The sequence below is a fragment of the Cavia porcellus genome, unplaced genomic scaffold, assembly GCF_034190915.1.
Source record: "Cavia porcellus strain 051 isolate PalLab524CR breed Dunkin Hartley unplaced genomic scaffold, mCavPor4.1 scaffold_7, whole genome shotgun sequence".
Classification (NCBI taxonomy): Eukaryota; Metazoa; Chordata; class Mammalia; order Rodentia; family Caviidae; genus Cavia; species Cavia porcellus.
Genome location: NW_026947490.1, coordinates 48,819,162 through 48,932,987, shown reverse-complemented (window position 1 = coordinate 48,932,987; position 113,826 = coordinate 48,819,162). Strand labels below are relative to the sequence as shown.

The 113,826-nt window shown below is 46.4% G+C and overlaps 5 protein-coding genes and 4 long non-coding RNA genes across 20 annotated transcripts; 7 read left to right on the top strand and 2 right to left on the bottom strand.

The window, feature by feature from the left end:
- Positions 1–1,889: 1,889 nt before the first annotated feature.
- On the top strand, positions 1,890–21,952 carry Nectin4 (nectin cell adhesion molecule 4). 4 transcript variants are annotated; one of them, XM_003466579.4, is made up of 9 exons: positions 3,715–5,089; positions 13,829–14,188; positions 15,364–15,654; positions 17,146–17,266; positions 18,289–18,437; positions 18,682–18,835; positions 19,213–19,288; positions 19,677–19,745; positions 20,072–21,952. In XM_003466579.4, exons 1-9 carry the CDS (start codon positions 5,011–5,013, stop codon positions 20,294–20,296), a joined length of 1,524 nt encoding a protein of 507 aa, XP_003466627.1. In that variant the 5' UTR covers positions 3,715–5,010; the 3' UTR covers positions 20,297–21,952. The 4 variants fall into 4 exon arrangements, with proteins under 4 accessions (XP_003466628.1, XP_013004672.1, XP_003466627.1 ...); XM_013149217.3 differs by having other exon boundaries at positions 3,716–5,089; positions 18,679–18,835; XM_003466580.4 differs by lacking the exon at positions 19,677–19,745 and having other exon boundaries at positions 1,890–5,089.
- Positions 21,953–22,593: 641 nt separating this feature from the next.
- Positions 22,594–39,946, top strand: Arhgap30 (Rho GTPase activating protein 30). Of its 3 annotated transcripts, none has more exons than XM_013149214.2 (12): positions 22,594–22,975; positions 29,450–29,552; positions 32,003–32,147; positions 32,731–32,813; positions 32,983–33,090; positions 33,883–34,013; positions 34,720–34,891; positions 34,970–35,073; positions 35,151–35,228; positions 35,805–36,206; positions 37,228–37,322; positions 37,586–39,946. In XM_013149214.2, exons 1-12 carry the CDS (start codon positions 22,879–22,881, stop codon positions 39,197–39,199), a joined length of 3,132 nt encoding a protein of 1,043 aa, XP_013004668.2. In that variant the 5' UTR covers positions 22,594–22,878; the 3' UTR covers positions 39,200–39,946. The 3 variants fall into 3 exon arrangements, with proteins under 3 accessions (XP_013004668.2, XP_003466626.2, XP_013004669.2); XM_003466578.4 differs by having other exon boundaries at positions 37,228–37,493; XM_013149215.2 differs by having other exon boundaries at positions 22,902–22,975; positions 32,007–32,147; positions 37,228–37,493.
- A 227-nt stretch (positions 39,947–40,173) lies between these two features.
- On the bottom strand, positions 40,174–44,998 carry LOC106026966 (uncharacterized). Its single transcript, XR_001200564.2, has 2 exons — positions 44,863–44,998; positions 40,174–42,980 (listed from the first exon to the last, which is right to left on the bottom strand). It is a non-coding gene; the product is annotated as an uncharacterized LOC106026966 (long non-coding RNA).
- On the top strand, positions 41,007–47,178 carry Usf1 (upstream transcription factor 1). 3 transcript variants are annotated; one of them, XM_003466577.5, is made up of 11 exons: positions 41,007–41,145; positions 43,210–43,299; positions 43,652–43,701; positions 44,201–44,316; positions 44,571–44,672; positions 44,904–45,099; positions 45,326–45,413; positions 45,549–45,607; positions 45,743–45,837; positions 46,087–46,215; positions 46,408–47,178. In XM_003466577.5, the coding sequence occupies exons 2-11, from the start codon at positions 43,292–43,294 to the stop codon at positions 46,495–46,497; spliced, it is 933 nt and encodes a 310-aa protein (XP_003466625.1). In that variant the 5' UTR covers positions 41,007–41,145; positions 43,210–43,291; the 3' UTR covers positions 46,498–47,178. The 3 variants fall into 3 exon arrangements, with proteins under 3 accessions (XP_003466625.1, XP_013004670.1, XP_005002329.2); XM_013149216.3 differs by lacking the exon at positions 41,007–41,145 and adding an exon at positions 41,363–41,539; XM_005002272.4 differs by lacking the exons at positions 41,007–41,145; positions 43,210–43,299 and having other exon boundaries at positions 44,201–44,285.
- A 124-nt stretch (positions 47,179–47,302) lies between these two features.
- Positions 47,303–48,824, top strand: Tstd1 (thiosulfate sulfurtransferase like domain containing 1). 3 transcript variants are annotated; one of them, XM_003466684.5, is made up of 4 exons: positions 47,303–47,533; positions 47,740–47,862; positions 48,372–48,534; positions 48,612–48,824. In XM_003466684.5, the coding sequence occupies exons 1-4, from the start codon at positions 47,461–47,463 to the stop codon at positions 48,661–48,663; spliced, it is 411 nt and encodes a 136-aa protein (XP_003466732.2). In that variant the 5' UTR covers positions 47,303–47,460; the 3' UTR covers positions 48,664–48,824. The 3 variants fall into 3 exon arrangements, with proteins under 3 accessions (XP_003466732.2, XP_023419490.2, XP_063109609.1); XM_063253539.1 differs by lacking the exon at positions 48,612–48,824 and adding an exon at positions 47,999–48,079 and having other exon boundaries at positions 47,325–47,533; positions 48,372–48,521; XM_023563722.2 differs by lacking the exon at positions 47,740–47,862.
- Positions 48,825–54,733: 5,909 nt separating this feature from the next.
- Positions 54,734–59,347, top strand: LOC134476962 (uncharacterized). The gene is made up of 2 exons (XR_010048820.1): positions 54,734–56,084; positions 57,054–59,347. It is a non-coding gene; the product is annotated as an uncharacterized LOC134476962 (long non-coding RNA).
- A 13,990-nt stretch (positions 59,348–73,337) lies between these two features.
- On the bottom strand, positions 73,338–74,876 carry LOC106026965 (uncharacterized). 2 transcript variants are annotated; one of them, XR_010048818.1, is made up of 3 exons: positions 74,718–74,876; positions 74,343–74,468; positions 73,338–74,189 (listed from the first exon to the last, which is right to left on the bottom strand). It is a non-coding gene; the product is annotated as an uncharacterized LOC106026965 (long non-coding RNA). The 2 variants fall into 2 exon arrangements; XR_001200563.2 differs by lacking the exon at positions 74,718–74,876 and having other exon boundaries at positions 74,343–74,706.
- A 24-nt stretch (positions 74,877–74,900) lies between these two features.
- On the top strand, positions 74,901–94,977 carry F11r (F11 receptor). Of its 2 annotated transcripts, none has more exons than XM_063253537.1 (9): positions 74,901–75,078; positions 91,864–91,932; positions 92,038–92,145; positions 92,307–92,453; positions 92,687–92,889; positions 93,059–93,161; positions 93,297–93,404; positions 93,612–93,981; positions 94,107–94,977. In XM_063253537.1, the coding sequence occupies exons 1-8, from the start codon at positions 75,018–75,020 to the stop codon at positions 93,626–93,628; spliced, it is 816 nt and encodes a 271-aa protein (XP_063109607.1). In that variant the 5' UTR covers positions 74,901–75,017; the 3' UTR covers positions 93,629–93,981; positions 94,107–94,977. The 2 variants fall into 2 exon arrangements, with proteins under 2 accessions (XP_063109607.1, XP_063109608.1); XM_063253538.1 differs by lacking the exon at positions 74,901–75,078 and adding an exon at positions 77,969–78,041.
- Positions 78,050–90,607, top strand: LOC134476961 (uncharacterized). Its single transcript, XR_010048819.1, has 2 exons — positions 78,050–82,793; positions 83,374–90,607. It is a non-coding gene; the product is annotated as an uncharacterized LOC134476961 (long non-coding RNA).
- Positions 94,978–113,826: the final 18,849 nt, after the last annotated feature.

The window sequence follows — 113,826 nt, the reverse complement described above, 5'->3', positions numbered from 1 at the left end:
GAGCCGCTTCCATAGGGCCCCAAAACGTTGCTCTTTCTGTAACTGGGTGTGGGGATGGGGTCAATGAAGAGGATGATCCAGGTCTTCTCCAAAATCCATTTTATTACCAGATTCTTAGGATCTTTCTCCTGCCCCCTCCTCATTGCAGCAGTACAAGATTAAACTCAGAGCCTTCATATTGAGCTACACACCCAGCCTTTTTTACTTTTTAAATTTTGAGACAGAGTATTGCTAAGTTGCTAACTTGCCCTGGCTGATCTTGAACTTGCAACCCTCCGGCTTCCTAGAGTTCTGGGACAAGTATACGTCACTACACTTGGCTTCCAAGAGCCTTCTAAAAGTGCCAGCCCATCCAGAGACACAGAGTGAAATAATGAACCATTTGTCTCTCAGTGCACTGCTTTGCTCCCTGCCTCTGTGGGAATGTGTTCACAGAACCTAGGTGAGAGCAAGGAGGTGGGACTTTGCACCTATTGAGAAGCAGGGCCCAACTGCACCTTGTCTCACATGTGACTTCTTTTCACTCTGGCTTAGGCCCCCTGAGGTTGGGGAGATGCTGTGAGGCAACCAGAAATGTGGCTTTGGTAAAGGATGGTGCTGGGTATCAGGGAACCAGTAGATAAGAGCAACACAGCACATGGCAATGTTTAGATGAAAAATCCTGAAGAGTATGATGTTACCATCTCAGTACTGCACAGTGAAGCTGGCCCTCGAGAGGAATGAAGGTAATTGTCAGCAGAGAAGAAGCAGCAGCGTCCCTGCATCCTGCATAGGTCTCTTACCATGCCTCCAGGGCGGGAGGTGTCCCCTGGAGCAGCAGGAGGCACGAATTTGTTGCTGCTCCCTGCAGTAACTTCTGTCCTGGGATGGAATCAAGTCCTGTGTCAGTAATCTTCCATCGCATCAATCAGCTCTTCAGTGTCTTTCTGTACAGACTGTTTGGAGCCAAGGCAAAGAGCAAATCAGGAATAGTTTACTCTGTCAAGAGACCACGCCATGCAGAAATGGACTGCAAACATTGAATTCGCATTCATTTTCCACCTACGTGCATTCTCATTTATTATTCACTCTTCCTCCCAAACCTCAAGGGTCTCCCCACCAGCCTCTGACTCTTACTTGACTGGGATTTCCCTGGACAAACAGGATGTCACTCATCCAGGAGCTCTCTGGTCTACCTCATCCTCCTCACACCCCACCCCAGCCCTTCCACTTTGACCCACTCTCACCCTCCCTGATCATTCAATCCGACCCTCACTCTCACTCTTCACCCACACCCCACCCCACCCATCCTTGTCCCTCCCTGACTCACCTCAGGTCCCACTGACACAAACAGAAATTTCTGCACAACCCACTCCAACCGGTTTGGCTTAGGTGTACAACTTGTCATGGGGACAGAGGCAGGTTCAAGCGGATGCTGGGACATACAATACACAGTTAGTGAACATCCACAGTTACACACACAGCCAGCTCTGGGGATGCATATGACATGCATCCACAGAGACACACAGAAGGCACATGATGTTGGAGAGAATGTGTTATAGATGTTTATGTGCCTGTCTTCTTCTGGCTGGGGACTCCCTGGGTGCACAACTGTCTGTTGTATGTCTCTGTCGCCTCTTTGAGCCTGACACTAAGAGGTACTCAATGTCTGTTGAAAGCTGGTGGTGTGGTTCAGACAGAGAATGCTTCCTGAGCATGCAGGAAGCTCTGGGTTTAATCCCCAGCACAGCAAAAGAAAACAAAATCTGTTGAATGAATGTATGCACACAGGCATACAAGCAGTAATGCCACACAGACACATACACGTGCTAAAGATGCCACCATGGCTTGAATTGCCCCAATTCTTCAGGCTCAGAATGTGGGTGGGAGGAGGGTAAGTGTTGAGTGGCATGAGGGAATGGAGAGTCAGTGTGGAAGAGAAACTCACAAGGCACTGATTTTGAAAATCTTAGGGAGGCATTTTCTCCCAGCCCCTGTCCTGGAACAGGACTTCCCCAAGCTTTATCCCAGAAGTGGGTAAGAAAGGCCTAAGTATGAGGCATAATCCCCAGGAGTGTGGCCCTTGTGAGACTTGGTTCAGGTTTGCGGGTATAAGGGGATAGAGGGACAGGGACATATGTCTGAGAAGAGGAGAGAGGGCTCACTCAAGGCCTGGGTGGTAGCCAGACTCCCGTGTCCTGCTTAGCCTTGATTTCACAGCTGCCTCTGGTGTTTACCGATGAGGACCTGGGTATGGGTCTCACCCTAACTCTCCCTGTGGGAAGTTCTTCCTTCAGTGCACTATATGGCTGGGGTTGGGGTGAGTGACAGAGGGGTCCCTCTGCGGGCTCAGAGATGTCCAGACTGGTGGCACTTTGGAAGAAGGGACACACTGAATGGAAAGGCTGCAGGAGACCGTGTAGCCAGCTTGTGATCTAACTGCTTTCCCAGCCCCATGCCTCAGTTTCTCCTATAGTTTCCTGTACCTGGAGGGGGGAATCCGTGGGAAGGAAAAGAGCTCCTCTGAAAGCAGGTGATAGGATCCAAGGTGTGATAATTATAATTATACTGCAGGATGCTCATCCTCCCCTTCCTCCCGGCCCTACCCTACCCCGATGCACTGGATCTCAAAGCAGCATCGGGGTGGGGTTGTCCCCCTGGCATAGGTGGAGACCAGAGTTCTGAAGAGGGGAAGGGGTTTGCCAAGGTGGAGGTGGAGAGAAACTGGGGAGTACTGGCTTTCAGCCTGCAGAAAACAGTCCTCAAAGAAGAGAGGACTGCAGGACTTCCACTGCAGAGAGTTGTGACCTAAAGCCAGAGATGGTGTCACAGCCCAGAGGCAGGGTTGACATCCAGATCTCAACCCAGTTTGAGATAGTAACTCATGTTCCTTCACCACCTTCTCCATACTACTGGTCATTTATTCAGCAATGCAGTCGATTGACAAAAGTGCACTCAGTGCCCATTAGGTGCTACAAACTACCCAAGCATCCACGCCTGAGATGTGATTGTAAAACAAGCCTGACTTTCCAGGAGTTCACAGACTGCAACTTTCCTCCTGGCCCTTAGTGTAACATATTTACAAAGCCCTGGCACTCAGCAGGCTTCAATCATTGTTCCTTGAATTAAAGCTTACAATTTAGTTAAGGAGATAAGATGTGCACAAATTATGAGTACATAAGCTATAATAAAGGGACGAGCAAAGGCTGAGGGCGAATAGAACAGAGAAAGATTAATTTGGGGGTGGGAGGAGCTGAGAAGGCTTCATGAGAGAGATGGTATTTGAGGTCACTTTTGAGATATTAATAAAATTTGACAGGTAAGTGGCTGGAGGTGTAGAGTGGTAGAGTGCTTACATGCAATAAGGCCTTTGATTCTCTCACCATAAACAAAAATGATTTGACACATAGGGTTGGTGGGGGAGTAGAAGAAAATACTGTAAATGAAATGATTCTGCCTTACTGACAGTGTGTGTGTGTATATTACTGTACTTGGGATTGAAACCAGAGCCTTTGAGCTGAATTATATTCCCAGCTCTCCCCCCGACACCACACCACCCTACCCTCCCTTTTTTTTTTAAAACCAGGAATCAAACTTAGGGCCTTGTGCTTACCAGGCAGGTGCTGTGCTGCTCATCTAAATCCAGAGGGAAGACAAGCATCTATGTATAGGGTGAATTCCTTGCTTGGTCCCTGGCTTCTGCTCTACAGTGTAAGGGTGAGATCAGACAGGAGCGAGCATTTAGGTTCTTTTTTAGGAGTTTTTTTGGGTTTTTTTGTTTGTTTGTTTTTTGGTCTTTTTGGGACAGTGTCTTGCTATGCAGTTCAGGCCGGTCTTGAGCTCACTTTGTCCAGGCTGGTCTCAGACTTGCAAGAATCTTTAGTGCTGGGGAAAAAAATCTTTAGTGCTGGGATTATAGGTGTGCACCACTACTGCTGGCTCTCTCAGGGGTCTTTTTTTTTTTTTTTTTTTTTAGGTATGGGAAATCAAACTTATGACCTCATACTTGCCAGGCAGGCACATTGCCACTGAGCTAAATCCCTGGTCCTCTCTTAGGGGTCTTTAAACTAGTTCCTTGCCTTAGGGACACAGCTGTCTGAGCAAACCATGATCTTAAGATTTGCGTGTCCTCTGCTCAGGCATGGTAGTGCAGGCCTATAATCCCAGCATTTGGGGGGTGCTGAGGTAGAGTCACCGCGAGTTCAGTGCCAGCCTTGACTACATAGTAAGTTCAAGGGCAGTCTGAACTGCATAGTGAGACCCTGTCTCAAAACAAAACAAAAATTGTGTGTCCTGTGGAAAATCCCTTTCACTCTCAAGATCCGTTTCCCCTCTGAAGAATGCAATATATGGGCCAGCAGGCAGGAGGATCCTCCTTCGTTCTGGCCAATGTTGATCCCGTGGCTCCAAAGCTGAGTTCCTGCAGAAATTCAGGGAACTCAGCAAGGTCTCCAGCCAAGCTTCACACAAGGGCCTTGCCCCTATTTGTCCTGGCCAGGCCTGGTGCCTCCCTCTCTGAGACAGCGTGACCCTTCCTGCCCCCGCCCTTGCCGCTCCCTTCACAGCCCCTTCCACACACTCGCAGGTGAAGCCCAGAGCTGAGGATGGGATCCCACTGCCCCCACTCAGGTCCTTCCGCCTGCCCTCCCTCTCTGGCGCCCATTAGCTAGCTCAGGCCGTGGGGGCGGTGGCTGCTGAGTCTCAGTGCCAGGCCCAGCCCCCAGAGACGCACCTGTTCTGACCTGCTGAGCAGGTTCCCAGGTTTCTGCCGTCGTTGTTGGCCACGGCGTGGGAAGCAGCTCTGGGGGAGCTCGGAGCTCCGATCACGGCTTCTGGGGGTAGCCACGGCTGGGTGGGTAGAATAGGGCTGGGTCCCCTAGCAGAGACCCAAGTGGGATAGACAGATACGTCAGCATCCAGGCAATCCACGGCCTCCTGTTTTCTGGGTCGTGCCTCATCCAGCTCTAGAACCGGCTCCCAGGGAGAACTCGGTGGAACTTCAGAAACGCTGGGCAGGTTTCCTTCCAGCCAATGGCCCTGTCCCTGGGAGCCGAGATGTGGGGGCCTGAAGCCTGGCTGCTGTTGCTGCTGCTCCTGGCATCATTCACAGGTAGGACGTGCCTGAACCATCAGGACCCCAGCTTTCTGCGCTCAGCCTGGCACAGACACGCACACACAAATCCATAAACATGCACGCACTCACGCACGCACAAAAGAACATTCTTTTTCCCGGATTCTGGATGGAAGAGCCAATGTCTCTCATCCCAAGTGCCAGCAGTGCCCTCAGAGCAGCCGGTTGTATTTCTTCCCCTTCAGGTCCCCTCTTGACCCCCAAGCAGGTTATCATGTCTGGGGTCCTTGACCTCCTTTGCCAAAGCTTGAGCTGGTGGAAGTGGGAGTAGATGTAGATATGGTGACCCAGGGTAAGTGGGCAAGGGGGTGGAACTGGTGAGGACCCTGTTCACCCCAGACCCCCCTAGAGGTGCCTTGGCCTGTGCCAGGGCTCGCAAACTGCAGTTGAGAGCAGGGGCTGACTCAGGGCTGAGCTGGCCTCCATAGTCATTGAGGCAGGAAGCTTGATGTCCAGGGAGCAGATGGGGCATTTCTTTTTCTGTAGTAGGAATGTACTGGGACCTTTTTCCGTAGTGGGACCTTGCACTTGCCAGGCAGCCTCTGTGCTACTGATCTACATCTCTGGCTGATGGGGCTTTTGTTTCTCCTCTTCATTTTAGGGTTATCTAGGGTATCAGGACTGGGGTGCCTGCTGATGACTATGGGAAAGTTGAACACACTTTTGTAGCCCTTCTCCTTCCCTGAGCACATACACCGTTAGGTGCCAGGGCAGCTGTATAGAGGGCTGAAGGTCTGGGGTAGGGGGCTTCCTGGACAGGGTGTGGTCCCTTTTGTTCATCCCTTGTCCCTCATTTCCTCAGTTAGATGCCTGTATTTCTCTGTACTTCCTGCTTGTCTAATGTAAGTGGAGCAGACACAAATGACAGGAACGTGTACCCTTCAGAGTAGGGGTCTCTGAGGGTTTGTGTCAATGTGCATGGTGAGGCCATAGAGGGATGCTGTATGCTATTCATAGAGTAATGAATAACAGAATCTTTGTCATTGGAAAACTGGGGCCTGTGTGGACAGGATCCTCAGTCTCCAAAGAAGGAGAGAAGGAGCTTCAGTTGTTCAGCGGGCCCTGACCATGACTCCCCCACCCCCAAGCCCAAATGAAGCTGTTAGGAAGAGAACAAAGCCTGGGTACCCATTGGCAGGGTTGAGGGCTGCTCACTCTAGTCTCACAATGGGAAGATCACTGACCCAGCCTCCAATCTCAGGATCTGGAGACCCATCCCCTGCCATATCTATTTGCCATTGCCCTATGTCTTAATTTCCATCTTCCAAGCAACCCTTCTCTCTAGTTTGGGCCAAGAAGATGGGGCTTGTTGCCGGGGCCAAAGAACCCAGCAGTCACTCTTCCTGTAGGGTCTACCCACACCTGCCGAATGGAGTCTTGTCTCAGGACTTGGAAGGGATCAAAGAGATCACTCCAACTTCTTTGTTTTACAGATGGCAAAACAGATAGGCAGGTGAGATGTGCAAGATCGCCCATGTTGGGCTGGGGATTTAGCTCAGCGGCATAAGCGCCTGCCTTCCAAGCAGGCAGTCATGAGTTCGATCCCCGGTACTGATTTAAAAAAAAAAAAAAAAAAAAAAGGTCACACATGTTAGAAGCATAACCAGGATTAGTGTCCTGTCTCCTGACTCCTCACTGTATGCACATTGGGTATAGCAAGGGTACTAGAGGTTGGTGAATAAGACATCATTCCTATCTTTCTTCTCCATGAAGCAAAACTGTTCTTTCCAAGAGAAGCTCAGGGAAGGGGAAAGGTGACCCCTTATCATTAGGAAATTACTTCTGACCTCCCCCAGTGCCTGCAGGAAGAAGCCTACTTTGCCCCAGGATTCCGATACCTAGGAAGAGACCACTCTGCAGCTACTGTGTAATGCACAGGGTTAAAGCTTGCCTTTAGAGCTGGGAACTAGGTTAGACCTCACGTTTCTAGCTCAAGGATCAGATGGTCCCACTTCTACCACCACCTCCACTCTGGCTCTTGTGAATGCTTCTTGGGAACCCCAGGAACCTGAAATGTTCTACATTTTCAAAAAATCCTTGGACTGAGGAGTCAGTTCTTGGGTTCTGATCTCATGTCTGCTATTGAACTGCCAGGTGACCATGGGTGACTAAGAAACTTAATTTCAATAGACCAAGAAGTAGGGCTCAATCTTCTATCTCTGAATCCTTAGACTCTGACTGTCCAGCCCCTGGCTAACAGGACGTGCTGGGGTGTTGGAAGAGTGGGCAATGTGTCTGTGGAGACAGAAGGGGGAAAGGGTTCCTGGCCTAGCTCTAATGGGAATGGAGATCTTTCCCCAGGATACTGCTTTTTTTTTTTTTCTTCTTTGTGATACTGGGGATTGAACTCATGACCTCGAGCTTGCCAGGCAGGCACTTATGCCGCTGAGCTAAATCCCCAGCTCCTTTCTTTGCCTTTCTGCAACCTGCTCCCCCAACCTGTGGGCCTTTAGAGCTCTAAGCCCCAGGGCCCTGCCCCACCCCTGACAGAAAGAGAAGCCCAGGCTTGGGAGGTGCCTCCAACACCACAGCTCTTTGTCTCTCCTTAATGGGATGAGTTTCCGGGTGAGGTCCCCTCCCTTCTCCCTCCCTCATCTCCTGCTCTAGAGCTGAAGGCCTTAAATCTATCGAAACCCCCTGCTAGGGGCTAGGGTCTCAGTCCTTAGGTCTATGTTTGGTGCCAGTGGTCCCTGCAGGACCAGAGAGTGAGTGGTTCTCTGAATCCTGAGCTCTGTCCTTAGCATCAGCTTTCTGACTGAGGTTAGCATCCTAGAAAGGGAGGGGCTCCATACCTGCTTTTTTATTCTTGTTTACAGAAGGGAGCAGGCCCTTTCCTGTAGGACCTACCCAAACCCAGGGAAGCTTTCTTCCCTGCCTGTGTGGCAAGAACTGGGAGAATCCCAGGGAAGCCCTTGGCCCCAGTGCCCTTGGCTCCACCCTAGTGTTTGAAGGGGCCTGGCTGAGAAGACTCCAGCCACAAAAATAATGGTAAGGAGCATAGTATGTCCTGGACCACAGCCCCGGAATCAGTGATTCCCCCAGACAAATGAATGGGGCCAAGCACAGCGAGGAGCAAGGCCAGTGGGTGTGTAGTGGGTGACCATCTTTTTTGGCCACCAAACCATACCCTTGCCCTGGCCACAAAGTCTAAGCAGAGAGGGGGAAGGTGAAGTGGGGCAAGTGAATCAGGAGGGAGGGGAGAGGTGCTTTGGGGTCTAGATCTGGGAGCAGCATGTAAAATAAGAGAAGTTCAGAACAGAGAATCATCCCTACACCTCCCAGCGGTAGGCTGTAGCCAGGGTGCTGGACTCCCTCTCACTGAGCAAGAGACACCTGGGAACTGTGGGCCTCAGCAGCTTTTCCCATGGTTTCGTACCCACCCCCATCCATGTGTCCAGAGAACTGGGGTTGAGACTGTTGAGCTGGGGTGGTGCAAGCTGGCCTTAGAGGTGGGGGAGGGGAGTGGGAGCAGCGTGATGGGTGGGGGGAGGCGAACATCTCGGAGTTTGAGAGAAACCCAACTCTGGGTCTCCCACCCGCAGTGTGGCTGTTGTGGTGACTCAGCGGGGCTCAGACTCTGGCTCCGGGGGGGTTTAGGGGACTTATCTATGCTGGGAGCTGTGTCTGGGCCCGAGCAGGTTGCCTGCAGGCTCATCCTCCCGCATTGTTCTCCTCTCACTCTATGATTGCTGTGCCCCCTCCCCAGACAGTAATCTGCAGTGGGCGCTTTGCCCGGGGTTGGGAAGCTCTCACTAAGCTGGGGGGCTTAGGACAATGGGGGGTAAGCGAGGGAGGTGGATAAAGGCAGCCAGGGAAAGTCTTGTGGTTTTCCAAGTTCTTTAGTTCTCCAAGGCCAAGGTTATAGGGGGGAGGGGGAACCTAAAAAGGCTTTTTGTGTTGTTTATGGCACCTATCCTGGTTGGGGGGCTTTGGTGCTTTCTTTCTATATCTTTCTTACCCCAAACTCGCCTACATTCACAGTTGTGTCCAGTGGATCAGGAGCACAGGGGTAAGGCGAGACAAGAGTTAAACAGGAGAATGAGACCCTAGACAACTCGGACCCCTCCCCTAACCCCCAAGCAGGTGTCCCCCCCCCTTCCCACTAAACCCACACCACACAGCCTTTACCCCAGGCCTGGAGCTGAAGCTGGTTTTTCTGGTGGTGGCAACAGAGCCCTGACAGATTCCCAGGGTGAGGCCTCCTTGGGGGGCCAGAGGTACTAGGGGGCCTAGGGGAGTGGCTGGGGGTGGTGAGAAGGGTGGGAGTCCCTGTAGTGAGAACCAGAGGAGTAAGGGAGAGAGTGCTTTGGTTTTGTTCTGTCGGAGGTTTGGTGGCAATTTCCCATCCCCCTGAGGGCCTGTGACCTCATCTCTGGGTACCTCCACCTGGAGCCTGTGATGAATCTGCCCTGAAGTGTGAGGGTAAGGCGAGGAGGGTGGCCAGGGGCCACATAGGCGAAGGCTCAGAGCCACATACTGACCAAGGGCAGCTGTGACAGATAGACATGCGGAAGCCAAGATAGATGACGTGAAAATATTTACTCTGTGTGCAGAGTTATTCAAGAGAGGCTCGCATGCCATGCTTACAGGGGTGTGAAACGCTCATGTCACAGTGCGTGTGCACACGTTCACACACCAATGTGTGGCTCTTCCCTCTGGGTATAGAAAAGCATGGACAAGGACTCCGTTGAGGATCAGATTTGAACACATATATGTGTGAAACACTGTTCAGTTCATGGAAGAAGGTAGGCTTACATGCACATGAGCTAGAATGAGCAGCAGGCCCTTGACCAAAGATACACACACATTCAGACCCAGAAGACACAAACTTACTCCTTCCTCCTTCTCCCAGGCCCAGCATGAGGATGCCTGTGTGCACCCTATATGTACCAGCAGAGGATGCTGATGGATAAAAGCCCTCATAAAAAAAAGATTTCTTCCACAACAATGCTGCCATGGCTGGGTATCTGCAGGTGCCAGCCTCAGTTTCCTCTTCTGAGGCCAGAGGCCAGAGGCCAGGCCTCACACAGAAAGGAAAGTTGGGACCCAGGTACCCAGGGTGGGGTGCAGCCAGTCAGCCAGCTCCAGGAATGGAGGGCCTGTCTGGGAGCGGGTGGGGTACACAAAGGGCAGGGCCCCAAAGAGGCCCGAGGGGGCCTGGCCAGGGGTGGGGGAGGCTGAGGGCAGGGATCCCGTCTGGCCAGTTGGGCCTGTTCTACCTTGCGCAAGGTGGTGGCGGCTGTGGCTAGGCCTGCTGCTGTGTGGCAGCTTCTGAGTCACCAAGGCTCCTGACCAGCGTCCTGGTGCTCCTGGGAGGAGGGCGGGGAAGGTCAGGAGGAGGAATGCCTAGTAAGTTGGAGTCCACCAGCCTCGACAAGGCTTGCAGAAGAAGGGTCCGTGGGTTTGGCCTCGCCTGGCCATCACACGCCCGTAGGGTGACCTCATCAGGCAGGCAGTGTGTCTCCTGCAGTCTGGTGACATCATCATGCTGACGCCAGGCAGGCTCTGGGTGGGGGAGAGAAGGAGGAGGCAATCCTGGCCTGCCTTGGCCTGGGCTCCTGGGCTCCTGAGTCCATTTAGTCCAAGATGAAGACTCCAGGGCCCAGATTCTCTTTACCGTGCAGCTCAGTGGATGGACTGGAGACAAGTAGACAAGGCTTGAGACAAGAGAATTGTCTTGTCCCTACCAAAGGGACAAGACAAGACAAGACAAGACAAGACAAGACAAGAGTTGTTCCTACCAAACAGTGGATTTAGGGAAATAGGGGCTATAGGGGACGTCCAGGAGGGACTTTCCAGTTTTACTTGGTTCTTCATTCTGAAAAGCTTGGGCTGCTTGTCCTTTGGAGGTGGCGATCTTGAGCTTTTATAAATAGGAACAAGGAGGGTTGGGTAAGACCGTGCTTGGTACCCAATTTCTGCTGTGCCCTAAAGAAAGTATTTTTGGGGAGAATTATGGGTTATTTGTGGTAAAGCAGCACAGGTGACTGCCACACCTAGAGAGAGATGTGTGGAATACCCCATCTAACATTGTTTCCAAAGTGATCTTTGGAAGAATGAGTGTCTTAGTGGGCATGACTGGGACTGCTGTGGGCTGAACAGATATCACTATTTGAAGCAGAGGAATCCCAAGTCCACCCCAACCCTTCTTTGGTAGCCCTGCCCCCTCCGGTGCCAGGAGAAGGTGCCTGGGAGGGGTGCAGGTGGTTAGCTGGACTCCCAGGCTGGGCAGGGTGGGACCAACATTAGCTTAGGCAGGTCAGGGCCCTGGTATCTGGCCCTTCAAGTCTGTCCCGTCCAGTCTGGGCCCTCCCAGATCCCAGCAGCATCCTCCCTCCCTCCACACCTGCTGGTAGCAGGGCATGGGACCCTTCTTTTGTTTGAATGGAACCCTCTGGTCCACTCTGTGCTTCACTTCCTCTCTTCAGGCCTTCCTCCCTCTGTTGTGCTTTCTTCCCTTGTCTGGTTCAGAGGTGCTCCCTTTGGCTGTGAACCCAAAAAGCCACCCTATCCTGCCTCCACCTTGAGGTTGCCATGCCACCGCCCTCCCCACTGGCCTAAACAAGAACTGCTCATTCTTCCTCCATCCATCCTTTCCTTCTGCCCATCTTGCTCACTCATTCCTTTATCATTCATTCATTCATTCAAAAACATTCAACACCAATTACATGGAAGGTATGGAGACCACATTCCACTGAGCATGAAATCAGAAACCATGTTTCCATAAGTGACAGGTGACCCTGTTTCCTCCTTACAGAGCTCTGTCTGGGCAAACAAGAAAACAGCAAGGACCACCTATAGGCTAAAGTTCTGTGGTGCAGTACAAGTAGGTGTACCAGGGACGGGCACCCAAGGCTGCCAGGGGGTGTGGTGGGGGAAGGCTTCCAGAAGGAAGTGATGCCTAAGCAAAGTCTTAAGGTGTGAGTAGGAGTTCTCCAGACAATGATGAGTAGGAGCTACCAGACATAGGGAGGAGGGCATTCCAGGCAGCATACAGTATGAGCAAAGGTCAGGAACAAAGGGGTGTGTGGGGTGCTGGGCAGAGCAGGGACTATAACCCACTGGGGTTGCTGGAGTATGGATCCCAAAGCAGACACTCTTGTCTCTCTAGACCACCATTCCACTCTGACCCAGGCCCTGGCCCCACAGTTCACATTTTACTCCATGATGCCTTTTCTTTCCAGCCCCAAGCTCTGCTCCCTCATCAGTTACCCATCTTGGAAATGCAATTGTCCTTGAGTCTTCACTTTTCCTCATCTCCCTTTCTATAGTCAGCGAGTGGCCAAATCCCTGTCAGATCTCCCCCAGAAACTGTGCCCACCTTTCTGCCCCAGCACCACTGAGCCTGGGCAGGTGCTGCAGCTTCTGGGGAGTGCCCCGTCTTCAGTCAGCCTACTTTCTGCTCCCCACTGTGCGTCTCCACTTGGCTCACACCGCCCAGTGCCTAAGGAAACTGAAGTGACTCTCCGTTTCCTCTTGACCAAATCAATCTCTGATTCTGGCATGGATGGTCCCAGATAATTTGGCCCCACCCAGCCCCAGCCATAGTTTCCATTTCTGCTCAACACACACACACACACACACACACACACACACACACACACACAGAGGCTCACATACCCTGCCTTAGGTTGCGTCCTCTTCTACTTCCTGAACCAGCCACTGGCTCACCTTGATCCTTTTCTGTGAGTGCTTTTCTGGGTCTCTCCCCACCCAGTTCTACTGATGTCAGCACACAATGGCCAGCAACAAACATCACCAAGCACTAAATCAGTACCCACCATTAGGTTTTTTCTCTGTCTGCCTCCATCTGCACCTCTTCCTCCTGTTTAGACCACAGGTCCCAGGAGGGCAGGGACCAGATCCTTATTTGCAGATAAGGTCACATGACCAGTGTCTCTGATTCTGCAATCCCTGAGGGCTTCCTGCAGCCGTTTGTCAGTGTGCACCACAGAACGCTGCTCCTCCTTCCCCAGTTCTCTGATCCTGGCACCCTATGCCGACCTCATCTCTTTAGCTCTGACCAGGGGCCCTTCTGTCTTCAGTGGCTTGCTCATTCCTGCCTCTGACCCTCAGTTCATGCCATTCCTCCCACACGGACTCCCTCCCTGTCCCTGGGAATCCAGTGCTCTCATCCACAAGCCATGAGAAGAATGTTCCAAGGGACAACTGGCATGGCCCCTTTTCTCCCCCTGTACCCAATCCCAGACCCCAGTGGCTCTGCACACTTGCTGAGGCTCCTGGCCACATGTCCTACAAGCATTCAGTTTCATCCCATTGGGAGACTGGGCCTGCCAGGAAAGTTTCTTCCTGGCTTTCCTGTTTCTGCTGGCATCAGTTCTATTTGCCTCAGGACTGTGAGCTGCCTGAGGGCAGAGCTTGGTTTCTGGTCCTGTTATAGTCTTCCATTTTGCAGATAACTCCGGAGTCAATCCTAGGCTGCCTGAGGGTGTGAACCCTCTATAAATCCTGCCTGTGTGGCCTTAGGCAAGCCACTTCCTCTCTCTGGATCTCAGTTTCCTCATCTGTTAAATGGCAATAATAACGCCTACCTCCTGCCAATGTTTTGTGGATCTAATGAGGTAATGAACTGAATGCGCTTTGCAAGCATAAAATGCTCCACTAGTTCCGGCTGGCTTTGCTGTGATTATCATGACGAATGTGGTCCCCCCCTCCCCAGCTCCCCTAATCCTGGCTGCTCCTGTCTGCCCCCTGCAGGCCGATGCCGAGCAGGTGAGCTGGAGACCTCGGACTTGGTGACAGTGGTCCTAGGCCAGGATGCAAACCTCCCCTGCATCTACAGAGGGGACCCCGGCGAGCAGGTGGCCCAGGTGGCGTGGGCTCGGGTGGACGCCAACGAGGGAACCGGAGAGCTGGCGCTGCTGCACTCCAAGTATGGGCTACACGTGAGCTCGGCCTACGAGGGCCGCGTGGAACAACCTCCACCCCCTCGGGACCCACTGGATGGCTCCGTGCTCCTGCGCAACGCCGTGCAAGCGGACGAGGGCGAGTATGAGTGTCGCGTGAGCACCTTTCCCGCCGGCAGCTTCCAGGCACGACTGCGGCTGCGCGTGCTGGGTAAGTGGGGCTGCTGGTCATGGCCTCAGCTGCTGCACCAGGGGCTCAGGATTAGATCGAGGAGGGGAGAAGCTGGAAGCAGGAGGACCTGCGACAGGGACTGCAGAGATAAGTGAGGCAGGGGGCAAAGCAGGAGCCAAAGGTGGGGTCCTGGAGGCGACAGGGAGGACCTCACAACCTATCGTTCCTCGCAGTCCAGGAATTTTCTCCGACTGGCCCTCGCGGCTGGGGAGGAATCCATTTACTAGGGAGTTCTTCCTTCTGCTGACCTGAAATCTCCCTCTGTGTTACTTTTGCCCTCTGGAAAAATCTTGCACGTGCCTTTCAAAAAGTTGAGGACCTTTGTCATATTCCATCTGAATCTGCTCTTCTCCAAGCTACGTGGGTTGTCTCCTGCCACATTTCCACTGAAGGCACTGATTTAAATACTCTTCTGCCATACTGGACTCTATAGCCGCAAAATGTGGGGTGCAGATGTGGACACGAGTCCCAGCCGAGCTGGGGCTACACATGACCAGTGGGGCTTACACAATCTTTAACCTGGACCTTCAGCGAATGTTGTCTGAGATCACAGTTGCCTTTGAAGCCTCTCTTTTGCACTGTGACACCTGTGGTCCACATGGACTTAGGGTTAAGGGAAGTCTTTCCATTCTGTGGTCTGGCTGTTAATATTTTGAAGCTAAAATTAAAGGCCTAAATAGATTCCCTTTATCTGCAAGGAAATTAGTAACATTAGCTTTGAAGTAGAAAAACCTCAAGTGTGATAGATGCTAGGCTTTGTCACCTATGAGCTGATGACCTAGAGCAAGTCATTTTTACTTCCCTGAGCTTTTATTTCTTCACCTGAAAACAGCGATAATAATGCCTACCTCACTGGTTTGTTGACAGAATTAAATGAGATAACATTTGTAAAGTGCTTAACATAATAGCTGGGACATAGTAAGTGCTAAGTAAACAGTGCTATTATTATTACATAGATAATATCTAGTTAGTTTTTTAATTGCTTTATTATTTTTATTTTTTTAAAAAATGCCCCATGCTCATTGTAAAAAAAATTCAAATAATGGGAGGAAATGCAGGCACCTGGAATTCTACCATTTACCTGATGTCTTTTTTAGTGAAATAAGAGAAAGGAAAGGGGACCTACAAACTGACCTCTGTGTCCCTATTTGCAGTGCCTCCTCTGCCCTCACTGAACCCTGGCCCACCCCTGGAAGAGGGCCAGGGCTTGACATTGGCAGCCTCCTGCACAGCTGAGGGCAGCCCGGCCCCTAGCGTGACCTGGGACACAGAGGTCAAAGGCACAACATCCAACCGCGCCTTCAAGCATTCGCGCTCGGCTGCTGTCACATCAGAGTTCCATCTGGTACCTAGTCGCAGCATGAATGGGCAGCCACTTACCTGTGTGGTATCTCACCCTGGCCTGCTCCAGGACCAAAGGATCACCCACACCCTTCAAGTGGCCTGTGAGTTCTTAGATGCTTGGTAGGACGCTGTGTGGGTTTCAGAAAAAAAAAAAAAGTTAGGGAGGCACTGCGAGGCCTTGTACCATGCCAGGATGGCCAGCTGACTCTGCAGGCTATAAGCCTGAGGGTGCTGGCCTGAGGGTATAGAACCTGCAGGCCAATCCCTGGGGGCCTCAGCAAAGTGCTTAGTTCTCCCTGAGCTCAGAGTCCTTTTCTTTTTGCAGTATTGAGGATTGAACCAGGGCCTTTGCACTGAGCTACATACCCAGCCCCTTTTTATTTTTTTATTTAGAGACAAGGTCTTGTTAGGTTACTAAGTTGCTCACATAGGGCTCACAATTGCTAGTCTCCTGCCTCAGCCTCACAGAGTGCTGGAATTACAATTCGGTGCTACCACAGCCAGCCATTGTCCCTATCTTTGCAAACGAGATTGCCTTGCTTCACAGTGTTGTTGGGAAAATCAAATATAAACATGGAATTGAAAACACTTTGCAAAATATACAGTTTAGGGTTTGGAGGCAGACTTGAGACAAGTCCTCATTCTGCTATTTACCAGCTGCTATTTAATCGTTAGGCTTCATTTTCTTCATCAGCAAAATGAGTATAATTATGGCAGCTTTACCAGATTTCGATGGGAATTAGCCACCAAGAATGCAAAGTATCTCATGCGCTGCTAAAGGATAGAAGGCATTCAGGAAATGATAGAACTGTGCTTTTCCAGCATTAGACTTCAAACCTCTGGACAATAAGAGCATTTTCAGCTCACACTACTCTAATGTTGAGCACAAAGCAGGGCTCTCCAGTATGTGTTTATGAAGGGGATGAATTAAACCAGATGTGGTGCTGTAGCCCTGTAAATCTTAGCACTCTGGGAGGCTGAAGCAGGAGGATCACAAGTTGGAGCCCCTCATGGGTAACCAAGTAAGATCTTGTTGTTGTTGTTTTCCTGCAGAGACAGGGTTTCTCTATGTAGTCCAAACTGGTCTTGAGCTCACTGTATAGCCCAGGTTAGTCTGGAACTGACAGCGATCCTCCTGCTTCAGCCTCCTCAGTGGCAGGGTTACAGGTGTGCACCACCATCCCCAACACAAGACCTTGTCTTAAAAAAGACTGAGTGGGAAGGCCCTGGATTTCATCCCTAGCATGGAGAGGCCAGGGGCAAATGAACTAGCAGGGTTGCTAGGCCTTCAAAGAATCCAGCAGTGCTGATGGAGTGTCTGTTCTGTGAGTAGTACTGTGCTAGGCACCACAGGAGAGCCAGCAAAAAGTGTGACGTGGAACTTCTGGGCTCGGGCATAGGTAAATCACTACAGACTGAGCTTGGAGAGGAGAGGGAACCATGTGGCCAGAAGCCATCAGAGAGGTGGGGCCCAGCTAGGTTGGCAGCAGATGAGTTGGCTGTGAAGGGCAGGGGGTAAGGTGGGAGCCCTCCAGGGACCCCCATGGTTAAGGGCCTGTTCTCATTCTTTCTTCTCTCACTTCCCATTGCAGTCCTGGCTGAGGCCTCTGTGCGTGGCCTGGAGGATCAAAAACTGTGGCACGTTGGCAGAGAGGGAGCTATGCTCACGTGCCTGAGTGAGGGGCAGCCGCCTCCCTCATACAACTGGACACGGTAAGGACCTGGGCCTGGGGAAGACCTACTTTGGACGAAGGTCCTTCTCTCTCTGGGGTAGGATGTACTCCTTTGGGCTGGGACCATATATTCTGAACACTACGTAAGTCAGGGCATATGTTTCAGCCAATACAAGAATATGCATGGTAGTGCACACCTGTAATTCCAGCACTCCAGAAGGCTGAGGCAGGAAGATTCCAAGTTCAAACTCAGTATGGGCATCTTAGTGACTTAGTAAGACCCTGTCTAAAAATGAAAAATTTAAAAAAAGACTGGAGATGTAGCTCAGTGCAAAGGCAAAGGTTCAATCCCCAGTGCCAATACAAGTGAAATATCATACAGTGGTAAACATTAACACTGTATATATGTATGAAATGAATGTATAAAGTGAATGAGACAGAAAGCCAGCTGTCTGTAACTGTTATTATACCAGCACTCCTATAAGCACCTCAATGCTGCCAGGACCTCAGAAACAGCTACCAACTTCTGCCAGTTACCTTAAGAGTCCTTGGCTTTTTTCCAGGGCCTGAGACCTCTGGAGAATCAGGAGGGGAAGGTGCACATGTGTGTAAGCCCATGCTAAGCATGTTCTCATGTGTGAGCATATGAGCGATGCATGTGGCCTTGTGCCTGGGGCTAGTTTAGATACCGTGCTATGGGCCATCATTGGTATTAGAGCACATAGCCATATTTTCCAAGAACCTCTGAGCTCAGCTAGGAGTAGAGTGTCCTGTTTTGGGGACCTGGTACCCAGTGATGATGGTGTTATGCCGTGGGAGCCTGTGGGATGGCACGCGTGTCGATCTTCCACGAGTATGTGTGTGGGGTGCCCAGGTCAGGCTGGGCAGCAGAGAGAAGGGGCCCCTGCCTAGACCTGCCTGGGGGAGGGTGGGGCACCGTGGGAACAGCCGGCGGCCCTGGGTGACGTCATGGGCGAGAGGGGTGGAGGGCTGCCTGGGCATGTTGGGTGGTGGCAGCTCGGCCCGCTCCAGCCGGCACCCTTCAGCTTCCCTGTCCTCCAGGCTGGATGGGCCTCTGCCCACTGGGGCACGAGTGGAAGGGGGCATGCTGGGCTTTCCTCCGCTGACCACTGAGCACAGCGGCATCTATGTCTGCCACGTCAGCAATGAGCTTTCCTCCAGGGATTTCCGAGTCACCGTGGATGTTCTTGGTAAGCACAGGGTTGGGGGCCGATGAGCATGGGCCAGGTCTGGGGAGGGGGCAACAGGAACAAGACAGAGAGTGGGAACCGGGGAGGTATTTATTTGCTGGAGGCTGGACGGTGGTGTGTTTTGCAAGGGCCAGCCGAGTGGGTGGTTGTGGGTGTGTTGTATGATGATGGTGGAGGTAGGCAGTGGGTCTGGGGAAGGACGGGGATCTGCGCAGACACCTCAGACATGGCCTGTCTGCAGCAGACCCTGAGGACCCAGGGAAGCAGGTGGACCTGGTGTCGGCCTCGGTGGTGGTGGTGGGTGTGATTGCTGCGCTCCTGTTTTGCCTCCTGGTGGTGGTGGTAGTGCTCATGTCCAGATACCACCGGCGCAAAGCCCAGCAGATGACCCAGAAATAGTGAGTACTGGCTGCTCCTGGGTGGGCAGAGCTGAGCTGGGAACACAAAGAGGGCAATGTGGGCTGGTGGAGGAGGGAGAGGAGACAGGAGAGATGGGTGACGTGACAGTGGGGAGCTTACGGACCACAGGTGGGCAGAGTTTTGCGGGGGAGATGACAGGGGTTTGGGGCCTTGACTAAAGCTGGACGAGGGCAACCACACTGCCTGAGTGAAGATCAGACCTATATGCCTGGTAGCACAGCTGTGCACACACTGCCACTTGCAGGGCTAGCAGGCACCCACACCCTCCCAGCCCTGTTTTGCATAGGCTCAGCCAGGCTAGGCTGAACTTGGAGGCGACTGCTGTCCTCAGTTGACAGGGAGTTGTCTTTCCCAGTGAGGAGGAGCTGACTCTGACCAGGGAGAACTCCATCCGCAGGCTGCATTCCCATCCATCGGACACCAGGAATCAGGTTTGTCTCAAGGCTGGGTGCCTGCGGGGTGTGTGGCCCTGTGGGGGTTTGCTTGTGCCTGGACCTCTCTGCCAACTGACTGGGAGCACAGCCCTGCCCCAGGGGTGGCCGAGACTGGGCTGGGGTCAGGTGGGGTCTGCTAGGACTGTGTATTCCCTTCAGCCCTGGCTTGGGGGCTGCTTTGGGAATCTACTGCCATCTGCCTGGTTGTAGGGTGGGTGTGGGGTGGCAGCAGGGGAGTGAGGATGTTTGTATCAGGGAGAGGATGGACCTGTGGGGTAGGGGGAAAGGTGATTAGGATGAGGGTGGTGGTGGTAGAGAGGTGAAGAGGCGAAGGGAGGAGGCCTTGCTGTGTTCTAACTCCTCCCCCCATGTCCGGGCCCTGCAGCCGGAGGAGAGTGTAGGGCTGAGAGCCGAGGGCCACCCTGATAGTCTCAAGGACAACAGCTCTGTGATGGTGAGGCCCCCCGGCCCCACCGGTACCCCCACCACTCTCCTCAGGCCCCTCTCCTGGCCCCAGATGTGGTGCATCAGCAACCCCCTCACCAGCCCCTTGCACCTCAGCCCTGGCTCAGTGGTCCAACCCCACATCTCTGCTCTGCTTCCTGCTCTACCTCCCTGGCCCTGTGCCCTGGTTCAGGCCCCTGGTCTCTGAGCCCCTGTGCTACCAGCACAACCATTACCCGGAGCCTGACCTCTGACCCTACCGTACCCCAGCGATGATAACCCGGCTGTCCAACTGGCTGCTTTGTTTCCTGAGTTATCCTCTGCTTTTGGTCTTAGAGTGAAGAGCCTGAGGGGCGCAGTTACTCCACGCTGACCACAGTGAGGGAGATCGAAACACAGACGGAACTGCTGTCTCCAGGATCTGGGCGGGGGGAGGAAGAGGAAGACCAAGATGAAGGCATCAAACAGGCCATGAACCATTTTGTTCAAGAGAATGGAACCCTACGAGCCAAGCCCACAGGCAATGGCATCTACATCAATGGGCGAGGGCACCTGGTCTGACCCTGGCCTGCCTCCTCCCCTAGCTCTTCTGCCTATATGGGGGATTCCACTCATCTTGGAGGGAGGCTCCTAAAATGCCCATATTTTTGAGGAAGATGTTCCCTACCCCACTGACTGCTTGACCTTTTCCTCCAACCCTCTGTTCATCGGGAGGGCTCTGTCTGACAGTTGAGTCCCTCCCACCATAAATACAGGTCACTGTGTGTGTGTGTGTGTGTGTGTGTGTGTGTGTGTGTGTATGTGTTCATGTGCTTGAATGCATGCACATTTTTGTTTGTGTGTTCACTGATCATGTGTGCATGTATAGAGTGACTTCCTTTTTTTTTTTTTGGTACTGGGACTCAAACTTGGGGCCTCACACTTGCCAGGCAGGCGCTGTGCTGCTGAGCTATGTCCCCAGTCTATGGAGTGACTTCCATAGTACATGTCCTGCTGCACTGGCTTGTCATCACTTTTAGAGTGAATGGTGGTGTGTGTCACTGGATTCTGGTGATTGTGGGGGAGATGGCTGTCAGGGTTCAGTTTGTGTGTTGTGTGGCTGTATGTGACCTCTGCCTGCAAAGGCAGGTATTTCCTCGGACCCCAGAGCAGTATTAGTGATGCAGAGGTTGGAGGTGAGAGGTGGAGACTGTGGGCCACATCCAGGTGTGCGGGCATAGCTGGAGCTGGGATTTGGCCTCCTAAGTGGGGGAGCCGGGTTCCTACCACTTGAGAGCCACTGGGGGAGTGTGAAGCCACCACCCAAGGGTCCGGCAGGGACTTGAACAGTTACAAAGAAGCCCTCTGCCCTCTGGTGGCCTGTAAGCCTGCTGCATGTACATACTTGGTGTAAAAAACCTTCCTGGGGAGCTTGAAAACTCTGACTCCCTAAGAGCAACAACTTGCAAAACGTTTTATCTGCATTGTTTGTTCCTTGGCTTACTTAAGCAAGGACAGCCTACAAAGGCACTCAGCAGGGCTGGACCTCGCTCAAACCCTTATGCCAGCCCATGGTTGACCCCTGTAGTACTGAGAGGTGCTCCTAAGGCATCTTTATCTTAGGCAGACCCCCTCCAGGGGCCTGACAGCTGTTGGGCCCTGGGACTGTGGGTGTGGTGAGCTCTCTGCTACTGAACCCCTCAACTCTTCCCGTAGCCTCATTTCTCTCTCTCTCTGTTTCTCTTTCTCTCTGCCTCTCTCTTTGGTTGTATCCACTGTTGCTTATGGTCCCTGCAGGAGCTGCTGGGACTTGGTGACAAGTGCTCCTGGTTCAGTGGTGGTGTAGGGAAGAGAAAGCTGACTATGCAGCACGGGAGGGGGGAGTTTGGAGGGGGAAGGAGATGCTGGGTGTCACCTTGCCTTAGCAGGTTCTGGGTCCTTGATTCAGTTTCTGGCAGTTTCTTTGGATAGAGACAGGGCTTAGATGTTTATTTTTATTTGGCCTACCCAAACACACTCAGCCAGAATATTGAGATTTAATACCCAAATCCTGCATGGCCTGAAATCTGCTGGATTTCTAGACTAACGCAGAGGCTCTTGTCTCCTGCTGTCTAGCCAGCCTGGGACTTTGAATGGGAAACTCAAAGGTCTGAGATCCTAGTATGTACATTGTGTGTAAATATGTGCATATTTGTATATAAAATGATATTCTGTTTTTAAATAAACAGATAAAACCTGTTCTGTCTGTTTCCTCTCTTGCTGCCTTTGCCATGTAAGCCCGGAGTGCCATGCTCTGTGTGGGTCTCAAGCAGAGTAGAGCCAGCGTCCTGCAGCTAGGAGGGAAAGGGCAAAGAATTGTTTTCCACAGGCCAAGAACCAATCCCTTGCTGTACAAAGTGTTTTAAATCTTTCATTGTACTGACAACTTCTAATAGCTACGTAAAGTAGACAGCAGTGTACCCTTTTCACAGATGAAGAAACTGAAACTCAGATGAGTTCTAGAATGTCAGAACTGGAAGGACTTAAAGATCATTTGGTTTGCATTCTTTATTTGCTTGTGTGTGGAAACTGAGGCTCATTGAAATACTGTGGCTGTACCAAGGCGACAGGCACATTGGAGGCCACCCACTCCCAGGCAAACCTCTCAGGTCTCCACGTCCGACCTGAGAACTGTGGTCTCTAGAGATGTCAGTCACCTGCTCTCACCCCAGGAACCATCACCACACCCAGGGCTCAGACATCACCTCCCCTTGACCAATGGTTGAGGTCCCAGAAATGGGTGAGGATGTGAGTGTCAACTCCCTCCCCCACCCTGGGCCCTGTGGTTACAAAGATGCTCTAACAGGAAGCGGGTTTGAAGAGCTGCACAGCTTCCTGCTCCCCTAGAGCTGTGCAGGGCCAGAAGGCAAGTGCCTGGCTGGGCCACGAGACTCAGTTTTGTGCTAGGGTCCTGGCAGCTTCCTCTTCCACAGCCACTTCCGTGTGACTGGGGCCCCAGAGGCAGGAGCTGCTCGTTGCCCAGGCCACCCTCCACCCCCAGTTCGGAGCCCTGCCCCCTGGGTCCAGGCCAAGCCCAGTGGCCGGCGGGGATCCCATGGGGGACTGGTAGGGCAAAGGTCTTGGGGGACGGAGGTGGTCAGACCTCAGGCTCTGGGGCTCCGGCCATGAAGTCTCGGCAGAAAGGGAAGAAGAAGGGCAGCTCGAAGGAGCGGGTGTTTGGGTGTGACCTGCAAGAGCACCTGCAGCAGTCAGGCCAGGAGGGTAAGTGGCCATCTCAGGGTGGGTGGGTAGGTGGGTAGCCACTGAGCTTCTCCAGCTCCATCTGATCTGAGGGACAGAAGCAGCATCTAGGTGCTTCTGGGAAAGGGGCAGTAGTCCAGAGTAACCACCAAGAGACCCATGAGGAGGTCCAACAGGAAATGTGACTTAGAAAAAGGCAAATGGTTCCCCAAGTGACTTTCTGGGTATGGAGTGGTTGAGGCGATGGGAAGGTGAACACCAGAGAGCAGTGTGGAGAGCAGATGGGGAGTTTGGAAGCTCAGGAGAGGTGTTGAGACAGCGGGGAGGGTAGAGGGATGAGGGACAGGTGACAGGATCAGGAGAGGAGTAGTTGAAGGCACAGTGGATGGTGCTGGGTTTGAAAGAAAGGCAACAGAAGAAGCCTCCAGCTGCAACCACAAAGTCCTGAGGGTGGCATCTAGGGAAGGAGTGGCATTCTAGCTGAACAAGCATTCAGGGGCAAGGACCAGCTCCCTGTCACCTTGAGGGGCCACAGAGGGTGTGGGATAGTGATGGACTCTTTCTTCAGTTTCTGTGATTCTTCCACGGGAAGGAGACACAGGTGTGTGACAGCTAGCAAAGGGACAGGCTGCTGAACAACACTGGGAGATGAAAGCAATGGCTTCAGGCCCAGCTGGAAGTTGCACAATAGAGTAGGTGCAGGCCATGGATGTGGAGGTCGCCTGGCTCCCTCCCTTCATTACCTTAGAACAGGCTGGGAATCAGCAGGACCGGGGACCACTCTGGGCGTCACCACGGTGTTTGGCATGAAGTAGCCACTCAAAACTGTTTCTAAATTTGGTTTGAAATAGAACCCATGTCTCTGGCTGCCCAGTCCAGCTTGTTTTTGGCATTTTGAGCTCCTTACAGAGGAAGGACACGATTCTTCGCTCTAGTCCACCCCACCCCAATCTGTCATTTCCTCTTTGCCCTCCTTTCTGTGTGGTGGCTGCAGTAGAGGGAGGGAGATGGTGGTTCCCAGATCATTTCCGGCTCTTAGTCCCACCCTTTTGTCCCCAGGCACCTCCTTCCCTTTTCTCCACCCCTAAAGGGCCCCAAGGCAGCAAAGGAAAACCCCAGTCCCCCTGACCGGGGAAGAAGTTTTTGAACAACTGACAGGCAGAGGCTTTCTGTTATTTGGGCAGAGTGAACATGGCATGGCCGGCCATGGGGCAGGGCTTAGGTTTAACAAGGATTCCTCTCTAGAGTGAGATTTCTTAGCTGCAGCACCTCACACTTCACTGGAGATGATTTTCTTCTCTCAGCTCTCTGCAAACTTAGTTCAGCATCTCTTCATTCTGGCGTTGCTCTTTTCTGTGGTTCCAGTGCCCACCCTTCCTTGAAACTGAGGCCAGACAACCCTGACCTCACTGCAGGAACCTCCTGGCTCCACCCACCTTCCCAGCAGTGAAGGTGTGCTGTCCAGAGGGCATACACCTCCCTTGCTGGATTCTGACCCCAGGTGAAACCCAGAGCAGGTGAAAAGCATCCCCAGAACCTCATCTGAGCCCAAGGATGGAGGCATGGATCTTGGGTATCAGAGTGGCAGTGGTAGCTCCTCCCTGCCCCTCTGTTATTCCTGGTACAGAGAGGTGGAAAGCAGAAAGACAAAGGGTGGCTGGTGACACCTTCTGTCTTTAAGCTGAGACCCTGTAGGAAATGAAATAAAAGTCCAGGCCAGGGAGATGTGTTTCTGATTAAATGATCTTTCCTAACAGTCTTGATTTCTCCCCTCCTCATAGCCTGGCTCCATCTCCCGCTGCTCTTTGCCCCAGTGGCTTTTTCTTCTCCAAGCCCTATCTGCATGAGCTCCTCTTTTGCCTAATTTTATTTCTTGGATGCCTTGCTCAGATTTCAAATTCACCAGGTCCTCAATCCTTGGGTCCTCCTGATTCCACTCCCATTTCCTTCCTATTTTCACCCCCTGGTCTCCATCGCTCCAGCCCTGCCTCTAACTGCCTCTCTGACTTCATCTCTGATATCTATCTCCCCAGCGCCCCATCTCTCTCACCTGTTATGTCTTCCCTCATCTCTCGACCCATTTCCTTTCTGGTTCTGACTCCTCATATTCTTGCAGTGCTCTTTAAAGGCCTCCTCTGCAGTTTCAAAATCAAGTGAGGAAAACATGGGGAAGACCTGGTTTGTATGATGCTCCTGTGTGAAAGACTTGGGGGTTTATTTATGAGTTAAGAGTAATGCAATGGCCCAGAGAAATGGTGTCTCATCAGGGACCCAAGGGAGAGCACAGCTCCAACAGGGAGGGCCTCCTCAGCTCTGCATTCAGTGCTGAGAACCCAGGAGCAGGGAAGCCTGGCAGATGGGAGCAGGTCCTGAGAATACACACAGTGAACCATGAGGCTATGAGGCTGAGGCAAGAGAGGTGATGAGGGTACAGTTTAAGTTATTGACTTATTTTCGAGACTATGAGTTTCACCAGCTAGTTCAGGCTGGCCTTAAACTCACTATGTAGTTCGGACTGGCTTTGAACTTGCAGTGATCCTCCTGCATCAGCCTCCAGAGTGCTGGAATTACAGGTAGGAGCCAGTGAGTCTGGCCAAGGGTGCAATATTTGAAGAAGTACTCTTTCAGTTTCAGCCAGTGTTAGATGGCTCTTCCCTGCCCCCCTATTGTCCAGTCCACTTTTATTTTAAGACAGTTGCATGGGCTGGGCTCATGCCTCCTGCCTCCTGCCTGGCTAGGTAGCTCATTCTTATTTGTTTATTTTTTGTTTTAGATAAGGTGTTGCTATGTACTTCAGGTTAGCCTTGATCTCCCTGTATAACCCAAGCTGGTCTTAATTTCATGGAGATTCTCCTGCCTCAGCCTTCTGAGTGCTGGGTTTATAGGCCTGCACTCCTGGCTATGACTAAGTGGATCATTCTGAAACATGGTCTCAGTCTCAGGACTGTGCATGTTCACTGTTAGCATTTGCACAGTCCTGAGAGTGGAGATTTCTTTTCTTTCTTAAATTTTACACTCTAGATGCCTCTCTTATCTCACCCAAGTCCTGGTTGGGTGAGCAGAAAAGCAAAGGGTTTCAAAAACAGGTCATTGAAAGATACTGACTGATGGATTCATGGATGGTTTCTTTTGTTCTGTATAACTATATTTGTCCCATAAAGAGTTTGGCATGACTTCCACATGCAGAATAAATGAGTGAAGGTTTTGGATTGAAGGGAAAGCAGGAAGATCAGTCCCAGAAACACATGTCAGGCGGTTGCATCTGGTTCCTATGGGTGGGCTTTGAGCTTCTTAGTGGTTAAAGAGGTAAACACAATCATACAAGACTCGTAAGGCCCATAAGAGGAAAGAACAGGTGGATGAAGAGAAACACAGCTTTTTGGCACTGACATATTAGAGAGATTTCTCTGGTGAGTCCTTTAAAATCCAATATTTTGTTTTGTTGTTTTTTAAGATAGGGTCACGCTATGTAGCTCAGGCTAGCCTTAAACTGATGATGGTGATCCTGCCTCAGCCTCCTGAGTGCTGGGAGAAGGATCCAGTATTTTATCATAAGGAGTATTCTAAATGAAATCTCCAAGGGATATCAGTGATTCTTACAACTGATGGTTTAATCCCCTGAGCTGTTCAACAAACATTTGTTGAATACTACATCTATGCTAGATGCTGGCAAGATGTTATGGATGTTGGGAGATATAGATACAAAAAAAATACTAACAGTACAACAGATACTGTGATATGGATACAAAAGGACGGTGGGATCTAAAATATACCTAAGCAAAGGACTCAGAACTGGAGGCTGTTTATTATTTTATACAAAGGACTGAAGCCAGGTCCTTGATCATGGTCCATATGTTTTCCATCCAGGAGCTACATCCCCAGCTCCTGGGGGGAGGGGGGAACAGGACGATGTTTTGTGTTGTGGTGCTGAAGGTCAAACCCAGCACCTCATACTTCTAGGGAAGTACTCTACCGCTGAGCTACATCCCCGGATCTATTTTGTTTTTTGGTGTTCTTGTTTTTGTTTTAAGACAGTGTTTCAGTTCAGGCTGGCCTTGAAATCACTAATGTAGCCCCAGCTGGCCTCGAACTCATGACAATCCTCCTGTTTCTCAAATGCTGGGATTACAAGCATGTGCCACCATGCACAGCTCTATTTTGTTTTCTGAGAGTCTTGTTCTGTTGCTCAGGTTTGCCCTGAACTCTGGGTTCAAATGATCCTCCGGCCCCAGCCTCCTCAGTAACTGAGACCACAGGCAATGTGTCACTGTGCCACTAGGAGATGACGTTTGAGATGTGTGTTGAGGAATGCAGAAGAGTTCACCAGTCAGAGGGGAGGATATTTTCAGGCAAGAAAATAACACGAGTGGCTCAGTCTGTTTTGTATAGCTATAACAGAGTACCTGGACCACAATAACTCATAGACTTTTACTTGGCTCTCAGTTCTGGTGGCTGGAGCGATCCTGGAACATTCTGGCAAGGGACACCTGGTGGTGTCACCATATGGCAGAGAAGTAGAAAAGGAACTAGCTGTGGGCAGCAGGAACCAAACACCTGGGGTGGCCTTGCTTATAATAACCTACTCCCACAAGAACTAAGCATCCACATAGGGCTCAACCCACTCCCAAGAAATGGCCCTACCTGCTCATAGGGTGGATTCCCCATGATTCAATTGCCATCCACCAGGCCACATTTCTTAAATGAGCCACCACCTCAACATCGATATCCTGGGGCCAGAGTTTCTAGTGCAAGTCTTTGAGGGTCAAATGATACACACACAATGGTGATGAGTGATGACAGCAGGATTTGTTCTCAGATTTGCCAAGGGATGGGTCTTAGGGTTTGCCGCAGAAGTGGCTAGAGGTCAGAATGACAGATGGCTGGGTCGGGACTGGGTTCACTGTAGCAAAAGATTTAAAAAAAAAGGAAGAACTTGAGATATCCAACAATGTAGCCTTATGAACTGGGGACTTGACACATGGTTTTGATTTGTTTTGTTTTGTTTTGGTTTGTTTTTTTTTCTTTTTGAGACAGGGTCTTGCTATGCAGTTCAGGCTGGCCTTGGGCTCACTTTGTAGCCCAGGCTGGTCTCAAACTCACAAGGATCCTCCTGCTTCAGCCTCTTGAGTGCTGGGATTACAGGAGTGCACCATCACGCCCATCGACACATTTTTTTTTTTTTTGTCTTTTTCATTTTTGTCAATATCGGGGATCGAACTCACAACCGCCTGCTTGCAAGGCAGGTACTTATGCCGCTGAGCTAAATTCCCAGCCCCCGACATGGTTTTTGAGGACCTATCATTTCCATTTATCACAGTGTCTATCTGACATCAAGTCAGATAATATGGGGAATACAAAGACAGATAATACTTAAATTTTGTACTGAAGAGTTGGGTGGGAGGGCACATGTCTGTAATCCTACCTCAGGAAGCTGAGGCAGGAGGATTGTGGGTTCCAGGGCTATCCTGAACTGCATAGTGAGTTCAAAACCAACCTGTACTACTCAGTGAGACCCTGTCTCAAAAGCAACAGCAACAAAACAACCAAAACAAAAAACAAAAACAAAAAACCAATCAAACAAAACCCCAAAATCTTATGATCTTATCCCTGAGAGTTTACAGTCTACTGGCTAAAGGATACAAGATATAGTGTTTTACCATGTTAGATTTGAATCCAGGCTCTAGCAAAGTGCTGTTGGGCACTGGTTATTTCTTGGATCTTCTATTTTTTAAATCAGTGAAATGGGAAGTAGATGTGATTTAGGAAACTAAGTGACATCATTCACCTGAGCAATTAGCACAGTGCCTAGTACAGAATGCTCCCCACTTTGGAGGTCAGACACTGTTTTTATGTACTTTCCTACAGTAGAATTAATAACCATGAGCTTTCTTATCAAAGGGAATTCTTCAAAATAATGCCTATTAATAGCCAGGTGCAGTGGCACACACCTGTAATCTCAGTACTCGGAAGGCTGAGGCAGGAGAATCACTGTGAGTTTGATACCAATTTAGGATACAAAGTGAGTTCAAGGCCAGCCTGAACTGCACGGTGAGACCCTGTCTGAAAAAGACACGTAGCCCCAGTTACCAGGAAGGCTGAGGCAGGGGGATGACACGTGTCTAGGAGTTTAAGACTAGCCTCAAGGGTTTATACCAAGGGCTAGGGCTAGTGGATAAAGATACTGCAGACGCTGGCAAGTTGGAGTGAATGTCCTGTGATAATCTTTCTGACAAGTTTGTTGTTTTGGAATTTTGTTTGTTTGATTTTAGTGTTTTGAGACATGATTTTGGTATGTAGCCCAGGCAGGCCTCAAACTCATGATCCTCCTGCCTCAGCCTCTGAGTTCTGGCATTACAGACATGTACTACCATGCTGAGCATCTGAAAAGCTCTTATGCCATGAAGTTTGCCTTCAATGTCCCCAGCTCCTTTTCCTGATGCTTCCATTTCTCAGACCCCTATGGAGTTTCTGATTTCTCATTATCTGTGTCCCCAGTGCCCCAGGTGCTGAGGAGCTGTGCGGAGTTTGTGGAGCAGAATGGTGTGGTGGACGGGATCTACCGCCTCTCAGGGGTCTCCTCCAACATCCAGAAGCTCCGGTGAGTCACATGGTGGTGTGGAAGGGCTCTGGGTCAGGAGGCCAGGAAGCCAGGGAGCTAAAAGGCTGTAGAAAGAGCTGCTGGGGAAGGCAGAGAGGAGGGTGAGGGGAGAGCAGAGAGGGGTGCCATCCTGTAGAGGCGCTTGGGTGAAGTGGAGACCATGGGCAGAGGCCCTCAACACATGCACACACACACACAAACACACACACACGCCCCACAGTCCCACACACAATTTCTCTTCCCATATGTATCATTCTCATATATATATATTCACTTATTTTTTTTTTTTTTGTCTTTTTCCTTTTTATCGGTACCAGGGATCGAACTCACGACTGCCTGCTTGCAAGGCAGGTGCTTATGCTGCTGAGCTAAATCCCCAGCCTCGTATTCACTTATCTTTAAAAAAATTTAGATAGGACTCATATACCATAAAATCCATTATTTAAAAATGTATAATTCAAAGCCAGGTATGGTGGCACACACCACTAAACCCAGCTACTTGGGAGCCTGAGACAGGAAGATCACAAGTTTGAGGTTGACCTGGGCAATTTAGCAGACTTTGTTTTCGGATAGAAAATCAAAAAAACTGGTGATGTAGTTCAGGGGTAGAGTCTTCCTGGGTTCAATCCCTTGTACTAGATTTTCTTTTAAAAAGGTACAATTCAATGGGTTTTTGTATATTGACAACATTGGGCCACTATCATCACTGTCAATGTCCAGAACATTCCACCAGCCCCAAAGAAACTCAGTCCCCATTAGTAGTCTCTCGACATTCCTCTCCATCAAGTCCCTGGCAACCACTAATATTTTCTGTCTCTAAGGATTTGCCTAGTCTGAACACTTCATATAAATGGAGCTGTATGTGTCTATGTGGTTCATATTTGTCTTCACTTAGAATATTTGCAAGGGTTATGCATGTTGCAGCATGTACCTGTCCTTTCTGTGGATGAATAATATTCCATTGTACAAGTATATCGCATTTTGTTTATTCAGTTGATGGCTACTTGGGTTGTTTCCACCTGTTGGCTGTGATTAATAATGCTGTTAAAAACATGTATAAGCGTTTTTGTGGGCATACATTTTTTCAGTTCTTTTAGTATTGCACCTAAAAGTGGAATTGCTGAGCCAAATGATAACTATATGTTAAACTTTTAAAGTAACCTCCAAACTGTTTTTCATAGTTGTTGTCTCATTTTACCTTCTCACTAACATTGTATAACATTCCAATTTCATGACATCCCTGGCAACATTTGTTACTGTATGTTTTTATTATAGCCATCCTGGTGGGTGTGAACTGATATTTTATTGCAATTTGTATTTATATTTCCCTAGTAGCTTATAATGTTGAACATCCGTCCATGTGTTTATTGGTCATTTTATTTCTTCTTTGGAGAAATGCTTATTCAACTCCTTTGTTCTTTATTCTTTTTTTTCTTCCTGTGGATGTGGGGATGGTGCCCAGCGACTCCCATAAGCTAAAGTGCTCCACTACTGAGCTATATCCTCAGTTCTGTCCATTTTTAAATTAGGCTATTTGGGATTTCTTTTGCTTTGTGCTGTTTTGTTGGTTCAATGAGTTATAAGAGGAGTTCTTGATATATTAAAAATGCAAATATTTTTTCCCATCCTGTAGGTTTTCTTTTTGGCATGGTGCTGGGAATTGAATATAGAGTTCACTTTGTTGTTTTTTTGAGACAAGTCTTACTATGTAGTTCAGGCTGGCCATGAATTCACTTCATAACCCAGGGCAGCCTCAAACTGGCAGCAACTCTCTTGCCTCAACCTCTGGAGAGCTGGGATTGCAGGTGTGCAATCCCACCTGCAATCCTACCACACCTGGCTAGAGTTCACCTTCTTTTTTTGGTATCAGATATTGAACTCAAGGCCTTGCACTTGCCAGGCAGGCGTTGTGCCGCTGAACTACATCCCTGGTCCGTAGAGTTTACTTTCTTGATGGTGTCCTTTGATACACAGGAGTTTCAATTTTTGATTTTCAATTATTTCTTTTCTTTAACTGCTTGTGCTTTCAATGTTACATCTGAGCAACTGTTGGCTAATCCAACCAAGTTCATGAAGGTTTACTTAGGTCTCTTTCTAAAAGTTACATCCATCCACTGTTACACTTACTCCAAGGTGCACATTGAAGTCCACCGCCCACCTCTGCTGACTCTGACATAACCCCTACCTTGTTACTCTCAGTTTCCTTGACATCCCTGACATAACCTGTTTGTGCACTTATCTAGCCACATCTATATCCTCACATTCACATGTCCACATCCACAGCGCCACACACGCTGCCTCATATGTATGTATACATATACCAAGATTCTCCTTCCCTGTGCTGCATGTAGCAACCTGTAAGCCTGCTGGAAGCATCTCTACAGCTCTGGTAACCTTTCCCCACATTTCCCCTTATCCTATCACTCCTGAGCGCTCTACACCTCCCCCAGGCAGGAGTTTGAGACAGAGCGGAAGCCTGACCTGCGGCGGGATGTTTACCTGCAGGACATTCACTGTGTCTCCTCCCTGTGCAAGGCCTATTTCAGAGAACTGCCAGATCCCCTGCTGACCTACCGGCTCTACGATAAGTTTGCTGTGAGTGGAGGGTGGGGGTTCATGCTGGAAGACAAGGCCCAGAGGTGGCCACTCTGGTTTTGACAGGTGTGTCACAGGCCAGCCATAGTCCTCGTGATCCTGAATGACAGGGGTACAGCAAAGGACTCTGGGGAACAGATCCTTCCTTCTCAAATCTAGCCCTGCTCCCTGTGCCCTCCCCTGGGTCTATCTTCCTGGATGCTGAACATCTTTTGAATGAGAAAACACATGACAAAATTGGTTCCTGGATTGAGTAACAATGTGAATAAGTTGCACTTGATTGTGCAAGACAATGAGGGACCCTGGACAGCAATGGCACTCAGTCTACATAGGATGGATTGGACAGATGAGGGACAACTGTGTAATCCCTGATATACTAGGGCCCGAGCTTTACCAGCGAGGAGATGAGGCAGGGAGTGGCAGTGAGTCACTAGAGGTTACAGAACTACTAAGCAGCACAATCAAGATTCAGCTGTTATCTTTCTTGCGATCTGATCAGGGTGGGAGCAGGGTGACATGTAGCAGATGGGTCCTGAGGGCTTGGCTTGCTAGATCACCAACTCCTGCCTCTTACACCTATCAGGAGGCTGTTGCTGTACAATTAGAGCCTGAGCGCTTGGTCAAGATTCTAGAGGTGCTTCAAGAACTCCCTGCCCCCAACTACAGGTGTGTGAGGCTCCCTGCCTGCACCCCAGGTGGGTGGGCCCTCCTTTCCCTCCCTCCCCTCCCCCCTTCTAGCCCAGTCTCTCTCCCCACTGCAGTTTTGGTTTGTTCCTCCCAGTTCCCAAGCCCAGCTGGGGTGTTCCCTGTGTGATCTCTGCCCCACTTTCTATAGGACCCTGGAGTTTCTCATGCGACACTTAGTGCACATGGCCTCATTCAGTGCCCAGACCAACATGCACGCCCGTAACCTGGCCATCGTATGGGCCCCCAACCTGCTGAGGTGGGTGCATGTGGGGACAATTTTCGGAGAGCCTAGGAGACATTGACTTCTAGGACAGTGTTCCCAGGATGGGGTGTGGCTATGTGGGTGCACTGCAGAAGGGGGTAGGATCTTGTGAATGAGTTAAGTGGGATGGGGCCCACCCACTTGAGCCCCTTCTTTGGCATCAAGTAAAGTCTGTAAGAGTAAAGCCTTTGCTTTTTCCTACACTGCACCACTGACCTCTAAGACAGTAAGACAGGAATACCAGAAGTCCTTGCCTAATGCTTGTTTTGTCTTTTTTTTTTTTTTATCGGTACCAGGGATCAAACTCACGATCACGCGCTTGCAAGGCAGGCGCTTATGCCGCTGAGCTAAATCCCCAGCCCGTTGCCTAATGTTTGTGGTACAAATGTTGTTCAGCGCATTGGAGAGCTGGCCTGCATGTCCATCATGATGGAACAAGGCCTTGTGAAATGCAGTACTTCTCATGGTCTGTCTTATATGCAGTGTGAGGAGATGCACAAAGAAAGTAGAGATTAATCCTGAGGAAGTGTCCAAGTAAGGCTTCCTAGGGGAGGTAGCATTTGAGACTTGTGCATGTTTTATGGCATAAGAGTTAAAGATGGGGTCACAGGTAAGCAAGGCAGACAGTGTAAGGCAGTGATGGCGAACCTGTGGCACGTGTGCGGCATTGGATCTCTGTTATAACTGAAAGTTCTAAAAGGTTCGGCATCACTGGTGCAAGATATTTCAGGGAGAGTTTGAATGGGAAACTGGTACGGATGCAGGTGTAACTCTGCACCTCTACAGGTCTAAGGACATAGAGGCTTCAGGCTTCAATGGGACAGCAGCCTTCATGGAGGTGCGAGTGCAGTCCATTGTTGTGGAGTTCATCCTCACACATGTGGATCAGCTCTTCGGGGGTGCTGCCCTCCTCTCTGGTCAGTGTCTGTCTCCCTCCCATCACACATCATCCCTCTTGGTCTGGGAAGTCACATCAGAATGTTTTATTGTTTTATTTTGGTTTTGCAGGGTTGGGGATTGAATCCAAGGCCTTCACACTGAGATACATCTCTAGCCTTTTTAAAAAATTTTTATTTTAAGATGGGGTCTCAGTAATTACTAAATTTCCTAGGCTGGGTTTCAATTTATGATCGTCCTGTTTCAGTCTCCCAGAGTGCTGGGATTACAGGCCTGCACCATCATGCCTAGCTCTGTTAGAGTTATAAACAACTTTAAAGGTTAACTAGTTCAGTTGCCCTATTTTGAGGATGAGAAAACTGAGTCTTCAGAAATGTTGGTGGTAGTCACATGGAGAGGATCCTGGAGAGATAACAGTGCAGTCTGAACTTGAGCAGACCCTTTTTGCTGCCAGTCCAAGGCAGAGCTTGACCTCTGAGTCATTGTCCTGGCTTCCCAAGCTAGTGAAGGCTCACCCCACCTCCACCCAGCCAGAATAATGTCCTGGGATCTCCTGGCCCTTTTTGTTCACGAGGACATGTTCTTATGGAGCTGAAAATGGAAGGGATGTCATCAGGGACCTCCAAATATATCCTCAGCTGGTAGTTGGTGAGGGGAGACATAGGGTTGGGTACCTGATGTTGCTCTCTTGCTCTGTTCTGTTGCAAATTGCTTTTCTTTTCCCAGGTGGTGAGATGGAAGGTGGATGGCGATCACTGCCAGGGGCCCGGGCATCAGGCAGCCCTGATGATCTCATGCCCAGGTCTCTACCTTACCACCTGCCTAGCATCCTACAAGCTGGTGATGGACCCCCTCAGATACGGCCCTACCACACTATCATTGAGATTGCAGAGCACAAGTAAGGCCTCCTGGGTGCCCTTCTCCCCTGAGCTGATCACCAGGCCCAAATCCTGAATTATTTCTCCACCACCTGCAGGAGGAAGGGGTCTTTGAAAGTCAGGAAGTGGAGATCTATCTTCAATCTGGGTCGCTCTGGCCATGAGACAAAGCGAAAACTTCTACGGGGAGCTGAAGATAGGGGTAAGTCTAGGGAGAAGAGGGGAGCTCTGCTGAGGGTGTACAAGGCCCTTGGCTCTATCCACATCCTTGTCTTTCAGAGGATAAATCCAATAAGGGGACACTGCGGCCAGCCAAGAGCATGGACTCACTGAGCGCTGCCACGGGGGCCTGTGATGGTCAGTATACAAATGTGCTCCTAGGTGTATATGTGCTGAGTGAGCAACAGTGTGGGCCTCTGTGTGTGTGTGTGTGTGTGTGTGTGCGCGCGCTGTGTGTGTGAATGTGGCCAAAAATATTTAACGAGTGCTTATTATAGATGCCAGCTTTACATGAGTGAGTTTATCATCTAATCCATGGGCGATGTTTGTACAGGAAGGGACCATGTAGTGTGTGTGCACGTGCGTGCACGTGCGTGCGTGTGTGTGTGTGTGTGTGTGTGTGTGTGAGAGAGAGAGAGAGAGAGAGAGAGAGAGAGAGAGAGAGAGTGAGAGAGAGTGTTATGCCGGTGAGTATATTTTCAGGGAAGGAAGGGGTTTCCTAGATGTATGTAGATGAAGATGAGGTGACCTTTGGTGTGCTGTCTGGGTAGAGGATATACAGTAATGGCGAAGGGAAGTTGAGCCTGGTACTTTCTAAGCTGTCCTGCCTCTGTGGCCCAAAGAAGTAGAGAGCATTCTACAGAAACTTCCAGAGGTGTCTAGGCCCTTGGAAGCTGAGACAATTGCCTCCCTGTCCCTCTATTTCCTCCACAGAGCCAGAAGGGCTGGACGGTCCCAGCAGTCTTGGGCCAGTACCACTGCTTGCTGAGAGTTTGGAGAACAATTCTGTGGAGGCAGTAGAGGGTGAACAGGAGCCTGATGCAGAGGCACCAGGTGGCACGAACTCAGAGCCAGGCACACCAAGAGTTGGGCGGTCAGCCACCCGGGCTGGAGGCAGCAGCCGTGCCGAGCGCTGTGCTGGTGTCCACATCTCAGACCCCTACAACGTCAACCTCCCACTGCACATCACCTCGATCCTCAGTGTGCCTCCCAACATCATCTCCAATGTCAACTTGACCAGGCTCACCCGTGGCCTTGAGTGTCCTGCCCTACAGCCCCGGCCAAGCCCTGCCTCTGGCCCTGGCCCTGGCCCTGGCCTTGGCCCTGGACCCCCAGGTGAGGACCCAGGGATTGCTGAGGACTGGAAAGAGGACCAGAGTTTAGACTGAATTCTTATGTTGAGATGCACTCTGAGATGGGTAAAAGCCTCAGCCCACAGGCTTTGGGGGTAGTTATCATTAGCTGCCTTGCAGGACTGGGGTGTCCAGAAATGTGATTAGGTGGTGTGAAATACAGAGAGGGGCTCTCTGGGAACCTTCAGATGACTGATGTAACCAAGGTTAGGGTCTGTGGCACACATACAGCAGGGACTGCTAAACACATGGTAGGGATGTATGGTAGGTAGGGTAATAATCATAGTAGCATTAACAGCTAACTTCTACCAAGGGCTTATTAGGAACCAAGGGCTGTATTAGGCAGTTTGTAGCCATTAGGTCTTTTCATTTTTCTCAAAATCTTATGATGGAAGTATTACTGTTACCCTTGTCTTACTGCAGTAATCCTGACACTTAGGTTAAACAATTTGCAATTGATTCAGATAGGAAGAGGCAGAGCTGGGATTCGATCCTTGCTCTGCCTCCACTTCTTAAAGTGGCATCAATGAGAAGTCCTGAGGCAGCATGGGATAGAGGGTTGGGACATGGGATGCACAGTTAGGTGTAGAGTTAAGTATTTTTGGGCTCAGATTTTTTGGTTCTGGGAATTGAACTGAGAACCTCATGCCTGCTGGGCAGCACTGTGCCACTGAGATTATCCCTGGTGGTTTCAGATTTTGGTGGTATAACTTTGGATAAGTTGCTCAGCCTCTCTGAGTCTCACATAATACCCTATGTAATAAGAGTTTGCTTTGCAGAGAAAAGAAGGCAATGAGTTGTAAAATGTCAAATAGTGTTTGGCACCTAATAGGGACTCTCCAATGGTAGCCGTAAGCCGTTACTTAGGGAAACTGCTCTGATGGGATCTTAAACACAGACTAGCTGTGTTGGGTCCCTGCCATACTATGCTAGGAAGAGTCACATTGGAAAGGGTCGCAGCTGGCCTTGATTTTGTGTTACTGGGACTACTTCTCTCCCAACAGATGAGAAGCCGGAGGCAAGGCCTGCCTCAGGTCCCCTGGTTGACTCGGGCCCAGAAGACATGATTCCTGCTCTGGAGGACTGCCTGTCCCAGGAGGTGCAGGATTCCTTCTCCTTCCTAGAGGACTCAAGCAGCTCAGAGCCTGAGTGGGTGGGGGCGGAGGACGGGGAGGTGGCCAAGGCAGGAGCAACAGGAGCAGCCTTCTCCCCTGGGGAGGACGACCCTGGGATGGGCTACCTGGAGGAGCTCCTGGGAGTTGGGCCTCAGGTAAGGAGGAGCTGTGCTGGGTTTGAGGGTGGTATGGAGTTCAGAGGATGGACAGGGCTACCTGGTCCTGAGCCACGATGCTGTGCCTACAGGTGGAGGAGTTCTCGGTAGAGCCACCCCTGGATGACCTGTCTCTGGATGAGGCGCAGTATGTTCTGGCTCCCAGCTGCTGTTCCCTGGACTCTGCTGGCCACCGGCCTGAAGTGGAGGAGAATGGGGAGGAAGTCTTCCTGAGTGCCTATGATGACCTGAGTCCCATTCTGGGGCCTAAATCCCTGCCCTGGGAGTGTGTAGGGAGTATGGAGGAAGAGGCAGTACCGTTTGAAAGACAAACTCCAGGGCAGGCTGAAGAAGAGCGGGCATGCTGGGAAGTTGGGAAGGACAAAGAGATAGAACCTAGAAGCACACTGAACATCATAGAAGAGGCTGAGGGCAGTCCAGAGACTGAGGTGGGGGATGGAAAGGGTGGTGAGGAAAGAGGGAATTCTGAGGGAAGCCAAGAGATGATGGTCAGCTTAGAAGAGGATGGGGAAGAGAGGGAGACCCAGGGAGAGAAATCTCAAGGACAGAAGGAGGTTGAAAATGTAGAGGAAGCTAAGAGTGTGGAGGAACCAAGAAAAGAACGGCTTAAAGACATGGAGAAGGAAAACCAATTTGAAAAAGAAGAGGCTAAGCAAGGAGAAGAGGAAGCCCACAGAGAAGTTGTAAGGGACCCAGAGCATGGGACCCACAAACACTTGGCTGTTAAGGAGAAGTGGGATGTTGTATACAAACATGGGGCTGAGGGAGGACAGTCTGAGGTCAGAGAGCAGAAGGGGGATGAGGACCATAAACTAAGACAAGACCAAGGACATGGTGAAGACAGCAGCAGCTCAGAAGCAGCAGCTGAAGGAAAAGAAGGAGAGGTTGGCAAAGAATGGGAGAGTGGAGATGAACCCACTGAGGGAGACCAAGAGGTTGGGGATGACCATCTGGAAGAAGGGGTTCTCTTTGAAGGGCCAGATGAAGAGTCCCTAGAAAATGACAGTACCAATGAGGGCAATGCCCAGTTTTCTGAGAGAGAACAGGCAACCCCACAGCCACCCCAGCGAGAGGAGACAGAACAGTTGAGTCCTGTGGGCTGTGATCTGTGCCCCTGTCCCTTTGGATCAGCTGGTGGTGTGGGCATGCGCCTGGCTTCTAGCCTGGTTCATGTCCAACAGGTCCGCTCTGTGCCTGTAGTGCCCCCCAAACCACAGTTTGCCAAGGTGCCCAGTGCAATGTGTAGCAAGATCCACGTGGCACCTGCAAACCCATGTCCAAGGCCTGGCCGGCTTGACGTGATTCCTGGGGAAAGGGCATGGGTGTCCCGAGCTTCCCGGGCTTCCTGGAGGAATGGGGGCAGTCTTTCCTTTGATGCTGCTGTGGCCTTGGCCCGGGAACGCCAGAGGACTGAGGCTCAGGTAGTTCGCCGGACCCAGACCTGTACTGGGGGAGGGGACTACAGCCTCATCAACAGAGCCTCCCCGTGTGGCACCATCCCTGCCTATTCTTCTCGACCCCTTAGCTGCCTGGAACTCCCACCTGAAGGCACAGAAGAGTCTGGACCCCGGAGTCGGTTTAGTCTACCCTCTGGAGAACCTCAACCACCTGTTCCTCTTTTGTCCCCCCAGCGCAGGTCATATGCGTTTGAAACACAGGTGAACCCTGGGAAAGGAGGACTGTGATTAGGAAATGCACCAGGCAGAGCAGATCAACAAGTCATCTGGAGTCCCTGGGGTCCCTGACTGACTAACTCTTCTTCCTGAGCAGCTGCAGTGCCTCAGCCTACAGGTTTTGGCCTTCCAGCTACTCTTTTGACTGTATGAGGCACCATCTTGGTGGGCTTACTTGAGCTTGGCTCAGACACAAGGCATTCCTTAAGAGATTCCCAAGAAAGTCAGCAAGATACTGTTCCTATGAACAGCGCTCACTGACCAAAGGGAACACAAAGCAGGCAGAAAATTTAATAGACTTTTCAAAGTGAAGAATAGAGGGGGAATTCCAATCAAGCTCCTTCTCTGAGGCCTCTCTGAGGCTGTGAACTTCTCTTTGCGGAAGCCCAAGGTAGAGGTAGGGAACACAAGACTAGGTCAGAGTCCACACACAGAAACTTCTAAAATTTCCCATTCCTGTTCTGTTCTTAGACCCTTCAATACCTCCTGTCCCACTTAGCTCCAGATTAGGAGGAACATTTCCAAGACTCTGAATCCTCAGGGTCTGTTTAAAGCACTGGACCCCATCCTTTGTCACCAGTCATCTTACAGAAGAGAGGTCCTGCCTGAGATTTCTCTGCCTCTTCCTTTTTTCCTGTATTAGGGGAGGGGAATAGCATGACTCAGGACCTAGGACTGCTTCTCCATACTGGTGGGGCCACAGGCCCCCTCTAGTGAGGATGAATGTTTCAGAATAAAATGTGTATTTTTACATTTGAACAGCATGGTGACTCATTAAAGTTTTGGGTGATAAGGATCATATTTTTATATATTTGGCCAAATGTCACGGGGGGGGGGTTGTTCTTCCTTGGTTGTTGTCATGGAGACCTGTGGCTAGAAACTAGAGCTGGGTTCATGGTGGTCAGGAAATGGGGAAGAGAAACCTACATTTACATAATGCTCCTTTTGTGCCAGGAACTGTTATGTCTTCTCTGTAGACAAAAACCTTGCCTTTTACTTCATTTAATCCATGTAACAATTCTGTACATTTTACAGATGACGAAACTAAGGTTTAACTAAGTCAAAATGAATGTCAAATATCTGAAAGATAAGAAGTGTGAGGAAGATTTGAGATTAGGCTTTATCCAATCCCAACATCTGAACTGTTTCTATTATACTATACTACTCCAAATCCATTAGGGGTACATTTTGAGTCAGAATCAAAACCGGGAGCGGTTGTGCACGCCAATAATCCTAGCATATGAGAGGCTGATGCACACCAAACCGGGAGGCTGAGGCCCGCCCAGCTTAAACTGCATAACAAGACCCTGACTCAAAAAACCAACCAATCACTAACAAATTGGCAATCAAGGTTCATCTCAAAGAAAGTGCAAGACTCAGAAACCTTGGAAGCTCTGGGTCTCTGATGACACTAATACAAAAGCATATGCTCAAATCAAAGTATGCCCTGATACATCCTCATTTTTAGCTGGAAACCCTTCAAAATGATGCCCTGATCCAAAATGATCACCCAAACACTGTAGTCCTTGTTAAAGATGGCGCCACCGCTGGCAGTTCCTCCTTCGATTTCAACTGGCTTCCCTCACTCCCTTTTCTTGTAATTAAAAAGGACCTGCTTAACACAAAGATTGAAGTCCAAACTACTCATTTTTCTTCTCGTTCTTGCCAGAAATGGACACCTCCCAGAATACAGCTTCTTTTCAGCACCACAGAGCCCCATGCCTGACACACGAACACCGCACACCTACGCATCCTTCAACCCTCATCAACGCGGAACGAGCGGAAGTAGGGCTGCTCGGAGGCTGTGAGTGGGCAGGGCGGGAGGCGGAGACACTTCCGCCCCTCACAAACATGGCCGCGAGCTGGGAGTGCGCATGAGCAGTTGTCTATGGAGATAACCAGGTCGGGAGAGGGAGAACGCTGTCGGGGGAAATCAGCGGCCGGAGTAGCTGTGTCCTGTGAGTGCGGGACCCCGCAGGGTTCTAGAGGCGGGAGGACCGGGCGGGCGGACCGGCAGGGTGGCTTTGTTTTTACTTCTGTTTTCGGGGTTTGGCAACTCTTAGGGACGAAGCCTTTGTTTTGGAGCAGGGGGCTGTGCCCCTTTCTTTATCTCCCACCCGCTTTGTGGGCCGGACGCGCACATCCCCGCCCTTACGCGCTGCCCGGCCGCGGGGCTCCCGGCCCCCAGCGTCCTTCACTGCCGCCTCGGTGGAGCAATTGGGACTTGCGGCGGGCGCCGCTGGCCGGGCCGGATCTGGTCGCGGGTTCCGGGGCTCGCGCCAGCCGGGGCTCAGCTTCCCGGGCTCCTCTTGCGTGCCGGGCCTGCAGAGGGACGCCGCACTTTGAGGCAAGGTCTGGGCCCCTAAATTCTTTCGGGACTTGATTTCCCCTCTTTGTGTCCAGATTTAGCAAGGGCTCTAGGTGGGCCCTCCTTGCGCGAACATGCAAACCACAACATCCTAGCCTGATTTCCGTGTCACATATGCTCAGGAAATGTTTCCGGATGTCCAACTAAGATTTGAATAAGTAGCCTGACCCGGTTGTGGGGTGTCCTAGGAGGCAGACTCTGCCTGACAGCTGTGGGAGACAGTGATGCCTCCTGTGCCCAACCTCTCTTTCATTGCCTTCTCCTGCAGTCGGCGCAGCCAGCCCCAAAGAACACTTTGAGGATGGAGATGAAGGTGGTCCCCTAACCCTGGCGCTACAGTACTTCCCCTCAGGGACGGGAGTCTCCTTGCGGCGTTACTTCCCGCAGATAGTTTCACTTTCAGTTCCTTTTTGTTATTGTTGTCACTATTTTTCTTGGACGCGGGCTTTCCAAGGCTTAACCGCTAAAATTTTTCTTGGATAAAAAGATTTGAGGGACCTTACTGGTAGAGAATTTACAGAAGTCTTGCCTCTTTCCTGTCGGGATGTTATAGTTTTGTACAGTGTAGCAACTGTGTGTTTTACATTGTGCATTGTATCCATTTTATACAGTGCATCATTCTGGAGGCCTCTGTCAGCTCAGCCCTTTGTTTTTCTTGTCCTCTGGCTGGGTGTCAGGGTCCTATGGCAGGCACCTTGTAGATGGATTCTTCCTCTATTGTCTTTTCTTCGACAGGATCCTGAGCCTGGTGTTTTTTCCTTTCTTGCAGAGGTTCGATTGACTTGGAGTTGTCATGGCAACATTTTAGCAACTGTGTTGCCAGTTCTGTAGATTTTAGCAGCTGTGTTGCTCTACATTTCTACTGGCCGACTGGAATAAAATAGAGGAGGCCCAAATGCCATGCACTTGGGCTTTAGGGTCTCTAATAGATGCTCTAAAGCTGAAATCCCAAAACAAGATTCCTGTCACTAAGATGGGGCCCAAGAGCAAGACATTGCTGTATGTTTTGTGTCTGAAAAAAACTGGAAGAAGCATTAGTGTTTATGAGCCAAGGGTTTTTGTTTGTTTTTGATACAGAGTCTCACCATTGTAATTCAGGATGGTCTTGTACTCACCAGGAGGCCCTGGCTGGGGCCCTGTATTTTTTGGTAATAGTAGTCTAGTATCAGTCTTTCCAAAAATATGTTGTTTCTCAGTCTTCTAGTGTAAGTATCCCCTCTCCATGAGAAGTTGGAGTGGTTACCGAAGAGAGGTGAAGAGCACTATTTGTACAGCTGTAGTTATCAGTCCCCACAGGGCAATCCTTAACATCAGAATGGGTGGGGCTGGTGGTGGAGGTGTTTGCCTGGAGCATGGGAGAAGCTGAGACAGGAGGATCACGAAGAGTTCCAGGCCAGCCTGAATTACATAGGAGAGGCTGTGTCTCTAGAAAACAAAGTAATCAGAATGAGTGAAGCCGATTGTCCCCTGCAGAAATTGGGTTATTTTCCTGGCTTTGTCATCATTAGAGCCTAAGTTCTAGAACAGTGTTGGCAAACCTATGGCATGTATCCTGCAGCAGGCTGTTATCACTGAAAGTTCTAAAGGTTCACCATCACTGGAGCTAGGGAAGCTAGTTTCTTGGACTCACTGCAAACTCTGTGGTTTCTATCAGGACAGCACTGAAGCCTGTGAGTCAGGAGATACAAAGACTTCCAAAAAAGGACCAGTTCCTCGGATGTGCCCCTCACAGAGAGATGAAGGGGTAAGTGAAGAAGAGAAGGCCTGCCAGGATGCGAAGTGGCTAGAAGTGATTGTTCCATAGCTCTCAGTTTAGGTCCCAGTTCCATCACTTACCAGCTGTGTGATTTGGTTTCTTTATGAACAATCAGAAATAGTGTTTGCTACCTTACAGTGCTGTTGTTGGTATTAAATAAGATAGTGCATGCTTATGTGCTTAGTTAGTGCCTACGTACTTAGTAAACTCTTGGTAATAGTTATTATTGTAACCTAACCCAGCATCCCATACCAATTAGTTTGGGAGCCATATGTTATAGGACCAATGAGTTTCTCACGTACTCCCTTAATTCTTCCTTTTTTCCTTTCACCATAAATAGGCAGCAGAAAACAGCTGAAACAGAAGAGGGGACAGTGCAGATTCAGGAAGGTAAGTGTTGAGACTAGGACCAAAGCCAGGTACGGTATCACAGGTCTGTAATTCTAGCACTATGGGAGGCTGAGGCAGGAGAACAAGTTTGAGCTCAGCCTGGATAAGTTAAGGATATAATGAGACCTTATTTCAAAGTGAAAAAGGACTGGGTATCTAGCTTATGCGAAGGCCCTGGGTTCTTCTGAACCAACCAAAAAAAAAAAAAAAAAAAAAAGACAAGGGAAAAGAGAACCCCCCCCAAACAGGACCAAGAACCCACCATGGTTTTCTTACCCCCCCCCAAGTGGTCTGCTTCCTATGCACTTTCCTTCTAAGTAATATATAAGTGGTGGGGGAGAGAGGCTGTTAATGCACAGACTTTTTTTTTTTTTTTTTTTTTTTGAGAAGGGTTTCACTGTGTAGTCCAAGCTGGCCTCAAACTCATGGCAATCCTTCTGCCTCAGCTTCCTGAGTATTGGGACCACCACACTCAGCTTCATTGGCTCTTTTAACTCAGGTGCAGTGGCTACTGGGGAGGACCCAACCAGTGTGGCTATTGCCAGCATCCAGTCAGCTGCCACCTTTCCTGACCCCAACGTCAAGTACGTCTTCCGAACTGAGAATGGGGGCCAGGTAAGGGAGGGAGCCAGGTGGCTGCAGGTGTCACTGGGGGTTGGGGTTGAGGGAGGTAACTGAATGTGTCTTGGGAGACCTAGCTTGCAGGATGAAGTGACAGTGTGGACTCTTGGGGGTGGAAGCTGTAGGTGGCTTGGAATTGAAATTGATATGGGTGGGCTGAAACCATGGCATGGGGAAAGAAGGGAAAATGGCTGAATGTGTGTGTCTTCTATCTTCGTTTCCTGCCCTTCTTCCTTCTCTGCTTCTAGGTGATGTACAGGGTGATCCAGGTGTCTGAAGGGCAGCTGGATGGCCAGACTGAGGGCAGTGGAGCCATCAGTGGCTACCCTGCCACTCAGTCTATGACCCAGGTACGTGACCCAGGGGGGTCAGAGCTTGGAGCAATAAGAGGAAAAAGGGAAACAACAGGATGGGGTGAAACTATATACAGTGAGACATCTCGGGCTACCTTGACCCAAGGCACTAGGTTCCCCTGTCTAGCTGTTTCTCCTTCCTGCCCACCAGGGATAGAAGCTGCAGAGGTACAGCAGGAAGACATACCTGACTGTCACTGGACTCTGTTCTCTTACTCCTCTTCCCAGGCGGTGATCCAGGGTGCTTTCACCAGTGAGGATGCGGTAGACACAGAAGGAACAGCTGCTGAGACACATTATACCTACTTCCCCAGCACTGCGGTGGGAGATGGGGCAGGGGGTACCACTTCGGGGAGTACAGCTGCTGTCGTTACTACCCAGGGCTCGGAGGCACTACTGGGACAGTCCACCCCTCCTGGCACTGGTGAGCTATGGCATGAGTGTGCCATCTGGAGGCGCAAGGACATGTGGGGGCTGTGGGCCTTTACTTATGACCCTTAGTGATCACTAGTGCCGGGCAGTCAGTCAGTCAGTCAGTTTGAGGCTGTCCTACTAGTAGGCAGAAGTGCCGTCTTGTCAGAGGAGGGTCCAAGGGTGCTGTGAGGTTTCTGGGCCCAAGTCCTGACAGAGCCTACCCCGCATCTTCACAGGTCAGTTCTTTGTGATGATGTCACCACAAGAAGTATTGCAGGGAGGGAGCCAGCGCTCGATTGCCCCCAGGACCCACCCTTACTCCCCGTGAGTGACCCTTGTGTCTTCTCAGTTACCATGAGTGGTCTTAATACTTGCTAAATCCTGCATAATCCCTCACCCTAGGCTCTGATATCAGTTTTGTCCTTTCCTTACCTTGGCCACCCTGTGCTCTGTTGTCAGGAAGTCAGAAACTCCGAGGACCACTCGGGATGAGAAGCGCAGGGCTCAGCACAATGAAGGTAGGTCCTATGGGGGTGAAGCCAGGAGCTGTGTGGTGAGATTGGGGGCTGTGATGATGTATAAGGGGAGGCGAGAGGTGGCCTGATCAGGATCCTGAGTTTTCAGATTTAACTTGTCCTCTGCTTTCCCCATAGTGGAACGTCGCCGCCGAGACAAGATCAACAACTGGATTGTACAGCTGTCCAAGATCATCCCGGACTGCTCAATGGAGAGCACCAAGTCTGGCCAGGTCATGGAAGAGCCCTGGTAGTGGACAGGAGGCCTGAATTCTGTCTCCTGGTGTTCCCAAACATACAGAGCGGGGCACAAAGGGCAGCTGTCTTTCGTATTCTTTTCTGAGGGTCCGGTATTCGTGGAAGATGTTATACCACTATTTTTAGCAGGGAGGAGGAATGAGGTCCAAAACGTAGTTGTGTTTTTGGGAAATAGGCAGGATATCTTAAATCCTCATCCTCATTTTGTTGTCTTTATCTTACAGAGTAAAGGTGGAATTCTATCCAAAGCTTGTGATTATATCCAGGAGCTTCGGCAGAGTAACCACCGGCTGTCTGAGGAACTCCAGGGGCTAGACCAGCTGCAGCTGGACAACGATGTGCTTCGACAGCAGGTCAGGCCCCCAGCCCTGCGACAGTGCCTTGACCCCTGGAGCCCCCCGACCCAGTGTGTGAGAGTCCCTCCTCTGTTTCCTGTAGATGGCACTTGACATTTTCGTCCTCACTAGCAGATGTCTGAATGAGTTCAGGGGCTTGGCAGTGCCAGCTTTTCTACCCATTTCCCTTACTGCTTCCTTCCCTGCCAGGTGGAAGATCTTAAAAACAAGAACCTGCTGCTACGAGCTCAGTTGCGGCACCATGGGTTGGAGGTTGTCATCAAGAACGACAGCAACTAACTGTGGGGAGACAGGGGCTTTGGGCCTGAGGACTGCAGATCGCCCAGGAGCAGCAGCCTGATCCCATCCCCTTTCCTTCACTGCCCGCTTCCAGCCTGGACTGGGGGAAGTTGGGAAGTTGACAGAGGCTCTGCGGTGTGGCAGCCTGCAGTCTGTGAAGCACGCAGTGTGGATGTGCACCGACAGCCTTGCCCACCCGCACCACGCAGCCCCTGGGCCCTTGTGCTTCTGTTGCACAGTGCATGTGCTGTCTCCATGCCGGATATGGGACACACTAAACTGAGGGGCTTGCCCTGTGCTTGCAGAGTGCCCGAAAGAGGGTCTGCTGGCAGGGGATGCTCCAGCTTGGCCCAGAACGCTGGCGCTTCCTCTGGTTCTTCCTTTCCTGGAGTTGAGGTTCAGGTGTGCGCCTGGCTGCTGGGGAACAGGCTTAATGAAGAATTGGGGCGGATACTTAGCAGTGTCTGCCGCCCCCACCCCCCAGGAGTGCCTGCCAGCAGCTGAGGCTATGCAGAAGTCTCTGAAGCCTGGGAGAACAGGCAGGGGTCCCCACAGGGCTTTACTCTTGTGGGAGTGGTTCTTGATTTTTTTTTTTCCTTTCTTTCCGTCTCTCCCTTCTTCCCTCCTTTGCCTTTTTCCTTTTTTTTTCCCCTTCAAAGATAAAAGTGTTCAGAGCTACAACTGTTTTGTCTGTTTTTCCTCCTTATGTGATCCCCAGGCAGAAGGGAGGGACATACATTACCCTTTGACCAGTAAAGGTGGGGACTAATTTGAGGGGGGGTGCTGCTCCTGAACTCCACCCTAAGGCCCGGTACCTGTGACAGACCATGGTGTCCTTTCCGGCATGGGGTGGGCAACCCAAGCACCCTCAGGTGAGCTGCGGAGAGGCATCGGGAGCGGGTGCTGCGGGAGTGGTGCGGAGGCGGAGCCTTTGCTTCCGGTTCCGGTCTTGGCGGGGAGAAGATGCTGCGGGCACCCAGACGGCGGGCTGCCACGGTCCTGTGGCTCGCGATCGCTACCCGCACAATGGCTGCAGGTACCTCTTAGGGGACCTGAACCGGGACTCTGTCCCGCTTGTGGCTCCGGGAGTGCGAAAGCGTGGAGGTCCGGGGCTGCAGGAGGAGCGAGGGGCGTGGCCGGGAGGTCCCTGGCTCCTCGCCACCGCCTGGGTCAGGTGAAGGGCGCCTTGGACCACGGTGCTTTGCAGCCCTTCCCCTAAAGGCTCACTCCCTCTCTGCTCAGGGCCCACAGTCTCTCTTCCGGAGCTGCGGTCGCTCCTAGCTTCGGGCCGGGCCCGGCTCTTCGATGTGCGATCTCGGGAGGAGGCGGCGGCGGGGACCATCCCTGGGGCGCTCAACATCCCGGGTATGGGATCGGGAGGAGACGCCGGTGTTGGGGCAGAGCCAATCAATAAAGGTCTTGGCTAATAGGTCCCTAACTTACGATGACCATGGGGGTCAGGAGGTCTGCATTCCCTTCAATTCCCTTGGCTGGCGCTCAGCTTCCCCGACATGGGCCGGTTGAAGGCGGATCCTGCCGCGGAACCGGCCTGTCCGGTTTGCCGGGACAAGAGGAAGGAGAGGCAAGCACTTGACCTCGTTGAGGCCGGACGACTGAGCCTGCCTCAGCCTTCTAGCGGCCAGGGAAGCCCCCCGCATTAAAGGTTGTTTGGCTGATTTCCTGCATGAGTTGGCTGTTTTTTGCCCTTGAGGTTAGGGCGGGGGAGGAGATGGCCACCATCTGTTGTTCTGGGGGTCCCCGGAGATTTTTCCACCACTAGGACCCACTCTGGCAGGCCCAGCTCCTGAACCGACAAGTGCCATGGCTGCCACCGCTGGCTTTCTTCACCTTTCATCTCCTGACCTCTCTCCCAGTATCCGAGTTGGAAAATGCCCTGCAGATGGGGCCGGCTGCATTCCAGGCTTTATACTCCGCCGAGAAGCCAAAGCTGGACGATGAGAACCTTGTCTTCTTCTGTCAAATGGGCCGGCGGGGCTTGCAGGCCACACAGCTGGCCCAAAGCCTTGGATACAGAGGGTACAGGCAGGACTGGCTGGGATGACTGGGGACTGCCCACGGAAGCTGCCTCCCCTCATCCTTCTTTGTCTCCACAGGGCTCGAAACTATGCTGGGGCCTATCGGGAATGGTCAGAGAAGGCAGAGTAGGTAACAGGTGTCTTACTGAAGGCCTCCCTGCCATGGCCACCTTCACAAAGGGCCATGAAAGGGCTGATTGCTGGCTTGCCCTGAGTGGGACAACTCCTTACAGTGCTTTACACCTGAGTGTCAAATAAAGAACTCTTAAATAAAGTACTTGAAATACTTAACTTCAGGGGGACTGAAAATGGTTCTGTCCTTAATGTAGACCTCACTTAGTCCTGGATCATTTATCCTTACAGCATTCATCTAGCCAACTCCCTACCCCCAGATGTTAGCAGTCTCCTGAGATACTGCAATTGTAGAAAAGCTGTTTTCAGACCAGGGTGCACGTCAGATTTATCTAGTAGCTGCAAAACAAAACAAAAGAACCTTGCTCTGGAGTGGTGGCGAGGACTTTTGGTCCCACAACTTGGGATGTTGAGGCAGGAGGATTGCTTGAGTCCAGGGGTTTGGGGCCAACTTCTGCAGCACAGCAAGAACCCACCTCAGGAAAAAATGAAAAAACTTTGGCCCCCTCCCAGAATCTAGTGGATAGGGCCCAGGCATTTGTGGCTTTGCAGGGCCTTCTGGTGATTCTAATTGTGCAGCCAGAAGCAAGTACCAATGCTCTAGACTGGAGGCCAGCAAACTGACCCTAAATGCCTACTGCTGTGACCATTGCTTTAATTAATTAATTAATTAATTATTTTTTGTGGTACTGTAGATCAAACTCACAACCTTGAGCTTTTCAGGCAGACTCTTATGCCACTGAGCTAAATCCCCAGCCCTATTTACTCATTTTTGAGACAGGGTTTTTTTTTTTTTTTTTTTTTTTTTTATGTAATCCAAGAATGGTGATCCTCTTGCCTCAGTCTCCCAAGCACTGGGATTACATGAGTGCACCACCATGCCTGGCTGCTCTATTTATATATAGTCCATGACTGCTTTCAAGCAAAGTGGCAGAGTAGCTGTGCCACAGACCATATGTCCTCTAAAGCCTGAAATGAAACCATCTGAACCTTTAGAGAAAATATCTGTGTCCTCCTACACCAGTGATGGTGAACCTTTTAGAGACAAGGGCCCAAACTGTAACCCAAAACCCTCTTATCGCTAAATGCCAACACTACAATCAAACCTGAATCTTGAGGTTTTAGTTTAGGAAAAGCAACTCATAACACAGTTCACGTTCTGACAGAGGGCTCTGCCTGCCCACTGCAGCACACATGCCGTACTGGTCTGGATCCATAGCTCAGGCCCAACCTCACATACTTCAGACACTGGGCTGAGGAAAGGAAAATGCAAATCATGGGCCTTTAGGTGAGGAAACTGAGGACCGCACCCATTCCTATGGATTAGGGGCATGAGGAGCCCCTGCTGTGCCAAGACAAAACAGGGTCTTGTTTTCATCATTGTTGTTCTCTGACTCCACACTGGATTAACAAGATGTTAAGCAAAAAAAAAAAAAAAGACTGACGATGTAGCTCAGTGGAAAAACATTTGCTTAGCATACATCAGGCCCTAGGTTTGCTCCCCAGCATAGAGGAGGAAGAAGAACAAGAAGGGGAGAGGTGGAGGAAGAGTTGGAAGAGGAAAAGGAGGAGGAAGAAGAAGAAAAGAGCAAATGGTTACTGAAACTAAATCCAATACTACATAATTGTATATATATCCCTTTTAGTATGGTGTGTAGTTTGATATATGGCTCTTGAAGTCTTACTTATTTTTGGCGGGGGGGGGACACAGGGTCTTGCTATGTAGTTTACGCTGGACTTGAACTCCTATGTAACCCAGGCTGACTTTGAACTCACAGTGCTCCTGCCGCAGCCTTCTGAGTGCTGGGATTACAGGTGCCTGCCACCACACCTTCCCCCAGTGTTTATTTTTTTGAGTGAATTCAGGCTGGTTTTGAACTCACTGCATAGCCAAGGTTGGCCTTGAACGTTCAGGCTCTTGCATGCTGGGATTACAAGCATTCAGCACTGCGCCCAGCTGAGGCCTTTTAATTTTTTAATGGCAGAGTTTTCACTTTTCAGGTTTGATTTTTAGCAATTTAATTCTTTTATCTGTGGAAAAGAAGGTCGGCTAGAGATGGAACTCATTTTCTGACTTTTCAAGTCACTAAAGAAATCCTTTTAGACATTTCTTGCATTCCTTGTCCTTTCCTCACCTCCCTCTTCCCTTTCTGGCTGCCTTCTGGGCTGTAGCCAGCTCTCCTCCCTCTTTTATCTCAGTCCAACTCAAACCTTCCATTCTTCCAGTGCTTCAGTATTACAGAGCTAGCCCACTTTCTCCCTGGGCTAATCTGAGTTTAGCTGGATATGTTTGGGTCCAGAGATAAAATGGAAATACCGTATGTGAAAGTAGCCCAGAGTCTAATAGGTATCACTTAAGCCAGATCCCTGGTGGTCAGATAGGTTGGGAAATTTTTTTTCCTGGGGCCTAAATACCCCTCTTTGTTTTGAGTCTGAACTATCCTAGTTTTCTTTGTTCTTTCCTTCCTTCCTTCCTTCCTTCCTTCCTTCCTTCCTTCCTTCCTCTTCTTTTATTTTAAAAACAACAACAAATAAAAACTGAGATAGGAGCTCTCTGTAGGTAGTTCTGGCTGGCCTGGTACTCCTGGTGACCCTCCTGCTTCTTCCTCCCAAGTGGTGGGATTGCATTTGTATACCACCATATCTGGCCTCTACTTTTTTCCTCCTTCTTCCATCTGTAGTTTTTGGAGTTTCTTTTTACTTATTGTTGTAGACAGGGTCTCACTATATTGTTCAGGCTGCTCTTGAACCAAGTACGTAACCCAGGCTGTCTTCAAACTCACCAACCTCCATCTCAGCCCCAGAGGGCTGGGATTACACGTGTGTGCCTGCTTCAAGCATGCTCACTCATAACCAGTTACCAAAACAAGAGCTGAAACATTAAAATACCCGGGATTTTCTTCTGTCACTAGATTAGTTTTCTACATGCTGATATATTTTTGCTTTACAGCTGGAGGTTACAGGTAATCCTAGAAGCACACTGATTTGGCTGACTGCATAACTTTGCCCTCTGGTGTGATCACTGTTGAGACAACATTCCTTTTATTCCCTCATGAACCATTTGGTTTGTAACCAGGAGGCTGTTCCAATCCATTACCTTGTAGAATTCTCATTTCCTTTCTGCCTAGCTATTTCAGCAGGTGGGGCTTGAGCCAGTGCTTACCAGCTAGATTCTACTTACAGGTACCCTTCTTGCCCTTTTTGATTTATTTTTGGTATTGAGGATTGAATCCAGGGTCTTTGCACTGAGCTACATTCCTAGCCTTTTGATTTTTGATTTCGACACAGTGTCTTGGTTGCTAAATTACCAAGGGTGCGCTCAAATTTACAATCCTCTTGTTTCAGCCTTCTGGTGTGCTGAGATTATAGGCCTGTGGCACCACACCTGGCTTTCCCTGGCCTTCTGCCTTCCTGTTCATACTAAATTGGACACCCCCTTTCCCCTACTTTTTCTCCCAGGTTTTTGCTTGCCTGATGCCAGCGTCACAGGATCCACTATACTACATTTCTGTTGTACATTAGAATTGCTTGCTGCAAGCAGCTCAAAGGCTGGAACCAGCCTTCATTTCCAGTGTGTTGAACATAGAGTTTCAGTGGGTTTTTGTTGAGCTTCTGACCTTCAAATCTTTTCATTTCAGCCCTTCTGAACCATCACTGCCTGCCCAATCTTGAAATAACAATTTTTTATCTTATCAGTCAGAGTCAATAAATTGCAATTGGTTTTTACTGCCTGGTGACCAGAGTGCATGTTTTGGCCTGGCCTTTGAGCAATCTGTGATCTGGTGTCAGGCTGCCTTTCCAAAGTTCTCTTCCCCTGCCGGCTGCTGTCAGCTTGGTCCTTTAGTGTCTCAGGTAGACGCTATTCATTTCTGACCCTGCACTTCACTAACTCCTTCTGGCTGGGAAGTCATTTGTACCCTCTGAATTTCACAAGAATGATAAGAATGTATTTGGCAAGAGACTCCCTGTTGTCATCAAGAGGGCTTTTAACTCAAGGAGAAGAGAGGAAAATAGCAGATAAAATTATATAATTGGATTCCGTGAAGGACACAAGATGCAGAACAGAGGATAAAGCAACGCTGTTGTAACTTGCGTTCCCCTTTCTGCGAGCTCTGTAAGGAGACAGGCTGTTTATATCATTGCAGTGTGGGCCATAATGAAACCAGAACCTGACACTTAGGAAATCGTAGATGAGTTTTTATTGAGTCATTTAGTAATTCTCATGGAAAAAAGGGAGAATATTGGAAATCATGAATGGTAGCATGCTGTTGTGAAAGGACAGAATAATAATAGTCATAAAGCCAGGTACAGTGGCACATATCTGTAACTTCAGCACTCTGGGAATCTGAGGTAGGAGCATTGCAAGTTCTAGCCCAGCCTGGACAATTTAGTAAGGGTCAGGGTTGTAGTTCAATGCCCAGGCCCTGAGTTCAACCCTCAGTACCATGCAAACAATAAAGCAACAAAAAAACCAGTCAGAATTCTGAGTTCAAGTTCTAATTACTGCAAATGAGTGGTGGTGGAAGGTACTTTTAACTATTTCAATTTTTGTTTTCCTTATTTTATTAGTGTTTACATATGAAATAGTAGGCCATGCCCCTTGGAATTCATATTATCCCAAAAGGGGACGGATATGTGAAGCATAGATACAAGTGAATTATAAAGAAGTTTTTGAAGCCGGGCATGGTGGCACACCCCTGTAATCCTAGTACTAGAGAGGCTAAGGCAGAAGGATCATTGCAAGTTCGAGACCAGCCTGGCCTACAAAGTGAGCCCAAGGCAAGCCAAAATTGCATAGTGAGACTGTCTCAAAATGATGAAAAAAAGAAAAAAAATTTTGTTTTGCTTTGTTTCTGAAATGGGATTTTATTGTATAGTCCAGGCTGGCCTTGAACTTGTTATCTTCTTGCCTCAGCTTCCTGAGCACTATAATTATAGCTATGCATCACTAAGTTTGGCAGGAAAGCAGATTTTTAAAATTCAGGGAGCCAGATGCTTGCAATTTCTCTGGGAGGCTGAGGCAGGAGGATTACAAATTCAAGGTCAGCCTGGACTATATGGTAAGACCCAGTAACAACAACAACAACAACAAAAAAACTTAAGTATCTATATCATTGGCATTCTGAAACGTTTTCTTACTCGGATTTAGGAAATTGACTGTGTTATCAGTAACCTAGAAGCTGTTTCAGTTCTCTTACTAGCATTACTGTTTACAGGTAAATGACTCTTTAACAGTTTATGTGTAGTTTTTGTGAATGGAAAAGAAATGACTAATCAGTTGTCTGCAGTTAATTCTGGATCTCCTGTCACATTTTACATCGAAACTGTGACTCGGAGCCATCAATCATAATGAATGAAGGTGGAAACTTTATGCTCTGAGTAACTATTAGCTCAAATAACAGAGAACTGGTTTTTCATTTTAGTGATCGGTCTTGTGGTTCTCTTTACTTTCGATGGTCATTTTTCTATCCTGGATTAAATGTGTGTTTTTTTATTCTTTTGTGTTTTTGAGACAGGGTCTCACTATGCAGTTTAGGCTGACCTTGAGCTCACTTTGTACCCAGGCTGGTTTTGAACTCACAACAGTCTTGCCTCAGCTTCCTGAGTACTGGGATTACAGGTGTGTACCACCAGGCCCAGCTAAGTGTTAGTGTTTTAGAGTTTCAGATGTTCAGTTTCAGTTTACAAGGTTACCATTGATGTCATCAGCCCAGTGAACTGTAACTAACTAAAGAAAGGTTGAATTCATCTCTCAGGCTTTTAGAAATGGAAGATGTTTACTGGATTCACTTTGTAATAAGAGAATTGAACAGGGACCCAAACCATAATTCTGACAATTTTGTTTTTAGCATATTGTTAATTAAAATATCATATTGCAGTGAAAATCAAATTCACTTTAAAAGTGTAGGAAGATACAAAAACTCCTATACCCTTCAGTAGTTTTTCTTACACTTGGTTATTAGAATAAAAGAACTTAATGTATCAATTATTTTATTAAATCTCCATCAGGATTAGTCTACATAAAACAACAAGAATAAACCCGACAGAAGCCAGAGTTCTGTCCCATGTGTTCACTTGAGTATCTTTCACAAGTACACTGACTATGCACTCTGCATTAGGTATTGGGTGGAGTGTTCAGTTTTATCCCACGTTGGGTAATCTTTATGTCTGGAAGCTTTATCATTTCTACATTTTGTTCACAATGCCTGAACAAGTGGCTACAGTAGACAGGCATTATCTTTGCTCTTTTCTTGCAGTTTGATTCAAGACAAGCTTGAGGGTTTGTGTAAGGTAAAACTTCTTAGGGCACAGCAGTATTAGTCATTGGGCATGTGTGGTCTCGATGGTATGTGTGCTACTATTTGTGATAAAACTTTACCATTGTGTGTGTTTGTGTGTGTGTGTGTGGTGCTGGGGATTGAATTCAGGGCTTTGTAAATGCAAGACAAAAACTCTACCACTGAACTATATCCCCAGTATCATGGTTAGTTTTCTCTTCTTGTTGAAACAAAATACCTGACACTCTTGGAAATCACAAACTTGGACAAAAACAAACAAAACCTCAAAGTGAAAGAATGGCTATTATCAAGAAATCAACCCATAACAAATGCTGGGCTGGGGATTTAGCTCAGTGGCATAAGCACCTGCCTGGCAAGCACAAGGTTGTGAGTTAGATCCCTGATACCACCAAACAAACAAACAAACAAACAAACAAACAAACAAACGTACTGGCAGAGCTGTGGGAAAAAGGAACACTTCTCCACTGTTGGTGGGAGTGTAGCCTGGTGCAACCACTGTGGATATCAGTGTGGAGATTCCTCAAAAACCTACAACTAGAGGTTTCATTTGACTAAGCCATTCCCCTCCTGGATATTTTCCTAAAAGAATGAAGAGCATCATGCCACAGTGATATATGCATAGCCATGTTTATAGCCACACAGTTTGTAATAGCCAAATATTGGAAACAACCCAAATGCCCATCAACTGGTAAATGGATAAAGAAGATGTAATTTTTTAATATAATGGAGTACTACCCTGCCATAAGGAAGGATATGCCAAAGCTGGGCAAGCTGTTTGTAATCCCAGCACTCGAGAGGCTAAAGCAGGAGGATTGTTGCAAGTTTGAGACCAACCTGGGCTACATAGTGAGTTCAAGGCCAACATGAACTACATAGCCTGACCCTATCTCAAAAAGACACGAGAAGGAGAAGGAGGAGAAGGAGAAGGAAAAGGAGAAGAAAAGAAGCTCAAGACATTTCTAAATGGGTGCACCTCGATTTCATACTTTTTTTTTTTTTTTTTTAAAGACAGATTCTCACTCTGCAGTTCAGGCTTGACTTGAACTCACTTTGTAACCTGAGCTGGCCTCATATTCACAGCAATCTTCCTACCTCAGCCTCCCAAAGGGTGGGATTACAGGTATGTGCCACCATGCCTAGCTGTCTATACTCTTAAATGAAATAAATTAGACACATATGCTTAAAATATTGTATGATTTCTCTCATGTGAGAATCTGAAAGTGTAAAGAAGGACCAAAATGTATAATAAGTATTGTGAAATAGTTTGCTATTTTTTATTTTTATTTATTTATTTATTTATTTGTATCAGTTCCGGGGATCAGACTCACAACTGCCTGCTTGCAAAGCAGGTACTTATGCCGCTGAGCTAAATCCCCAGCCCAAGTATTGTGAAATAGGAAGACAATGTTCAAATTGGGGAGGGGAACAAGAAAGAGAGGAGGGGAAAAGGAAAAGAAGGGAAAAGTTAAAAAAAAATGAGAAAAGAAGGAGAACATGGAAATGGAATTTTATAAATGGGGAAGCCAGGTGGGATTGAAGGGAGGGTAGAGAAGTGGGAGAACAAAAGGATTAAGTTATATCATGTACAGATACAAATCCTCTACAATATGATCGTTATGTTTTGCTTTGTTTTTTTGTTTTTGGTACCAGGGATCAAACTCATGACCTGGTGCTCACCAGGCAAGCACCTGAACCACTGAGCTAAACCCCTGTACTAAATCACTGTGATCTCTATGTATAACTAAAATGCACCAATAAAGTCTGATTGAAAAAATATCCATTTATAGGACTTACTTAATATGTACAAATAATGACCTTAATTTACTATATCAGCCTACAGAATTTTTTCAATGGGAATTTTCTTTCCACATTTGCTAGTAGTAGAAAAATGGGAAAAGAAGTTTGATATTTTTGTAAGATAATTTATTGGGGATTAATCTTCCCTGTTAGACAATCATGTCTTTTTTTCTTTGCCTTTAGAAATGTAAGTATCCTTTCATATGTTTAGAGGTTCTAGCATATAGATGTCCAGATGTCTGAAAAAAATTTTTTTTAAAACTCAAATGCATGTATTTTTTTGTTTCTTCAGATTTAATGAATCCAGTCTTGACTTCTGGAAGATGGTGGAGTGGTAAGCAGCAGAGAAACAACCTCTCAAAGAGTTGCCATCCGAATACTGGAATATGGCAATACAAAGAAGATAAAAAGGATGGAAGTGAGTCTCTTGGACTCAGGAAGGATCTGATGTGAGAAATGAAGCCCAGAGAGAGTGAAGAGAGAAATTTCAACAAAGAAGAAGGAGGTAGCCTGTAGCGCCTTCTCACTGAGATGGGACTCACTTTGTGAGAGAGCGGTTCAAACCTGTGGACACACAGTGACTGTTAGTGGCCCCAGAACCTTCCACAGAGAGATACAGCAGTGAAGGGGCACAGTGGACTTGAAGGACTTCACTAAGGCGGGTGAATGCTGAGGGCTTGGTTGTCCTGCAGGAGACAGCAATTGGTTGAGAGCTGATTTGGAGAGAGGTCTCCTGGGGTCAGAGTTCAGAACAACATCTGGGTCCATCTAGTGGCTCCCAGTTGAATTCAAGCCCTCCGAAGGTGTGCTGACTGCTGCAGGCTGAATGGCTCTGGTCTCAGACTCAGCCTCTGAGCCAGAAAGCAGCCTGAACTTCAGGGTAAATAAAGGTGCAGGCTCACAGGGATTATCCAGTACCCTACCACAAGCTACTGTTAATGTGCTGGGTTAAATCAACACAGATCTGGACTCTGTCTCCACATGTGATTTACCAGTGACACCAGAGACAAACCTGGAAGCGGACCTCTCTCTCTCTTCCTTCATTGTTTGGTCTTTGTTTCTATATGAGTGTGAATGTGGTTTCTACTTTCTTTGTGGTTGTTTCTTTGTTACATTCTTCCTTTTATTTCTTCATTCTCTATCTCTTTGTTTTTTCTTAGTACGGGTGATCAAACTCACGACCTTGTACTTGCCAGGCAGGCACTTATGCCACTGCGCGAAATCCTCAGCCCTTACCTGTACATTCTTACATTTTCCATCTTTGATACTGATCAGAGTGCCTAATGTGTAATATGTGCACAGTAAATATTGAATGGAATGAATATAAGCCAGGCACAGTGGTGCAAGCCTCTAATCTCAGCACTTGGGAGGCTGAGGCAAGAGGATCATTGTGAGTTCAAGACCAGCCTGGGCTACAAAGTGAGCTCAAAGCCAGCCTGAACTGCATACAAGACACTGGCTCAAAAACACACACAAAAAGAATATGGATAAATTCATTTTTCTAGTCATCTTCGTCTCATTCTCTTCAATAAAATATTTATTGAATTCATTTTTATTTTGAATGCATTTGTTTTTTATTCTCTAAAATCTTAAATGTATAACTGATGAGTATTCCTTTTCACAGATGTGACTTAACCATAGACAGGAGTGGATTGTAATGTTTTGAATCTTGAAATTAACTTAACTATTGTTTTATCTTCTATTTCTCATCAGTTGTTTTTTTTTGTTTTGTTTTGTTTTTTTGTTACCTTTACCTAATTCTGGGCCAGGGATTTAGCTCAGCAGCACAAATGCCTGCCTGGCAAGCGCAAGGTCATGAGTTGGATCCCCAATTGCAAAAAAAAAAAAAGCGCCCCACCTTTACCTAATTCTATAAACATCCCTCTACTTCGCAACAGGCTCCTTTGTCCCACTTCTTTCTCATATCATACAAGGTTTCAAAGTTCTGTTTTTGCATTCATTCAACAGTATAACCATAAAGCTTTAACAATACCTTGAATAAATCATAAATCTTTATTTAGATAGTTAGCTCTATAAAATTAGTGTTGAATTTTTCTACCAGTAGTGGGGAGGTGGCTGTTGTATTTAGTATAGATTAGCTATAAGTCAATACCTGAATTGACTCTTGTGTTTGTTGGGTTTTTGAGACAGTGTCTCCCTATGTAGCTCAGGCTGAGCTTGAACTCACTATGTAGCCCAGGATGACCTCAAACTCAGGGTGATCCTTCTGCCTCAGCCTTTCAAGTGCTTGAATTACAGGTGTGTGACACCATGCTTGGCCTGGGTTGCCTTATGTTAATATTTAGTTTGCCTTGGGTGATGTTTATGTCAGTGGCCCCCAAACCTCATGCAATTATGCGTTTGTGATTGGTTCATTGTCTAGCGCTCCGCTGGTGGTGTGAGTGCTACATCGCCTAGGGGTGGAGCCAAGATCAGGAAGGTGTGTCTCCCTCTCTCCCCTGTTAATGCTTGCTGTTTGTAGCCAGCCATGAATAGCGATCCACCATGCCACCCTGATGCTTGGAGCCAACTGAGTATGGACTGAAACCTCCAAGAATGATAAGAAATAAACCTTTCCTTCCTTCATTTTGAGTGTTGGGTGTTTTGTCCCAGCAACGAGAGAAAAGTCACTAAGACAGGTGATAACAGTGTAGCTGATTTGTTTGATACTACTAGGGTCACATAATTGTTGTTATTAATGGGTTTTTCTTTCTAAGCCAACACTCACATTACCTTTGTGATATTAATAATACTAAAGTATATTTCTAGGAAACCCAGTGTCAGGCCTGTTATGCTAGGTCCTCTCCTCCCAACTTAACTGAGGTAGCCAGATCTTGGTGCTGAGGCAAAGGATTATATTTAGCTATACTCAAAGTATGTCACTGAAAAGCAACTAATAAAAAGATCTCTATACTAGTAACAAAGTCTTTACACTATAAGCATCCACAAACTTCAGCACAAAACAAAACAACCACAAAGCCAGATGTGGTGGTGCATATTTGTGATTCTAACACTCAGAGGTTGAGTGAAGAAGATTACCAGGAGCTTGAGGCCATCCTGAGCACAGTGAGTTCAAGGCCAGCCTGAATTACATAGTGTGACCCTGTCGAGGAAAGAAAGAGAAAGCAAGCAAGCAAGCCAACAGGATGTCTTCTAAAACTTCCATCTTCCCAAGGCCCATTAGGGGGCTTTGAAGGGGAGAATAGCAAAAGCCACACATCCAAATTACTCAAAAAGATAACAGAGGTGGTTAAGAAACCAATCAAAGAAGTAATCAGTGGTATCAAAGAAGATATAACTAAACAGAAAGTAGGAGTAACAACCAAAATGATCCAAGAGCTTTGAGAATACACTAATAAAAAGCTAAGTGAGTGAAACAAGATAAAACATGAATGATCAGTTTTGCAAAGAATTAGAGTCCATGAAAAGGTTTCAGTTAGAAATTCAGGAGATGGCTGGGCATGGTGGCACATACCTTTAATCTCAGCACTTGATAATATTTTTCTTAAGTATCAGGAATTGAACTCAGGACCTTGTGCTTGCAAGGCAGGCTCTTTGCCACTGAGCTAAATGCTCAGCCTTTAATGTCAGCGCTTGGGAGGCTGAGGCAGCACAATTGCTGTGAGTTTGAGATCAGCTTGTGCTACATAGTGAATTCAAGGCTGGTCTGAAATACATGGCAATACCGTGCCTCAAAAAACAAAAAAATTATATTGAAAATACACTAGCAGAAGTGATCAGTATAAGGACAGAATTTTAGAACTAGAAGACAATGATTCCTTCAAAGAGCAACTATTCAGAAATCTTAAAAGCAACAAGACAACATGAAAGATGGGTCTAACAGCTGCTAGATGATGCAAAGAAGACTAATTTAAGTAACTGTATTGACAAAATCAGAAAACTACACAAATGGCAAAATATCTGATCACAGATACAGTGGGAGAAAATTCTCAAATATAGGGAAAAAACATACAGATAATTGAGGCAAAGAGAATGCCAATTGTCATGACCAAAAGAGCACTTCTTTGATCTATTTTATAGTCAAATTATGAAAAGTCAGTCACAGGAACAAAATCTTAAAAACTGTTAGAGAAAGGCAACAAATCACATATAAAGGCAAACCTATTAGAATTGCAGTAGATCTCTCAAAACAAACCTTAAAGACCAGGTGGACTTGGAGAGAAGTGTCTCAAAAAAAAAAAAAAATCAAAAGATGGAAAACAATATTCCATGCAACAAGAACCCAGAAAAAAAAAGCAGTAGCAGCTATCTTAATTTCAGACAAAGTGGATTTTAAGCCAAGCCTGATCAAGTGAAAAAAAGGTCACACTACATATTGTTTAAGGGAACAATTCAACAGGAAGATATCACACTTATAAAGATATGCATCAAGTACCATTGTGCCTAACTTCAAAAAACAAAAACATATGGGCATGAAAAATTTAAATATAGGGGGCTGGAGGTTTAGCTCAGCGGCATAAGTGCCTACCTTGCAAGCAGGCAGTCGTGAGTTCTATCCCTGGTACCGACAAAAAGGAAAAAGACAAAAAAAAAAAAAAAAAAGAAAAATTTAAATACCAATATAAGTATAATGGGGGACCTCAGTACCCCACTGTTACAAATAGATCAAATAGACAAAGAATATCAGAGGACCAGGGATATAGCTCAGCAGCTCAGCATCTGCCAGGCAAGCACAAGATCCTGAGTTTGATTTCCAATACCAAAAAGAAAAGAAAAGGAAAAAGAAATATCAGAATTGAACCAAAATGTCACATGAATGAACTTACTAGATATTTAGATATGTTCCATCCAAGGACAAAGAATACACATATCTGTCTTAATTACTTTTCTCTCTCATTGAGACAAAATACCTGACCCCCAAAGTGGAGCAAGGGAAGGCTTGTTCTTACAGTTCTGGAGGTTTCAGTCCATACTCAGTTGATTCCAAGTGGCAGGGTAGCATGGCAGGGCCATTGTTCATGGGCACTGCAAACAGCAAGCAGGAACAGCAAAGAAGAAAGAGACACACACCTTCCCACCCTTAGTCTGTATGCTGGCTCCACTCTTGGTCAGCAGTAGCATTCATACCACCAATCCAAGCTTTAGCCAATAAGCCAATCACAAATGCTACATTTGGTCGAGTCCTTGATTGCTCATATGAAGCTTGGGGTGGGGCCATCCTGAACAGAAGCCATAACAATACCTTACAGCAGCACATGGGACTTTCTCCAAATTAGATTACAAGCTAACCCACAAAGTGTGATTAAGTAAATGCAAAAGAATTAAAATTGTCCCATGCATATTATCACATCATAGTGATAGGAACTAGAAATCAATGGAACTAGAAATCATAGGAACTAGAAATCAATGGCAAAAGACACCACAGAATTTCCATCTACAAACATATGGAAATTAAACAATACACTGTCCTTTTTTGTGTGTGCAGGGGAATGGGGTCTCGGTATATATATACTAACCTTGAAGTCATTATTTAGCCTAGATGGACTTCAAACTCAGTAATCCTTCTGCCTCAGCTTCTCAAGTGCTGGAATGCACCACTATATTTGGTTAGCAATATTCTCTTGAGTAATCAATGGATCATAGCTGAAATAAAGGAAGAAATTATACAGTTCCTATAATCAATAATGCCAGTATGACATGCTGGCATCTATGGGACAAAATGAAAGCAATCTTAGCATGGAAGTTTGTAGTGGTGAATGCCCACATCAGAAAAATAGAGCAAGCTTAAACAAATAACCTAATGATGAATTAGGAAGGAAATTATAAAGATCACAGCACAAATTAATGAAATTGAGACTGCAAAAGCAAAAATACAAAGAATCAATGAATAGATGAGTTTGTTCATTGAAAGAACAAACAAATATCTAGCCAATCTTATCAAAATAAGGAAAGAAGAGACCCAAACCCAAGCCAGGCATAGTGAGGCACACCTGTAATCCTGGCACTCTTGAGGCTGAGGCAGGAAGATCACTACAAGATTGAGGCCAGCCAGGGCTACATAGTGAGACCCTAATATATGATATTAGGGGGTGGCAAAGCTGACTGGGGAAGTAGATTCAACCTATTAATTACAAGATCCTGGACGCATGCTCAGTAGAGTTCTCAAATCCCAGCTTGAAGGTTTCTTGAAAAATTTGAGCGGGTTTTCAATAGGATGTCCTAGACCTGACATCAGCCTAAACTGTAGGAATCTCAGAACAGCCTTTTAGGACCTGGGTGTAGAAGTTCTCAAGGATCTCCTCAACATTTGGACATTAAAGGACACAAACACCAAGAGCTTGCTATTGTGGCTTCCCCACGATAGCCTGACCTGCTTTCTCCACAGTATACTGTTATTTTGCTTTTGCCTCTTTATTTGGCTCAATCTTGCTCTGTAGAGCCAGGTTCTCCTTCACCCTTCATTTTTACTTCTTTCTTTTTTTTTGAGACAGTCTCACTATGTAGTTCAGGCTAGCGTTGCAGTCACTATTTAGCCCAGGATGGCCATCAACTTGCAGTGATCCTACTGTCTCAGCCTCCTGAGTGCAGTACTACAGGCTTGCATCACCACACCAACCACTCTTTAAATTTTTTTCAGTTAAACTTTGTCAATGCATTTTGCTCTTTTATTCAATTCTTTGTTTGAGAGAAGAACCTGGAATCCATTTCTAGAAGTGAGCAATCCAAAACTCAGTAATGTTCATTTGGGAAGTCATTTTTAGAAGGACCTACCAGATAAACAACCTTGTCTCAAAACAAAAACAAACAAACAAAAACAATCCTAGTTGGGTGCAGTGTTGCATGCCTGTAATCCCAGCATTTGGGAGGCTGCAACAGGAAGATCCTTGCAAATTTAAAACCAACCTGGACTACAAAGTGAGTTCAAGGCCAACCTGAATTGCATAGCAAGACCCTGTCCAAAAAGACCAAAGACAAAACAAAACAAAACCCAAATCAAAGGAACAAAAAAACCCTCCACCAAAACCAAAGAACCCAAATTTAAATAATTAGAAATGAAAAAGGGGAAGTGAAATCACAATGGATTTTGCTGAAATCCAGAAGATCATTGGTAATTATTTTGAGAATCTGTACTCTAGTAAAGTGGAAAATTCAGGAGAAATGGATAGATTGCTAGATATATATATGAACAAACAAAGCTGAATCAAGAAGGTATAGAAATCCTAAATAATCCAATATAAGGCCATGAAATTGATGAAGTGATTAAGTAGAATTTTTACTTTTTGGGACAGGGTCTCACTATGCAGTTTAGGCTGGCCTTGAACACATCATGTAGCCTATACTGACCTCAAATTTATAGCAATTCTCCTGCCTCAGCCTGCAGAGTGCCTGAGATTATAGGCACTCTGTACAGGCACCACCACACCCAGGTGAAGAAGTAATTAGCAAACTGCCAACTAAGACAAATCTAGGTCCTAATGGATTCACTGCCAAATTCTACAAGAACTTTAAAGAAGATGTAACACTAACACTCCTCAAACTCTTTAATGAAATCAAAAGGAAAGCAATATTCCCAAGTCATTCCTGGAATCAAGCATTACCCTGATTCTAAAACCAGAAAAGGAACAAACTAAAAAAAGAGAGCTATGTGCCATCTCTTTAGTGAACATAGAGATAAAAATCTTCATTAAGATCTGGGTGTAGGGGCGCATGCCTGTAATGCACTTGGGAGGCTGATGCAGGAGGATCTCTGTGAGTTTGAGGCCAGCATGGGCTGCATAGTGAGTTCAAGCCCAGCCTGAACTACATAGCAAGTCTCTGTCTCAACAAACAAACAAAGAAACAAACAACCCCCCAAATCCTTAATAAAATATTGGTGAGGGGCTGGGGATTTAGCTCAGCGGCATAAGCACCTGCCTTGCAAGCAGGCAGTCCTGAGTTCAATCCCTGGTACCGATAAAAACGAAAAAAGACAAAAAAAAAAAAAAAAAAAAAAAAAGATATTGGTGAACAGAATGCAGCACATCACCAAAAATCATACATCTTGACCCAGTATGACTCACTCCAGGGATTCAGAGATGGTTTACCATATGCAAAGCAACAAATGTAACACACCAAATAAACAGAGACAAGGAAGAATATCATGTGATCATGTCAATAGAGGCAGAAAAAACATGTGACAAAGTCCAACATCCATTTCTGAGAAAAACTCTGAAAAAAATGGGTAGAGAAAGATTTTATCTCAATCTGATAAAAGCCATCTATGACAAACCAATGACCAACATCATATTAAATGGAGAGAAACTGAAAGCATTCCCTCTAAAATCAGAAACTAGATAAGGGTGTCCACTATCATCACTCTTGTTCAGTATAATTCTTGAAATATTAGCCAGAGCAATTAGTCAAGTGAAAAGAAATAAAAGGGGTATAGACAAGAAAGGAAGAAGTTACATTATCGTTAGTTGTAGATGACACGATCCTTTACATAGAAGATCCAAAAGCTCATCAATGGACTCCTAGAATTAATAAACAAATTTAGAAACATAGCAGGATACAAAGTCTACATTCAAAAACCAGCAGTGTTGGTTGGGCATAGGGGTGTGTGCTTGTAATCCTGAGCACGTGGGAGGCTGAGGCAGGAGGATCACTGTGAGTTAGCAGCCAGCCTGGGCTACCTAGTGAATTCAGAGCTAGGCTGGAATACACAAGGAGAGACTGTCTCCAAAAAAAAAAAAAAAAAATCAACAGCATTCTTGTACACCAATAAGGAACTCATTGAGCCAGGTGTGATGGGGCATCCATCACTTTAATCTGAGCACTAGAGAGGCTGAGCCAGAGGATCTTGGTATGTTTGAGGCCAGCCTGTGCAACATAGTAAGTTCAAGACCAACACGAGCTATGTAGTAAGATCTTGTCTCAAAAAAATAAAAAGAAAACTAACTCATTAAGAGAGAAATTCAGAAAGCAATACTTCTAACAATAGCATTAAGAAACATGAAACACTTAGGGACTACCTTAACTAGAGAAGTTGAAGACCTCTACAATGAAAACTATAGTTTTAAGAGAACTGTAGTTCTCTGATGGAGAGGACATCAGAGAATAGAAAGCTATCCCCTGTTCCTGGACAGGTGAATCAATATATTCAAAATGGCCATACTTCCAAAACCAATATACACATCTAACAGAACCCCAATGAAAATGTCAACAGCATTCCTCAAAGAACTAGAGAAAGCAGTTCTACAATTTACACGGAATGAGCAGAGACCTAGAATAGCAAATGCAACCATGGGCAGCAAGAATAAGACAGGGGGCAGCACGATCCCAGGCTTCAAGTCACACTGCAAAGTTATAGTGATAAAAACAGCATGGTATTTCAAAACAAAAAACAAAAGACTTGCAAATCAGTGGAAAAGAACAGAAGATGCACAAACAGCTCCAGGCACACTCAGGTACCTTTTCTTTGACAAAGAGCCAAATTTCTTTACTGGAGGGAAGGCAGCCTCTTTAACTAATGGTGCTGGGAACATTGGCTTTCTGTATGTCAAAAGTTGAACCTAGACTCATGTCTCACCATGCACTAAACTAAAATCAAGATGGATCAAAATTTTTTTTTTTTTTTTTAGTACCGAGGATCAAACTCACGACCTTGTGCTTGCCAGGCAAGAGCTTATGCCGCTGAGCTAAATCCCTGGCCCTGGATCAAAAATCTAAAGACTAAAATAGACACAATTTATGGCTAAAAGACAAACTAGGTAAAGCTCTTAAAGACAAAAGCATAGGCAAAGACTTTCTAAACAGACCTCAGTTGCACAAGAAATAATACCAAGAATCAATAAATGGTATCACATCAAACTGAAAAGCTTTTGCACAGCAAGGGAAACAAACAACAGAGTGAAGAGACAACTTACAAAAAGTGGGAAAATTTTTTTTTGCCAACTACTCCCCCAAGGACTAATAACTAGAATATAAAGAGTTTAAAAAAATTAACCCCGCCAAATTTAAAGACCCCATCCAAAATTGGATATTTAAGATGAACAGACACTTCTCAGAGGAAGTACAAATGGCCAATAAATACTAAAAGTTCAATGTCTCTGGCTATTTGGAAAATGCAAATTAATGTGTCAGTAAGATTCCATCTCACTCTAGAAAGAAAGGCTGTCTTCCAGAAACTAAATAATGACAAATGCTGGAGAAGTTATAGGGAAAAACGAGACCTTTTCACTGTTGGTACAATCACTATAGATATCGGTATGGAGATTCCTCAAAACACTAAGAGCAGAAATTGCAGCTATTTTCTCTTTTAGGTATTTTCCTAAAGACATCGTACTACCGTGAAACATGCATATCAATGTTTACAGCAGCAGAATTCATAATAACTAAATATCTGAAGCACTGTGTATGTCTATCAACAGAAGAATGGCTAAAAAATATGTGCTATTTATACATAGTGGGGTATTATTTTGCCATAAGCCAGGATAGATGAATGATTTGTAGGAACATGGTTGTGTAATATTAAATGATGTAAGTCAGACACCTAAGTTTAAATAGTACATGGTTTCTCTTATATGAGAAACTCTATATAGAAATAAAGTACAAAACAAAAGGCAGACAATAAGATAAAGAGAGAAAGAAAAATATCAGAGTAATACAACATGGCCAATGTAGCTAAATGTGTGCCTTCATTTAATATAATTGTTTTATGCATTTTATATAGTTTTTGGTCCATTTATCCAGCTGTTAATTTGTTTGTGATAATTAACTTGATAAAAACTTAAAAATAAATAAATCTGTTGTTTCAAAAAAAGTTACTCAATCAAAAAAATTAATTTTATGATTTGTAAATATACACAAGAATGTCTTATGTAATAATAATTGGGGCACATATTTTGTACATGCCTTTTTCACATCTGATACTAATCATTAATATTATTTCATGTATACTAGCTCATCATTAATATTTCATTTTCAGAACAAAAATAGCAAATTGAAGAAAAACAAATCAGTTGTACAAATATAGGATTAGAGGGACCCAATTTAATATTATCCAAGGTGAAAAAAAAAGGAACTGGGATTTCCCACTTGCAGTGAACCTTTTAGGCTGAGATCCGAAGCCGTGATGAAGACCTCAGGTGTGCTAGGAGGGCTCTCTATGCTTTCCGAGTTGCCTCATGTTCGTGCAGACTTGGTGGTGACCTGCAGCACAAGGTGGCTCCTGGCTAGAATGAATCTATTGCCTCTGGCGGATAACCTGCCGCTGTAGCCCTGTGAGTTTACTCTGCATTATGGCTGCCCTGAATCCTTCCTGCAGCCTGACCTCTTTGACTTCACTTCTCTTCTAACTTTCTGTGGCATCAGGGTTCAACAACAATCAGGTATTTTCACTGAAATGTCAATCACATATAATTAAGTACATTTAGATTTTACTCTCTACCTTCAAAATATGCTGCATTCCAAGAAAATGTCCAATAAACTTTATGATGAAAAGAAGAAGCCGGGTGTGATGGCACATGCTGTAATCCTAGCACTCGGGAAGCTGAGCACCAAGAATACCACTGCGTGTTTGAGGCCAGCCTAGGATTCACAGTGAGTTCAAGGCCAGCCTGAACTGCACAGTGAGATCCTACTGAAAAGGAGGAGGAGGAGCAAGAGGAAGAAGAGGAAGAGGAGCAAAAAGAAGAAGAAGAAGGAGGAGGAGGAGGAGGAAGAAGGAAAAGAAGAAGAGGAGGAAGAAGAAAGAACCTAGCCATAAACCCAAAAGGGAAGTAGGACAGATATGGTTTGGTCACTGCCCAGGTGAATTTGAATACCCAGGAGTCCATCTAGGAGAATCATCTTGGGGCAATTGTCCCTCACAGGGCCATAGAAATTTTACTACTTTCTACTGTGTGGAGGGATTAAACACTAAATTCTGGACCATGAAATGACCTTGCAACTCTGGCTGCTAAACAATTTCACTGCTTCTTAGATGTTAGACAAATGCCTATGGGGATCATCTTTGACCATTTTCAATATGACACTTTAAATGAAAATCTTGCTATTTTATCCATAATTATGAAGTCTTTAGATGGCAGTAGGGATCCTCCAGATTTTAAATTTGTGGTAAAGGCAATTTTTAAAGAAATAAACTTTTGCAATTCTTAATAAAAAAATAAAAAAGTAGGACATAGTGGTTCATATCTGTAATTCAAATATGTTGGGAGACTGAGGCATGAGGATTGCAAATTCAAACCCAACCTGGCCATTTTAGTGACTTAGGGAGACCCTACCTAAAGATCAAAAATAAAAACAAAGGGGTGGTGATGCCGGGAATGTAGCTCAGTGCAAAGGCCCCGAGTTCACAGTAGCATCCCTTCCCCCACAAAAAGAGCAGTTAAAACAACTAACATTTCAGTTCTTAAAATGTGTTAGGCCCTTGGGGCTGGGGATTTAGCTCAGCAGCATAAGCACCTGCCTTGTAAGCAGGCAGTCGTGAGTTTGATCCCTGGTACTGATAAAAAAGTTAGGTCCAGAGCTGAGCACATTGCATGCATGTACTATAGAGTTTAATTCCTATTTTGTATAAGCCCAGTGATCTACGTGATACTGGATGCAGAAAGTGTCAGAGAGATGTGAGCTGCCAAAATCAAGAAGCTAGAAATCAAGAGACCTTTGTTGATCACACAGAGAGATGGCTTCCCCAGGGCCTGCTCCATGGTTGGGAGCAATGAAGAGTTTTCCAGAGGAGGCAGATTTATTTGGAAGAGAGAGCTCCTGAAATTGTGTTGCACTGAGGCAATCTGAAGGAAATCACAATGTTTAGCTTAGATAAGGAAAAATCTTGGGTACCTGTTATAGTCAAGGTTTGCAAGGAAGACAATTTAATACAAGACACATAATTTACAGGATTGTTTTATAATAGTCACCCAAAGAGTCAAATGCAAAAAAAGTGTAGGAAATCTGTCCACACACTAAAGACCTAAAAAATCCAGCTGAGGGCCTGAATCCTATGACAATGTCCTGTACAAGTCCAGCTAGAGACCTAGAAGCCATGATAATATCTCATGCAAGTCTGTTTCATGGATCTGTGCTGGGGAGGCCCAAAGGTCAGTGGTGGAAGCTAAAAAGTCTGTGCCAGTAGGATGAAGGATCTGAGTCACCAGGCAGAGGGATCTTGCAGTGGAGCCCGGAAGTGATGCTCAAAGTAAGGACCAAGGCTCCCCCAAAAAGTACCATGGCCATCCTCAGCAACAATGAGATTCTGAGCTCCTCTGATGATGAGACCAGCCGAGTTCATATCAGGAAGCCAGTGTGACAAACTTCTCCTAAAGACTGAACAGCACACTTCTTCTCCTCCAGAGCATGAAAGTGGTAAGTAAAGGTCAGAGCTCCCCCAAAGTGAGCTGCAGCCATTCTCGGTGACAAGGTCCCAAGCTTCTGATGATGGGAACAGCCAAGTTCACATCAGGAAAGAAGCTGGACAAGCTCCTCCAGAAGACCCAACAAAACCTGCTTCTTCCTCTCCTGTTCTCCTTTTCATGTTATTGGCAACAATCCTCAGGAGGGCCCTCCACACCCAGCATCTTACTGATTCAGTTCATCTGGGTGTTACAAGATGACAACCGGTTGTCAGCTCACCACAGGGCTTATCATATGTACTTTCAAATATTTGAAAGAAGTGCTGTCAGGGCACCAAATACTTTAGGGAGCAACTGGCTGGAAGTTACCAGGTAGGAGATTTCAATTTGTTTGAATAATTATTTTTTAAAATCCATTTTACTTCAAAGAGAAAAAATAGAACAAAATTTCAAAACACGACAATCAGGGGGCAACAACGGTACATACATAAGTGCATTGCCATCTCTAAATCAGTCACCCAGAGCATAAGACATCTATATTCAATTGTCTGAACAATGCCAGTGCAAACCTTTTGCTTCAATGAACTCAGAGAAATCAGTAGCATAACTATCTTAACTATCTATTTATCTGAACACATATATTGTTTCTTTCAGCTTCTCATGCTAGTTAGACAATGTGATGTTTATACATGCATGTCTGATTTATTTCACTTACGAGTATGGTCTCAAGTTGCATCCATTTACTTATAAAAGTCTCTAGTTTATCCGTCTCTATGGCTGAGTTGTACTCTATTATATAAAAAGAGCACATCGTTTTTATCCAATCCTCAATTGATGTGCATTTAGTTTGTTTCCAAAGTCTAGTTATTACAAATTATGCTGCTATAAACATGGGCACACATATGTTACTGTGGTGTGATCTTTTAAAATTTTATTTATTTATTTATTTTTTGCGGAACTCACGACCTCAAACTTGCCAGGCAGGCATGTATGCCACTGAGCTAAATCCCCAGCGGTGTGATTTTTTTTTTAAATTCTCCTGGGAAGATATCCACAAGGGGAACAGCTGGATGGAATGGGAACTCTAGTCCTAGGTTTGAGAAATTTCCACACTGATTTCCACAGTGGTTGTACCAGTCTACACTCCCACCAATGGTAAAAAAGCATTTCTTTTTCTCCACAGCCCCTACAGCATTAATTATTGTTGGATTTCTTGATAATAGTTATTCTTTCCAGTGTAAGATGGAATCTCAGTGTTGCTTTAATTTGTAGCTCTCAAATGACCAATGATGTTGAACACTTTTTTTCCTTGTATTTATTTGTTGTTTGTATTTCTTCATTGAAAAATGTATATTCATCTCAGATGCCCATTTTTGGATTAGGTCTTTAAATCTGGGAAGACTGCTTTTTTTTTTTTTTTTTTTGGTCTTTTTGAGACAGTCTCTCTATGCAGTTCAGGCTGGCTTTGAGCTCACTTTGTATCCGAGGCAGTCTCAAACTCACAATGATTCTCCTGCTTCAGCCTCCCAAGTGCTGGGATTACAGGCATGAGCCATCACACCTGGCTGGGAAGACTGCTTTTCTTGAGTTCTTTACATGTCCCTGATAGTAATACTTTGCCTGAGGAACAGATGGCAAACATTTTCTCTCACATTGTCTCTTTACTGTGTTGGTGGTTTCTCTTGCTGTGCAAAAGCTTTTCAATAAGATGAGGCCCCTGGGGCTGGGGATTTAGCTCAGCAGCATAAGCGCCTGCCTTACAAGCTCACAGTCGTGAGTTCGATCCCTGGTACTGATAAAAAAAATTAAAAAGCATAAGATGAGATCCCAGTTGATTTTTTGTGATAGTTCTTTTGCAATTGGGATTTTGTTCATAAAGCCTTTGCCTACACCAATGTCTTCAAGAGCTTTACCTACTCTATCTTCCAGTAGATTTAATGTTTCTCTTTTAATATTTAGATCTTTGATCCATTTAGAATTTGGTTTAGTGCATGGTGAGTGATACAGGTCCAATTTTAATCTTTGGTATGTGCAGAGCCAGTTTTTTCCAGCACCATATATTATAGAGATTATGTTTCTCCCAGTGAATTGTGTTTGGCACCTGTGTCAAAGATAAGATGGCTTAGTGTCTCTGGAGTTGTTTCTGCATCTTCTAACCTGTTCCATTGATCTTTGGGTCTGGTTTTTTTGTTTGTTTTGTTTTTTTGCCAATATCATGCTGTTTTTTCACAGTAGCTTTATAGTATAATTTCAAGTCAGAGATTGTGATACTCCATCTTGTCTTTGTTGCCCAGAATTGCCTTTGTTATTCTAGGTCTCTCCTGGTTCTAGATGAATTTTAAGATTGTTTTCTCTAATTCTGTGAGATATGCTATTGAAATTTTGATTGGACTGCATTGAATCTGTATAACAGTTTTGGAATATGATCATTTTCACTATATTGGTTCTTCCTACCCAAGAGTACAGGATACCTCTCCATTTTCTAATATCCTCTTAAATGGTTTAATTAAAAGTGAGAAGCTGAGCATAGTGATACACACTTGCAACCCTTGTACTCTGGGCGGCTGAGGCGGGAGAATCTGGAGTTTGAGCCTAGCCTGGACAACTTAGGAAGACCCTGACTCAAAATAAAAAAGAAGAAAAATAGAAAAGGGCTAGGTATGTAGCTTACTATTAAGGCCCTGTATTCAATCCCCAGGATGGGGGGAGGGGAAAGAAAAGAAAAGTTGTACCTAAAGTAAGATGGTCTGCACTGAGGATTTTTAGGAATTTATAAAGGACATGTCTAAATTACCAGCTGTTTATGAGACTTTCTGTAATGGGTAAGAGATTGGCCTAAATGGGCTCCTATTTAAAGTCAGAGCTACTTCAAGCCCTTGTTTAGGTTCCCACATCTTGAAGTCTTCTCTGACAATCAGGGTCCACAATGACTGAACATTTCTTTGAGCCCCTGTCTCTCACTTTTTAGTCCTGTACTTTACTTTACACATAAGTCTCTCTAAGATTAAGTTCTCTGATAGGAGGCAGGAGAGGAAGGGGATACAAAAAGAATTATGGTGTATTATACGTATGGGTCAACACCCCAGAATAACTATAATCAAGCACATACTAATAAAAATAAGAACATTTTGAAAAGTTCTTTTGAGGGCAAAGAACAGAGCTTTGCGCTTGGCAGTCACCCAAATACTTGTTACAATTTAGTAACAAGTTTCTCTTTGGGTTACATATTGTCTGGTTTCCTGTATTAGTCTTAGAAATAACTTGTAAAGCATTAAGTCCGGGACTGTGGTTTGTATTTATTTATTATTTCCCAGCAGCAGCTTGGGAAACATGTGCTTGACAAACATTGCTTTAAATTGAGGGGAACCAGAAGGGGAAACTTTGGCTCAGGAGATGTGGAAAAAGGAACAAAATGTGACAGACAGGAAAGAGATAAAAGGTGGCTAAAAAAAAAGGTAAAAAAAAATTTTTTTTTTGGTTTTGATAAAAGGGTGGGCTCTTAACTTGCAATGATAGTTTTTTTCCCACAACAACTTGGATATACTTAGAACAGTTGAAATTAAGGAACTGTAGAGAAGTGAAGGCGCAGAGCATGAATTTCAATTAAACGTTATGTGACCCAGTATGGTGGCACCTCCCTGGCACACCCGCGCTCGCACAATCGCAAGTTTGAGCCCAGACTGGGTAGTGAACCCCTATTTTAAAAAAAGGGTCAGGGATGTAACTCGGGGCAGAGCACCTGGGCTCGCTTTCTAGTATTGGAAGCAAACGAACGAACAAACAAAATATTGATTACGCTTTATGTAACAACACGAATAGAAAGTTGGGTATCAACAGTCTGTAGAAGAAGACGTAGTCACCACTGAACCGTAATCCCAGAGGATAATTCTCAAGGATAAAGTCCTGCTGATAGCTTCACAGAACTAAAGACACATCCGCAGTCACCAGAATGTTTGCGGGGGATCTGGAGCTCAATTTCTACTAGCTGGCTGTATTTTGTGTATGTCTGTTTAACGCGCTTGTTCCGGTACCGTAGCACTGCTTTTCCCGCCTTGGAATTCAGCGCTCTTTTATGCTGCTGTCCTTTCTCTTTCCTCGTCCCGTTCTCAGTTATCTCTTAATGCTAGCGAAGGTTGCTAGTGGGAGGAAAAGTAGAACACAGTTTGGAGGTGGTGCCGACGTATTTTTCCGCTTCTTTCATGTTAATATTCATATTAATATGAATTTTTCACTTGCCAAAAGATCATCTAAGGTTTCCACAGCAGCAGGCAATTTACATTCAAACTTACTATGAAACCAACCAACCGCCGGGTTCCGTGGCCCAAGCCGTAATTCCAGCATCTTGGGAGGCTGAAGCTGGAGAATCGCAAATTCGCGCTCAGCCTGGGTAATTCAGCGATTTAGTGAGATTTTGTCTCCAAAAGAAAAAAAAAAAAAAAAAAAAGATTGGAGAGCTAGCTCTGTGCAAAACACCCCTTGGATTCAGCTTCCAGTATCGCCAAGCGAACAAACTACCCAAAACAGGATCATTTTGTGAACCCCAGAACCCACCTACGCTTCCCTACCTCTTGGGGGAGGTGAGACTAGTTCTCTAGCTTCAATTTAACTCAGCCAGTCAGAAAGTCCCTACTTCCTGGACCACCGACCAATCACGGAGCCCTTACCTGCCGAAGGTGAGGAATTCATTTCTTTACGGGACAGTTTCCCGGGCCAATCAGAGGCGGCTGTAGCAGAGGTGGTAATGGGCGGGGTTGCACCTGGCTACGGTGAGGCACTCGGCTGAGCGGCAGCTCTCTTGACCAATCATCAGGTGCAAGGGCTGGGTACCGACCAATCAGGGTAGGTGGGCAGGGCGAATCGGGCGGGGCTCAACCTAGGGTTGGAGTTCAGTCGCAGCGCGGCTGCAGTTCCCGAAGCTGTTCCTAGAATTCTGCCGAGGTCGTCTCCTGGGGATCCTAATCGTGATGGGGACAGAGGTGGCAACTGGGAGGAAACTGGTGTTTCTCGTTACGTCGGCGAACCTGTGTAAGTTGCTGGAGTGGAGTTTCGGGGAGGAATCGGTGTGTCGGTCCGAGGTTGGAGCGGGCGCTCCTCACGCCGCGCCCACGGGAGGGTGGAGCTGATAAACCTGCCAGCCGCTCCGCCGCTCCTCCAAGGCCGGTGCCCCTCTGCCCCTTCCCCGCCCCTGGAGCGGGACTGGCTCCCTGCCCCCACCTGGAACTGCGATGCCTCCCCGCTCACCCCGCGGGAGGGAGCTGCCCTTCAAGCCTGGTGGCCCGGAATAGCTGGGAGGGCGGGTCCCTCTGTGCCCGTCCTCACCTCTGGGGCAGGACTGCGGGCGCAGGACCCTTCCCACTTTCACACATCTACCTGGCAGTCTTCCTCCCGCGCCTGGGAAGGGCCATCCTGACCCTCCTGTGTCTGCAGACTGTAGAGAGAAGCCCTGAGCCGCTCATCCCGGGCTCCCTGGGATCCTTCAGGGCCCTCGGAGGAAATGCAATAGGGGAGGGTGGGATGAAGTCTCCTCATCTGTTTCTTTGTGTGTATGTGTGTGTGTGTTTTACCCTTCTTGTTTTTGCACGCGCCTCTACCTCCCCTGAATCTCTGGGCAGAGAATCACGGTGAAGAGCTGGAGAGGAAATGAAACTGAAGGCTGAAATTTCCTAGGGCTCAGCATTCAAAATTCCTTCCTACAGTGACTACCAAGGAGTCCTTAATAAATGTTGATTGAGTGACTCTTCCAAAGGGAGGATGTGGTTGTTGGTTGGCTGGATTCTCTTCTGAGCTAGAACTCTGCCCTTCCCACTGGCTGGACGGGAGAGTTGTTTCCTCTGTAAACTCTTTCCTGAGAAACAATGCGACACGCTTGCTTGGGCTTGCCTGTGACTCTAGATGTGTTTGCGTGGGGCTGGTTGTGTAGTTGGTTGGCTTAAGCGTTAGTCAACTTGTGTCCGCGCCTGTATGTTTATCTGTCTGATTTTTAAAAAAGGTTGTGGTCTGGAGATCAAACCCACAGCTTTGTGTTCTGTCTGTGATTCCTGGGTGTCCATCTGCACAGAGTTGTATGTAGTTACCTCAGTCTGTATGATTCTCCATTTCCTACAAGTTTCATATTTTAGGGAGCATTAAAAGACACGAACAATTACAATCAGTATGGATGTCTTCCAAAGAACACAGTTCTGTTCTTTTCTTTTTGGTTTTTTGAGACAAGGTCTTGCTCTGCAGTCCAGGCCGGTCTTGAACTCACTGTATGGCCCAGGCTGACCTCGTGGTGACTCTCCTGCCTCAGCCTCTCAAGTGTTGGGTTTGCAGACATGTGCCACCGTGCCCGGCCTTGAGAAGAATTTTTGAAGAACAGAAATCCATAGATTCCCTGCACTAGTTGGATAAGCCACTCCTTTGTCCATTACTACAAAAGTTTAAGCCCTTGAAGTGGATGGGACAGGAAAAATTATTCTCTGTATTGAACAGATGAGGAAACAGGTCTAAGACGGAAACAGCTTTTCCAGGCTGACAAGAGAGGGACCTGGGAGTGGAATGGACTCCCAATTTGCTTTTCTTTGCCACTCATGGGCCCAGCATCTCAGGACCCCATGGCAGAGGAACCATTTGAGATACTACTTCAGAATATCTTGGCTTAGAAAATTTCTTCCTCACTGATCTCTTCCTTCTCACTTCTCCCTCTCCCCCTACTCATCCACTTCCCTTTTTCTTCCATTTCCTTTCTTTTTCTACTCCACCTATTTTACTTCTGCTGGTACCTTAGAAATGCTAGTGACACCCATAGTCATTTTCTGTTTTTGGGTTTTGTACACTCTTTTGATACTCAGTGCTATAGACCTTGACCCATGCACTGTGTGACTATTTCCTCTTCCAAACTCAAAAGTGTCTCTGAGGTCAGTGACTAACAGGTTTCGTGCCAGTGACAGTATAAATACCAGTGACAGTACCTGTGAAGCCTGTAGACTTCCTGGAGCTGCTTCCTTCCACCCCTGTCTTCCTTCTTTTCTCTCCCTTAATTTCCAACATTCTTGGCACAGTAACAGGTCTGACACTAAGAGGATTGTTAGCACTGTTTCGAGCCTGAGAGTGTCTTTAGGGGGCTAAGTAACAGTGTTTCAGAGGGAGCCTGAGGTGAGGATGGATCAGCTCCTTAAGGACCTGGGGGTGCGGGTGGGCTGGGAAGTGACAACAGCTGTAAATAGGACGGGGTGTGGAGGAATGGACTTTTGCAAATTTTAAATCAAGGTGGGTCCAGGGGAAGGGACTAAGTTGGTTAATGCCTATGAGGACTGCAGCTGTGAGAGCAGCTACCCTAAGGTGGGTTCTAACTGGACTGGCTCTGCCTTGTGACCTTAGGCTACCAGCTCAGTCTTTTCAGTGGAAAACAGGAGTAGTAGTCTCTGTCCTACCCTCCCCATGGGGATGGGGGGGGTGGTTTGAGAGCTACCTTACCACATAAAAGGACTGTTATTGGGCAGCTGTTAGCTCTTCAGACTTCCGGGAGGGTGAAAGAATGCTGTTCCTGGTAGAGTAGGTCAAAGGAAACAGGGAGATTCCAAACAGGAAAAGTGAAAAACTGGGTCTCTTTCTAGATATCTAGCCAGTCCTCTTCCCTGTGAGCTTGACGCATGCATGGGTTGTTTGTCCCTCCCTCTGTCGTGGGCTGCTCCTCAGTGGGCTCCACTGTCAGGGAGGGAGGAAGGAGAAAGGGAAAGATGGTGACACCAGCCAAGCAAAGGCCCAACACCAGCCTAGGGAACTTGGTGTGGAGCAAGGCCTGACCTTGCTGGGGCAGAGACCCAGAGGCCTTGGGACACCGGGCTTGGGAAGAATAAAGCTGGTGACTGATAGAGCTGGTCTTTCTGTCCCGAGAGGGCCTGTCCTTTTCAGCAGTTTCTCCAGCACTAGAGGTATTCTTTTCAACACCATGTTGGTGGCCACTGGTTGGGTCGAGTTCACAATGGAACTCGGGGAGGAAGATGAAGGTAGGTTGGAACACTGACTTGTCTTCTCTTCTGCTTCCTGCAGTGTGGGGCGCCCACAGGGGCCACCCGGTTGGGGGAACTGCTGCCCTGTGTCTGGGTCAGTCTTCATCCTGGTATTTCCTGCTTTTGCTCCTCCTCCTGATGGAGATCTTGTAAACTCGAAATGACTGGATATTCAGGGACAGACTTAATTCAGAAGTGTAGATGGCTGAGTCACTCGTACTTTTCCCGTTCTACTCTGTGAAAGAATTGTTCCCTGAAAACCCGAAACTGGTGACAACAGTTGCAAGTAAGACAGGAGTGACTGTGGGATTCCTGCCTGTTCATCTTCTCACCTCTGAATCTCTTCACCTTGGAAAGTTTTTTTTTTTTTTTTGCCTTTTTCCTTTTTATCGGTACCAGGGATCAAACTCACAACTGCCTGCTTGCAAGGCAGGCGCTTATGCCACTGAGCTAAATCCTCAGCCCCTCACCTTGGAAAGTTTTGCATCAGCTCCTTGTGATTAGGGCATGTCTGGGGTCTCCCACCTTATTCTGGTTTGGGATGGAGCTGCTGTGTTTTTGTTTGTTTTGGTGTTTTGAGACAGGATCTCCCTATGTAGTTCAGGTTGGTCCTGAACTCACTATTTATCCCAGGCTGGCCTCAAACTGACAGCAATCTTCCTGCCTCGGTTTCTGAGGCTGGAATTATAAGCATGCACCATCCTGCTTGGCTCTGTTTTTCTCCCTTTTCTGAACAAAAGAAGGTGTACTGTATATACTTAATTGCATTGTTTATTTTACTTGATGCACTGGAGGTCTTTCACGCGAATGTTAGAGGGTTTGTGGCCTTGGTTGTTGGCCCGATGCTGCCCCCACGCATAGTCAAGGGGCTTTGGTACGGTGGACTTAGAAATAGCTGACCCTAACCCAAAGATGGACTGAAATGCTGCACACATTTTATGTGCTAGACTCAGAGTCCAGGGGCTTGTTTTCCACATTAGTTAGCTTGGAAGGGAGACACTGGGGACAACTAAACGTGAACCTACTTCGTTTCAGAGACTCAGGAAAGACCACAGCAAATGTATGAGATAGAGACCTCTATGTTGGTTGGAAGCAATGCTTGAAGGCCTGTTGGGGTTTTCCAGGCATTGAAAACTCAGCATTCATGTGCCTGGGACTCCCTGATAAGCAGGGTTTCTGTCTAAAGTCCAACTGGTGTCATTGTGTCACAATGGGGGAGGGGACAGGAGGAAGCGGCTGTCGGCCAGGAAGCCAGACTCCCCGGTCCCTGGGTCCTAGGCAGGCCTGGGAGCCCTTTGCTGGCTGTGAGCAGCTGATGGAGGTGTTGGTGGGCTGGGCAGGAGGAACTGGAGGGTGTGAAGATGGGACCACGGAGAGGAAAGCACTCCTGTCTTCCCTGGAGATCGGCACTTTCTGCCATTGTCCCTCCCAGGTCTGAGCCAGTTCCGTGACACCACCGTATGGGCAGCCAAGGGTGGCTATTGGGACACAGACCTGCCTGTATAGGGCCCCAGGTGCATTCCTCTTGCCCTCCCCCACTTTGTCTCAATTCTGCTCCAGCCTCTGGAAGGAGGCTGTCATTCTTGGATCCTGCCTGCCTGGTGTCACTCCGGGCCTTTGATTGAAAGGCCAGACTTCCAGGAACTGGTTCAGGCTTTGCTGAGGAAGGAAGGGCAAACAGGGAGGGGATGGAAGCCTCACTGGAGGTCCGGATTCTAATAGAGTTGCAATGTCAAATTCATTTGTTAATCTAACAGATTTTGGTGTTGACTGGATTGTGGGTATTGTGCTAATTTGGGGGGGGGGTGGTGAGTGATCTCCCGCTGTGTCATAACTATGAGCGTACACAGCTGTGGTGTTAGGTTGCACTCGCTCTCTCTAACAGCTGGAGGGTCCTCAGGTGCCCAGAGGGAAGTTTGGATACGTTCTTTGAAGAAACCAGAGATGCTGTCTAGCTTTCCTCTTTTTCCTTCCTTTTAAAAATTCAAACTAATGCAACAAGGAAAGCTCTAATAGTCAACAGCATATATAGAGAAGACAAAGGATTTCCTAATAAAGCAGTCAGAGGAAATAGCTCTTCTCTTGTGGGTGAGGCCCTTTGTGTAGAATACACAGGGTTTGGTGCAGTCTTTTATGCATCTGGATGAGGGCTGCTTGTGGCTCATGACAGTCCTCTAGGTACACACTCGGGATCTTTCTCCATTTGCAAGGAACTACAGCCTCAGTGACCAAGCAGAAATGCAAAACAGAGTGTCAGCGCTGTCATCCAAGCACAACATGTTTTGGTAGCATAGGGAGATACAGAAGCCAGGTGTGGCGCAAGCCCGAGATCCTAGTACTGGCGAGGCTGAGGCAGGAGGATTGCCAGGAGTTTGAAGCCAGCCTGGGCTACATAGCTCAAGATGAGCTCAAGACCAGCCTGGGCTACATAGCAAGACCCTGTCTTAACTACCTCCCACTAATTAACAGGGTACATAGTAACTTTAAGAAAAAAAATTTTTTTTGGTCTTTTTTGTTTTACCGGTACCAGGGATCGAACTCACGACTGCCTGCTTGCAAGGCAGGCACTTACGTTGCTGAGCTAAATCCCCAGCCCCTTGAAGAAAAATTTTTTAAAAAAATTAGTTATACATGTGTGTAGCCAGTGCAGTGGTGAATGCCTCTAATCCTAGCACGTGGGGCTGTAGCAGGAGGATTGTCATAAACTCAAGGCCAGTCTGGGCTACATAGTTTAAGGCCAGCCTGAACTATAGTGAGATGCTGCCTCAAAACAAAACAAAACAAAACAAAATGAAAACCTAAAGTGATATGTATGTATGTATGTATGGTAAAATATGTATTAAGTAGCTAGACATTATAGTGAACACTTCTGATGTCAGCATTTAGGTGATAGGAAGATCATGAGTTCTAGACCAGTGTGAACTATATAGCAAAACCTTGCTCCCTACCCCCCAAAAAAGCGCCTTTAAACAAGAGTCATTCTATAGTATTCTACTCCATGTCTGTATCATAATTTATGAATCATTCCCTTTAGGGTTTTTCCCCTTGCTTTACTAAATAACATTAATCTTTAAATTTATCTTTGATATTTTCTTAGGCTATATTCCTGAAAGTGTTTTTTTTTTTTTTTTTCTTTTTCTTTTTGTAAATGGGGATTGAATTTAGGGGTACTGTACCACTGAGCTACATCCTTAGTCCTTTACAATTTTAAAAATTTCTATTTTGAGACAATGTCTCAATAAGTTACCCAGGCTGGATGAGAATTTGGAATCCTCCTGCCTCCATATGCTAGTACCTGGGATGACCCTGTGACTACTGAGAGGTTTTTTGGGGGAGGGGAGAGAGAGGAAGGCTGTTGATGTGTAGGTCAGGTTGACCTTGAACAAACTATGGAGGCCAGGCTGGCTTTGAACTCAGTGATCCTCTTGTCTCAGCCTCCCAAGTGCTGGGATTATAGGTGTATACCACTACACTCACCCTGATGTTTTGGTTTTTTTTCGGAGACAGGGTCTCTGCTATGTAGTCCAGGCTGCCTTCATACTTACTATGTAACTCAGAATGGCTTCAAATTCATGGTGAAGGGATTTAGCTCAATGGCATAAGCGCCTATCTGGCAACCAAGAGGTCTTGAGTTCTATCCCTGGCGCGCACACACACACACACACAATTGGTACAAATTCATGGTGATCATTTTGTCTCAGCCTTTCAAATGTTGAGATTGCAGGCTCAAAACCACACCTGCTTTTGAGAGATTAATTTTGACTGAGGAAAATCACAGTAATCAGGGGACATTTGAACAGCACCTTGAAAAAAAGATAGGATTTCCTGGCTTGCCCAGTGGAGGAGATGACATAGTAATTTTAGAGGATTGGAATTGGGCAGATATGGGTTAAGACCTTACTATTTGTAGCTGTGTGATTTGAGGCAACTGTTACAAATCTCAGTTTTCTTCTTACAAATTGGGATGGTAGCCAGGTGTGGTGTGGCACACGCGTAATCCCAGCACTCTGAGGGGCTGAGGCAGGAGGGTCCCAAGTTCAAGCTCAGCCTGGGCAACTGAACAGTTCAGGAGATTCTGTATTAAAGGGGACAGGGTGAGGTGAGGATGTAGCTCAGTGCACAGGCTTTGGGTTCAGTCCCCTGCACCACAGAAAGGAAGGGGCGATGATAACAACAGGATTTGTCTCAGGATTTTTGTGATAATTTAATGAGAAAATCCATAAAAGGCACTGACCAAAGTGTGCAGGAGCAGTATGCTACCCTTTTGGCAGTCATTAGACTCTCCTGAGATTCAAGGGGAGGAATCATAGATTAGTCACAAAGTAAGAAAACTGTGTGGGAGAAGGTAAATAGATAGGCATGACCATTTGGAAAGTACAAGGCACATAATGATTAATGATTTCCAGGAGTTCTACCATCGGTCCACTGAGTTACATGCTTATACAGTAGCCACCTCATCCTTTGTGATACCTTTTTGTTTGTTTGTTTGTTTGTTTTTGAGACAGGATTTCACATATGTTTCAGACTGGCCTTGAACTCATTATGTAGACCTAGCTGTTCTTTTACGTCTGGTGCTCTTCCTGTCTTTGCCTCCTCAGTGTGGGGATGATAAGTGTGTGCCACCACGACTGGCTTCCTTTTTTCTATTTTTTACTTTGAGATAGGGTCTAGCGAAGTTGCTGAGTTGCCCAGACTGAGTTTAAACTTGGAACCCTCCTGCCTCAGCTTTCCAGAGTACTGGAATTACAGGTACGAGCTGTCACACCTGCCACAAAATACCATTTTTGTTTTTGTTTTTACTTTTTGCCATACTGATATTGAACCCGTGGTCCTCTTACATGCTGGGCATGGGCTTTACCACCGCCCCCCAGGACTGTTTCTCACTTAGGATTCTGTTCTTTCCTGTGATCCAATCTGTTTTTATCAAACTTATAATAGTTTCTTTTAAGTTATAATATTTGGTTGTTACAGAAATATAGAAAATAAAAAAGAAGGGGCTGGGGATTTAGCTCAGCGGCATAAGTACCTGCCTTGCAAGCAGGCAGTCGTGAGTTCGATCCCTGGTACCAATAAAAATGAAAAAGACAAAAAAAAAAAAAAAAAAAAAAAGAAAAGAAAAGTAAAAAGAAAAGCTATTTGTGTTCTCATCTCATAATATGTAGTGTGGGTGTTTGTTTTCGGTCTTTTTGAGGCAGTTTTGCTATGCAGTTCAGGCTGGCCTTGAACTCGATCTTCCTGCTTCAGCCTTAAGAGTTTTAAAAATGTATATACTTGAGTTATTTTATTTATAAAAACAGGATCATATTTTACATTTGTTTTTATGTTTCAGGACTGTTTCTGTGCCAGTTCAAATTGATCCACCTTGACTTTGGGGCGGCAATGTGCATTGTCCACAAAGCTGTGGTGGTTGGTGCAGTATCATGCACTGGAATCAGGTTACCCAGGTTACAATCTTATTTCTGTCACCCACTGGTTCTGTGACCTTGAGCAAATCACTTAATTTCTGTGCCCCAATTGATTCCTGTGTTAAGATGGGAGCAATAAACAGCATCTATCTCAGAGTACTGTTGCGAGGATTTATTTCTTTATTTATTTATTTTATTGGTACCGGGGATTGAACTCACTGAAAGGCAGGCGCTTATGCCGTTGAGCTAAATCCCCAGCCCCTGTGTTGCGAGGATTTAATAAACCATGACAGGGCTCAAAAGAATATCTTGAACATAGTGTTCAAAAATTTAGCTGCTCTGGTTATTTTACTCATGGCTTTCCTGGTGTACTAGTAATGTGTAAAGAGAAAGGGTAGGGAGTGCCTGCCACCAACCCTCCGCTGTCAGATCTCTCAACGCACTGTAGTGACGCTTTGTGTGCACGGGTACCTCTCACCTACCAGACCAGGAACTTCTGGGAGCAGAGAACATCAGTTGTTTACTATTTGGAGTCCTCAACCCCTAGCACAACGCCTGGTACAAGATGGCATTCAGTAAATGTTTGCTAAAGAGCCTAGTGCAGTGACCTTTTAGAGCATTCTTTTTTTAAACTTTTTTTTTGGTCTTTTGAGAAAGGATCTTGTTATGTAGTTCAGGATGGGCTTGAATTTACCACGTAGCCCAGGCTAACCTCACTCAAGCGATCCTCCTGCCTCAGCCTCCCAAGTGCTGGGATTACAGATGTATACCACCATGCCCAGCCCTCTGTTTAGAACTTTCAATGATACAAACAGCCCATTGCTTCATGCATGCCATAGGTTTACCACCACTGGAATAGAGCATTATTAACAACTGAGGTCATAGCCGACAGTCTGTTAATTAAGGTTTACCTCAAAGATGAGTCCTAGATTGTACCCCAGAACCTTCACTGAGCTGCATCCCTCGCTCTTTTATTTTTATTTTTTTATTTTGGGACAGTGTTCTGCTAATACACACATTCTGAGTGTCTTTGTGTTCTAATATTCTCTTCTTACAGGGATACCAGGGGTCACATTTGAACATAATTCCTACTCTCAAGGCCCTGTCTTTTAGTAGTCACACTTTGAAGTACTGAGAAGTCTGACATAAGAATTTTTGGGAAATATTTAGTTCACAATAACCACAAATCATTTTGAAGTTCACCTCTGCCAAAAGGAGCTAAAGTCTGCCCAGGGTAGAGGTGGGGTCTTCGCAGTTTGCTTGGAATTTCTTGGTTGCACTTGTCATGAGGACAGTGAAAATGGGTGCTTCCCCCCACCCCCTACTTTACCATATCATTTAATCTTTTTTTTTTCAAGCAAGATCTCACTATGTAGTCCAGGCTGTCCTGGAACTCTTAAGGTGATCCTCCTGCCTCAGCCTCATGAGTGCTAAGATTACAGATGTGTGTGCTACCATGTCTGGCTGTTTCGATTTCAAACTGACCCCTTCTCTAGGACCTACCGGGTGACAATCCTAGCTGTGATGCAATCCAGAGGACTGAGCTACTTCTCTAGGCCAGTATGGCACAGGTGCCTCAATGGGCTGTTTGTATCATTGAAAGCTCTAAAATGTTCACTCTAGGTATTGTCTGAGGCCCAGAGAAAACCTGCCCAGCTGACGTTTAAAAATTTTTTAGAAGGGGCTTTGCTAAGTCATTAAATTCTCCAAGGTGGGATCACACTTTTGTATTCCTACTTTGACCTCCCAGTGTGCTGGGATTAAGTGGTATACACCACCATGCCTGGCACGGTATTAAACTTTTGAAAAGATCAGGCCTTGGTTTTCCTTTGTTTGGTCATACCCCCTTCTGCTAGTTTAAAATTTGGACTTAGCCAGGGACAGTAGCATGTGCCTGGAACCCTAACACTCTTAAGAAGCTGAGGCAAGAGGCTCATAAAATCAAGGTCAACCTGGGCAGTTTAACAATTTACTAAAACCCTGTTTCAAAATAAAAACTAGAAACAAGGGCTGGTGATGTAACTCAATGGGAAGTCCCCAGATTCAATCCCAGGGGCCAGGTCCAGGGATAATAGTTTCAATTTCTAGTACTGGGGGCGGGGGGGAGGAAGAAAATAAAAAGAAAGAAAAAACAAAACAAATCAATCCCAGGTGCCAGAAAGAGAAGTGAGTGGAGAGCGTATCTTCACAAAGAAAGGTTAACTAGTAGACCGTCTGCAGTGACCTATTTGTTGAGCAGACATTTACTGAATGTCAGCTTGTACCAGGTGTTAGGCTAAGGGTTGAGGACTCAGAATAATAAGTAACATGCTCTGTGCTTCCTGGGGGTTTATGTCACATAAGGTCACAGACAAGGTGTGTGCAGGGCTTGCACTTGGACAGTGTTTTGCAGGCGATAATGAAAGCCTAGGAAGAGGCTTTAAGCTGGCTGAGGTGAGGTTGGGTGTGGTAGGTCTTTTCCTGGAAAAGAATGTAGAGGAACAGGTGTCAGTCAGATAAAGAGGGAAGAGGATGTTCCACATAGCAGAAATAGCTGAGCAGAGGCAGAGATAGTGAGGCAACTGGGTCTCTGCTGTGAAGTGTAAGTGGTTGGATGCTGCGGGAGGGTAAACTGCTGTAGGAGAGTAGGTGAGAAAAGATAAGTGTATCAGGAAGCCCTGTAGTGTTGAAACTTTGTAGCTTGCTGGTAAATCTGGATTTTATCTTATAGGCAATGCAGAATCATCAAACCTTTGAAGCCCAGCCAGGTGTGGTGGCACGGGCTAGCAATCCCAGCCCTTGGGAAGCCAAAGCAGGGGGATTGTGAGTTCTTGGGCTATAATAGCAACGCCTCCCCTCCAGCCCCACCTGAAGCTTTTTATGGATCTGCCTTTATAGGAAGGCTTTATAGTACACAGTACCACAGGCTCTCGATTGGACCATATTTGTTCAGGTTTGCACCATTACTCACTATTGAGCATTCAACAATTTTCTTAACTGCTCTAAGCGTCGGTTTTCTTATAGAATATAGCAAAGAACCTGTTATTTATTCTTATGTAGAAAATAGTAATACTGTCATCCACCTCTGAAGTTGGACAGGGATTAAAGGATGGCCCATATCATAGCCTCACAACCATGCCCAGCATTCAGGAAGTGCCCACCAACCCTTAGCTTTCCATTTGGCCATGGAGTGGAGGTTGGATTTCCTGTACATGGAAATGGCCAAGCAAGCCAAAAATCTACTGATGCTTTTAACTTTGTAGCTCTACTCATTGTGACTACACATTAAACTTTATAATAGAAAGCCTCCAGTGCCCTTGCATTTTGGTTAACCATGTGCACCCCGTCATTTGTACGTGTGTGCACTGTAAGGCAAATATAGTCCCAGGGTTAACTGCAAAAGGGGAGCGGTGCTGGTTCCAGGGAGGATGTAGAACAGATGAGGAGGCGGGCAGGGAACTTGCTGTCCTCCTGTAGATGTGGCCCTGTGAGGGGGAGCTCTGGGCTCTGCTGTCCACCTGTGAAGGAACCAGGAGTGTGAGCCTCATCGACGTGGCCACAGTGACAGATGGAGAGGGCTTGTGGGGCTGGAGTCCCAGCACTTTGCAGACAGTATTCATTATTTATTTATACATACGTCTTGTTAAGAAAACTTTGAAGTCCAAAAGAGAAGTATACATAGAACAGCCTGTGGGTGACTGGTAGTAATGGGGTGCAGTACTTACCTGGTACTTCCTGTTGGTCACAGTCACGCACTGTCCTTAGCACTTTATTTGTGTTAGCTTGTTTAACCCTCACTATAGGGCTTTGATGTAGAAACTGTTATTATCCCCATTTTACAGACAGGCAAACTGAAGTCCAAGATGGTTAAGTGGCCTGCCTGGGTCACATGGTCAAGTAAGACAGAGGCTCATTCGGGAATTGGAAGGGGAATAAATGTGGACCAGTATGTCTGAGGTGTGCTGTGATGAGAGCAGGGCAGGTACATGGGCTGGATTTGACCTGTCAGTGATAGGCAGTGGCCCCATTAGGCCACAGCAGATGGGCACCTTTGGGCCTGGAGGTGAAGGTCTCTGTTAGTAACAAGAAGCCCATGGTATGAGCTGGGCATGGTGGCTTAAGCCTGTAGTCCCAGAACTCAGGAGGCTGAGGCAGGAGAACTGCTGCAAGTTGGAGGCCAACCTGGGCTATACAGCGGGATCCTGTTTCAAAAAGGAAAAAAAAAAAAGGCTCACCATCAGGATTAGTGAGGAGAGGGGTGCATGCCTGAGACCTGGCATGTCGTGCTTGTCTGTGTGTGATTCCCAAGTGCGTTTGAGGTCTGATGTTTCAGCATGTCACTGGACAGGGCCCAAAGAGGCCCCACAAGTGGGTTGTAGGTAGAACACATAAAGAAGTTTCTTAGGTGGAATTTAAAGACTTAAAGTGTAGGCCTTCTAGGGCTGGAGATTTAGCTCAGCGGCATAAGCGCCTGCCTTGCAAGCAGGCAATCATGAGTTTGATCCCCGGTACCGATAAAAAGGAAAAAGACAAAAAAACAAAACAAAACAAAAAAAAAGTGTAGGCCCTCTAGAGAGCTGAGAATATGTATGTGTTTCTGTGCACTCTATGGCAGGTTTGGGTGTGGTTGGCTCCAGGAAGTAGGATAATGGCTTATTTTCCGGGTGAAAGGATTGAAGGGTTTTCTGGAGGAAGGCAGGCTCCACACTCCACTTGTTTTTCAAAGGTGTATGATTTATTTTCCAAAAATAGTCTTTAAAACTTTTGGATCTACTTCTGTATATAATACTCATTTGTGTCCTTTGTGGATTTACAATGTCTTTTAATGGATTTTGGGTGTGATAGGGCTGGATGAAAAGAATAAACCAGCCTAGGGAGAACAGATATGGATAGCCTTGGATACCACTCTGTGTCTCCTGATGTTATAGTCAGTCTGGAGACAGGGTTGCATGTAGTTCAGCTTGGCCTCAAACTCCCAGCAAGCTTCCTGCCTCAGCCTCCCAAGTGCTGGCATTACATGTGTGTGCCACCACACCTGGCAGAAGTTGTAGTCTTCTTAAAAGTACAATTTTTAAATTGTGATTTTTTTCCTTATCTATTTTTTTTTAAGCCTATCTATTTCTTCTATTTCAGAACTCTACAAAGAACTCAGAAGTGAATTAGAACCAGCAGCTTCCTAGACTGTGGTGGGGGGTGTGTCTCAAAAGCTGGTTTTTAGTTTAATTACACGCTGTTCATTATTTGGGTGGTGTCAGGTTGGGATCTTGAGGAGCTGCCTCTGAGATACCAATTATCATAGAAGATGTTTATTAGGGAGAACTCCTAGGACCCACGGTGAGGGAGAGGATAGAAGTAAGAGTGGCTGAGGGAGAGTTACACTGTAATCTCAGTGAGGCTCGGCATTGTGGGGCTGTGGGCCACAGCTCCCGGGGCAGGAAAGCTGGGCCATAGAACTGGGACTGACAGTTCCACCTCCTGTCACTAGTCAGACGCTAGGATCCGGCAACCTCGCAGATGACTGCAGCCTGGAGCCCACAATGCGACACTGAGTCCTTGATTCCCAGCACACTTCACATTGCAGAAGCCAAGTGTTCACTTTAAAAAGCTTGGAAAAACAAGGCTCCCGTCAGCAAAACAGGGAAGGCAGACATGCAAGTCCAGGCATTTGTATTAGCATTCTCAGTAAAGGCTGAGTAAGAGCGCTCCACACCCTTAGGAGTTGTTTCCAATAAACTAAGGGCCATGTGGTTTACTTTCTGCATTTGTTATTATCTGAGTTCAGAATTACTGGCATTAAAAAGGTAGTGAGAAATATACAAAGTAGCAGGTACAAAGTAATATTAAAAACAAATTCATAGGGCCAGGGATTTAGTTCAGTGGCAGAAGTGCCTGCCTGGCAAGCACGAGGTCATAAGTTTGATCCCCAGTACCAAAACAACAACAACAACAACAAATTCATAGATTAAAATCAACTTGCTTTTTAAAAGAACAGCATTTTATGAGCTGGTCACGGTGGCACATGCTTGTAATCCCAGCAGTTGGAAGATTGAGGCAGGAGGATTCCTGAGTTCAAGACTGACTTGGGCTACATAGGGAGATGCTGTCTGAAAGCAAAAATTGAAAGAATACATTTTGTTACATAGTTTACCTTCATTAAGCCAGGGGCCCTTTCAGAAACAGCATGGTTTATTGTACCAATAACAGAAGGTATAGGAAAAAAAGCTGGCAGGCTAAGGCAGATGGATTGCACAAATTTGAGTTCAGCATGGGGAATTTAGCAACTTAGACCCTCCAAGTAAACAAAGGGCTGAGGATGTAATTCATTCTAAAGGGCCTGTTATCCCAGCACTGTCTGATGTAGGAGAACTGTGAGTCCAAAGCCAGCCTGGGTTATATATATAGTGAGGTTGAGACTCATCAAGACTACATAGTAAGATCCTGGTTTTAAAAAAAGGAAGGAAAGAGGAAGGATGGAGGGTTTTGAGAGGAACTTGTACACTGTTTTATTTTTTTATTTTTATTTTTATTTATTTATTTTTTTGTCTTTTTCATTTTTTATCGGTACCGGGGATCGAACTCACGACCGCCTGCTTGCAAGGCAGGTGCTTACGCCGCTGAGCTAAATCCCCAGCCCCTACACTGTTTTAGCTTTGCCATTTTCTTGCCATGAAACTCTGGGTCAGCCACTTAACCTTTGAGACACTTACTGGGGGAGAATATTATCTGTACTAATTCCCAGTGATGATGTATCAGGTTGAAATAAATGTATCTAAACACTCTATCTGGCCATGGTGGTGCATACCTGTAATCCCAGGATTTGGGAGGCTGAGACGAAGAGTATAAGGCTAGCCTGAACCACACAGTTCTCAAGAAACACCCTCCACCCAAAAAACCAAACTTCTAAACATTGATGCCAGAGCAGGGGATTTGGTGGGAGGGATGACCCAAAAGAATTTGGAGACATCCAGTTCAAACCCCTCATATTTCAAGTAAGGAAGGAGAACCTCAGTTGTCAAGAGACCATGTTGAGGGGGCTGGGGATTTATTTAGCTCAGCGGCATAAGCGCCTGCCTTGCAAGCAGGCAGTCGTGAGTTTGATCCCTGGTACTGATAAAAATGAAAAAGACAAAAAAAAAAAAAAAAAAAAAAAAAAGAAAGAAAAGAAAAGAAAAGAGAGACCATGTTGAATGGTGTGGATACTTCAATAAAAGAAAACATTCTTGAATTTGACAGATGTGCTTGCATTGTAGTTCTTTATGCATTTATCTAAGAAGACCAGGGTGTGACTTCAAGCTATAAATAAAGTCTTCCTGTGTCTGTGCTTTGAAACTTGAGTGAGGCTGATGGTGTAAGTGCAGGTTCATAGCCCTGTCGAAGATCCCGGGATCCTGTGCCTAGTTTAATTTGGCAGGTTTGCGCCCGCCTGGGAATTCCAATTCCTCCCTTCCCCTTTATTTAATCAAATCCCTTGATTCTCACTTCCTTCACCCTTACTGTGGCACGTTCCTTTTTATTATTTTTTATTTCAGGACAGGGCTTTGCTAAATTGTCCAGGCTGGGCTCAAATTTTGGAGTCTCCTGCCTCAGCCTCCCAGAGTGCTAGGATTACAGGTGTGTGCATCTTGCCCAGTTTCAGGGCCTCTAATGAGGCGATCTTAGCCAGATGCTAGTACTGACCTCGTCTCAGACCCAGTAGCTTGTGCTCTCAGGCATGTTCCTCACTCTATGGAGTCTCAGTTCCTCATGTAAAATCGGGTAATAGTATTTGGCCTGCTGATATGTCATGCTTCCTTCAAGGATCAAACGATGGCAGTGTGTCTGAAAACGCCTTAAAAAGCATCAAATGCTCTACTAATGTCAAGTATTATTATTATCCTCATTACTGTTCCCCTACTCCCTCCCTCCTGGGCCTCTGGGGTGATGGCTTCCTTCCAGAATTGTCTTGTTGAGTGGCTGCAGTCCTTTGTTAAGAAGCTTTCTCTGAACTGTGAAATGTCATTTGGAAGAAGCTGCCCTTGGACTAGCAAGAATTTAATTAGATTATTGGGAGTCACAGAGGGAACCATTAAAAAGGAAAGAAATTGCTTTTGAAGGAAGTATTTCATTTCCATCGCTAGAAGAAGCATTGGCCTGTAGATATAGCAAAACACATTAATTGAATTATTGATCAGTATTTGATTTTTTTTTTTTTTGGAGTCAAGATGTTGAACTCATTATGTGGCCCAGGCTTGCCTGGAGTTCATGGAGATACTTTTGCCTCAATGTCCCAGATTTAGAGATTATAGGCATGTGCCACCATGCCAGGCTGCAAAGCACATTTTAAAAAGGATTATTTGGATACTGGCAGGAGGCCTCAGAACTGAGGTGGGAGGAGCTAGCACTGCCCTTTTCGCTGGCCTTTCCCTTCTGACCGGGCCTATCTGTATCCTCCTCAGTCTTCCTGGTGCTGGGCAAGGGTACAGTGTACACCTCCAGTTCTGAAGTCCAAGTTCCTGAGAATAAGCGTGAGTGGGGCGGGGCCGTGGAGTGTGGGCAGGGCGGATGTGAGGGTGGTTTAGGGCTGTTCCCACCTTCTCCCTGCTCCTCCTCTTCCTCCCTCCTGTCTACAGAAGTCACGTTGAGCTGCACCTACTCCGGCTTCACCTCCCCCCGTGTGGAGTGGAAGTTCGTCCATGGTGACACTACCAGGCTTGTTTGCTATAATAACAAGATCACTGGTGAGTTGCCTCACCTTCTCTCCATTGCCCAGATGTGTGGAGGAGTTGACCCTGGATGCCAGGGGCAAGGTGTAGCCTGGGGAGGAAGAAGGGCAGGTGCCCCCTTCACCAGCTTCTCTCAGCTGTCCAGTTCACCCAATCTCTGCCTCCTTCTCTGGTAGCTTCCTATGCGGACCGAGTTACCTTTTCACCCAGCGGCATCACCTTCAGTACAGTGACCCGGGAGGACACTGGGACTTACACGTGTATGGTCTCTGAGGACAATGGCAACAACTATGGGGAGGTCCAAGTCCAGCTCACCGTGCTTGGTATGCAGCACATCACATATCTTCCCTGTGGGCCCGGAGCTGGCCACTTCCCTAAAGCCTAAGCGGATTGCTAAGCTTTGGAATTCGTTGATGGTGACAGTGTTTACTGATGGGGGCATTCAGAATTATGGCGCCGCTAGAAGGAAGTTAATGGCATAAGAGAGGGTGGCTGGAGCTCATTGGATGAGGCCCCCATCCTTGCTTCAGCAGTTTTCTTCCTGTCCCATCTCCAGTGCCGCCATCCAAGCCCACAGTCAACATCCCCTCCTCTGCCACGATTGGTACTCGGACGGTGCTGACCTGCTCTGAACAGGATGGTTCCCCACCCTCTGAATACTCCTGGTTCAAGGATGGGGTCCTGATGCCCGATGATCCCAAGAATAACCGTGCCTTCAGCAATTCTTCCTATACACTGGATCACAAGACAGGGGAGCTGGTATGGGCGGGAGGGGGCTGTAGATCCAGGGAGGAGGGCTGTGGGGCACAGTTACAGGACCGCTAAAGTCAGGGAGGGAGAACAAGCAACAAGCTGAGCTTGGAGCTAGTGTCAGGAGACATGAGGCTTAGATTTTTTTCTTTTCAAGCCAACTTTCTCTTCTCTGCAGATCTTCAGTCCTCTGACAACCGCAGATACTGGAGAGTACACTTGTCAGGCGCAGAATGGTTTTGGGAATCCCATGAGATCAGACAGTGTCCACATGGATGCTGGTGCGTGGGACCAGGATGGGGGCCTGGGTTCAGAGCTGGGTGGGACCAGGGTCTGCTTCTCATTCTGCCAGCGGTGGCACCATCAGCACCACAACTCAGCACGCAGGCGCCTAACCTCTGTTTTGTGTCTCACAGTGGAGCCAAATGTGGGAGGCATCGTGGCAGCTGTCCTCGTAACGTTGATTCTCCTTGCACTCTTGATTATCGGCATCTGGTATGCCTATAGCCGAGGCTACTTTGAGCGTAAGTAATTGCCCTCCTTTATGTCTACCATTCCCCTGTCCAGGCAAGGTTTGTGGGTGCCACCTGAGTACAGACCCCAGTACGGTGCTACCCTGAGAGGACAGATGGCTGGCCCCAGCCCCTATCCAATGCTGCCAGTGCTTCCCCACCCTGCTGGCAGCCTGGGCTCTGCTGTGGGTACTCACAGCCTCCTTTTTTCTCTTTCAGGAGCAAAGACAAAGTGAGTGAAATACTGCCCCTGGGTTCTCGGAAGTTGAGAACATGGATGCCTGCTGTGTCCTGGAGCTGAGCTGGGCCCTGGGGATGGGGATGGGAGTGCAGTATGGAGGGGGAAGCCACCAGCTTGGAGGAGCAGCACCTTCTGCCCTCTTTGTCCCAGACTTTGCCCCAGACTTCCTCTCTTTCCCTCCGCCTGTGCTTTTCTACGAGGTCTCCCTTCTGCACTTTTTAGTTTGGCCTCTAAGATCGGTGCAGTGTAAGGAGGGTGTAGGGCTGAGCACCTCTGTGTTCTGACCTTGTTCACAGGACCTCGTCAAGTAAGAAGGTGATCTACAGCCAGCCCGCTGCCCGCAGTGAAGTGAGTGTGCCTGCCTGGGGAGAGGCCCTCTCAGCTGGAGTGGGGGGCTTTCTAGCCCTCCTCTCTGTGTTCCTAAATTTAGCCAAAGAAGACTCTAGAGCTAACTGGAGTTTTTGTTTCCTTAGGGGGAATTCAAACAGACCTCCTCGTTCCTGGTGTGACCTGGGTGGCTCATTTTCTGTTTCTGATGCTGGTGTTACTCCAGAGTGACCAGACTCTGGCCCTGATGTCTGTAGATTCACAGGATGCCTTGTTTTCTAGACCCACAGGATCCTCCCACTTTTATCTTAGGATGTAATTTTAAGAACGTCAGCTTTGTACACCTTCCTCTTTACCACCTTCCCACCCTTTCTACCGCTGCTGAGTGGTTCCCCTTCCCTTACCCTGTGGGGAGAGTCCGCAGGAGTCTGGGTGCCTGCTGACGTCCCCTCTACGAAGACAGCAGAAGTGGTGGGGCTCCCAGGAATCTGAAACCACTACCTGGCCTGCTGTGGCCTCAGATAAGAATCTTGAGCCTGACTCCCGGGCTCTCTGCTCCCCAGGTGGGGACTGGTGCAGCTTCCAGACTGGGGACTGCAGAGCGCAGCAGCTGAAATGGTGGTTTGGTCATGACACTGTCTTTGGAGCCCATTTGCCTGTGTTCCCATGAAAAGTGTCACTAGGACCCTCCTGCCCTGTCTTCCTGTATCTATAAGAAAATAGGGAAGCGGAGTAAACTTTCAGGGACACAGAGCAAGAAACACTTAAAACCACTGATTCAAAGGAACAATGTGGGAACAACTGGACAGATCCCTAGAAGATGCCTGGAGGGTTGTGTGTGTTAGTTGTGACTCTGCTGAGACAGGGAGAGAATGAGAGAGAGTGAGAATGTGTGTGTGGTCTTCGCTGTGTGCTGACTGAATGGTGTGTGGAAGAGCTTATTAGCTGTTTGGCAAGATGGAGTTTCTGTGTTTAAATTAGCTGGATGTTGCTGGAAATAAAAACTTGGTTTGTCAATGCTTCTTTCTGTGGGGAATGGGGAAATAACATCACTGCACAAACAGGAAAATGCCTCAAAGCCCTGCTTCCTGGCCACCTGGGGCCAGGCCCCAAGGCCCTGTGCAACTCTTTCATTTCTGGAATTCAGGAGTTGTTGTTCCAGAGCCTCCAGTGTGTGCCCGCCTTCCTCTGCTGGGAGAGGGTGCTGGGGAGAAGCCCCAGCCGCCGCCAGGTGAAAGCAGGAAGTGCCTGCTTTCCTGCCCAGCCCTGTGCATTAATGGGCTCCTCCAAGGCTAGAGGAAAAATTGCCTGCAAGGGTGATTTCTCATTTGGAAAGCCATTTCGGTACTGAAGTTCAGAAGATATCCTGAGATAGAGCAGGAATAAGAATTTCCTCTTCCCATTTGAACATATTCTTATTACACAGTTTTTTTTTTTTTTTTTTGTCTTTTTCCTTTTTATTGGTACCAGGGATTGAACTCACAACTGCCTGCTTTCAAGGCAGGCGCTTATGCCGCTGAGCTAAATCCCCAGCTCCCCATTTGAACATATTCTTTGTAATGCTGGGGATTGAACCATGCAAGGTAAGCAAATCCTCTACCATTGAGACACCCCAGCTTCCCTTTCCTACCATTTAAAATTTTTGAGACAGGGCCTGTAAGCTGCCTCGACCTGAGTAGCAGAGATCAGAGTCCTGTATCATCATGTCCAGCTAATTTGAACTTTTCTGCCTTTAAATTTCAGTTCCCCATCTACCCCAACTTGTACTCTATTAAAAGGACAAATAGAGTCCTCTGGTTTGCTTTTGCTTATTTGGAGGACAGAAACCCCTAAGAACTGAGGTCTCCTGCATCCCTACTGTCGCCCAGAACTGGAGCTTAAAAAATGGGCTAAGGCTTACAAAGGTTTTATCATGGAGCTATGCTCCCCCCCCCCCAAGAGACAGGGTCTCCTTAAATTGCCTAAACTGACCTTGAACTTTTGATCTTGCCACAGCCTCAATAGACAGTCATATAGGCATGTACCACCATAGCCAGTTTTAAGTTTTTAGTCAAGGATCTCAAAACCCGAGCTATCTGGTAAAGTTTGGTCATGTATTAGTAAAAGTTTCTCCAGGGGAAATAAGATAGTATTAAATGATAAGAGATTATGGAACGGTTCAGTGAGAATGAAGGTTTTAAAGTATGTTCTAGTTCTATGAAGAGGTTGAACAGCAGGGTGGGAGGGGACTGGGGAAGAGTGAAGCAGTGGTGGGTGATTGTTGCTCTGCTTTTGAGGTGATGAGCTCTCACCTGGTGGCTTGTGAGCACATCATCAGCTCTGGAGTTGAACCATCAAAACATTTGTAATGTTTATTTTTCACTGTTTTTTAAAATTCTGAAGTTCTGCTTGAAGAAAATTTGGACTCCCAGGGTAACTTTCAAAGTCTTCCTGACCCTGTAATCCCAGCACTCAGGAGGCTGAGGCAGGAGTATCAAGTTTGAGGCCTGGACTATACGGTGAGAACAAGAAAGATTGCAGGCCAGGCCTGACTGCAGTCCTTCAATTCTGCTTGAGAGGCTCAGGCAAGATTGCTGTGAGTTTGAGGCCAGTCTAGACTACGTAGACTCGACTCAAGAAAAAGTTATTTCAGATTAGTGATCGATTCTGTGTGTGTATGTGTGTGTGTGGGGGGACTAATCCTTAAACCCAGGAGCATTTTACCACTGAACTACATCCCTAGGTCTTATTTAAATTGTGAGGCTGGGTCTCACTAAGTAACCCAGGCTGGCCTTGAATCCCTGATTCTTCTGCCTCAGTCTTGGAAATAGCTGGGGTTACAGTGTGAGCCCCCAGGCCTGGTGATAGTTACCCTGTAGCTTAGCTTTCCCATATACCTGTGCTTGAAGAAAAATGACCGAGAAGTTGTCATTTCCCACACTAAAGGCAGATTTCGGTGAAGGGCAGTTCTATAGATTTTCCTGTTTCCTCTGGAATATGAAGCCATTCTGTCTAGGCAATTGACTGGTGAGGATGTGTTCTGTTTTTTTCTCCCTTCAGGTTGTATGAGGTGATGATTTGATGTGTATTGTGCCATGATTAGGGCACTTTCTAGCAAGCGTGAGACCTTAGGTTGGATTCCTAAAAAGAGGGAGGAAAGGTTAACAGCACCTCTGTTCTTTAGATGCACAGAAGTCCCTTTAAACAGTGTAGTTGTGCAACTCTTCAAGATCTAGTAGTTAAGGCCAAAGCAAGGGATGGTGGAGGAAAATGGACTTGGTATACGTCTGAGTGAGGGTCAGATTGGTCCAAGGCAATGGAGACAGTGTAACAAGAGGACAAAAAATACAATTTACTCTGAAAAAAAGTTTTAATTCTCAAGATCATCCCTGAGTAGTAGGGATTCAACCCAGGGCCTTTACACTGAGTTACAGCCCCAACCCTATTAGAGATAGGATCTCACTAAATTCCTAAATTGCTCAGGCTAGGCTTGAACTGTGATCCTTCTGCTCAGCCTCCCAAAGTGCTGGGATCACCACGCCTGGCTCTAGCCCTAAAAATCTGTTGTGCAGTGGAAGCTTCTGTTAAGTGTGAGCTTATTTAATAGCTACTATGACTGCGCCCATTTCACAGGTGGGGAAGAGGGTACTGACCTGCTATGGAACTTGCTAGTGGTGCCAGTGGGGTTGGGATGGCTGGGGAAGGAAGATGGGGTGCCCTGTGTCCTGCCCTCTGGCCCTGGGTAGAAAGGGATGGGGGAGGAGAGGCTGGACACTGTACAGAGGTGGCTGTGTGGGTGTTACAGGTTATAAGAGTAACGATGCCTGCTTGGGTTTCTCTGAAATGTACAAAATCTTCAGTCTGCTGCCCCTAGAAGGATCCTTAGATCATGGAAACTATTAAAATTTGAGGGTCTTGATAAAACGGAAGGCCTGGGTTTGGGATGTAGCTCCGTGGTAGGGTCCTTGCCTACCCTTGTGGGAGGCCCTGGGTTTGATCCCAGCATGGGGACAGGCTCGAGTGCCACCTTGTGGAGCTAAGGGCAAACCTCGGGGCATTTTTGACAGATGAATGAGGTTAACAGGTATGAATGGCAAGCAGTTAGGGGCAACTTCGGGCTGTCTTGGCGTCCATGATAAACTCCCTCTTACCAAGAGAATCTCCACAGTACTAAGTACAAAATTCTGCCTTCAAAAAAATCGATTTTGGCACAAAGTAGGAAAGCTGTAGAATATTCAGGGGCCTGGAGACCAGATGCAGTGTCAAATGTGAAGAGGGTTGTACACGTTCAGAAGAAATGATCTGGAAGGGAAGAGACCTACAACTGTACATAAACTTCTAAATAAAAATCAGTGTTAAAACGGAGTGTGGTGGTGCTTGCCTGTAATCCCAGCACTCAGGAGGCTGAGGAAGGAGGATCTTGGTGAGCTCAAAGCAAATTTAGACTACATAATGAGTTCAAGTCGAGCCTGGGCTACTTAATGAGACTTCTGCCTCAAAGAGAAAAAATAAAAACAAACCAAACAAAATAACCCCAAAATAAAAACACAAAAAAGCTCAATGTAGTGCCAAATACCTGTAATCCCAGCTGTCTAGAAGGCTAAGGTAAAAGGATACAAAGAATGAGTCCAGCCTGGGTAATATAGCAACTTAGTGAGATCCCATCTCAGAAAAACAAAAACAAAATGAGACAAAACCCAAAGCATGACTGATGCAGTCCAGTGAGAAGACTGGGCTCGATTCCCAGTACCAGTATGGCTGGCTTCAAGGAAGAAAATATGGGCCAAAGATGGACATCAAAAGATGTTGGTTATACTTCAGAACGTAGTTGTTGGGTGTGAGTGCATGCCTGTAGTTGTAGCCTTTGGGAGGCGGAGACAGGAGGATTACCTTCAGTTCAAGGCCAGCCTGGACTGCATGAGAACCTGTCTCTAAATAAATAAATAAATAAATTTAAAGAAAAAAGAACAATGCTCTTCACAGGCAGGAGGAGGGGTGTTGTGCAGTGAAAGGAATTCCAGTTTTGGATTTGATTCCAGAATGTTTTGTGAAATTGACAGTTTTATCTCAGCAACACTTTTCTCATCTGTATGATGTTGACAGTATGTGTCCCAGGAAGCCTTTTTTTTTTTGTAGTGGGAATTGAAATGTATATATTTATTTCAGGGTCTCCTTGAGCTCACTATGTAGCTCAGGCTGGCCTCAGCTTCCCAAATGCTGGGATTACAGGAATGTACCACCATGCTCGACTCCCAGCCCTATTCAAATTTTGAGACAGTTTTGCTAAGTCACTTACTAAATTGCCTACACTAAACTCAAACTTGCAGTCCTCCTGCCTCTGCCTCCTGAATCGTGGGATTACATGGGTGTGCCCTGAGTCCACTCCTGTGAAGTTTTAAAATATAAACGGTAAATCACTCATTGGCAAACTTTTTGTAAAGAGCAAGATAATTGCAGGGTGAGGTAGTGTGAAATGGTTTTGCTATATAGGTCAGGCAGCCTCAAACTAAGAGAATAAAGTTTTAAAAGTTTTTGAATTAGCTTCCTCTCTTTCTTTGTTTTTTGGTTCATATGGTTTCCCTCCATTCAACTATACAAATTGACTATTCTACAAGGAAAGCATCCATACACAATAAGCTTAGCTGTGCTCCAATAAAACCTCATTTAAGGAAATGAATTGTATGAGTTTCATATAATTTCCAAGTGTTATGAAGTTATTGATATTTTTCCAGTCAATTAAAATGCAAAAAATACTTTTAGGCCTCAAAATAAAGATGGAGTGACTCCATCCATGTATTTCCCTGAGGGGTAAATAATAATGATCGGTGTTCTATAGAGGCATCTTCCACTTTCGTAGGAGTCTGTGACCTCCTGACTTATCCCTTCTAGGAAAGGTCCTCCTTCTTTCCATGCACACTTTCTTTCTTTTTTTTTCTTTTTGGTACCAGGGATTGATCTCACAACTACATACTTGCGAAACAGGCATTTATGCTGCTGAGCTAAATCCGCAGCCCTCCATGCACACTTTCTATGGGACTTGCTTCCACTTTGGGCCACCGTTATCTAAGCAACTATACTTGTTTTTTTTTTTTTTAATTTTATTTAAGGAGAAAAAAAAACAGAAAAAGGGTACAAGTTGTACAGAATTTCAGAAAAAATAAACAGTAGGATAGCACTAGTTAATAGATTACATATTGTCATCTTAGATAGCTGTTCAAGTTACAAAATTAAAGCATATAAAGTGGACATTCAAACAGTGAGACTGCAAATAATTCTGTTCAAAGATCTAACAAAACTCAGTTATATGGTTATCTATCTTATACACTGAAATACACATGCAGTTATATCCTTTAGTGCACTTTCTTTTCTTCTCTTTTGTACAATGACAATTACACATTTTGGGTTTTATTACCCCCACAGTTCTTGTTACTTTTTTTGAAGAGAGTAAAACCAAATGTGACATAACAGAACAGAGTCAGTCAAATCAAAAGGATGAACATAATACATAATGTAAAAACAAAATACAAGGCGATCAACAATGGTTATCATAATGCCTCTTGCTACCTTAAAAAAATTGCTTATATCATCAGTTATAATAAAATTAAACAAAACAGTACAAAACAAAACCAATAAAACCAAAACACTGGAAACATTACAAGACTTCAAAAGAAGATAATAGTCAACCAGAATGGGCATCATAATGAATCTTACTGTCTTCACAGTTGTTGCCTATACTTTTGAACTTGGTAGTATCAAGCAAAACAGAATAGAGGAAAATCAGTCAAAACAAGATGGTGAAAGCAATACAGGGTTTCAAATCAAGTTAATAGGAAATCAAAGTGGGTTACTATAATATATCCTGTTACATTTTATTTATTCTTCCCTTAATTAAAAAGATAAAAATAAAAAAGTAAATAATAAAAAAAGGAGATTGAGATAGAGGGCATAACAACAAAACAGCGCAGGTCAAAACATAACCATTTAAGCAAAATAGTGTTTCACCACAAGATATCCCAACATGAAAGTAGTTACCATAATGTCTCTTTCCTTGAAATCTTTGAGTATAACTTCGTATACTGTAGCATCAAACATATCGGGCTGGGGATTTAGCTCAGCGGCATAAGCGCCTGCCTTGCAAGCAGGCCGTCGTGAGTTTGATCCCTGGTACCGATAAAAACGAAAAAGACAAAAAAAAAAAAGAAAACCAAACATATCAAGACAATGTAAAATCATTCAAGAGAATGACAGTATTACAGGGTATTTAGAACCAACTAACAGAAAATGAACAATGGTTTCTGTATAATCTCCTTGTCTATAAAAGTTTTTGTTTATATTATCACATATAATAAAATCCAATAAGATACAACCTGTTAAGACCGATGGAGATAGAAGAACAAAAGCTTGATGGGACTTCAAAACAAGATGATATTAAATCAGCACTAGCTATTATGATGTCTTGTTTTCTCCAAAATAGGTGTTCCTACCATCCAACCTTCTCTGCCTCATTTCTGTTGAGCTCTTTTTCTGTCATTAGTTGTCAGTTTGTCTTCTTCATTTTGCTTTCTGCTCCATTCATTGTGGCCTCTCTGTCACTGTGTCTGGAATCTTGGTATTTTTCTCTTTTAGAATGTCCTGCAGTATTCTCTGTAAAGTTGAATTGGTGGTTGCAAATTCCCCTAGTTCCTCTTTATCCTGGAAGCACCTTGTTTTTCCATCAATTTCTAGGGACAGTTGTGCAGGATATATCAATCTTGGCTGGAGGTTATTATCTTTCAAAGCTTGAATTATTTCCCCCCATGCTCTTCGTGATTTGATGGTTTGTGCCGCGAAATCTGCTGTAATTCTGATGGGTGTTCCCTTGTAAGTGATCTGTTTCTTGTCTCTGACAGCTTTTAATATTCTGTTCTTGTATTGAATTTCTGGAATTTTGATTATTATGGAATTTTGATTATTTCTTGAATTTTGATTATATGCCTGGGTGTAGCTCTGTTTGGGTTGTAGGTGGCTGGGGTCCTGTATGCTCATACATCTGAGTATCTTTATCTTTTGCTAAATTAGGGAAATTCTCCTGGATTATTTCTGTGAATAGCCTTTGTAGTTCATTTGTTTGTGTCCTTACTTCTTCTTTTACGTTCTTAATTCTTAAGTTATAGATCCTCATCATCTTCTAACCTTTGTTTTATTGCTGTTTGTTTCCTTGTTATTTTAAAGAAGTTTTTCATTTCATGCTCCCACATTACAAATCTGTCCTCCAGTTCAGATAATCTATCCTTAGTTTCTTTCAAGCTGTTATGCCAGCTTCAATAGAGTTTTTAGTTTCTGGTAATCTCTTTGAACCTGCTTCACGTATTCTATGTTTTCTCTATTTTCTCCATTAAACATTTCTCCCCTTTTTTTCTGTTCTTCCATTCTACCATCTGTTTTCTTCTTGAGCGGTGCTCAGCATTTCTCTAACTATTCTACTTGTGTCTTGCTTTACTTCATTAAATACTTCACTTTTGAACTCATCTATGAGGCTCTGGAGATATTGCTTTATGTCTATTGGTACCGTGTCTGATATTGCATGTTTTCTGTCCTCATTCTCCTTTGCCTTTACCTTTCCTGGATCAGTATTCCCAGGATTGGAGACTGAGGACCCTTTCTTGTTGCTTCCTCTTCCCATACTTTTTGTTCCTTCCATACAAGCATATATAGGAGGCCCAGTTTCTTTCTTTGTCAGTTACAGTTTGTTTGAATCATGCCAGCTAGGTGTTCCCGCCTACTGCAGTGTATTAGGGAGGCATAGACCTGGGCAGCCTATGCTGGGCCTGCCCCTCCTGGTCAACCTACTGAAGGCTTCCCTGCTAGGGTGCACCACCAGGCGCTGGGACCTGGTTTGGGCTAGCCTACTGGGTCTTATTCCATGGTGTCACCCAGGCCAAGCGCTCTCCACTAATTCCGCTTGAGAGGGGAATATGCGACTAAAGTCACTGCAGCATCCTGTTCCTGCTAGTCCGCCCAGTCCCAAAATGTCCTCTGTTGGAGCCTCCTAGTCTTTGGAAGGGTCCCCGTTCTGCTCACTCACCGCAGGTTGATGCAGGGCTCCCTGCCAGTCCTGCTCTCAACTCCATTCGCTGATTCCCACTCTCAGAGCTTTTTCGTGTCTCTCTCCCTGCTGTGCCGATTCAGACACAGCAGCAGCAGCAGGAAATTCAAATCACGGTTTCCAAAGTGTGGGTTCCAGCTTCTGCACAGAGATTTTATCTGTTCCTGTTATAGCACCGGGATTGCATTTGCAGTTGGTTTCTCTCAGCTTAGTTCATTCCCGGGTCAGCAGGATATATCTCCCCTTGCTTAGGACTCCTCATACCACACTATTCCTGGATTCTAAGCTGACTATGTTAGAGAGCCTCCATAGCTGCTGTTATCTATCTGCCATGTTCTCCTGGAGGCCCTATACTTGTAATCTCATTGGTTGCCCATAGTTTTGACCCACCTTGTGCCCACCCCTTTATTTTGTATTCACCTTGTGATTTTGCTCTACAAAAACTTCCTTTGAGGAGTGAGCTCCTGGGCAACCTGTTTTCTAAGTTTGCTCTTTTAGACAGGGGTGTCATTCCCTAAACAAAGTTTCCTACTCTTAACCCCCATTGTTCCTTAGAATTCATTCTTTGATTTTGGGGAACATGAACTGGGCATATTGGACACTTATCAGGTTGGGAGTCCAATTGAAGGTTCTGGTAACATCACCATGCCCAGCTTCAGAGATCAAACTAAACCCCAATCTGCCTCTACTGAGGTTACCAAACCATGATCTTTTATATCAACGAGAGCAACAGCAAGATTGACAGTTTGAGGCCACAGTGTACAGAAGAGCAAGACTCTGTCTCAAAACAGCAAAACAAAATAAAACGAGAAAAGTGAGTGGAAAGCTTCTCTAAAAAACCATTGCTGGCATCATCACTCTCTACAAAAAGCTCCAGAGGCATTTTGATAAGTTGGCAAATAAGAAAACCTATCATTGGGGGCCAGGGATTTAGCTCGGTGGCATAAGTGCGTGCCTTGCAAGTGCATGGTTGTGAGTTTGATCCCTGGTACTAAAAAAAAAAAAAAAAAAAAAAAAAAAAAAAAGAAATAAAGAAAAGAAAACCTATCATGGAAGTACATGTAGGATCAAAATTCCATGTTAAAAAAGCATTTCTCATGGTTGCAGGAGAAATCATCATATGCACTGAAAACATTCTTTGTCCTGAGACAAGGCCCCATGTTGTCGCCTTAGGCCTTAGGCATGTGGAATGGAAAGTAGTGCTAAGGGGTGGAGCTGGGAGGCGAGTGAGAGGGGGTGCAGGCTCGGCCACTGCATGTGTTCTGGCTTCATGGAGATGTACTGCGACACATGTGCAGAGAGGCCAGGGCATCCCTGAGATTCTCACGCAGAAGACTGTTTCTCTGGGTAGGACAGGAGAAACAGAAGACAGGTAGAAAGGAGGCAAGGAATTCCCGACTACGACTTGTGCTCTGTAAGAAGACTGCAACGTCTAGGCCTTCACTGAGGTCACCCAAGACAGCTCCCGGCTGACAGTCCTTGACTAGCTGTACACCTCTCCCCTATCAGATCAGTACTAAAAAACCATAAATTAATTCGGTTAAGAAAGCAGGACGAGGAGCCTGAGATAAGGACTGTCTCAGTGCCAACAGTTCTTGGCCAGATTTACATTCCTTCCCCACCAGACTCATCATTAGAAGGCCATAAACTGGCCAATTAAGAGAGTAAACAAAAGGTTGAGAGAATCCAGAGAATGTTTAAATTACCTGTAAAGCAAAGAAAAGCAAAGCAAAACCAGCAGACATGCTTGCCAGTGAACTGGTGTTCTTGATGGGGGTGGGTAGATGGGCATTTTTTCCTTAGCTTTTCACTGTCTCAAGAAAAGTATAAATGCACTCAGTTCCAAAGTGTAATGTGTCTCCTTTCTCTGAGCCCCCAACTCCTCTCTTGAGTATGTGCTATATGCACTGTCTTTGCCAAATAAACCCTATTTGTTCTTTTTCTGGCGCATCCTGAAAATTCTTTTGCTATGACTGCAGTCAGTGAGCCTGCTACAGTGTGGAGGGTTAAGTCTGGGAACTCTCAAACCCAGCCCAGTAACATCTCTAGCTTTGTGGACTGCCGCATTCACCCTGTTCTTTGCATTACTGGTCAGTTTGTCCACACTGTCCAGAATGACCAGCTCCCTTGCTGAACAGACTGACAGGCACATGAGAAAGCTTTTGGCCTATATCAGGCTGTTACCAAGTCTGTGGGTGCTAAAATCTACAAATCAAATGCTCAAAGAGAGAAATTCATTTATTTGGAAACCAGAAACTCAAGGCTGGATTTGTTATAAAAATTACAGGAAGCCATTGTTTTGGACTAAGCTCCTGTACCAGGCCCCAGCAGACCAGGCTAAAAATAAAAATGGAGTCACTTACGCAAAGTTTTACCAAGCAGAAACTAAGCTGTTGTCTGACCTGAGAAATCAGGACAGAGATACCAGCCAAATTTCCCAACAGACCAATTTCAATTGACTTGATAATGAAATTAGTCTTCACACAAAAGAAATAACTTGACACGAGGTGATGTCAACCAATGAGTTATCTTTCTGTTGTTCTGTTTCCATGTCCTTATTTTAAAAGAAAATTAACCCGTGTATCTATTCAAGGAGTGGAGGAAGCCTCACAGAATCTGCAGAATGGCAATTTGGAAATGACGTACTGGCTTTTGCTTTTTTTGTGTGTTTGTTTCTGCTTTCTTCAGCCTTTCACTAAAACCAACTTTTTTCCATTATGCATGGATAGATTTTTCCTTGTGGGTTTTTTTGCTGGGCTAGAACCCGGAACATTTATAATGTGACATTCCCATTGCTTTAAACCTTTTTGTTTTTTTGAGATAGGGTCTTACTACGCCATTAAATTGCCCAGGATGGACTCAAACTTGTGATCCCCTGATTCAGCCTTCCAGAGTCTGGGATTACAGGAGTGTGCCTGGCTTGTTTTTATTTTTATTTTTATTTTTCATCTAGAGAAGGGGTAGAATATTTAGTAGCTAGGTAAAAGTCAATGCAAAGGCATAAACAACTTCCGATACAGGTCTTGTAACTACATGTACTACCACGAGGTGGAGTTAGACCTTGCTGGCAAGGCATTTGGAAGCAGTGGCATTAGGTTATAATATGCTGGAGAGGCTGGGGATTTAGCTCAGCGGCATAAGCGCCTGCCTTGCAAGCAGGTAGTCATGAATTCGATCCCCGATAAAAAACAAACAAACAAACAAACAAAAATATGCTGGAGATACAATTAAGTAGGAGGGGTTAAAAATAGCTTTACTTACCTGGGAAAAATTGAAAAGCATATGAATGTACTCTATTTGCTAGCCTGTGGGGAAGCAAGCACTCTCATATATTGTTTGAAGGAGTTAAAAATGTTACAACTCTGATGGAGAACAGTTTGGCAGTGTCTTAACAATATTGCATATGCATTCAACAGTTGACCTGGCAACCTATGTCTAGAATTTACCCTGAAGATATACCTATAAGAATAGCAAAACACGTACACACAGTCAGTTCATTGAAGCATTATTTATAATTGCAACGTATTAGGAACAATTTAAAAATGCTCATACATAGAAAAAACAGTATAGTATTATGCAGCTGCACAAAATAGTACAGAACAGCTCTACAAACTAATCCGAGATACTTTCCAGGGTGTATTGTTAAGTGAGGAAAGGCAAAGCTATCTTTTTGGAAGAAAGGAAGATGTGATGTTGCACAGCTGTAATCCTAGCATCTTGGGAAGCTGAGGCAGGAAGATTGCAAGTTCAAGTTATATCTGGGCAATTTAGTGACTAATCAAGACCCTGTCTCAAAGCAAAAAATAAAAAAAGAGGCTGGGGATGTATCTTAGTATGAAAGCCCAGGTTCCAATCCCTAGTACTGGGGTGTGTGGGTATAGGGTGGGCGGGAAGAAAAGATAAAAGAGGGGGAAACAGGAAAGCACACTGTGTCTTTGTAGAAACAAACACAAGAAGGAGAATTACAAAACTCATAAAATCAGCTGTCTATAAGAGGTAAGCAAGAGCATAGTAAAAAAGTTACATGATGGATTCTCAATTTTCTATATCATTTTGCTTAGATTTTTTTCCTGTACGAGGCAAGCATTGTATCATGGAGTGCTTGCCTAACATTCTGTCTAGTTTTAATTTCATTTTTGTTTCATTTGGGACAGAGTCTCACTATGTAGTGCAGGCTAATTTTGAACTCCCTGCGTAGCCCAGGCTGACCTCAAACCCACAGCAGTCGCCCGAGTGCTGGGATTACAAGTGTGTGCTGCCATGCTGTGTTCTTGGTGTCTTGAACAAAAAGCTAGACAAAACCTGTGAGGTTTTTCATTTATTAAAGGTGGGAAAAAAAGTGAGCTCTTCAGAGAGAGAGAGAGAGAGAGACAGACAGACAGACAGACAGACACACAGAGAGACACAGAGGCTGAGAAAGCTGGTTAACAGCAGACATCCTGGGTATCGCCCATTCTTCAGGCTGACCTCAGATCTAGGCTGTCCCGTCAGAAAGCTGCCTGGCTATATGCAGGAGGAACTAAAGACAGTACTTTCTGATTGGTCCCAGGTGCAGGGCCTAGGAACTGTCTTCCGTGCATGTGTCCTGGATCCTTGGTTGACAGGTCATGCGTGCCTTCTCACCAGGCAGTTGTCCACACCCTAGACATATCTTGGGGCCCAGGTGTGTGCCTGACAGCCAACATTTCAAGATGTCGACACACGAACTTCCCCAAGGACATAAGCATAGTCTCCACTTAGCTGTTCTCAACCAGGGCTGCTGCTACCAAAGGCCAACATCAGCCCCCCACCCCGTCCACCTTGAAAAAGGCATCCTCTCTGGGCTCTGAGCCTGGTTCCCCCCCCCCCCCCCCCGACTGCCCCACTGTCTCTCAAATGTGCACTGCAATAATTTTCCTTCTTTGGATTCATGCACCTCGGAAAAAAAAAAAGAAAAAAAAATTTCCTTCTGCAGTCACTCAACTCTTGGCAAATTCTCTTTTACAATTTGGGGATCTCCTTAAGAAAGGTAACACAGCTAGGCATGGTGGCAAAACCCTGAAATTTAAGCCTCTTTAATATCAAAGTGACTCTGTCTCTGACCATTTTAAAAGAAATTTTTCAGTGAAAGGTAAAATCATAAGTCTTACACGGATGTAAAAATGAACATAGGTTAGAGATGTTTATTTGACTCATACAAGAGAATCACTTTTCTTGGTGGCGCATGCCTGTGATCTAAGCTCTTGGGATGATGGAGGGGGAAGGATTGCTGGGTTGTATAGCAAGACCTGTCTCAAAACAAAACAAAACAAAACAAAACAAACAAAACAGAGAATCAAACAGATGTAATAACTAATTAAATGAAAACTAAGCACAAATTCTATGGAGAGGAAAAGCCTGGTGAAGTGAATTGTAAATGGGAGGAAAAATTGTTTTTTGGCTGGGAGGAGGATGAGGGTGAGATTCTGTATGGTAGTCACAGAATTTGGGTTATCCATTACTTTCTATTTAAAATACTTCAAGGAAGTAAGGCAAGAGTGCATGTTTAAAATCCTGATTTCCCTGTCTGTTTTCTGCTTATTTAAAAAATTTCTTCTATCTTCTTTTTTCTGGAATCTCCTGGCTGTGCCAAAATGTTACTAGGTAGCTCCTTCTAAAAGTGGCTCACCGGTTAAATGCTCCCTGATTCCGGGTTGCTCACCTCTCTTTCTAGAGTTGGATTCCAGATTCTCATTTTGATCAGAGAACTGAACAAAAAGAGCAGAAAGCAGTGGGTTTGCTCAAAAAAGTACAAATGAAGAGCGAAGAAGAAACTGGCTCTGCAGAGCAACCTGGCACCGGATAAAAGGAGAAAAAGGGTGAAAGAGCACCCTGGAAAAGCAGGCAGCTGTCACGAAAGCCAGGACAGCAAGCTCTTCCTGGTGTCTGGGTCTGTTATGCTGTCGACATCTGGAGGGAACTGGAGAGAACTGCGTATGGGTCCTGAGAAGCGGTGCTGACATCCCGCTCCTCAGTCTGAGGTCAGGTCTAAGCCATCCTATTGCAAACCTGCTCAAATTCTTGAAAGAAGGGCTGACGGTTTAGCTTAGTGGCACAAGTGGCTGCCTGGCAAGCTCAAAGTTGTGAGTTTGATACCCATAACAACAACAACAACAACAAATCTTGAAAGAAGTCCATGTACAGGGCTTTGGAAGGCTTTTGGGAGATCTTTGTATTTAACAGGTCATGCCTCCTTCCTCACCAGTTTTTCCATGCCCTAATTTCCTTCATCTCTGCCTCTATTCCAGCACTCTGGGAGGCTGAGGCAGGATAGTCACTTGGGCAGTTTAGCAAGATTCTATTTCAAACAATAAAATGGCAGGGGATAGAGTCAGTGTGAAGGTTCTGGGTTCAGTCCCCAGCCCTGGGGAAATAACGAGAGGTAGGAACATAGCAGACAGTGGCCTCTCAGTCTCCTCCACATGGGTCTACTCTTTGAGGGGATTTAATTCACACCTTGCTGATTCTGGGATGTGTACTCCCCATCTCAGTATGAAGAAAGGCTGCGTGGGTCTGGAAGTGCCTTCAAATCACCAGGAGGAAGAGGAGCGGAGGGAGGCTACAGAATGCGTGTCCAGGGCTGCTTCCCAGGACTGAGAGAACTGGGAGGACCGGGGTGTGTGGAAGGGTGTAACTGTGCCGCCTATAGTCACTTGGCCCGGAGTCCCAGTTTTCACCAGCTCTGTGTTTGTTTCTGCCACCTCAGCCTTCCCACTGTCCCACCTCCCAGCTAGGGATGGAGGGAACAGTTTCCGGCCAGACTGGTTCTGAGCTTCTGTGATGCAGAACGCTGGAGAGGGCTGAAGTAGAAAGACACCTGGCTAAGGCCGAGGTGCTTACAGGGAAGTTTGTTTACAAAGCCAAGCTGAGGCGCTCCTGGGGAGTAGGGTGCTGGCTGATCTTCTGTGGGCCAGGGGAGCAGGGTGGGAGAAAATGAAGAGAGACAGGGTTTTGAAAACTATTTTGAGATTAAGGACTTTTTTTTTCACTGTTGAGGAGGCAGTGCTCAAGAGGGACTTTTTCCTAGCTGTCTTGTGCCTCATCAGTTTTTGTTTTTGTTTTGTTTTGTTTTTTGTTGAGACAAAGTCTTGCTGTATGGTTCAGGTTGGCTTGAGTTCATTACGAAGCCCCGTCTGCCTCGAACTTTCAGTGATCCTCCTGCCTCAGCTTCCAGAGTGCTGGGATTACAGGGGTGCACCACCCTGCCGGGCCAGTAATAATAGCCACCAAACATCCAGGGCTGACTATTGAATGGATTTTGCCCCATTTGGGACACTGTAGCTGGTGAAAAGCCTTGGAGGCGGAACCAAGGGGCTCTATCTTCCCCACTCCTAGGAATTTACCTGTGGCGCAAAATGAATACCAGTGAGCTACCTGTGCATCACTAATGCCTGTCAGGCACCACTCCAAACCTAAGCCACATGTATGCCCCCACTCCACGTGTCTGACGGAGAGAATGCCAGCCCCCGGAGAGAAAGCCAGACCCCGGATGAGCAGGGGGTCTCTCCCCGCATTCTTAAAATAAAGGTCATTTATATTTCATACTTCTTATCTTTTCAGCCACGCCAGAATTCTATCAACTATGAGCTTCACTCTGTATCGGTTTGATGCATATCACCCACCAATTTCTCTCTCTCTCTCTCTCTCTCTCTCTCTCTCTCTCTCTCTCTCTTTCTTCCTTTCTCTTGACAGGGTCTTGTTAGGCAGTTCAGGCTGGTCTTGAACTCACTACGTAGCCCTGGTTGGTCTGGAATTTGCAGCTGTCCTCCTTCCTTTTCCTCATTACTGCTGGGGTTACAGACATGCGCCACCCTTCACATGCCTGGTTTGGCATATTTTTGGACCTTTGGGCGGGCCCTAATCCGTTGTGATTCATATCCTTACAAAAAGACAGAATAGGTCACAAATTTAGAGCAAGGATCAACTATATGAGGACACAGTAAGAAGGTGAGGAGTCTGAGGCAAGAGGACTGCAAATTTGAGCCTAGCCTGGGCAATTTATGAGATCTTTCTCAAAACAAAAAGTAGAGAGGGCTGGAGATGCAGCTCGGGAGTACGGTGCCCCTGGATCGCATTCCTGAAGGTGCCCATTCACCAGCCAAGAGAGAGGACTGACAAGAAGCCAAACCTACTGATACCTCGATCTGGGGCAGGTATGTGAGAAAATAAACTTCTGTTCAAGATGTTCAGCCAGTCTTGTTTTGTTATGGCAGCTCCGGCCAACTGATGCAACTATATTTAAAGGTGATGCTTCCCGAGCTTGCTTTTAACTTGTACAGAAAAAATAATCCAGGCATTACTCCAAGTTCCCATTCCTGCTTGACATTTTGACTCATAGCACAATCTTACTTTTATAGGCAGCTAAATTAGATACAAATTAATAGGCACTCAGGTAGGGATGGCGTCTTAGTTAATTTTCTCATTGCTGAAACTAAATACCTGACACCCAAAGTTAAGGGAGGAAAAGTTTATTTGGCTCATAGTTTATAGAGGTTTCAGTCGATAGTCAGCTGGCTCCGAGGCAGGGTGGCATGGCAGACAGGCATAGAAAAGGAGAAACATTTCATAGTGGGCAGAACGTAACAAAACACCAAAGGATGACCACAGCTCTTTCTCTCCTTTATATTTTGTCCAGGCTACTTAGGGCAGGTAGCACTCACACCCTTAATCCGAGGGCCCTTGAGCGTAGCATTGCACCACGAATCAATTGAAGCATCACACAATGTAGGTGCTGTCACCTTTGAAAAGGCCCACCTATGACTGCATGAGGATTTGGGAGGCCGTAACAGATGAGCCCCCAAGAGAGTTGGTGCAAAAGAGGCGAACACACCAAAACTGTGGCTGGAGGTGCATTTATTGGAGGCCAGGCCTCAGGATAAAGATGTGATACACAGGCCTACATGCTTCCCCAAGGAATAAACGGTACCTTGAGATTATATGTGGTTGGTATTACCTGGTCCAATAAAGCGCAGACAGACATCAGTCACTCGGGTGGGTGGTGAGAGCATCCAGACCCATTCATGTCCCAGAATGCCTTTGTTCTTTCCATGCGTCCTTGCTACATAGCTCATTTCCCTAGTGGATCAACGTTAGCTAAGCACCTGTATCTGTCATCCTATAGGTTGATAATCCTTTGATTCACATTGTAACTTTGCTGTATAAATTATTCATGACAAAGGCCTCAGTAGCCACCCACTTCCGGACCCCTCCTGTCTCTCAGGAGTTGTCTCTCAACAAACCTTTCCTGCTCTTAACCTCCTTTATCATTTGGAATTCTTTCTTCGATTTTAAGGGACACAAATTCAGCACATCTAACATTTAGCATGTTGGGAGTTATATTTCTTCTATATCAGTATTTTCCCCTCAATCGTTGGCCCCAGTTTGGATCTCTGAGTCCTGTTTTGGAGACTGAGCCTCTTGAGGTTTACCCTGTACGGCTAAAACTGTAAGACTTTGTGTTCCCTATCAGAATCTCCTGCTGCTCTGTCTCTACCAGGTTGGTCTTCTCTACTGCAGGGCAACATGGCCATTCTTTTTAAAAATAATTCAAATGTTAGGTGCCCCAGAGTGCTTGTTTTTCTTTAGGCTCAAAAGAAAGAAAACAAAATTACAAGCAGCATTTAAGTTGAGAATCCATTTTACATTTATTAATCTATCGGACAGCAAAAATAAAACCAGTTGGGTGTCCAGTGGTACATGCCTGTAATCCCAGCACTTGGGAGGCTGACATGGAAGGATCACTTCAAATCTGAGGCCAGTTTGGGTGAGTTCAAGTCCAGCCTGAATTACATAGTGAGACCCTATCTCCAAACCAAAATAAAACAATTAAAAACCATTGTATCTGTAAGGCAGGATGAGTATGGGGAATAGGTAGACTGATGGACTGTTGGCAGTCACAGATTTTTTTATTTTGGAGCACATGAGAGTAGCACATCTCAGTGGCCATAAAATTGTTGACACCCTAATGTTCAGTGCTCTCTTTCATGGGAATCAGTCCTGAGGAAATAATTAAGCAGAGCAAACATTCATATACATATCCATGTGAAAGATGTTCATTGTCATGCGGTTTATAAGAGTAAAAAATTGGAAAGAAATCAAACTCTCAACAATAAGCAAATTGTTAAGTCAGAATACATAGGTCAAGGAAGTCTAACACAGCTATTAAAAATGACAGTAATGAAGGACTTGTAGAAACATGAAATATGTTTATGATTTTCTGGGGATATACCTATTAACAAAAAGCAGAGTATGTGCCAGCATTCATTTTATGATTATATCTATGTGAAAAATTGTAGATCTTATATACGTGTGAAAAAATGTCTATGTGAAAAATGTCACATGGCCAAAAGTAGACAGAAGAAGAGAAATAAAAATGATTTCCTAGGGTAATAAGGTTATGTATTTAAAGTGTATAATTTGAGAGTAAAGGCATGGCCTGATTAAGTAGGACTAGAACAGTAAGAAACAAAGCTGAGAGAGTCACTCCCTTCTCTCCACTTATCTGTCAACAGTGCCCGATGGTTATTCTTGCTCCCACTGCCCTAAAAAAGAAAAAAATAACAGCAAAATCCCGAGAGCTCACCACGAGGGATTCAGTGGGAGGCAACAGAGAGAGGCATCTGGCCTTTAATTTCTGAAAGCCTGAGTTACTGGCCATGGTTCCGCCTTTTCCTGAGGCTGGTACTGCCTTCTGTGTAATCTGCAGTAAGTGTAGCTGCTTACCGCTGGACTTATGCTTGGCAGTTCTCTCTCCACTGGCTGTCTAGAACCACAGCTAGTGCCAG

Bases quoted from the DNA above. Each gene is read 5' to 3' on its own strand.
- Nectin4 (XM_013149217.3), top strand. From the start codon at position 5,011: ATGGCCCTGTCCCTGGGAGCCGAGATGTGGGGGCCTGAAGCCTGGCTG. The intron at 5,090-13,828 runs GTAGGACGTGCC...TGCCCCCTGCAG, and splicing joins GCTCCTGGCATCATTCACAG to GCCGATGCCGAGCAGGTGAG. The intron at 19,289-19,676 runs GTTTGTCTCAAG...CGGGCCCTGCAG, and splicing joins CATCGGACACCAGGAATCAG to CCGGAGGAGAGTGTAGGGCT.
- Arhgap30 (XM_003466578.4), top strand. From the start codon at position 22,879: ATGAAGTCTCGGCAGAAAGGGAAGAAGAAGGGCAGCTCGAAGGAGCGG. The intron at 35,074-35,150 runs GTAAGTCTAGGG...CTTGTCTTTCAG, and splicing joins ACGGGGAGCTGAAGATAGGG to AGGATAAATCCAATAAGGGG. The intron at 37,494-37,585 runs GTAAGGAGGAGC...CTGTGCCTACAG, and splicing joins TCCTGGGAGTTGGGCCTCAG to GTGGAGGAGTTCTCGGTAGA.
- Usf1 (XM_003466577.5), top strand. The intron at 45,608-45,742 runs GTAGGTCCTATG...CTTTCCCCATAG, and splicing joins CAGGGCTCAGCACAATGAAG to TGGAACGTCGCCGCCGAGAC. The intron at 45,838-46,086 runs GTCATGGAAGAG...TTTATCTTACAG, and splicing joins AGAGCACCAAGTCTGGCCAG to AGTAAAGGTGGAATTCTATC.
- Tstd1 (XM_063253539.1), top strand. From the start codon at position 47,325: ATGGTGTCCTTTCCGGCATGGGGTGGGCAACCCAAGCACCCTCAGGTG. The intron at 47,863-47,998 runs GTATGGGATCGG...GCTGGCGCTCAG, and splicing joins TGGGGCGCTCAACATCCCGG to CTTCCCCGACATGGGCCGGT. The intron at 48,080-48,371 runs GCAAGCACTTGA...CCTCTCTCCCAG, and splicing joins CGGGACAAGAGGAAGGAGAG to TATCCGAGTTGGAAAATGCC.
- F11r (XM_063253537.1), top strand. From the start codon at position 75,018: ATGGGGACAGAGGTGGCAACTGGGAGGAAACTGGTGTTTCTCGTTACG. The intron at 92,146-92,306 runs GTGAGTTGCCTC...CTTCTCTGGTAG, and splicing joins CTATAATAACAAGATCACTG to CTTCCTATGCGGACCGAGTT. The intron at 92,454-92,686 runs GTATGCAGCACA...TCCCATCTCCAG, and splicing joins AGTCCAGCTCACCGTGCTTG to TGCCGCCATCCAAGCCCACA.